The sequence below is a fragment of the Eumetopias jubatus genome, unplaced genomic scaffold (assembly GCF_037043125.1).
Source record: "Eumetopias jubatus isolate StellerSeaLion01/CBP00866 unplaced genomic scaffold, mEumJub1_p1.0 scaffold_5, whole genome shotgun sequence".
In the NCBI taxonomy this organism is placed as follows: Eukaryota; Metazoa; Chordata; class Mammalia; order Carnivora; family Otariidae; genus Eumetopias; species Eumetopias jubatus.
Window position 1 is genome coordinate 31,661,058 of NW_028274811.1, and position 129,877 is coordinate 31,790,934.

Below are 129,877 nucleotides of genomic sequence, written 5' to 3' on the forward strand. Positions count from 1 at the left end.
TTCGAGCCTCCGCGGGCGGTTCAGGGCGATTCTGCGAACCAGAGCGATGCCCCCTCTCTCCTTAGGGGCCCGTTGGTTCGCGCCGGCGCCTTTTAAGGGCACCGTGGGGCGAACGGAGCGCTCAGAGCTGCTCCGGCCGCGGCCCTGGGAGCTGGAGGAGCCGCGGTAGGTGGCGAGGGCAGGTGGCGCTGGGGCCTCGGGGCGGGCACCTCGACTGTCCCTCCCTCCTTCCCTATTTCCCTTCCCCCAGCCTGGCCGCGCGCGCGGCACGGCCTCTCTGGACGCCTCCGCGGGGAGAGCACGGGACCCGGTGGGGGAGGGGTTGGCGGAGTGCTAAGTCCCAGACCCTCTCCATCCCCTGCGTCCTGAGTTCGCTTCCCGTGGCCAGATGATGGAAGCTGATTGGGAAGAGGCGAAAGACAGTCCCCTTGAGCGAGCCCTGGTGCCCCCCTAGGGGCTAGCGGACGCCCCATGCCCCACCCCGCAGGGACAGGCAGGGCAACCGAGGGAGAGGTTGAAGACTGGAGGGGGGCCTAGCCTTTCGCTTCTTCATCGGGGTGGGGGGAGGGGTGCTCCCCACTTGTCACCCCTATCCCCGCCAGAGCCATATGGAGGAAGAGCAGTCAGGTCCCCACTTACCTGTTCATGCACCTCCCTGCCTCCCTCATGTTTTTCTTTAGTGACCCCCAGAGGTGTGGGGCTGGGACATGGGGGGAAGGTCCCCAGGGGATTTGTGACTCTCCTCCCCCTTGGTCTGACTTGATCCTAGGTTCTCCAGGTTTCAGCACAACCTCAGCATCCCTGAAACCCGAATGTCAGGGGCTCCTGCCATCCAATAGGAGATGGGGTGGGGGTCCAGTCTTTATTTTAGGGGGCTGATGGTGGAGGGAAAGCCTGGATTGAGAATTGGGCCTGGTGGGGCCGTGGGGAGGGCCTAACGGCCTGGTGCTCTGTGAAGGGCTGAGTCCTGTGCCAGTTGTTAAGCTGAGAAGTTTTAACTTGTTTAGTGAACGTTCAGGGCTGTCTCTGCCCCTCAGATATACAAAATGGAAGGGGAAGGAAGGCGGCAAGAGAGGGTTGCTTACACTTTTTTCTATGCCTGCCTGAGAAAGAGGAGGCCCCTCGCGGAGCTGGTTTGCCTTCTTTTGTGTCCTGGTTTGATTCCTTATGGCTTCCGTTCTGTTCCCCCTCTCAGCCAGGCCTGTTTTAGGAAACTCAGGCTGAGAGTATCAGTTGCGTGGTGGTAGTTGCATTGTTCCAATTACCGCCGTGTGTGGCCACATCCCAACAATTAAAATGCAGAAAAACACAAAATCACTCTCTTCACTTGATCCCAGAGAGGGCTGGGAGTTTGCTGTTTGGCCAAATGCCTCATGAAAAGCTTGAAAGAGTTTGCTTCACTCCCTGCTCTTCATGGCTGGTCAGCCTGAGGCCTGGGATCTCTGGGGTAAAAAGCCTGCAGTTAGGTTTCGTCTCTAGTTGATCTTTTGGGGGCAGAGTTAAGAAACCAAGAGCAGAAGTGATATAAGCTTTAGCTTTTCCCACAAGAACATAGGGGAAGCTGCTGAAGGGAGCTCTCAGGAACCTGGAACTTTGTTCAGGGTGGTAATAATAATTATGCATGAAAATGATAGTTAACTGTAATGATGATTGACTTCTCCCACAGCATCCAAAAAAACTGCAGATACATCTACATGTAGTTCTTTGCTCTTCCTTACCTACCTGTCTCCGAGGTGGGAATGGGGTAGAGATGATTCTTTCTGCAAAAGTAGAAAGTGATCTGCCTCCAAGGTCACAGGAGAGCCGTTTTGGGCTTCCTTAGGTGTTCAGGTGAGGGAGGTTGGCATCCAGCCAAATAGATACACCCAATTGTCTTATTCATTTTAATGATATTATCACTTGTGGCATTCTTAGGCTGTGTAGAGCAACAAACAGGAGGGTTTGAGAAACAGCAGTCTTATGTGGACTCCTGATTTGTACAGGCTGGATGGTATGCTTTTTGCATTTTGATATTTCGTGTTATATTGTACCCGTGACAGAATAATAAGAGATTTATTCTGCCCATTTTACATGTACATTAACTAAGGCCAAGAAAAGTCATTTCCCAGAACTGTCATAGCAAATTGGAGCAAGACTTAGATTTCTTGAATGCTTATTGTATCTACTAGAGAATGCTACGTATACCCTCTGATGAGCAGTCTGCCTGCTGGTCATTTCTGGGAATAGGCAGAACCATATGGAAACACTAGGTTATCCTCCCTTCCTCCATTGAGTAAGGCCCCTCAGGCAATTGTGTGGGCTTGAAGCCTGTTCTCTGACAGAATTAGTTTGCTTATGCTGAAATTGACCATGAGAAGGATTCTTGATTAATTGAATCCATGGTCTTTGAGTGAGATCAGGCTAAAAACTTAGTTGAATGAAGTCATACAGTTGTTGTTTTTAACATGTATAGAGTTAAAATGTAATTGGAAAAAATCCTGGTACCATTTCTCTATCTTCTTACCATCTTATAAGAGAATACATACAGTATCTGTTGGAAAACAATAATATATCAAACATTCAAGCTAGGGGAGAACATAAAACTTTGTTTACTTTGATTGGTCTGAAGCAAAAAGTCATTCCTACAACCAGTGCTCCTCCCTGTTCCCTGTTACTATTTCTGTAGTTTAGGAAAAGGGTACCTCTCTGTTTCTGTTTGGAAGATAAAATATTGGGGTAATCAGGATGGAAGTAACCATTTGGGCATTCCTCTCTCACTTAAGCTGTTTTTTAACTGGTGCTGGTACGCTGGGTAGACAAAGCACAGCATGAACCAGGTTAGGAGTGGCAAATAGGTTTCAACATGCTTGCTAACTCCAGTTCACTTTACTGGTTAACTGGAGTGCCAAGTTCAGGATGTTTCTGAGGCTGTGTTTAGGCTTAGCAGGAAAAACTGTGATCAAGTAATGATGTCTGCCAGAGGCCTGGCATAGGGATGCTGTGGTATGTGTGCCATGCATTTTCCACCTTTGGGCCAGGTACATTTCTAATACCACTTGGGGCTGGTCCCTCTGTAATTGGCAGACTCAGCAGGCATGACTGGAGAGGGAAGTCCCAATGGTGCTAGAATGGTGCTGCAGTGGCAGAAGACGGCTCACGAGTGAGGTCTGGAAGAACGACAGGGAAGACATCCATCATTTGCTCCAAAGTGTGCAAGTCAGATCCTGGGGAGAATCATGATAACCCTGATCACTGAGCAGCTACAGAAGCAGACTCTGGATGAGCTGAAATGCACACGCTTCAGCATCAGTCTGGTAAAAGACCAGTCTTCCTGCTTCTCTACAACCCCCTCCCCCTTTTTTCTGAGGCTGTTTGTTGCTACTACTTTACCCATGTCCTGTGCCGTATGAGTCATGGTACTTGTACTGGAAGAGCCTACTAAAGGCTCAAAACCCAGCCCAAAAGGAAGGGGGCAGGTATTTTTCCACTGATAGAGAAGGGACATCAAAACTTGGGTGGAGAAGGGTTTGTAGATGTTGGAAGATGTGGATTATTTTACTCACTAACTTTGGGAAGACAAGAAGAAGAGAACATTTAGGAGTCCCTCACATCTCTATAGCTCATGAATTCCAGGGGTGAGCTGAAGAGGGCTTCCTGGAAATCCGTGTGCTGAACCTGAATCATGATGGATATTCTCTCTCTTTTAGCCTCTGCCTGATCATGCAGACATCTCCAACTGTGGGAACCCTTTCCAGCTTGTGTCTGGTAAGGCATTGTGTGTGTGTGTCTGTGTGTCTGTCCATGCTTCCGTCCACACCTTTCTTGCACTGGTTTCCAGTGACCTCCACAACTTTCTTGCCAGGGCCACCTGTTGAGATTGACACTTGTCTCCATTTTACTGCCCCAGCGTGGAAGTTATTTGTTTAGTTGGCTCTCCCTCGAGCCTTGATGGGACTTTGATAATATGGTTTTGTTTGTTTGTTTTTATTTTTTTGTCCCCCAGTCTGATTTTTTTTTAATAGGTAGTATGTTCATGTAGTTCAAAAATTTTAAAATAATAAGTTTACAGTGAGAAAAGTCTCCTTTCTCCATCCATCTCCCACCACCTCCCTAAAAGCAGCTCTGGTTATTACTCTGTCTGTCCATCTAGAGTTTATCTATAAGTGTGTGTTTTTTATTCTTGCAAAAGGTTGCATACTATATATATTATTTGCACTTTTTTTTTAAACTTAACTATAATATAGCTAGAAGATCTTTCCATATCAGTGTGTTAATTTGAGTATTTCTTTGTGGATGGCCAGACACAAAGGAACATGAATAGTCTTAGGGTTTCCCAAGCACGGGTTCCACCGTCAAAGGCCTTCCCTACCCTGTTTGCACTCTCTAGTAATAAAAATGATCCTGCTTGATTACCTCTTATTCCTTGGTAGCCCTAACTCCTGTCTTGGTGCTGGTGACACATAGGAAGGGGAAAAACTAAGGAAGAAGAGCATGGGCCTGCTTTTCACAACTTGGGGCTGGTGGGTAGGGGAGCAGAGTAGTGTTAGATGGAGTGAGGGATGAGCAGGGCACACGTGCATTTACTTCTTTTGAATTGGTCTACCTTTGAGAGGGAGTGGCAGGCAGTATATGGGACTATTTTCGGTTTCTGGTGCTTCCTCATAATGGAGGCAGTATCGTATAGTGGTTAAGAAACCTAGCCTTAGCATCAGACAGACCTGGGTTTGACTCCTCCTTTGGTCTTTCATTCCTACATGACTTTGGACAAGTTACTGTCCAGTAACTGGACATCTGTCATCTGTGAGTGAAATGGGGATAGTGAGGTTTTGGGGAAACCTCAGCTAAAGTGCTCATTACATTGTGTGGCAAATAGTGAGCCCTTAAAAATACATTAACTCTCATTAATACTATTTTTATTATGAATGCTTTCCAGAAGGTGCTTCCTGGAGGGGCCTGCCCCACTGTTCCTGTGCTGAATTCCAGGACAGCCTCAACCTCAGCTACCACCCCTCAGGCTTGAGCCTGCACCTCAGACCACCCAGCCCGGGAAGTTCCCCACAGGAGCAGCTCCTCTCCCAAGTCCTAAGCCCTGAACCCCCAGACCCAGAGAAGCTTCCTGTGCCCCCTGCCCCTCCATCCAAGAGGCACTGCCGCTCACTCTCAGTGCCCGTGGACCTGTCTCGCTGGCAGCCGGTGTGGCGGCCCGCCCCCTCCAAGCTGTGGACTCCCATCAAGCACCGGGGCAGTGGTGGAGGGGGTGGGCCGCAGGTGCCTCACCAGAGCCCCCCAAAGCGGGTCTCCAGCCTCAGGTTCCTCCAAGCTCCCAGTGCCTCTTCTCAATGTGCCCCGGCCCACAGACCCTACAGTCCCCCTTTCTTCAGCCTGGCCCTGGCCCAAGATTCCTCTCGACCCTGTGCCACCTCCCCACAAAGTGGCTCCTGGGAGAGTGATGCTGAGTCCCTGTCACCTTGCCCGCCCCAGCGCCGCTTCTCCCTGTCACCCAGCCTGGGCCCGCAGGCAAGCCGCTTCTTGCCCTCTGCCCGGAGCTCCCCTGCATCCTCCCCAGAGCTGCCCTGGCGACCTCGAGGCCTCCGCAATCTTCCCCGAAGCCGCTCACAACCCTGTGATCTGGATGCCCGCAAAGCTGGAGTCAAGCGGCGCCACGAGGAGGACCCCCGGCGGCTGCGGCCTTCTTTGGACTTTGACAAGATGAATCAGGTGGAACCAGCAGGACTAGGGAAGCTTGGTTGGGAGGGGGGAGACTTCCATTTTCCCTGAGAGCTGTCCTCTAGTTCTATGCACTCCTGGCAGGTGCCTTTTTTTATTTAAAAAAAATCTTTTTTTAATTTTTAAGTAGGCTCCACACCCAGCATGGAGCCCAACACGGGGCTTGAACTCAGGACCCTGAGATCAAGACCTGAGGCGAGATCAAGAGTCGGACACTTAACCGACTTAGCCACCCAGGTGCCCCTGGCAGGTTCTTTTCTTTTTTTTTTTTTTTAAGATTTTATTTATTTATTTGACAGAGAGAGACAGCGAGAGCAGGAACACAAGCAGGGGGAGTGGGAGAGGGAGAAGCAGGCTTCCTGCTGAGCAGGGAGCCCGATGTGGGACTCGATCCCAGGACCCTGGGATCATGACCTGAGCCGAAGGCAGACGCTTAATGACTGAGCCACCCAGGCGCCCTGGCAGGTTCTTTTCTGTCTGAGCTTTCGCTAGGGTGATTTACCATCCTGGTTGCCTAGGACTGTACCCATTTTAGCACTCAAAGTCCATGTCCTGTGTCACTTCTTGGGCCTGGGGGAGGTTCTAGAGAAACAGGTGAGACCCATGTTAAATCTCCCAACAGAGATTCGCGATTATTCTGCTAAAGGCACTTTCCCTCCACTCTGAGGATGCATAAGCCATAAAAGTCCCATCAGCAGTACCCTGCCCTTCTTGACCTCAGGGCTCATTTTGCCACTTGTCCTTCACTGCTTCCCCTGGGTCTGTGAGGGCTTAAGCAAAAACGGGTTGCTGCATCATTCACGTTCAGCAACTGTGTTTTGACTTGCCAGTGTGAGTACAGCTGTTGTATGCACTTGCCCACTTTTTTCATACTCTTCCTTCTAGTCCACCGGGTCACAAACCTCTTTGAGAATCTACGTGCTTATTCATAGAGTCATTCCTGCAACGAGTCAGCAAATGTTACTGAATACCTGCTCTGTACCAGGCTGTGACTAGGCACTTGCAATATTGTGAAACATACAGACAATATTCCTGCCCACATGAAGCTTATAAATGAGCTCCTAATCTTGAATCTGATAGAAACTATGGGCTCTTTCCTCAGAGAATTTGGAGAAATTATAAATTTTCCAAATGTTAGCAGGGAGTTCACATACCTTACCCTAAAGCCTAGGATGCCTGCCTGTAAGAGTAACCAAGAGGGATACTTGGGCTCAGGGTTTTGTGGAAGTTGGTATCTTTTTTTGCACTCTTAACTTTGTTGTTTGTTTGACAGAAACCATACTCAGGAGGTCTCTGTCTCCAAGAAGCAGCCCGGGAAGGCAGCAGCATTTCTCCACCGTGGTTCATGGCCTGTAGCCCCCCACCCCTCTCTGCTTCCTGCAGCCCCATTGGGGGTTCCTCCCAGGTGCTGAGTGAAAGCGAAGAGGAGGAGGAGGGGGCCGTGCGGTGGGGGCGGCAGGCACTGAGCAAGCGGACACTGTGCCAGCAGGACTTTGGGGACCTGGACTTGAATCTAATTGAGGAGAACTAAAACTGAGAGGCTACTTCCTGGGGCCACACAGACTGACTCTCTATGGCTACTAACAAGTGTCGAGGCCCCAAGGCCGGGGGCCCAGCCTGGGAATGGGGGTGAGTGGAGGGCTCCGACTCAGGGCAGCCGGAAATCTTCTCGCTCCAGGAAGCTCGACCATGCCAAGAGACTGGCCGGGACAAGATAAACGGAGCTGGTGGCGGGAGGGACAGCCCCAGAGCAGACCCTTCCCATGGCGGCCCTGAGTGTGAGTATCCCTGCCACCGAGAAAGCAATGGGCAGGGAAGGAAGGGGTCTGCTGACCCCAGCTCGGGGAATTTCACTAGCCCCTTTGCTTCAAAGGGCACTTGTGTCTTAGAATTTGGCCAGGGTGGGGGGTTCATTCAGCCTCCTCGGAGAAATTGTGTGAGAGTGTGTGCGTGTATGGGAGTGTACTTGGGGAAAGGTGTGTTTGTGTAGCCTTAGGGAAGGAAGGCAGTTGCTCCTTAACAGCAGAGCATCATGATCCCCCAGGATCTTGAATTTTCATGGGATCGCAGGCTTATTCAAAAAGTCAAGAGGAGGGCACCAAGTTTTCCTTTTTTCTAAGTAGCTCTGGAACCAGGCTTATAATCCATAAGCACCTCTGGTTCTGCAGAGGATTATCTTTGGGGTATGGCAGGGTCTTTTAAGTGCTGTGACCCCAGCTAATGGTCTTTTTCTTAGGCCCATCCCCTCCCCTAGGTAGATCTAATATTGGAACTGGAGAGGGCTCTTTACATTGATTCTGAGCTGGCCTTTTTTCCTCATCAGATTGCATAGGCTGTATACAACTTGCCTTTGTCTCTAAGTAGATGTAAGCGCATGTGGGCAACTGAGGCAGAGTTGGAGGGGCTCCATCTTCCTCTTTCCCTCTCTACTGATGGGACTCCCCCCACCCCACTCTCTGAGCTTCAAGGGTCAAGAACATGGAGGGAAGGCCGTGTGTATTGGTCCCCATTATCTGAGGCCCACCTGCTGCAGAAGTGGCATTCCGTGCCCAGTAAGCATGGGTAAGCTTATCCCAGTGCTGCCCTTTGGAAGCAGACTATAGGGAAACCTGTTGTTAAAAGATCCAGGCCTAACCTCTTTTCTGACCTGCTTGAGAAAGTGGAAAGGGATGTCAGCATTTACCAGTTTGCTTGTCTTCCATTCCTGCCAGGAAATGTTTATTTGCCTCTAATTGTACCTGAGAGACCTCAGGGAGGTTGGGGCTCACTGAGGGTTTGGCTGAGGATGTGTAAAGCAAAGGCTATGAGAAGCAGCTGGGAGTTTGTTGTTGTTGTTGGATTGAATTTGCTTTTTTTTTTTTTTGTTTCTCACCCATAACTTGAGCCAGGGCAGCAGGTCCCAGTGGCTGCAGTGGTGGGTTTAATGGCTGCCGGACCCTTAGGCCTGGCACCAGTGGAGATACATATGGAAGCGGCCGCCAAATAGCTTGTGAGGCTTTACCCAGCTTTGGTTGACCCTGCACAACTGAATTGGACCTGCCATTCTGGTTTATTGGAGGAAGGTCGTTCTCTTCAATTTCCAGGGTGTCTTGGGATCCAATTCCTCATGTTAGGGAAGAAGATCAAAACCCACACGTTTTCTTCCTCATGGAATTGAACCTGTTACTTTCTTGGCTTCCCACATGTTGGATAGGAGCATCACCGGGGCTGCAGTCTCCTCACCTCCACTCCTGAGGATGTGGCCATTTATTCTTGAGCCTCTGGCTCTAAAGGTTCTACCCTTCCAAGGCTCTTCCCCTTCTCCTGCTAGTTACCAGGTATTATCAGTGAGCTACCAGGTCTGTAGGGGTCTGAAAGAGGCTCTCTGGAGAATCCAGGGCAACTGTGAGCCCAGGAGTTGCCCATCCTTGGTTTTATCCCTCCCTTGGCTCTAATCTTTCTTTAGGCCATAATTTCCCTGGTGCCAGCTTTTTTTCTCCTGGGGCATCCTTATCCCTGGGCTCTCTGCTGCATATTGGCTGTGCCAGCTTCCAGTAGGCCACTGGCAAGGCCAGTGGGGTCTCTGCAAGCCCTAAGCTGAAGAAGTGAGGGCAGTAATCCTGCCTCTGCCGTGGCTTCCCCAAAGCCCCTAGGGGTGCGATCCTTAGGGGAGAGGGTCTACAGATACCGTATTTGAATTCCATTACTTTAAGATCTGGAAAGTTAAACTAGTTGAAACGGTCATCTTGCTTCCCAATCTAAGCACCCATGACCCTGGGACAAGCCTTTTCAAGAAGTGGTTCATTTTGCTTTACACAGTAGATCTGTTCCAACAGTTCTGTGTAAGCCAAATACTATTTTGTGATGCATTTGGACTGCTGACCATTTAAAAGCAGCCTGTGTGATTGCTTCTTTTGTAAAGCAAGCAACCTCCCTCTACTTTAGCTGTTTTGACTATTCGGATTTTCACATATTGGGCTTACCCAGAGTGGAGCACACCTTTACAGGGCTGTGGTTGACGCTGGGTAGACATCTGCATCTGTGTTGTGTGTGTGGTGTGGCTGACCAGTAGGTGAGTATTCCTGCGTGTGTGAGTGAAGCCACTCCCAGGCTGGTGCTCTCCTCCTGTGCCCGGTGACTGCCCAGTGGCAGCTCCAGCTGCCCTTCACTCCCACCTGCTGCCAAAGTCCCTGTGCTAATGGGATTACAAATACAAAAAGTGGAAAAAAATTTTTCGTAAACTTTGTTTTATATTAAAAAAATCCATAAGTCTGTGTGTGTTAAACATGAGGTCCTGCCTCTGTGGCTGTGTTTGAAAAAATAAAGTTTTATTAGAATAATTCCTTTTCCCAAGCAATCTTGTGTACTCTAGTGTCTTCTTCCCTTCTCCACAAAGAAAGGCAAGGAGGAAGCAGGGAGAAGGCCACCTAACTCCAACAGCCCCTTCCTCTAGGGCATGGCTGGGCCTTCACCCTTTGAGGGTGGTATCTGGTCCCTCGACCCTTCACGGCCATGGCAGACATATCCTGTGGCCCAGGCTTGTGTTAAGGCCTTGGTTATTTCTGGCAGTCTGATTTGGTCTTTGTTGCCCTGGTACCTATCTCCTCTTCCCTACGGTCACTCTCCCAGCAAGTTGAAGTCAAGTATTTATACATTCTAGCTCCCTGAGAAATGTTTGATGGCCCAGTCAGGAACTTGTCTAGATTGGTTTGTAGGCTTTAGGAAGTGGGAAGAAAGCAGGCCGAGAGATTTGACTGGGAATCTTTTTCTTTTTTAAGAGTTTTCACATTTTATACCCTGGAGAGATGGAGATTTAGTCATCAGAATTCAGATTCCAAAGACCTAGGCAATTTCTCCATTCTAAAAATACTGCTTTTGGAAAATTATCCTAACAGCAGAGCTTCTCTTTTGCCCTAGAAGTTGGTATTTTCCATAGTGCTTCAATTTGGGATGTTCGTGTGTTCAGGGAAGCTGTGTGGTTCACTCTCTTTAGACATTGCTATTCCACCCTTTTCCCTATGTTAGCATTCTTCCAGTTTGTGTGGGTGAAATTTAGTTGCTTAGAGATTCAGGCAGGAAGGAGCCTCTGTCCCTAAGGCATAGCCTTTCTTTACCAGTTGTGGTGCTGACTTGCCAGGCGCAAGAAGAGTCAAGTTGCTTAGCCTCCGTCCCAGTTTCCTGCTTCAAATTTGTGGCACTCATCTTTGAATACCAATGAAGTGTGCAGGACAGGATTGGCTTGATAACCTGGAGCAGGAGCCTTTGAGGGGATGAAAATATACTCCAAAAAGAGTGGGGGTTGTCACCTGCCCCACAAACAAAGGAGGGGCTTTGAGGAGGGTGGGGCTTTGGCATGTGGTTAAAGAAGGCTCAGTATTAAAAGTTTTTTCTTTCTTTAAAACTGCTGCTGTTTCATTTCACCCACTGAGCAAGGGTAAAGTTTGAACATCCAAACTGACTTTTCTTTTTTTCCTTTATGTTCATTCTGTTGTTGCTGTTAGATTTTTATACTGTTTATTTTCTGTGAGGCCAAGTGAGATTTCATTTTCCACTCCTGAAGTGTGCTAGTATAGGAAAGAATGTAAACTCCATGAGGGCAAGGGTTTTGTTCAGTGTTGCATCCCCAGCACGTTGAAAAGTTACTGGCACATGGAAAGGGCCTGCCATATTTGTTGAATGAATTTCTCATCTTTGCCTTCCCATCCCTGAACTTAGGCACATTTCTGTCTCTGGTGCTGAGAAGCCAGCTTTGGAACACTAGGGCAATAATTAGAACTCCATTCAGGAGAAAATCCCAACAGTGAATTTTGGTAGAAAACCTGCAAGGCAGCCAGCCAGGTTTTAGGAATTCACCCTTGTTCTCTTAACAACTGATAGTTTGTGGGCCGTGTGCTTTAAGAGATGTCTCTTGGCTCAGGAAAGCATTCTGATTCAGGCCTCGGGTTGACTTATGTGAGATGGAAGTTCCAAGGAATAAAGAGAGAAAAAGTTCAAGGAAATGTTTCCTTGGTGCTCTACAAGGTTAGTTCTAGAATGACTTCCCAAGAGGTTTCATACTTTTTCTAAAGTCAGTAGTTGCTGCCTGCTCCCCCTTGGAGCCTTAGACCTTTGCTGCAAGAAAAGTATGTCAAGGGTAAAGAAAAGGTATGGACAGGAGTTAACTGAGTAGGCACATAAGTCTTAGAAAAGAACCGGCTACTGCTCTTTCTGTCTGTAGGGCAGATCATTGAAAGAAATGGTCACTTTTAGGATAACAATCAGGGATTATTTCTAGACCCTTTATCTATGTGGTTTGTATCTACTTCCGTATATACTCATTCTGCCTCCGTAAGACCATGCACCCTGTGCTAATCTGATACTGTTGATGTCAATGATTGAGGTTTCCCAGTGCCTGGTGTGCAAGACCATCTAGGTCAAAATTTCAGTATCTCCCCTTCTCTACGGTCCCTTTTCTATCAGGAGTTATCAATCTCTCACAGCTATATTAAATGAATTGAGATAGGAGTGGTGGGGTTTTCTTTGCCCCCACTCCCACTACTTCCATGGTAAGAGGAGGTGCTATTGAACCAGAGAGGAGAATCTCTTTATTGCTGGTCTCATCCCAATTCCCCTCAAAGTTTAACTGAGAAACACCTGTACTTAAAACATTGGCAGACTTGGAAAAGGAAGAAGTTCCATGGGTTTAAGTCAAAATACCAGGATATTGGAAGCACATGGGCCTTCACCCAGTGGAAAGAATGGTATTGTAACATCCACTGGATGTAGCACATTGGTCAATTGGAAAGGAACCTATGATGTACTGGGAGTATAGAATAGGATGGTACTATGTCATGGGCCAGTGAGAGAAAGATATTGTGTCCCATGGGCCAATGGGGAGAGTTTCCTAAAAGATAGTGACAGGAATGGTAAGGGCGTATTTTCAGGACAGGAAATCAATAGATATTAGGGCACTAACTGCTTAGCTCAAAACACCAACTCGAGGTACCTTGCCCCTCAAGCCCCGCCCACCCCAGTAAAAGTCTTTGGTGTCTGAGGCGGGTAAGCTAAAGCCTTCTCACATATGGGGACCCCCCCCCCGAAAGAAGGTTGGGCCCAGGATGGTGCCATGAAGACCGAAGGACCCGCCCACTTCCCCACCCCAGCCGAAACTGCAATTCCCCTCCCTGCCGCAGGGGGCACTGCAGGCCCCGGGGAGGTTGGGGCGGAGCGCTGCGAGGGGCCCGGAGCTGCCGCCCCGCTCCGGAGCGCGGGGGGCGCTGTGCGGGGCCCGGGCTGCGGCTCCGCTCCCGGCCACGGGGGGCGCTGCGCGGCGCCGGTGGTTGGTGGTGGCTGTTGGGGGGGGTGGGGGGGAGCCGCGGCCGCGGGTGGTGCGGAGGGAGGCCTTGCGGGCGGATCGGGCGCTCAGCGGCAGAGGTGGTGGGAGGCGGCGGGCGGGAGCGCGGGTCTGGCCGGCCCTGGCGATGGCGGACGCGGCGGCCTCCCCGGTGGGCAAGCGGCTGCTGCTTCTGTTCGCGGATACCGCGGCCTCGTCCTCGGCCTCGGTCCCCGCGGCGGCGGCGGCGGCGGGCGGAGATCCGGGGCCTGCGCTGCGCACTCGGGCCTGGCGGGCCGGCACGGTGCGGGCCATGAGCGGGGCGGTGCCCCAGGACCTAGCGGTGAGTGGCGGCCGAGGCGGGCACTTGAGGCCGGGGCTGCGGGGCCTGCGGGCGGCCTCCCCGGGGGCCTTTGTGAGGGGGCGGTGGGGTGGGGGTGACCCAGTTCCGCGCCCCCAGATCTCCTTAGCGCCCCCCACCGGCTCCTCAGCACCCCGAGCTCTGGCCGGCATGGCTTCCGCGTCGGGGTGCGCGCCCCGGTTTCCCCCCGGGGGCGGCCAGGGCGCCAGGAGCTGCCGCTTCCACCTGGGAGGCCCCGCCTCCTGAGAGACCCCTTTCTCAGCGTCCCCCTCTCCCCAACACGCCTTGGGAACAGGCTCCCGAACCCTGGGTTCCCGGGCCCCTCAGAGTTCGGCTGGTGCTGTCGCTGCCTCCTGAAAGACGCGGACCTGTAGTTCCCAGCCTCCCTGGAAACCTGCGCCCTGCTCCCTTCCTCCCGGAGCCCCGAGTGGGGCGGGAATGTGGGCAATTGTGGGAGGCACAGAGGCTGCAGTTGGAGCTGCTCGGGGCTTTTTTATCTGGCAGTTACTTCCTCCTTGTCTGAGCCCGGCTCGGCCTGGCGGTCTCCAGAAAGGCCAGCTCTCGGGACTCTCTTCGGGCTCCTTTCTCTTTGAGCTTCTGGGTGACAGGAGCTGCAGTTGTGGCTGTTTTTGATAAGTTTGAGATGTGTCTTAGCGGGCGAATGGGGCTGCTGCTGGGTGGTGCTTTTTTGCTCCCAGCTCGGCTACTCCCTCAACCCTGGGAGAGGTTTTGTTGTGAAACTTTGTGTTGGAGCTTGGGCGCTTTTGGAATACTTGCCTTGGTATATTTTGTGATTAAAGTTGTTCGGTAAAATAGAACTTAACTAGTATTTGGGATCAGGTTGTGTTATTTTTGTTAATGTGGCGGCAAAATATTGTCTTTGAGCTTTGCAAGCCTCTTTAGTTCCTCATTCTGATAGCGGCCCTAGCTTCTCTGTTAAGATACTATGAAAATAGGGAGATTCTTGTGGAATGTAATGCATCAGCAGGCAGAAGGCAAATTTTCGTGATGAACTTGCTCCTCTAGATATTTTATTTGCTATAAATTGGAATGATTTTTGGGGATTTGATATTGTAGGTTTCTGATACTCATTTTTCTATCTATTGATCGGTGGTGGTAGGCTTCCCCCCCTCCCCCTTATCAAGCTTTTATGGGTTGTTTGGCTTGCGGCTGGCTTAGCCTTTGCTTCTGCTACTTGAGTTCACATTCTTTGATCTTTCTCCATGCTAAATAAGAAAAGGCTGCTTGGGCATTTATGAGGCTTCAGTGGGGCGAATTTGTAAAAAGATACCAGGAATACAAGGGGACGAGGATGATGATGAAGGAGGGGATTTGGATTTAAATTCCTCTGTGCTTTCTTCAAAAGACTGCTTTCTAGGTTGGGGTGGGGGAGAGGTGTCTCTCTCAGAGCCATTAATTTACCCCCGTAAGTGCAAAACATAATGAAGATCCATCATTACATGCATACTTTGACCTAAGGCCTAGCCTGCCCTAGCTTTTCAGTTGGAATTTTATATTCTAGTTGTTTCCTCCATCAGATGAATTGCTAATGAGCTCTGCACCTGAAATGGCTACCCATTCACTTTGTTGTTTGCTGGGCTCCCTAAGGGCAGAGGTTTTTGAAGCTCACTGAAATGCTGGACACTACTAAGCTAAATACTGAATAATTTTACCACTGGGCTCATTGAATTGGTTTCTCAAACCAAGTAAAAAGTTGCAGTGATTCTTGGAAATTAAAGCCAAGCGTACATTAGAACTGTGTTGAGGTCTTGCATGGAGCTGTATACATAAAGAAGCAAAGGCAGATTAGGATTTTGAGAATAAACAAGCTTGTCCTGTATGTTTATCAAGGGACATAGATGAGAAACAACCACAACAAAACTCAGAGCCTTTAGAATTTTTCACCAGTTTGCAAAATTGCTCAAGAATTGCAGTTGCTATGTTGAGGTTCTATTAATGACAATGACTAGTCTAGGATGAGAACTGGCCGTTTGTTTTTCTTTTTCATTAAAGAGATTTCCTTTGGACCCTAGACATGTGGGCCTTACCAATTTGCACCACACACCGTAGTAAACACAACCGTCTTCCAATCAAAAGTGTTCTTCCTGTACTCAAGGGTGGAGTTTTCAAGCAGCTGGCCTGTGATTGGGCAGATTTTCATTCAGTTAGTTTAAGATGTTTTCAGGCATGCTTGGTTTTGAGTAATGCATAGCAGGGCGCCCCCTGTTAAGGATGAGTAATTGAGGGTTGGATGAATGAATTTTTGAAGTGATTGAAAACACTTCTCAGTTTTAGGCTCCATTAATACCCTCTTTCTAAATACTTTTTAATCCTGAATGTTTCAAAATGTAGCCCTGCTCCATTTAATGAACCCTTTTCTGGAAAACAATACCAAAGCGATGTACTACCTTAAAATGAAATATGAAAAAAGAAAAGTCAGGATCCTTTTGATTGGGAGTTTTGTTGTTGAGGGTTTGATAGTGGGCATCTTCATCAAAGCTATGCTAACAAATAATTACTGAGATTTTTAGATGTAATAGGGAAAAAACCTCCCCGCCCCCCATGGAATAGTAGCTTTATTTGTATTTCTAAATAGGCTTGTTTAAAAAAAAAGTCTTGTTGCAAGATTAGTTTAATGGATTTTTATGCATTTCTTCCTGACTCTAAAGTCTGTCCTCTTTGTGTTCTAAATCATTATTGGTTCATATGAGTTGCAGAGACCTTGGAACCTTCATATATGTAGGGACGGTAGGTAAGACACACAGACCAAAAAAAAAACATGGGTTTTCCTTCCCTTTTTTTTTTTGTTAAAAAGCAAGACTTCCATTTTGTGAAATGTCAAATAACCAAAAGTACCCAGGAAAAGCCAACAATCTATCTTTCACAGGCCTCCACTTGCAAAAGAAGGCTTTGCTCATCTTTCTTCATACTAGTACAAAAAATGTAAAAACATTCATCTATATACAAAGGGTTGCCTTTTTCTTAATCAAATGTATCACGCTGCACAATATCTGCAGGCTCTTTCCCCCCCCCTTTTAAGTAAGGACTCTGTTTTTTTAAGATTCTATTTTTAAGTAATCTCTATACCCAACCTGGGGCTCAAACTTAGAACCCCGAGATCAAGAGTTGCAGGCTCTACCCACTGAGCCAGCCAGCTGCCCCTCTCTCTCCATTCAACATTATACCATGGGCATCAATACCTATAGATCTTACTCATCCTTTTAGGTAACTACATTGTATTTCATAGAATGGATGTACCATCATTTGTTCAATCATTCCTCCTTATGCTGTTAAAGTTATTGAAAAAAAATTTTGGTACTACAAATAATGCTGTGGTTAATAAACTTGAGCATATATCTTGTGTAATCATGGTTTTATTTCTGTAGTTTAGACATTCAGGAGTGGGTTAGGAGCTACAGGAGTATATGCATCTTTTATTTTATTAGGTAATGCCAGGTTGTTTTCCAGTGAGGTGAAAGCATTTCATACTCCCACCAGCAGTGCGTGCATGCAGTGCTTTCCCTTTTTACCTTTGCCATCATGGTGTCATCGGTCTTTGTCATTTTTGGCAATCCAATGGGTAAAGAATAATATAGCATTTTCATGACTACTGGCTTTTTTCTATGTTTATTGGCTCTTTGTATTTTTTTAATGAGTTTTATGCCTATCTTTTGCCCATTTGAATAAAGGAGTTGTCATTGCTCTGTACAAGTTCTGTGCATTTTCAGGATATGAACTCTTTTACTTGACAAGTGTGTTGCAGTTATTTTCTCTTTGTCTTTTAACTTGATGAGTTGTTTTGCCATACAGAAAAACAAAAATGTTTATATCATCAGATCTCTTGGACTTTTCCTAATGGCTTCTGGGTTGCTTGGGGACAGCTCCCCTGTCTTGAGCCTATATAAATGTTGTTCAGGTTTTCTTTATTTTTACCTTGAGATCTTTGATCCACCTGGAATATTTTTGCAAACGGCATGTGAGGTGGGGGATCTAACTTGTTTCCTACTGAGTAACCAATGGTGGCAGCACCAATTTTATTAAGTAAACTGCCCTTTTCTTGCTGTTTCTTATAATTAAATGATGCCTTTAGTAGCACTGATTTGTTTTGAATGTGTAGCGTAGCTATCACAGCTCTCCAGAACTTGGAAGAGGAGTGAAAGCATATCTGCCTTATTTTTTTTATCCCTTAATCTTTCATCTTTTATCTGGCGGAAAGGTGGGCTCTAAAGTACTCCTTTCCTTTGATTCCAGATAATGTAATAATTGTAGCAGTGTCCAGGCTAGTACCATGTTTCTTCTGTCTGGGAGTCTTCCAAGAGGACTGAAAGCATATCTGTATCTGCCTTATTTTTTTTTACGTCCTCCTTGTCTCGGGTTAGGTGGACTTTAAAATACCTCCCTACTTTGTTTGTAGGTAATGTAATGATTAGAATCAGGTCCAGGACAGTACCATATTTCCAGTCCACAGTCAAAGCCTGTGACCTAGAACTTCAGTCCTAATTGAAATGGGAGTTTATAGATTTTAATGATTATCCTTAAGTGTCCTTTTCTTATAATTCCAGAAGTTTAATAAAAAGCTGCATGATACACAATACGCGGTTTATTAAATAGAATATGGTTTTGTGGATTGGTGTAAGGTTTAGAGAACTTTAAATAAAAGTGAGATTGTACAAATGAATATGTAATGTTTAAGTGTGAGTCCCTCTAACTGCACTTTTCATTTTAATTCTCTTAGAGCAGGAGGTCTGTTTTTGAGACAGTGAGCCATCCTTGAGTTTTTCAGGCACTCAGGTGTTTCATATTGTTCTTTTTTTTTAAAGTTTGTCTTGTATGTATGTGTATAATTGTTAATAGTTGCCTCTTTGTGTTTGCATTCTGTTTATTTTAGAGCTGTGTAGTATATCCACCAGTGATCACATACACTGGTCATTTTGTCCATCCAGCATCCTCTCTCCCTTTACTACACAATCAGATCTTTCCTCTTAATTACCCATTTGTTTCTAAGAGTTCCTTCACTAACTCCCCACCTGCCAAGGGCTCATTCCCTCCTTCAGTGCTCACTTGCCGGGTTCTCATTTCCATCGTGTTATGGTTGATTTAGTTCCCCACTTTCCTTCCCCTAAATGGTGGGTAAGTAACATGGCCTTTCTGTTGTTAGTGATTTTCTCAACAGCTGGAGTTGATTCCTGTAGGCTTTGCTTCCACAGGCCTGGGGGACACAACACCTGTTGCTGCTTCTCAGTTTTCCACTGCCTTTGACAGGTTGGTGGTTTTTAAGCCCTCCCTACCCCACTCCCCTAACTGCCAGAGTGTCTTTTACCCTTCTTCTATAGATGGGTAAAACCTGCCTGATTGTTAAGTAGTGACTCATATAGTATGACCTCTCTGTTTTGCAAGAGCAAAAACTCCATTTGTGTGTGTGTGTCCAGGAGTAATCAGGCTCTAGGGAACTGATTCTCACTAACCAAACTCTCTGGAGACTTATTTGTAAATCATCATATAAGGTTATTAATTTACAGTGGGAGATAATACCTGTCCAGAGATCTGCACAGAGCCCCCTCCTGGTCTACTCAAGACCAAATTACAGATAAGAAGGACCCTTGGTGTGCAAGGAATCGAATGAGGGAACGTGGGTGTTGCCAAAAGGATATTTATAGCAAGTATCCCTGATTCAGTGATCTTGCACTTTCTTAATACTTTCTGGCTTCTGCTTTGTTTCCCCTTGACCCCTTTGCTTTTAATGTTAACCATTGAAATCCTATAAAGAGAAGAGAAAGCCTGTGCATTCCAGGTTCTACCACCTCTGTAAAGCCTTTCTGAATCCCCAGCATGTTTTTTTTTTCTTTGCTACTTTAGTACTTTGTTATATGCCTCTTTTGGAATATTAATCACGGTTTTTCTTCTTATAGATATATAACAAGATGTATAGCTAGCTTATCTTCCCTACTAAATTGTAAGTTCCATCAAGAACAGAACATGCATTTTTCTGTTATTTTAAGAGGACTTCTCTGACTCCCATATCTTAAAAAGAGTATTTAGAAGCTGGTATTAGATTGTTAACTTTCACATCTGATTTATTACGGAATTTCTACTCTGTGGCCTCCTGTCATAAGGTGTTTATAATTGATCTTTAATTTTTTTGTTACATATTTCTGTTGATATGGACTTAGTACTAATTTTTTGGTCTTGAGATTAATGGAATCTTACTTGGGACTCCAGTCCGGAGTCCATTGTCCACTGGTTTTTGTGACTTATATCTGGCTTATTAGATTAGAAGCATTAGATGTTTTATTTTTGTGATTCTCAGGTAATGCATGCCTGTGATACAGAATGAAGAAATTATTTTGATGATAATTTTTAAAAGTAGCCCCTGTATGTCACAACCGATTAGAAACTGCTGTTTATGTTTTGATACGTATTCATCTAACCTCTTTTTTAGAATTGTTAAAAGTCGAATTCATACTGTATTTTCAATTTTGTGTTTTGCTTTTTTACTTAATGTCGCAATTTTCCTGTGTTACTGAAAACTTTTGTGTATGGGTGATTTTAATTTTCTTGGTGCTTTATTTTCCACAGGTAACATGTATTGTTCTCAACTGAAAGGAAGACAATAAAATGCTTTCTAAGAAAAATCTTACAATTTTTATTGGCTGGATAATTTATTTAACTGTTCCTCTTTCATTGAATATTGAAATTGTTTCACATTTTAACCTTTATCAGTTATGCCGTGATGAGCATTTTTGTGAATAAAGCCTATCCTGGATTATTGCCAGGAGTGTTATTATGGAGACACAGAGTGTTCACATATTTAAGATTCTTGATAGATAACATTTTTTTTCTTTTTTTAATATCATACCAATTTATAATCAGACCAGTAGTGTGAGTTTCTTAAGGAATGCAAGTTTATCAGGAGACCAAAGTCCGCTAGGCCTTTTATGCTTTTATTTCATTTAATCCTCAGACAATCCTTTGAGATACTTACTGTCCCTATTTATAGGCAAAGGAGGTGAGGCGCAAAGAGGCTAAAGTGACTTGCCCTGGGCTACACTGCTAAGAAATGAGGAAGTTGGGATGCAAATCCAGATCTTTGTGATTCCACAGCCCCTAAAAGCGCTATATATGTATATGCTTGAGTTTTTATTCAGGTTATCCCTATGGTACTCAAGTACTTAACATTTAATTTATTGTGGTTGTTATAAGGGGGGGTGAGGTGGTGAATAAGGTTAATTATTAGAAAGCTATCTCTCTCTTTTTTTTTTAAAGATTTTATTTATTTGAGAGAGAGAATGAGAGAGAGAGCACATGAGAGGGGGAGGGTCAGAGGGTGAAGCCGACTCCCTGCTGAGCAGGGAGCCGGATGCGGGACTCGATCCGGGGACTCCAGGATCATGACCTGAGCCGAAGGCAGTCGCCTAACCAACTGAGCCACCCAGGCGCCCTAGAAAGCTATCTCTTGATCAAAGGAACCACACAGAGAAAATTGTTTTTTGTTTGAAAACTGCTGTCTTCTAGACATGCATCATTCCGCATCTTGGCTATCGAGATATCCCACAGTTTTGTAAAATCATTTGAAACAGACTTTACGTTTTGTTTAGAATCATTAAAATTCAGCTGGTAGATTTTATAGATCTTAAATTGGCTTTTTTCAACAACACCTGAATCAGGCAGCAAACCCTTGTGGCTGATAGAAAGGAACTCCAGAGAGCCCTGCAAAATGAAAGACATAGGCAAAAGGAGGTGGGACAAGAAGATTATTCTAGCAAAGAGCTGATTGTTTCAGACAAGGCCACTTTCCTTGGGGGGCAGTGGGGGTCTGTCAGGCTGATTACATCACTAGTAGTGACCAGGTAGTTCCAGATTTACTGGTTTAAGATTCCATTCCTGGGAGATTTGTGATTTGATGACTTGGGCTTAGCACAAGTGACTCCATTTTGGACCTGTTGTCCTTTGTGAACAGAGTGTAGGTAGGAAAATTGGAAAAGAAAATTTAGGGACCTTTGGAGTTGAGTTAGTCTTCCATTTCCCTTACTCTCAGTCATCACAATATCCTGTTACTATTATCTCTCTGGTTTCTCAAACTTTTCCCTTCATACAGCCTTGTGGGGTTAGGCCTTTTTCATCTCTTTCCTGGATTATCATGGCTTTGTAATTGGTCTCCCTGCCTTCAGTTTCTTCTCTCTGTAATTAATCTTCCACCCTGTTCCCAAAGTTAATACTTTCCCTTTTAAAAGTATTAAGCATTTTTATGAATACATATTTTTTTAAAGAAGAAGGCACATTTACTGATTAAGGCTAAAATACTATTACCTCTTTTGTCTCAATCCTTCTGTTCCCTCACTGCCCCCCCAAAATCTGTAACCAGCTTTTTTTTTTTTTTTTTTAAGATATTATTTGTTTGAGAGAGAGAACAGTCAGGGGGAGGGGTAGAGGGACAAGCAGACTCCTGCTGAGCGGGGAGCCTGACACAGGGCTCGATCCTAGGACCCCAAGGCCACTACCCACGCTGAAGTCAGACACTCAACCAACTGACACACCCAGACGCCCCTGAAGCCAGCTTTTTTGCATATAATACATCTTGGAGATTTTTCCTTAAGTGTTTTAGATGTATCTTTTTTTTTTTAAGATTTTATTTATTTATTTAATTGACAGTGAGAAAGGGAACACAAGCAGGGGGAGTGGGAGAGAGAAGATGCAGGCTTCCTGCCAAGCAGGGAGCCCAATGGCGGGCTCCATCCCAGGACCCCGGAACTATGACCTGAGCTGAAGGCAGCCGCTTAACCAGCTGAGCCACCCAGGTGCCCCTAGATGTATCTCATTTTTTAAAGACTTCTCAATACTACTTCACGGTATAAGTAAAGTGTGTTTAGACATTCATCTAATTTAAAATACTTCGTAATTTCTATTTTGATTTTCTATTTTAAACTGAACATTAAGTTTTTCCCCAGATGGCACTATCTTTATAAAACATTTTACTATGTCTTCCCCCTCCCCGTTTAAAACTATCAGTGGCTCCCCCAGTGCCTATATCAGGGAACATAAACCCACATGGGTCCAGGGTACCAGGCTTATGAAAACAGGTGAAAGACCAGAGGGTAGAGTGGAGATTGGCACCTGGAGAGTGCAGACACTGCCTAAAGATGCACATTAAAAACAAACCAACAACAACAACAAAACATTCTGCTGGCCAAACAAGACACCTTTGCCACCAGATTTCAATGCATCACGCATTAACATGCCAGTCAGAGCCCTTACAGAGCCCTTACTTACTTACTGACTGGTAGCTCTGGCTGCTGCCTGGAACACACAGTCTGCTTTTATGTTTCTGTTCCTTTGTACCTGCTGGAAAGGCTCTCCTTTCCCTGCCAGAATGCTTGTCTTTTAAGACCCAGCATGGGTACTACTATCTCTTCTGTAAAACTGTTCTAGTTTCTCAAGGCAGATGCCTTTTCTGGCCTAATATAGCATGTTCACATCTTTGTTACTGCCCTTATTACATAGCTCTATGATCATTTCTATACCTCTCTGTTGACTCATCTGGGGTGTGAGTCCCTCTGTCAATTGCTAGCTTTATTCACCTTGATATTCTTGACCCCAGTAAATGCTATACATTAACATAAGGGGTGTTCTGTTTTTGTTGAGAGTGAATAAATGAGTAATTTTATTAATTGTAGGAAGGATGGCCTTAGGGAGAACCAGAATCTAAACTGATGATTAAACAATAAACATGAAAGCTTATATTACTCATATTACTACTATCTGATATTATCAAACTTGAGAGAAATTAATTGATTTTATTAAAGAATTTTAATGTCACTAAAATAAATGTAAATCACTTAGATACTATAAAAGGAATTTTTAAATAAAAGCAAGAGTATTGGCACTAACTTAACTAATGAAATATTTTACATCTAGTCCTTGGGTTTTAGCTGTAGCATGTGTAGTTCTATTTGCTGCTTCTATTCTAATAATAGAAATTTTAAAAAAAGATTTTAAATAATCAACTCAAAACTGTTTTAGTCTTGTTCTGTTCAGATACTCAACCTGCCTTGGTCATCTCTGACTCAGTCCAACCACAATCATTGATTTTTGTTAGTTTATATCCCTTCCTCCTGTTCTGTGACCTGGCCACTACCATTTTAAGAGTTCATGTTCTAGGTACTTTAGTCTGAAATGATTCTTTATATGTTCTACCTTCTTCCATTACTCTAGCTAGGGAGTAAAGCACAGTGCTAGGGCCAGAAATAAGCCTCACTGTTGAGAGAATATGTTTACATATATCCACATTCCATATTGCTCTTTATTTTCCTTTTCCTAAAGATTTATTTATTTTGGAGAGAGAGCAAGTGAGCGAGCGAGTGGTGGGAGGGGCAGAGGGAGAGGGAATCTCAAACAGACACCACACTGACCACAGAGCCCTATCTCACCACAGGGGACTCAATCTCAGGACCCTGAGATCAGGACCTGAGGTGAAACCAAGAGTTGGACGCTTAACCGACTGCGCCACCCAGGCGCCCCTCCATATTGCTCTTAAAACAAATTCATATTGTTAGCCTTGAGGTATAGCTTGATCCCAGAACATACATCACTGTTGTTGTCATCAAAGTAAACACTTTATTCCATATATGTCCTTTGCCCAAGTGGGTTGCGAGATAATTTCCCTTAAATTAAGCAAGATCTGGCTTTCCAATAATTGAACTTTTCCCTGATGTTTTCAGATAAGTGATGATAGGATTCCTGAATATTAACTTTTGGAATGTTGAAGTTCTTTTGTACATAGAGTAAAAATTGTTACAGCTGTAGTACAGTTACTTCTTTTAGCGTTGTTGTATTTGTGTGTTGCTATAACTTATAATTTTGTGACTCATGGTTGATTTTTAATGTGGTTGGCAGATTAGAACTGCAGCATGGCACCTGGCTGTCATTTGCCATGGAACCTCAACCTCTGGTTTTCTGAGTGATGCCCAGTACAGGACTGTCACTCAGGGTCAGACTCAGCCAGGGCATTTAATGCTTCATGCTTCTTTACATGCCATGCAAGGTCTTGTGTCTCTTTTAGCCACCTCCTCCTCCTGACATCAGTTATGTAATGGTACCACTCTGGTTCAAAATCCAAGCCATGGTTGCGTTTTCCTTTGCCCTTTTATCCAGCCAGTCATCAAGCTTGGTGATAGAACTCATGGATTCTCCTAAACACAAGTCATTTTTTTTTTCCTAGTCTCACTGCTTCCACTCTAAGTCATCGAAGAACACTCCCTATTACCTTCCCCAACTCCAGTCCATCTATAGCCACTGGTAGGTAGGCGAATTTCCTTAAAGCTGACTGCTCTGTTCATAGCTTGACCTCAGTTAGAAACCTTTTAGTGGCACTTGTGTACATGCATGCACACACAAGCACACTTACCCCTCCCATTGGCAGCTGGATGAATCCCCAATTTTTCATCCCAGTATTCAAGGTCTTCCACCTTGACTCTTAGTTTTTTTAGCCTCATCTCCCACTCCTTCCTCCACAGTCTGCTTATATAGCTCCTCGCCATCCTAGAACTTGATTGGGACTTTTTTTTTTTTTTTTTTTGGCCTCAGCCCATGTAAGTCCCTCTGGACCCCTGAGGTGATCTCTGCTGCCTCTTTATTTTACTTTATTTCTCTTTGTTTTATGGCATATTATTCCCTAAGTAGTGCTTTGCAATTGACCAAAGTGCTTTTGAATCCATTACTTAATTTAAATTTCACAACCTCTGTATGAGGGAAGTAAGAGAGGTGTGTCGTATCACAAGGGAGAAAGCCAATGCTTGAGGAGGGAAGAGTGACTTGTCCAGTGTTGCAGTTCATAGAGTGGAGCTAATGCTCAAATCCAAGCCTCCTAGAACATAAACTCCAACCTTTGTTTATTTATGCTGTTACTACCTTTCTTGGTGCCTGAGTCTGCACATAAGTGCAGACTTGATTATCTCTTCCCAGTTGTACGCAAGTTATTTGAAGTTGTGTTTTATTCCCTTGGAACATATATGTATATGAGTGAGCCCATTCATATATTAAATATATTGCAGTTCAGTGTTCTCTTTCTCTATAAAAAATCATGCTTCTGCTTTCTGAGCCTCGTTTCCCCTTTGTGTGTGTGTGTAAGTAGAAGTGAAGCTTACTTGTTATAATAAAACTGGAGCTTTATATAATGAATTTAATTTCTGGGATAACTTTCCAGCAATGCACTCCACACCCACAAGGTTATATTGTCTGTGAAGAGATTAAACCTAATAATGCTAGGCTACTGAGAAGTGATTTCACACTTTTCAAGTATAAGTGTCCTGAAATTTCATATAATTGTACCTATAATTTTGTATGTTGACTGGATGAGAACATGTATACCAACAAAAGCTGATACGAATTCAGTAACAAGTTTAATGGATTTAAATTTTATTCATTATATCATCAACATATATTTTTCAAAGATTTTATTTATTTATTTATTCATTATTTGAGATAGATAGGAAGAGCACAGAGGGAGAGTGAGAGAAGCAGACTCCCTGTTGAGCAGAGAGCCTGTTGTGGGATTTTATCCCAGGACCCTGAGATCATGACCTGAGCTGAAGGCAGACACTTAACCAACTGAGCCACCCAGGTGCCCTCATCAACATATATTTTTAAAATAATAGTACATATATATACGACATATGTAGTACTCACTCTATAGGAAATGCTTGGTGCCCCTAGTACTTAAAAATCTTGGTAACTCCATGGTTCCTAGTTGGGAGTCACTGCTCAGGGATTCTGGCTTTGTCCTACATCACTCATTGTTGCCTTAGGAAGCTTCTTGTGAGAAATTTCCTACAGTGCCAAGGGGTTGAAAAAGCATTGCTTCCCTGCGTAATGGCTTTGTTTTCCGACAGAGGGGCAGCTGGCTGGCTCAGAGGGTAGAACATGTGACTCTTGATCTCCAGGTTGTGGGTTTGAGCCCCACGTTGGGGGTAGAGTTTAATTAAAAAAAAAAAAAAAGATGTAGATGGTGGGACCTATGCAGCTGACTTCCCATTTTCAAATTGGCCTTTAAGAAGCTTAGAGCCAAAAACATCAGTTAGTCATACTAGCTGTATAGATCCTTAGCGGCCAGCTTAAGTTTTCCATTTTATACTTTGATAGTGACTTCCTTTTGTAGTTTGCTTGGTCTTGATTTTTTTTTCATTTATATTTTATCACTTTATTGCATGTGTTTCCCAAAAGCAAACTAAAATTCTGTGAAAATGAATGAACACTCTAGCCCTTCTATGACCAGCTATATTTTAGGTCCTGGGTATAACTATTTTAAGTACTGATACCTATTTGCGTAAGTCTTGCTCTTTATGCTGCATGTGAAACATGCTCAGAAGTCAGAATTTATATGGAAAAGCCAAACCTAAGCATACTATTTATTAGAAAAATGTAGTTTGATTTAATATGAATCACTTTCAAAAACTTCTTACACTGTCTACTTAACCATGTCTCAAAAAGTAGAGTGTCTCTTGTGGGAGGAAGCAAAGCCTTGTTGATGATGATAGCATGCCTCTCCTAACAGATATGAGATCACTCCTGGCAGGGGTAATTTTTTTTAATTAAATAAATTTTTAAATTAAGTAAAATCCACACGTAGGACTGGGAGGGCAACTTCTTTTTTCAGTGTTTATCCTTTTGAATTTTGTGCCATGTGTGTGTATCACCTATTCAAAAAAAAAGTATCAAAAAAGTTCATAGTCCTTTTCAATAGAACTGTAAAAAATTTCTCTCCAGCCTAATAGACTGTGAGCTCTTTGAGACCAGGAAATGTGCTAGATTTCTCTCTCTTATTTCTGAACCTAGTCCAGTTCTTTATACATAGTAAGTCCCCAGCTGGTGTGCATAGATGTAAATTGGAAACCAAGAGTTACAAATTTCAATAGGATCACGGCTAAAAATTGTTGACTGTGGATGTGCCCCCTTAACTCTGCTACCCTTTTCAGAGTGAAGCTGAGCACAGCTTCCTTGCTCTGAAGTAAGATTGATTTTTATTGAAATTCATTAGAAGAACTTAAAAAAAAAAGTAGAATTTTTCCTAGTCACGGTTTATGTTTCTTTAATTATTACAGTGTGGATTTTTCCAGATGTGACCTCCAAACTCCTTTTCATCTCTTTTTGCAGATCTTTGTAGAATTTGATGGCTGTAACTGGAAGCAACACTCCTGGGTTAAAGTTCATGCTGAAGAAGTTATTGTGCTTCTGCTGGAAGGGTCTCTGGTATGGGCACCCCGGAAGGACCCAGTCCTTGTCCAGGGCACTCGAGTCTCAATCACACAGTGGCCAGCCCTGGTGAGTGATTTATTGGCTAGGAACATATTTGGGCTTTACTCCTATATTATAACTGTAACTGTGGTATTTACCCAATAGCTAAACTCTTTAGAACTCCCAAAACTCCGCGCTTATCCCTAATATACCTTTATTCTGAAGTTACTAAAGCAAAAATTGGGAGATCTTTTCTCCTGTGTCTTCTGAAACTTACTTTGTTTTATTGAAGTATAATTAACATACAGGTTTATATTAGTGTTAGCTGTACAATATAATGATTCAACAATCCTATGTATTACTCAGCGCCCATCGTGATAAGTATACTCTCAATCCTCTTTATTTCACCCCTGCCCCCACCTACCTCCCCTCTGGCAACCACCAGTTTGTTCTCTGTATTAAAGGGTTTTTGGGGGGCGCCTGGGTGACTCAGTTGTTAAGCGTCTGCCTTCGGCTCAGGTCATGATCCCAGGGTCTTGGGATCGAGCCCCGCATCGGGCTCCCTGCTCCGCGGGAAGCCCGCTTCTCCCTCTCCCATTCCCCCTGCTGTGTTCCCTCTCTCGCTGTGTCTCTGTCAAATAAATAAAACCTTTAAAAAAAATTTATAAAGGGTTTTTTTGTCTTTTTTCTTTGTTCATTTTGTTTCTTAAATTCCACATATGTGTGAAATCATATGGCATTTGTTTTCCTTTGTTTGACTTATTTCACTTAGCATTATACCCACTGAGTCCATTCATGCTGTTGAAAATGGCAAGATCTCATTCTTTTTTATGGATGAATAATACTCCATATGTGTGTGTTTTCTTTATCCATTTATCTGTGAATGGACACTTATTGCTTCTATATCTTGCCTATTGTACATGACCCTGCAAGAAACAGGAGTGCATGTATCTTTTCAAATTAGTGTTTATGTTTTCTGGGTAAATACCTAGTAGTAGAATTAATGAATCATCTGGTAATTGTATTTTTAATTTTTTGAGGACCTTCCATTTCCCACAGTAGCTGCACCAATTTACATTCCCACCAACAGGGCAGGAGGATTCCTTTTTCTCCACATCCTCACCAACACTTGTTATTTCTAGTCTTATTGATACTGACGGGTGTGAGGTGGTATCTCATTGTGGTTTTGTGCATTTCCCTGATGAGGAGTGATGTTGAGCATCTTCTCATGTGTCTGTTGGCCATCTGTATGCCTTTGGAAGGTCTGTTCAGGTCCTCTACCCGTTTTTAATTGGATTATTTGGGCATTTTTATGGTGTCATTTTTTTTTTATATTAACCCCTTATGGGATATATCATTCTCCAAATACCTTTTCCCATGGAGTACGTTGCCATGTCATTTTGTTGATAGTTTCCTTTCCTGTGCAAAGGGTTTTTATTTTGGCATAGTCCTGATAGTTTATTTTTGCTTTTGTTTTCCCTTGCCTGAGGAGACATATCGAGAAAAATGTTTCTATGGCCAGTGTCAACGAAATTACTGCCTATGTTTTATTTTATGGTTTCAGGTTTTAACATTTAGTTGTTTAATCCATTTTTTTTAAAGATATTATTTATTTATTTGAGAGAGAGAGAAACAGCATGAGAGGAGAGAGGGTCAGAGGGAGAAGCAGACTCCCCGCTGAGCCGGGAGCCTGATGTGGGACTTGATCCCAGGATTCCAGGATCATGACCTGAGCCGAAGGCAGTCGCTTAACCAACTGAGCCACCCAGGCACCCCTAATCCATTTTTTTTTAAAGATTTTATTTATTTATTTGAGAGAGAGAGAATGAGAACGAGAGAGCACATGAGAGGGGGGAGGGTCAGAGGGCGAAGCCGACTCCCCGCCTAGCAGGGAGCCCAATGCAGGACTCATCCGGGAACTCCAGGATCATGACCTGAGCCGAAGGCAGTTGCTCAACCAACTGAGCCACCCAGGCGCCCTAGGTGTTTAATCCATTTTGAGTTTATTTTTATATTGGTGTAAGAGAATGGTCCAGTTTTATTCTTTTGCATGTAGCTGTACAGTTTTCCCAACAATATTTGTGAAGAAACTATCTTTTCCTCATTGTATATTCTTGTGTCCTTTGTCATAGATTCATTGACCATATAAGCTATAAGCATGGGTTTATTTCTGGGCTCTTTATTCAGTTCAGTTGATCTTTGTGTCTAATTTTGTGCCAGTACTGAAACTTTTTATGTTAGGTAATATTTGATACTTTTGTTTCTAAAGAATTTTTCCCCTTTAGTGTCTTCTCATAGTAAGGTTATGAAACAATGTAATCCTTAAAGTCTTCTCTTTCCCTAAGAACTCATTATTTTCCGCTAGCTAGATAAAATTGACATACAACCTTGTGCAAGTTTGTGAACAACATGATAATTTGATATACATATATATTGTGAAATGATTGCCACACAGTAAGGTTAGTTAATATATTCCACTGGTTCACATAGTTAATATTTGGTGTATGTGTGATCAGAACTTCTAAGATTTACTTTCTTAGCAACTTTCAAATATACATTATTGTTAACTTCAGTCACTATGCTTTACATTAGGCCCCTCACAACTTATAACTGAAGTTTGTACCCTTTGACCACCTTTACCCATTTCACATTCCCTCTGACCTATGGGAATCACCAGTCTCCACTGTATCTCTGAGTTCTTTTTTTTTTTTTTTGGTAGCTTCCATATGTAAATGAGATTCTATCTTTTTTTTTTTTTTTTTTTGTCAGAGAGAGAGAGCAAGGGAGCACAAGCAGGGGTAGCAGCAGGCAGAGGCAGAGGGAGAAACAGGCTCCCCACTGAGCAGGGATCCCGATGCGGGGCTGGATCCCAGGACCCTGGGATCATGACCTGAGCCGAAGGCAGACACTTAACCAGCTGAGCCACCCAGGCACCCTGAGATTATATCTTATTTGTTCTCTGTCTGACTTATTTCACTTAGTAAAATGCTCTCAAGTTTCATCTATGTTGTTTAAGTGATGGGCTTTCCTCCTTTTTTATGGCTAAATGGTATTCCTGCGTGTGCACATACCACATCATTTTCCTCATCTGTCACTGGATGCTTAGGTCGTTTCCATATCTTGGCTGTTGTGAATAATGATGTAGTGAATGTGGGGGTGCAGATTTTCTTTTGAGATGGTGATTTCATTTTCTTCAGATACATACCCAGAAATGGTATTGCAGCATCATATGGTAGTTCTATTTTTAATTTTTTGAGGATCCTCCATGCTGTTTTCTATAGTGACTGCACCAGTTTACCCTCAACTGTGCACAAGGGTTCCCTTTTCTCTGCCTCCTTGTCAGCCCTTTTTGTCTTTGATGATAGCCCTTCTGACAAGGTGTGAAGTGATGTCTCCTTGTGGTATTTATTTGCATTTCCCTAATGATTAGTGATGTTCAGTCCCCCTCCCCACTTTTTTAGAGAGAGAGAGAGAGTGAGCATGGAAGTGCAGAGGGGGACAGAGGGAGAGGGAGAGAGAATCTCAAGCTCGCACCACTTGGGGCTCAGCACAGAGCCCAATGCAGTGCTTGATCTCAATGACCCTGAGATCATGACTTGAGCCAAAATCAAGAGTCAAACTCTTGGGCGCCTGGGTGGCTCAGATGGTTAAGCGTCTGCCTTCGGCTCAGGTCATGATCCCAGAGTCCTGGGATTGAGTCCCGCATCGGGCTCCCTGCTCCTTGGGAGCCTGCTTCTCCCTCTGCCGCTCTCTCTCTCTCTGTGTCTCTCATGAATAAATAAATAAAATCTTAAAAAAAAAAAAACAAAAAACAAGAGTCAGACACTTAACTGACTGAGCCACCCAGGTGCCCCTGTTCAGCTCCTTTTTATGTACCTATGGGCCATTTGTATATTTTCTTTGGATAAATGTCTATTTGGGTGATTTGCCCATTTTTTAGATTAGATGATTTGTTTTTGCTTTTGAATTGTGTGAGCTCCTTATATATTTTGGATATTAACCCTTTACCTAATACATGATTTCTCCCATTCCTTATATTGCCTTTTCATTTTGTTGGTCATTTCTTTTGCTATTTGTAAGCTATTTAGTTTTTTTTTTTTTTAAGATTTTATTTATTCATTTGCGAGAGAGACAGAGAGAGAACAAGCAGGGGGAGAGGGAGAGGGAGAGGGAGAAGCAGACTCTGCTGAGCAAGGAGCCCGATGCGGGACTCGATCCCAGGACCGTGGGATCATGACCTGAGCTGAAGGCAGACGCTTAACCACCTGAGCCACCCAGGCACCCCAGTTTGTTTGTTTTTGCTTTTGTTGTTTGTGCTTAGTTTTTTTTTAGTAAGTTTTGTTTTCTGAAGTTGGACAGAATCGTGGTGTAAGTTTAATTCTGAGAGTATCCACTGTTTATATCCTGTTAGCAAAGTAAAGCATAAATGTCTACTTTAAAAAAAAAAAAATCTCATTCTCCTGTGGCTAACCAGAGTAAATATATAATACTCAAAACAAATATTTTTTTACCTATTGATTATACACAGCATCATTTACTGGACTGTCTTTTTGTTTGTTTTTTAAATTTTTATTTATTTATTTGACAGAGAGAACGAGAGAGGGAACGCAAGTACATGGGGAGAAGGAGAGAGGGAGAGGGAGAAGCAGGCGCTGAGCAGGGAGCCCGATGCGCAGGCAATGCGGGGCTCAGGGGCTCAATCCCAGGATGCTGGGATCATGACCTGAGCTGAAGGCAGACGCTTAAAGACTGAGCCACCCAGGCACCCCTCTTTTTGTTTGTTTTTAAGGCCATTTCCAATTGAACTTGTAGAAGAAGCTCAAATTGACATGGGCCCCTGGGTGACTTTTGTAGGCTGTTTATGAAACAGTAATATGAATTTACCCATGAACATTTATACCAGTGATTATTTTACAAATCTAACAAAGATTTCAGGAGTTCTAGTTTGGTTTAAGTCTTTATTCTGGGAATTTACTGTAATTTAGCCCTCTTGAAGCCTGACAAGATTAGTCAGATCCCTAGAGGGATTGCGGAATTTCTCATTCTTTGTGTCCTTTTTAGCTGTAAATAAGACTATTGAGCTGACTTTCTGGTCTAGTTTGCTTCCTAGTATTATTTGTGGGGTAGATGCTGGGTTGGGAATGTTTTTAAGAACTTACACTTTAGCTTATCTGTATTTACTGGAGTGAAATATATTAATAATGGATATTTTCTCTAAAGTTAGAGATGTGGTTGAATTGTTACCTATTTTCTTTTCCAAGTTCTAATCAATTTGTCCTTTCTCTTTCACAGACTTTCACTCCCCTAGTAGATAAACTTGGTTTGGGTTCTGTGGTTCCAGTTGAATATCTTCTGGATCGAGAGCTGCGTTTCCTGTCAGATGCTAATGGATTACATCTGTTTCAGGTACTTAGCACTTGTTCTAGTTCTTTTTTTTTTAATTTAATTTAATTTATTTATTTATTTAAAGATTCTGTTTATTCATCTGACAGACACAGTGAGAGAGGGAACACAAGCAGAGGAAGTGGGAGAGGGAGAAGCAGGCTTCCCGCTGAGCAGGGAGCCCGATGTGGGGCTCGATCCCAGGACCCTGGGATCATGACCTGAGCCAAAGGCAGACGCATAACACCTGAGCCACCCAGGCGCCCCAAAACTTGTTCTAGTTCTAAACTTATTTTTCTCCTTGCTAGTTCTTTTGTTGAATATAAATATGTTCCCCCTTTTAGCATTGAACGAAGTACTTCCTCCCAATAATTTACTGTGCCTTTTATTTTTTTTTTAAAGATGTTATTTATTTATATATTTGCCAGAGAGTGAGAGAGCACAAGCAGGGGGAGCATCAGCCAGAGGGAGAAGCAGACTCCCCGATGAGCAGGGAGCACGATGTGGGGCTCAATCCCAGAACCCCGAGATCATGACCTAAGCCAAAGGCAGATGCTTAACCAACTGAGCCACCCAGGCATCCCTCCCTGTGCCTTTTAAAGTTTCTCTGCTACCTTGAAAGTTTATTCACTAGCTGAGGCTTGTTTCCTCTCCTGCATACCCCACCCTACCCTGAAACCACTTAAGACTTAAGAGCACAGGGGCGCCTGGGTTCCCCCTCTCCCTCTGCTACTCCCCCTGCTTGTGCCCTCCCTCTGTCAGATAAATAAAAAGGCATTTTTTTTAAAGATTTTATTTATTTATTTGACAGAGAGAGACAGCGAGAGAGGGAACACAAGCAGAGGGAGTGGGAGAGGGAGAAGCAGGCTTCCCACAGAGCAGGGAGCCGGATGCGGGGCTCAATCCCAGGACTCTGGGATCATGACCTGAGCCTAAGGCAGACGCCTAACAACTGAGCCACCCAGGCACCCCTGTCAAATAAATAAATAAAATCTTAAAAAAAAAAAACTTAAGATCACAATTCTAAGGGTCTTCTGAGAAGGTGGCTTCCCAGAGGTGACTCCTTGTATAACTAAAGGGTACCTATATACTTAGGTCAGTGGCAGAGAAGCTGGAAGTTTGGGCTGATTCCAAGCAGCATTAAATATTGAAGAGCTTAAGGCGCCTGGGTGGCTCAGTTGGTTAAGCGACTGCCTTCCGCTCAGGTCCTGATCCTGGAGTCCCGGATAGAGCTCCCTGCTCAGCGGGGAATCTTCTTCTCCTTCTGACCCTCCCCCATCTCGTGCTCTTTCTTTCTCATTCTCTCTCTCAAGTAAATAAATAAAATCTTTAAAAAAAAATATTGAAGAGCTTAAGTTTATTTCTACTTATAAAGAAAAGGGATAAGTTAGTAGTTTAAACAAACTAGCATCCGAGTTAGAGTTTCAGAATTTATGGATGGTAATAATTTATTTCTCACTTGTAAGGTTTACTGTCTGAAGGTTAAAAATTAGGAGACTTCTAAGAGTTTTGCTGTCTTATTGAATCAGCCAAGGGCAGTATTTCCTTAACAATGTTGTGTGAAATATTAATGATGATTTCTTTGTTGATATGTCTTCCTCCCTCTTTAGGCTTCACTTCCTCTCACCACCCTTGCTTTATTCATCTTTGCCATACTCGTGCTTCTGTGAGTAGGCACTCAGTAAATGTTGGATAAATACCAAAATATGCCAAAAGAGTTACATGGAATAAGATATTTTGTGATCAGATATGTATGAGAAACACTGACCAAAACAAATTTTTTTCTTCCATGTTTTCTCAGAGCCTTTAATATACTACTGTGTATAGAAAGATAGAGTAGGTAATATTTCCTAAATCTAACTGATCCTAGCATCGTTATTTTTTGCAGAACATCTCATGAGACTAGAGTTTTACAGAACATTCTTAGGCCATGCTGGTGTAGAGCTCCTCAAGGGTATGATTTTTCTAATCTGATTAGATACTATTGCTTTCATTTTAATATTTGGTTGTTTTCTTCTTTTATCTTTACCAGATGGGAACAGATAGCCAAAACCAGATTCTTTTGGAACATGCTGCACTGAGAGATACAGTTAATGCTTTGATCAGTGACCAGAAGCTACAAGAGATATTCAGCCGAGGTAAGAACAGGTAGTCTTCTGTCCCTGAATCCTGAATCAGGTATGTGATCAGTGTTGAAAGTGATTGAATGGGGAAGACACCATGCAACTCTAAACATTTGTGCTGCTTTTTGTGGGGAGAGTCAAGAGTGTGCAGTTGGCTAAATCTCTAGAATAGTTTGGAAAAATACGATCTTACTCAGACCCCTGTTTTCCTCTTTAATTACATTTCATACTATCCAATTTTGTTGTGAGTTTTGTTCTGTTGGGTTTTTTCCCATTTCTTAAATATTTATTAAGGACGAACCTTGGGGGCGCCTGGGTGGCTCAGTCCGTTAAGCATCTGACTCTTGATCTCAGGGTCATGAGTTCAGGCCCTGCACTGGGCTCCATGCTAGGCGTGGAGCCTACTTGGAAAGAAAAAAAGGACGGACCTTGTACTAGACACAGTGTTAAGGTGGTAGAGCTAGAAAATCTCTGCCCTTATTGAGCTCAGTGTCTGTGAGGTTCTCAAGGAGTAAAGACTATTAACATAAATAACATCTTAGAGTGCAGGTACGTTCATAAAAGAAGGTGTCCACAGACTCCTTCACATTAACAACGTGTTAGTTTTTTTAAGAATGATAAGAATTATTAGCTTTTTCCAGTTCAGATACAGATTTGCCCAAGATTCCACATAAAGAATAGACTATCCTTCCCTTCATGTTGTACATCTACTCCTCTTCCATTCTGAACCTCTTGAAAATCGTGATTTTCAGTGAAATAGAGTCTTTGATTCTCTTTTGTCAAGCTGTATCTGAATGGGTAAAGGTAAGTAAACTGGTTTATTGGGAGAAGGAGAGTATCAGGATAAAGTGATGTTTAGTAATCAAGGAAAAATATGGAGGCAGAAGGGATGTGAGGTAAAATTGATAGCAGAGAGAAGAAAATTGAGTGGACAGAATGAGAGGTGGAGATGTATGGGTGTATGTATAGAAAAATTGAGGAAACTTAATTATTGTTCTGAAAGATAATAATTTAAAATCAGTAATGATTTAACTATATAGTCTCAAATATACAAGATATGGAGAAGAGAGAAACTGTCCTTCAAGAGAATCTGTTCTTTTTGGAGGGACAGCTGAAATTGCAGGGTAACATTACCTGCTGATAAAGTAGTATCTTTAAAACTCTGTGTTCCTAGGAAGACAGGTGCTATATTTGTTCAGACTATTATTAGTGCAGAGGCTGGAAACCTCATAAATTGAACTCTCCACCTACTGTTACTGAAAGTCAGCAGAGTGTAAATGATTATCATTCCTATGGTCACTTAACATAATAGTATACTCAACTTCCTGGCCTTCATTTTTTATATGTATATGTCAGGTCAGATATGTCTGATAGATTTTTTTACTACCTGTAGTTTTTATTTGTAAGTGTTCTTTTTCCTGTATTACTTGTGCAACTGGAAGATTGAGATAAGATGAAATCAGATCTGGGAAATGCTAAGGAATCTCCAAATAAACAGAATTTACAAAGATCACTAGGAAAAACTGTGTTTTGTTTTTGAATTGCTGAGTATGGTAAATCTGAAATCGCTCATTTATTCAACTCCTTACAAGTTGGAAAGGCTAAATATTTACACCAAATAGTTTTCCTTATACTTTTAGAAACAATCATGAACTATAGCTCAGCCAAACATATTCAGTACTGACTAATCTCTCCTTTAGGTCCCTACAGTGTCCAAGGTCACAGGGTCAAAGTATACCAGCCAGAGGGGGAAGAAAGTTGGCTCTATGGTGTTGTAAGCCATCAAGACTCCATCACCCGTCTTATGGAGGTCTCTGTAACTGAGGTGAGGTTTTGGCTTATTTCCTCTAAGATTCATCCATCCCCTTACAGAGGGTTGTGTAGAGAAAGGGAGCACTTGACTATGTATTAGAAGACTTGGGGTCTAGCTCTGGCTCTTTCACTTAATGACTGTATGACCTTGAGAAAGGCTGTTCAACTTCCTTAATTGTTCTTCCTCATTGTTCTCATCTGTAAATTAAGAGATATTTCGGTACTCCGCCAGCCCCACCTCAGCACTGTTTTGGGAACTGAGATAATATATTGGAAAGTGCTTTGAAATCTGTAAAACATTAACATAAAAATATAAAGTGGTATTGTCCTTATTTTATCATATCCATAAAGGTTAGTAGTTTAAAATCTAGTCAGTGAGCATTTGCTTCTGTAATACTTACACCCACTCCCCTATAGATGCTAAAAAAAAAATGTGTCATTTCTAATGAAGTAAATATAAATAAAGCACTGCATCTAGAGCTACCTGGAGAATTGTCTAGGAAAAACAACAGATGAGTGTTTTGAGACAAACAGAAATGTATTTGTGCTGTCTTTGAATTGGTTTCAGATTTGCTCTCAGCAGTCACATGTAATGTAAGCGTAAATGATTTTACTTAATTCCTTTTTGAGTTTTTAAAAATATTACTAATCTTCATTTTAAAATGTCAGAAATATATATAAATAAAGTAGATATTGGAGGCCACCCCTTCTCCTAGGCAAATAATCACAAATAATCACTCCCCTCATTTTAGAGACATTAATTTCAAATTCTGCAACTCTAAAATCTTCCTATTCTGTAGGAATAGGAATATTCTGTAAATCTTCCCCTCATTGGTAACCACCATTAATAGTTTGGTATGTATTCCATATTCTTTGAACTATCTTGTGTGTGTGTGTTGTAATATTTGCATGTTATAAATTTATGTGATAAGTATATGAGCCATACTTTATTAATAAATGGGATTATGTGATACATATAGTTCTGTAATTTACCTTTTTTACTTAGCTGTAGATTATCAACATCTTTCTGTATAAATATACATAGAAATTTGCCTCATCCTTTTAAAAAAGATGCATGCTATTCCACTGAATGGGTATATTATAACTAATTTAATCTAAAATTGATGGACATTTACGTCATTGCCAGTATTTTCAGTAATACAAATAATGCTGCGGTGAATGTCCTTGAACATAATATTATACACTACTTCACATATTGGAATAAATTTCTAGGTATATAATTGCTAGATCAAAGGATATGCACATTAAATCTGACAGGGTGTCAAATCAGCTGCTCCCCAGTGTTTTTGTTTATTGATAGAGTGGTTCTTTTAATGACGTTTGGTTCTGTAGGTTTTTACTTTCTGATATGTACAGAATAGGAAGATTTTAGAGTTGCAGAATTTGAAATTAATTTCTCTAAAAGAGACACTTGGGCATTGAACTCAATTCTTTGATTCATCAATTTAACAAATAATTGAGTGCTTACAATATTTCTGACCTTTTTTGGATATTGTTATTCTGGCAGTGAATGAGATAGTAGAGAACCCTGCTTTTGTGAAGCTTTCATTCTATTGGGAGTAGAAACAAAGAGATAATTACATGGATTATAGAAGAATACGTAATTATGTCTTTGGACAAGGCTTAAGTCTTTTTTCTCCCCTTTTTCATATTTTCTGCTATTCTTCTACTCTAGAGTGGTGAGATCAAGTCCGTAGATCCCAGACTGATCCATGTGATGCTGATGGATAATTCAACTACTCAGAGCGAGGTACAGTAGTCAACTGAGTCTCTGAGCAGACTCATGATCTTTCTTTATCTTACTAAGCAGATTCCTCATGCTTGTGTTATCCATGGATGCCCTTCAGGTTTCCACTCTGGCCACTGTACATTTCTTGCTCTCTCCAAGTCTTGTCTAGTTAAGGGAATATAGTCTCAAGAAGGAATTATAGTTGGAGCAAACCCTTTTAATCATGGCTGTGTTACCCAACCATTTTAGAACTCTATGGCCTATTTCTTCTTACATTCTTTCAGGACAGGTACATTTGATATATTTGAAAGATATAGTAGACAGTTAAAGCTGTAATAAGCAGTAGTAATATTTATAACCTACCTAGTAATAAGAAATGGAGAAGCTGCATCCTTTTTCTTTCTATTTAGTGGTAGTGAGCTCCAAGAAGTCTGAAATTTTGTATCCCAAGAAGAAATAAATCAAACAGGTGCCTAGTTCAGTGCTCAGCACACAGTGGATTACTCCATAATTACTGTGAATCAGGCCAGCTCTTGGTTCATTCAGAATTATCATAACCCAAAAACAGATATATAATAAACCAGTGTCTGAACCAATCAAGGAATGCCATGTGAATTTCTTTTCACTAAGACATTGACAAGACAGCTGTTTAGCCACATGTTCCTCATAGTCTCTTAGCATCTCTGTAATATTGCTGTCTTGGCTACTCCTGCTAAGGATATGGTTCTTCTCATCTTTATCCAGTCATTCTTGCCTTGATAAAACAAAATCAAGTTAGGAAAAGAAGAATCAGGGTTAAATTTAATAGCTCTTTACTATATATTATATTGCCACAAGTAGGATAAGTCTCTTGACTATTTGCATGACTGAAAATATCTTTTACTTTGATGGTGTGTTGGGCCCCTTTTTATTCCCTTCCTTACTTCATTCATTCACTAAGTACCTCTTAAATGCCACGCACTATTCCACTGGTCAGATATAACTGGAGAGTACTGGTCTCCATGTCTTATGCTGTCTACTCACATGTGAGTAGCTCACTGGAAGTAGGACATACATTTAAGTTATTGCTCAGGGAGGTTGCAATGAGCCAAGATCAGCAATTTGGCTAGATGCATAAGAGGTGAGATCTATGGTTTTCAGAAGCAGATTACCAAAAGTGTGGAGGAAACAGAAGTAAATCTTGAGCTTTGTTAAGAGCTATAGAATGAAATTAAGGGGAAAAAGATGGAAATGAAGGCAGCAAAAAAAAAAAAAAAGCGAGAGTAGAGAAACTAGAACTGGCAAGAAGAAATATAAAATTTGAAAAAGTTGCAGTTATAATAGCTATATGTTACAACAAAATACAGATCTCTACAAAGAAGCTATAAATATTCAAGGGCTGTAAGATTAATGAAGTTGGTAAATATTAATGGCTGCATAACTGTGTCACTAGCTTATTGCCACCCTGACACACGTTATCTGAGTAAAACTATCTGAAAGGTACCTAAATAAAGCTTAAAAAAAATAAAAGGCATTGCTTCCTAGTGGGATACCTTTCTAATAATGTTCTAGATAAAAGTTCTTGCAGCACAAAGATTTCTTGAGAGAATGGTAGCTGAGTTCCAAGCCCCCTTCCCCACAAGGAGGAGTTTATTTAGAGAGAGGAATTGTGTCTTCTGATCTTTTAAGGTTGCTTGGCCTCTCAATTAAGGCACAAGTCAGATTTCATGAGATAGGCTGAAATTATTGGAAGAGCTAAGGGAGTTGGCTGTTTGGTCTATGGTAGCCTGCCTTTTTTGCTTTCCTTTGTCTAATACTTTGAAATAAGTTCTGGAGATTGTCTATTTATAAAAGTGTCCACAAGAGCAATCCAAACCTGCCTGTGTTGGACTCACTTTCCCTTTGGTCACAGACTCATAAATGTTACTCTTCCTATTGTTAAGTTGTCACCAGTTTTTTAGTGACTTCTGAATAGAGGAGATTTTATATTTCAATACTTGAAATGCCAGTTTCAGTCAAATAAAGAGAAAAATATGAAATAAAGCAGATTTTTTTTTCATTGAAGGGCAAATGAGCTCCCATCCTAGCACTAGCAGTCTTCTTTTGTGAATGAAATTCCACAGATTTTTCAAACCCTCAAAAAAGTCCATTTGAGGAAGCGTTTTATTTAAGGGAAGGTTTGCCAAGTGAGTTAATCTCTCGTAACCATTATCTTGAATACATGTGTAAATTGAGTCACAGGAAGATTGGAGCTTTCTGACTAAGGGGATGTCTTAGAGCTGGCATTGGAATGTAGCAATCTGCCTGCTTTGATGATCTGCTTCTAGAGATGGGAAAGAGCTAACGGTTTATGGTTTTCACAGGATGGAAGGTTCCTTATAATAAATCTTTTTTGAATTTTGTTTTGTAGGGGGGTACGTTAAAAGCAGTAAAATCTTCCAAAGGAAAGAAGAAGAGAGAGAGCATAGAGGGGAAAGATGGCCGGAGGAGGAAAAGTGCTTCGGACTCTGGGTGTGACCCTGCATCAAAGAAATTAAAAGGAGACAGGGGTGAAGTAGACAGTAATGGGAGCGATGGAGGTGAGGCGAGCCGAGGGCCCTGGAAAGGAGGGAATGCCAGTGGAGAGCCAGGGCTGGATCAGAGAGCCAAGCAGCCACCGACTACATTTGTCCCCCAGATTAACCGCAACATTCGCTTTGCCACTTACACCAAAGAAAACGGCAGGACTCTGGTGGTGCAGGATGAGCCTGTAGGTGGGGACACACCTGTACCTTTCACTCCATATTCTACAGCCACAGGTCAAACACCTTTGGCCCCAGAGGTGGGTGGAGCCGAAAACAAAGAGGCAGGAAAAACACTGGAACAAGTTGGCCAGGGCCTGGTGGCTTCAGCAGCTGTGGTCAGTGCCGCCAGCTCCACCCCAACCACGGTGAGGATCTCAGACACTGGCCTTGCAGCAGGGACTGGGCCGGACAAACAGAAAGGCAGCCGGTTACAGGCCCCAGGAGAGGTGAGTTGTTTCAGGGGCAGATTTGCAAGATTTGGGCTCATTCTTTTACCCTACTCTAATGTTAACACATTAAACAGCATCTAAAATGCCACAGGGAAGGAGTATTTCTGAGATGTGCTTAAATTATACTCTGAATAGTCCTTTACTGCTCGTTGGGCAAATGTGTATATTTTAATAACTTTATTAGCTCTTAAAAGTCACCTGAACAATTGCACTAATCAAAAACTGATTATAAAACCCAATTTAATGAGATACTCAAAGAAATCTGGTGGGGAATCTTTTTAATTCAATTATCTATTTAGTTCACATAGTGGTTGAGCCTCTACCAGGCCTATGAGAGGCAAGGTTAATGAATTACAGTTGGTAACAGTGAACGCTATAATTAAGGCTATGTGAAAGCGACTATTACCATCCCCTGTTTTTAGTTCATCATCTTCTATGATATTTTCCTTTGAGACTAGGCTTCTTTCCATGATTTGATATGGCTATAAAAGTTTTTTTTTCCTAACTTACTCTTTTTAAGGCTTAACTGGAAAATTTGATGGAATTAATCACAGTAGTATCCAACTTAACTATGTTCTTTATCCAATACACATGTTCATTGCTGAAATGGAACTTCTGTTAATTATGAGTTAACACCACGTTGGCTCCCCAGTCAAATTTGAAACAATATCAGAATCATTTCTTACAGTCTTTTGACTCTTATTTTGGTTCACCAAAGAATGATTTATGATGCTAGTCATTTTTTTTTCAGACTGGCTGTTTCCTCAAGCTGGAATATGAAATACAAAGACAAAATATAAATGATTTTTTAAATTATATATAGGAAACTACTGTGTGCTAAGTACTGTATATTATAAACAAAGAATTGAAATCCCTATTTGAAGGAGCTCAGTGCTTAAGATGGAATCATTTTAGGTATAACAGTGCCAGGTAAAACATGGCGTATACATTTCATCTGAGTTCTTCCCCTCCTAAGAGATGGAGTTTGTGAATCCTTAGTGGGGAAGGAGGTGAAAGGTCCAGGCAGAAGAGGAGAAGGCCTATAAGTGCAAATTTTGCACTGTTTATGGGTTTGTCCTCTGTTAGTTGACCAGCATTCCCAAGAAAATTAGGTGAAGATCTTATGTGGATGTCCACTGTGTTTAAGTCATCATATTGCTCAAATTAATTAAAATCCAGTTCATGTCAAAGGCAGTGTAGATGTAAAGGGGGATTACAAAGTACACCACATTTTATATGCTGCAGGAGGAGACACAATGAATGCTGTTATTCTTGGGGTAGCAAAGCTGAATAGAGGAAATGTGGATTCAGAGGGCATTTTCCAAACAAGTTGCAGAAGTTTCTGTGACTGTATCAGTGATTTTGGTAGTGTGGCAGCCTAAGTATTGTCCTGGGATCTGATTTAAAAGTACAGAAATGGATGTTTCCACTATGATGTCAAATCTTAAAATAGGGACACAGCCTCCAGGAAACGTCTTGCCCTAAAAATTAAGTTGAAACCAGTTTGTCTTCGGTTTCTTATAAAAAAAGGATTTAAAATTTAATCATTTGAAGGAAAATGAAAGGCCATCCAAATTATTTTTCATTCATGTGTATATTTATTTTTAAAGGGTAACTTTAGTAGTGAAACCTGAGCTGCCCATGCTGGATTGTTGGAGTCATGCAGGTGTCAAGGCTCCTGGCCAAATTCTGCTAATGAAACAATAGCCAGGGGCGCCTGGGTGGCTCAGTCGGTTAAGCATCTGCCTTTGGCACAGGTAATGATTCTGGGGTCCTGGAATCAGGGCCTATGTCTGGCTCCATGCTCAGCCTGGAGTCTGCTTCTCCCTCTCCCTCTGCCCCTTCCCCCACTTGCGCTCTCTCTTTCTCACTTTCTCTCTATGAAGTAAATAAATAAAGTCAAAAAAAAAAGAAAGAAAGAAACAACAGCCAACCCTTAGGGCTGTGTCTTTTTCTATTCTCTTCTTTTTTGTTGGGAGGGGGTTTAAGTCAGTAGTTGTTGGTAAGTGGGAAGGAAAAGAAAAAGAATAATGGGGCGCCTGGCTGGCTCAGTAGAGCGAGTGAATCTTGATCTCTGAGCCCCACATTAGGTGGCCCCACATTGGGTTGCCCCACGTTGGGTGTCGAGTTTACCTTTAAATAAATCAACAAACAAACGAACTTCAGGTTTTTAACTCTAAACTGCCATGAAGCAGCCTCTGTAGCAGATGTCAACTGGAGGCAAGCCATAGGTGGCCAGCCTGGTTCTCGTGCCTTTGTGCCACCCCAAGGAAGTCCTAATGTAGGCTCCTCTTGCATATTTAAAGAATTACCTTAAGTAAACAACCCCCCCCTTTGGACAATAGCCATTTCCTTTAGACTAATTTTTTTAATTCTGGAAAAGTAACCAATTTACTATTTTAACTAAAGTGTTATAATACTGTGGTATTTAGTACATCCATAGTGTTGTGCAACCATCAGCACTTTCTAGTTAACAAAAATTTTCATCACCCCAGAAGCAAGCCATTGATACCTGTTAAGCAGTCCTGGAATAATTTTTGTTACCAGTGTTTTAAAAATGAATGTTTAGAGATAGCATCCTCTGTTACCTGAAAGTTGATTTTAAGTGTTCAGACCTGCCTATGGACGTTTCTCTTTGCATGTATATGGATGTGTAATATATATGACAGGGATTCTGCCCTTTACACACATACCTTTTATTCACATGCAGAAGTTAACATTTTCAAGGTGGAAAAAAAGGAAAGTTTTTTTTTTTTAAGATTGTATTCATTTATTTGACAGAGAGGGACACAGCGAGAGAGGGAACACAAGCAGGGGGAGTGGTGGAGGGTGGGGGAAGCAGGTTTCCCGCCGAGCAGGGAGCCCGATGTGGGGCTCGATCCCAGAACTCTGGGACTATGACCTAAGCCAAAGGCAGATGCTTAACGATTGAGCCACCCAGGAGCCCCAGAAAGTGTTTTTTTCACTCTCCAATTTGTTAGACTGAATACTTAAGTTTGGTGGGTGTATGAGTGTCTACACTTTTCCTCTTTTGAGGCTTGTTAGATCCTAATGATAACAAAAGGGTTCAGTGATGAGTGTGCTTTCTTTCTCCCCCCCTCCCTTTTTTTTTTTTAATGTAGGCTCCATGCCCAGCGTGGAGCCCAGTGCAGGGCTTGAACTCATGACCCTGAGATCAAGACCTGAGCTAAGGGGCACCTGGGTGGCTCATTCGTTAAGTGTTTGCCTTTGGCTCAGGTCATGATCCCAGGGTACTGGGATCGAGCTCCACATCGGGCTTCCTGCTCAGTGGGAAGCCTGCTTCTCCATCTCCCACTCCCCCTGCTTGTGTTCCCTCTCTCGCTGTCTCTCTGTCAAAATAAATAAAATCTGAGCCAAGATCAAGAACCGGACACCTAACCGACTGAGCCACCCAGGCGCCCCATGAGTGTGCTTTCTATAATTTAACGTCTTTAGGGCTAACTTTAATTGGAACACATATTCAACTTTTAGGTTGATTTGGGCTCATAAATAAATGGCCAAATTCTAAAATCATCCATCTGAGGGAGTTTCAGACTAATACAGAGAATATTTTTCCTTAATATACAGTGGGCTTGTGATGGTACTGAAGTTACTTTTGTAAGATGGGCAGTTAGTTTAAATAAATCAAAACTTTTAAATAAATCAACACTTTGACAATAGCTGAGGTCATTGAAGTGGATTAATATTATAGGGCCTCTAAATTCATTTCACAGTAAAAGCTACCGTCTGTCTGTTCAGGAACCCTTTTCTCCAATTCCTGGTAGAGTCTTTTCCAAATAGAAACTAAGAAGCCTACACAGCCTCCTAGTGCTGTGACAGCCAGTTGGCCAACAACCAAGGGAGTGGCAGGATGAATGACATTCTGCTATCTCTAGCTCACCCTGTTAAAGATGCCCTCTGTGTGGCCTGTGGCAGGTTTCTTCCTTAATGCCTTAATGCTTCTTTAATGTGAGATGTAGTTATAAGAGCAGGTTTATTTGTTTGTTTTTTAAAGATTTTGTTTATTTATTTGAGATAGAGAGCATGAGAGGGGGGAGGGTCAGAGGGAGAAGCATACTCCCCGCTGAGCAGGGAGCCCGATGCGGGACTTGATCCTGGAACTCCACGATCATGACCTGAGCCGAAGGCAGTCGCTTAACCAACAGCCACCCAGGCGCCCTGTTTTGTTGGTTTTTTTTTTTTAAGATTTTATTTATTTATTTGCACAGAGAGAGAGCAGGAACACAAGCAGGGGCAGAGGGAGAGAGAGAAGCAGTCTCTCCGCTGAGCAGGGAGCTCAATGTGGGGCTGATCCCAGGACCTGGGATTATGACCTAAGCCAAAGGCAGATGCTTAACAACGGAGCCACCCAGGCGCCCCTATAAGATCAGTTTTCATGGAATTGTAGGAGAGAAAAGTTGATTTGACCCACAAGAAACATTGGCCTAAGTCCAGGAAAGAGGTGGTCAAGAGAAAGCAGCGTCATTAACTTGGGCTATCTTCTTTTCAGAATTCAAGAAACACTGTTCTGGCCTCTTCTGGATTTGGAGCATCTCTCCCAAGTTCATCACAACCTTTGACTTTTGGAAGTGGAAGGAGCCAGTCCAATGGGGTTCTAGCCACAGAGAACAAACCTTTGGGCTTCTCTTTTGGCTGTAGCTCTGCACCAGAGTCTCAGAAAGACTCTGATCTCTCCAAAAACTTGTTTTTTCAGTGCATGTCCCAAACTTTACCCACCAGTAACTACTTCACTACCGTTTCAGAGAGTTTGGCTGATGATTCCTCCAGTCGAGACTCATTCAAACAAAGCCTTGAGAGCCTGTGTAAAGGCAGATCCACTCTTGGAGCAGACACTAAATCAGGCTCTAAGGCTGGCAGCTCTGTGGATCGGAAGGTGCCTACAGAGTCCATGCCCACCCTCACACCAGCCTTCCCACGGAGCCTCCTAAATGCCCGCACCCCGGAGAGTCATGAAAATCTATTTTTACAGCCCCCTAAACTGTCCCGAGAAGAGCCCTCTAACCCTTTCCTTGCATTTGTGGAGAAAGTTGAACATAGCCCTTTCAGCAGCTTTGCATCTCAGGCATCAGGTAGCTCTTCTTCTGCTACCACTGTCACCTCTAAGGCAGCACCCAGCTGGCCCGAGGCTCATTCCTCTACAGATTCGGCATCTTTAGCAAAGAAGAAAACCCTCTTCATCACAACTGACTCCTCTAAACTGGTGTCTGGTGTTCTGGGGTCAGCTCTTACCACCGGAGGTCCGAGCCTCTCTGCCATGGGGAATGGCCGCTCCAGCTCACCCACCAGCAGCCTCACCCAGCCCATTGAGATGCCTACTCTCTCCTCCAGCCCCACAGAGGAGAGGCCAACTGTGGGGCCTGGGCAGCAGGACAATCCCCTCCTCAAAACCTTTAGTAACGTCTTTGGCAGGCACTCAGGCAGCTTTCTGTCCTCCCCAGCAGATTTTTCACAGGAGAACAAAGCTCCTTTTGAAGCTGTGAAAAGGTTCTCACTGGATGAGCGAAGCTTGGCTTGCAGACAGGACTCGGACTCCAGTACCAACAGTGACCTGTCAGATTTGAGCGATTCTGAGGAGCAGCTGCAGGCCAAGACTGGCCTGAAGGGGATTCCAGAGCACCTAATGGGGAAGTTGGGCCCCAATGGGGAGCGAAGTGCTGAGCTATTGCTGGGCAAAGGCAAAGGGAAGCAGGCCCCAAAGGGCCGGCCACGGACCGCCCCCCTGAAAGGTGATCTTGCTGGGGTTATCCATTGGCTTGGCTCGGGCACTAGCCTTGAATGCCTGCCTGTTGTGCTGTTGGGCAGCAGAAGCCCTTTCTTTGATGGAAAGTTCTATAATCATGTAGAATAACATGCCCAGAAGGGCCCAGTAGAGGCCCCTCATCAGACCTTTTGGTTCAGGGCAGGATTGCGTCTAACCCAGCAGTGTTACTAAAGAGGGATATCTACCTGTGTAATAATTCCATAGACAAGAACCCTTGATACTCCTTTTGCTCAGGAGTTCTTTCCTGGTGTTTTTCTCATCCCTTTCTACTTCTCTTTGGCCCATCCTCTTTAATTTACTTTAGAGGAGTTACTGAGTACTGGACTCTGTTCTCACATAGCAGCCTTTCATAGACTTACTTAAGCAAAAAGAATCAACCCTCAAATTTGCTTCTCTCTGTTACATATATAAAGTTTTAACACCTCTTCCAAAAGCCATTAACTCCTATGCTGTGTGGTTATAGTCCAGAATTGTGTAAGGGCAAGTATCTAAGAGAAAGTTGAATGGTAAAAGTAACTGTTGTCTTTAGGAACTGGCATCCCATGGGGGCACAGGAGTTGTTGATTAGTAGAACAGTTGTATTCCCGGAGGCCTGAGGCAAGTGGCTACCTTCTGCCTTCTTGGGTTTTCCTCACCCATGCCAGAGTTGTTTCCTCGTAATGGGACACTTCCCACAAATTCTCTCCATGGTCTTTAGCTTCCAATTGAAGCCTCTTTGCTCCCTCCCTTTCTGTCAAGGATGGACCTGATAGGCACAAGCCCAGCCATGGCAAGGAGGAATGAGCCAGGTCAGGACAAGAATGCATCCCCAGGTGGATCATGTTATAGGGTCTCATTAATACCAGTCATGACCAACCGTTTCTCCCTCTTCCCTTGCCACAGTTGGCCAATCAGTGCTGAAAGATGTGAGCAAGGTGAAGAAGCTGAAGCAGTCTGGAGAGCCCTTCCTGCAGGATGGGTCCTGCATCAATGTCGCCCCTCACCTGCACAAGTGTCGGGAGTGCCGCCTGGAGCGGTATCGGAAGTTCAAAGAACAGGAGCAAGATGATTCTACTGTGGCCTGCCGCTTCTTTCACTTCCGGAGGTACCCAAACCCGTCTCCGTCTCCTTCCCAGTTTCCATTTCTCACTCTTTCTCTGAATCTCACACCTTTTCCTTGTTTTCCTTAACTCCTTTGCTCTGAGTCTTTGCTGAGGTTCTGCCATAGGAGCCACTCAGGTGTTTGGATTGTGAAGTGACTTGTGGCTTTGTCCCTAGAGAATTGAAGGTGAACAGTCTCAGCTGCTGGCCCCTGAGCTTCGTTGAGTTATTCCTAACTTGGGTTCCATTTGAAACCAGTGGTACAAGCAGAAGGATGCCATGTTGTAGTATGGATCTGCCTGACCACTTTTCGGTGCTAAAGTAACTTGAGTCTCTGAGAGAAGGGGAAGGAAGATTAGGAGATAATGGAAAGTGTCTTTGAAATAGAGGTAACTGACAAATCCGGGGAAGGTCCCCTGCTTTTACCAAACAGCAGGTATTTAGTCATTTTCCTTCTGCTTGATAAACTTAGAAGAATTTCTTCCAAATGATCTTTCAGGAATTCATTTTTAAAATAAATCCAAATGGTTTGTCCATGTAGTGTGGATTCACTCATTCAGCAAATTTTACTGAGCACTTACTGTGTGCCAGCCACTGTTGTGGGCACTGAGGGTTAAGCAGTATAAAACCATAAAGATCCAGCCCTTAGAGGTTTGCTGAGGAGGCAGATAATAAATAAGGAAAAAAGATTAAATACATGGCATGTTAGCTGATAATAACTATGAGAAAAATAAAGACAGGAAAGAGGACTGAAGTAAGGGGAGGTTAAGAGAGGCTACAGTTTAAATAGGATGGTTTTAGGGGTGCCTGGGTGGCTGTCGTTAAGCGTCTGCCTTCGGCTCTGGTCATGATCCCAGGGTCCTGGGATCGATTCCCACATCGAGCTCCCTGCTCAGTGGGAAGCCTGCTTCTCCCTCTCCCACTCCCCCTGCTTGTGTTCCCTCTCTCGCTGTGTCTCTCTCTGTCAAATAAATAAATAAAATCTTAAAAAATAAATAAATAGGATGATTTTAGAAAGTGAGATTTGAGTAAAGACCTGAGGGGGTGAAGGAGTGCTCCACACATTTCTCTGGAGACAAGCATTCCAGGTAGAGGGCACAAAGAGCAACTGTCCCGAGGCTGGACTATTCCTGGTGTGTTTGTGGAGCTAGTGTGGCTAAAAGAGTGGAGGTGGGGGAGTTGAGGTCACAGAGTTAACAAAGGGTCCGCATTTTAAAGGAATACACTAAGGGCCTTGGCTTTTGTGCTGAAAGAGAAGTCATTGAAGGTTTTGAGCTGATGAGGGACACTGAGGAATGTTTTAAAGGATTGCTGTAATTGCCTTCTTGAGAATAGATTATATTGAGGCAAAGGTAGGAACACGGAGAAATAAGGAGCCTGTTGGAATTATCCAGGTGAGAAATGATGGTGGCCTAGTGATGGAAGTGATGAGTCTGTTTGGATTAAGGATATATTTTGAGTGGGTCCCTGGGTGGCGCAGTCTGTTAAGTGTCTGCCTTCGGCTCAGGTCGTGATCCCAGGATCCTGAGACCAAGCCTCACGTTTGGCTCCCTGCTTATCAGGGAGCCTGATTCTTCCTCTCCCTCTGCCTGCCGCCCCCCTGCTTGTGCTCGCGCTCTCTCTCTGTCAAATAAGTAAAAATCTTTAAAAAAAAAAAAAAAGGGATGTATTTTGAAGGAAGTACTCATGATTTTCTGATGGGTTAAATGAGGAGTATGAAAGAAGGAATGGAGTCAAAGATGATTCTACAGCTTTGACCTATTACTGATAAGATTTCTCAGGGAAAAGCAGGTTTGGGGACGAAAATGGGAACTTTTAATTTGGGCTTGTTAAATTTGAGATGCCTATTAGATTTCTAGATGGAGATGTTGAAAGAGCAGCTGGAAACTCAGCTCTGGAGTTGAGGGGGAAAGTCCAGGCAGGAGGTTAAAAATTTGAATGTCACCAGGTATTTAAAGCTGTGTGTTGGTGCGCCTAGGTGGCTCAGTCGGTTAAGTGTCTGTCTTCAGCTCAGGTCATGATCCTAGAATACTGGGATTGAGCCCCATGTCCGGCTCCCTGCTTGGTGGGGAGCCTGCTTCTCCCTCTCCCACTCCCCCTGCTTGTGTTCTCTCTCTCTCTCAAATAAATAAATAAAATCTTAAAAAAAAAAAAAAAGCTGTGTGTCTACTTGAGATCATGGAAGGAGTCCGGGTGTAGATAGAGAAGAGAAGCATTCCTAGGACCAGTCAATCCTGGTGTTCTCCAACATTGAGAGACTGGAAAGGTGAGAAGGAGCTAGTAAAGGAGGTTGAGAAAAAAAAGCCAGTAAGGTGTCCTGGAAGGCAAGTGAAGAAAGTACTTCCAGGGAGGAATAATGAACTGCGGCAAATACTGGGGATTCGGTCAGGTCAGATGAGGACTGAAAGTGACCATTGGGTTTAATGGGGGGAATGACCTTGTCAAAAACAGTTTTGGTATGTTGGTGAGGGAAAGCCTGGTAGGAGTGAATGAAGAGAAAATAAAAGGGAAGAGGAAGTGGTGACAGTCAGTATAGACAACTCTCAAGAAATGCTGCTCTTACAAACAAATAAATGGAGGGTGTGGGATTGAGAGGATTTTTGAGATAGAAATGTTTTAGAGGATTTTTGAGCTAGCAAGTTTAAATACAAGAATGATTCAGTAGGGGGGAAAACAGATGATGTAGAAAAGAGAATATGTGGTGTGATGCCTATGCAAGAGGATAGGATGTAGAGCATAGGTGGAGAGAGAGGTCTTGGCTGGGAGCTAGTTCATTCCTAGCAGCAGCAGGTCAGATGGAACATGGGGCCAGTTGCAGGAAGGCCTGGTAGTATGGTGGAGGGAACTTGTGGGGCATCTTTTCTCTTCGTATTTTCTCAGTGGAATACATAGCAAGGTCCTCATGGGGAGAATTATACTAGAGGTTAGAAAAGAGATGAAGTTCTGAAACAGGCATCTAGGAGCATGAGTGTGCACCAGGAAACTTGTGACTGGGAGGCAACATGAAGGGCTCACCTCACACAGGTAGATATGAATTTCAAGTATGACACTGAGCGTGGCTGGTTTCCTCTGGTCACGTTCAGTGGTGTGGGTGCACATGTGGAACAGGAGGATGGACAAACTGAAAGGCATTTCTGAGGACAGCTTTTTTTTTTTTTTTAATAGATTTTATTTATTTATTTGTCAGAGTTAGAGCACAAGCAGGGGGAGTGGCAGGCAGAGGGAGAAGCAGGCTCCCTGCTGAGCAAGGAGCCCGATGCGGGGCTCGATCTCAGGACCCTAGGATCATGACCTGAGCTAAAGGCAGACACTTAACTGACTGAGCCACCAAGGCGTCCCCTGAGGACAGCTTTTTAAAGAACGCAGACATACTAATTGTTCACAAGCCTTTCTGCTAGTGCAGAGAATACATACTGTGTTGGTCAAATAGGGTGGAAATGTTTTGGGGTTTTTCTGTTTTTAAGTATGTCTGCACCCAGTGGGGATTGAATTTATAACCCCAAGATCAAGAGTTGGATGCCCTTCCAACTGAGCCAGCCAGGTGCCCTCCGGGATGAAAATTCTTAATGCACACTGATTGCTTTTAAGTCCCTTTAATGTTTCTAGCTCCTAGGGTTTTCAGTGTGTATTAGTTTGCATGGCTGCTGCGTTTTACCGTGTATTTGACTGTCTACCTTCCTATCTCAGGTTGATCTTCACTCGGAAGGGGGTACTCCGTGTAGAGGGGTTTCTGAGTCCCCAGCAAAGTGACCCTGATGCCATGAACCTGTGGATTCCCTCTTCCTCCCTAGCAGAAGGGATAGACCTAGAAACCTCAAAATACATCCTGGCCAACGTTGGGGACCAGTTCTGCCAGCTCGTGATGTCCGAGAAGGAGGCCATGATGATGGTGGAGCCACACCGTAAGACACCCTCTTACTTGTTTTCCAGGCACTCCTGCTTGAGAACTTTCATTTTCTGTTGCTTAAAGGAGGAGTGGTGGGAGTGGCAGATGGCCTTTTCTCTGGATGAATTAGACTGATAAGACTCTTCTTTATAGCAAACTAAGTAGCTGAGGCCCTAACTGTATCCAGCAGACTTTATTCCTTCCTCGATCCCTGTCTGGGTTTGGGTCACTGAATATTTTCAGTTTCCTTTGAACCAGTTTATATTAGTGATATTATATGGTTTGTGAATAGATGAAGTGCCACTGGGTACCGTGTTTCGCACCTAGAACCCACCATTATTCAGACATTTATGATATTTCGTGTCTGTGGGATAAAGTACCCAAGGAAAATTCTATGAAATTACTCCCTACATTTCAAGTGAAGAATCCTCTTACTTCAAACTCCCCCAAATTGAAATTTTTACAGTATCTTAAGTAGCAACATGTGGCATTTATTTTCATTGACACTTGTTTGGAAATATTAGCAATTCCATCCATTTTCTTTCTCTTAACATTTATAGAAACACTAACTTATTACATCTTTGAGTTTTATTGCTGGACAAAACACTACACGTAGCAGTCAGTGGACCTGGGGTCTTTTGCTGTTACTCACGATGATCAGTGTCAACAATATTCCTCTTCCTCTTTTCCACCAGAGAAAGTGGCATGGAAGCGAGCAGTGCGTGGTGTACGGGAGATGTGTGACGTATGTGAAACAACTCTCTTCAACATCCACTGGGTTTGTCGCAAATGTGGATTTGGGGTCTGCCTTGACTGTTACAGGCTCAGAAAAAGCCGGCCGCGCAGTGGTGAGCAAATATTGTCCTGTTCAGTTCTAAAGGTAACCTGTCATTGGAGGTATGGGACTTGAAGCCAGAATGGGTTTGTGCCCCCTCTTGAACTGCTTAGCTTCCCTCATTTTTGTTGCATCGTGAGGCCTTAACAGTTGCCAATATTCCACCTAACTGGGTAGGCTAAAAGAAGCCAAGAAGGGTTATTCTTCACCTTCCCTTGTTGTGTTTTTCTTTTTTTTTAATAACATTTTTATTGAGATATAATTCACCCTTTTAAAATGTACAATTCAAAAGGTTTTAGTATATTCTCAAGGTTGTGCAACGATTTTCACTATCAGATTTCACTGTGCTCGCTCCAAAAAGAGATGATGTACGCATTAGCAGTAACTCTGTATTTCTCCCTCTGCTCAGCCCTTGGTAACCATTAATCTACTTACTGTTTCCTCTCTGTAGATTTACCTGTTCTGTACATGTCCTGTAAATGGAATCATACAATATCTGGCCTTCTTTGACTGACCTCTTGCACTTCAGCATACTATTTTAAAGCTTCATCCACGTTATAGCATGTATCATTAACTCATTCTTTTGTATTGCCAAATAATATTCCATTGTATGGATATACTACATTTTGTTCATCCATTCAGTAATCGATGGACATGTAGGTTGTTTCCATTTTGAGCTGTTATGAAAAGTACCACTATGAACATTTGTGTACAGGTTTTTCGTGTGAGCATAGGTTTTCAATTCTTTTGAGTATATGCTTAGAGTGGAATTGATGGGCTATATGGCAGTTCTATGTTTAACCCTTTCAGGAACTGTCGAATTGTATTCCAAAGTAGCTACATCATTTTATAATCCCACCAGCACTGCACAAGGGTTCCAGTTTTTACCCTTTGCCAATGCTTAGTACTGTCTGCCTTTTTGGTTACAGCCATCAATATTGGCTAGGAAGGACTCCCTATCTCATTATGTGATTTTGATTTGCATTTCCCTGATGAGTAATGGTGTTGAGCATCTTTTCATGTGCTTATTGGCTCTCTTAATTGGTTTATCTTTGGAAAAATGACTAGTCAAATCTTTGCTTCCTTTTGTCCTTGCTTTATCTTACTACTTATCTGAAAACCTTCTTGCCCCTTAACCTCCTTATTCTTCCCTCTTCAGAGATACTGTGCAACCATTGGAACACAGTGGTTTAGAGCTTATGCTACTGGGATTTGAAACCTACTTTCACATCTTATTACACCAACTGTGGTATCTTGGGCTAATTTCTTAATCCCTCAGAGCCTCAATTTCCTTATCTATAAAGTAAAGGTAATATGAGTACTTCTTACACTGTATTGTTGTGAGGATTAAATGAGATATTGTATTTAAAGTAGTTATCACAGGGCCTGGCATCCACTACGTACCGTGTGTTATGTAGCTTTTCGATCTTCCACTTCGGCCCATGAAAGATTAACTTCCGCAGGAATTGCCCTCCTGCCTTAAACAAGAAAACCAGACTAAATATATGAAACCACGGTTTTAGACATTGGACAGCAGGCAGCATGAGCCTGTGATCTCTAAGAGCAGGGAAGAACCAAGGCAAATCCTACAATTTCACCAGTTTACTGCCTGCAGGCAGTTTGCAGGCTGCAATAGAGGGAAGAGCAACTAAACCAAACCGTCTGGCAGTCTCACTGAGCTGAGACAGAGATCAGAGTCTAAGAAGAGTAAGGCAGTGTGCTGAAGACGTTAGAGCTTCACAGAGAGAACACCAGAGGTCTGCAGAGAGGTCACCTCAGTTTTTGGCTGTATAGTGATCTGCACATATACGAGGTAAAACTCTGTGAGGCCCAAAAAGGAACCTTCAGAAAGCAATTGACTTAATAATTTCCACAACTTACCATTTGTATTGCTACCAGCCAGAGTGGAAAGACACTGGGCAGAGTCCAGAAGAGTCATACTTTGACAGTGGGACTAATATAGTCCCAGAATAAAGGCTGCTCTGGAGATAACATAGTGTAAAGCAAGCCTTGGAAGGATCAAACTGATCTGCAGGCTACTCAGCTATGCACCAGACTAAAACCAAACACTCTTTAAAGGATTACAACAAAATCCAGTACTCTGAAGCATTAAAGTCAAAAAAACTCTGCATTCAGTCGTGAATAATCAGGGGGCACCTGGCTGGCTCAGTCAGTAGATCATGCAACTCTTGATCTCAGGGTCGTGAGTTTGAGCCCCACACTGGGGATAGAGTTGACTTAAAAAAAAAAAAAAAGAAAGAAAGAATAATCAGGTATGAGTCTCTTTGGTAAATGGTGCCAGGAAAACTGGACAGCTACTTGCAAAGGAGTGAAACCAGACCACTCTCTTACACCATACACAAAAATAAACCCAAAATGTATTAATAAATGTGAGACCCAAAACCATAAAACACCTGTAAGAAAACACAGGCAGTAATCTCTTGGGTATTGGCCTTAGCAAAATTTTCTGGATATGTCTTATCAGGCAAGGGAAACAAAAGAAAAATAAACTGTTGGGACTATACCAAAATAAAAAGCTTTTCCACAGCAAAGGAAACTTCCATCAACAAAATGAAAAGGCAGCCTTCTGAATGGAAGAAGATATTTGCAAGTGATATATCCAATAAAGGGTTAATATCCAAACTGTATAGAAAACTTAACTCAAAAAAAAACCCTGTCTGGTTAAAAAATGGGCAGAGGACCTGCATAGACATTTTTTCAAAGAAGGCATACAGCTGGCCAGCAGACACATGAAGACATGTTCCACATTATTCTCATCAGGTAAACGCAGACCAAAGCCACAGTGAGATCCTACATGTCACAATGGCTAGTATCAAAAAGACAAGAAATAACAAGTGTTGGGGAGGATGGAGAAAAAGGAACCCTCCATGCACTTGGTGGGAATGTCAATTGGTGTAGTCACTATGGAAAACAGTATGGAGATCTCTCAAAAAAATTAAACATGTAAATGTGATCTAATAATTCCACTACTGGGTATTTACCCAAAGAAAATGGAAACACTAACTCAAAAAGATGCACCCCAATGTTTACTGCATTGCTATTTACAATAGGCAAGATATGGAAGCAACCCAAGTGTCCATCAGTAGATGAATGGATAAAGAAGATGGGGTGGGGGTGTATACACATATACACCTACATACCCACAATGAAATACTACTCTGTCATAAAAAAGAAGGACATCTTGCCACTTGCAACAACATGGGTGGACTTACAGGGTATTGCACTAAGTGAAATAAGAGAAAGACAGATACCCTATTTTTCACTTATGTGTGGAATCTAAAAAACAAAACAGGGGCACCTGGCTGGCTCAATCAGTAGACCATGCGAGTCTTGATCTTGGGGACCTGAGTTCAAGCCCCACATTGGGCACAGAGACTAAGAAAAAAAAATTTTTTTTTAAGATTTTATTTATTTATTTGACAGAGACACAGCGAGAGAGGGAACACAAGCAGGGGGAGTGAGAGAGGGAGAAGCAGGCCTCCCACTGAGCAGGGAGCCTGATGCAGGGCCCGACCCCAGGACCCTGAGACCACGACCTGAGCTGAAGGCAGAGGCCTAACAACTGAGCCACCCAGGCGCCCCAAGAAAAAAATTTTTTTAATTAAAAAATAATAAAAGGGTGCCTGGGTGGTTCAGTCAGTTAAGCGTCCAACTCTTGATTTCAGCTCAGGTCATATATCAGGATCATGAGATTGTGCCCCACGTCAGGCTCTACGCTGGGCTTGGAGCCTGCTTAAGATTCTCTCCCTCTCAGGCGCCTGGGTGGCTCAGTCATTAAGCATCTGCCTTAGGCTCAGGCCATGATCCCAACGGTTCTGGGGTCGAGCCCTGCATCAGGCTCCCTGCTCTGCCGGAAGCCTCCTTTTCCCTCTCCCACTCCCCCTCCTTGTGTTCCCTCTCTCACCATGTCTCTCTCTGTCAAATAAATAAAATCTTTAAGAAAAAAAAAAGATTCTCTCTCCCTCTCTCTTTGCCCCTCCCCCCACCCCCTCGCACGCTCTTGCTCTCTCTAAAAAATAATCAAAAAAATAAAAATAACTAATATGAACAAATAAGTAAACTCATAAATAAATGCAGAGAACAGACCAGTGATTGCCTGAGGGGAAGCAGTGGGAAGTGAGCAAAATAGGTGAGAGGGGTTAAGAGGTACAGAGTTCCAGTGATAAAATAAATAAGGCACAGGGATGAAAAGTATGGCACAGGCAATATAGTAATTAATGTTGTAATAACACTGTATGGTGACAGATGGCAACTACATTTATCATGGTGAGCATTAAGTAATGTATAGAACCGTCAAATCACTATGATGTAAACCTGAAACTGCTTTGGTATATCAACTATATGTCAACTATATTTCAGTAATAAAAAATTTTTATTTTATTTTTTTAAGATTTTTATTTATTTATTTGAGAGAGAGAATGAGAGAGAGAGAGACATGAGGGGTGGAGGGTCAGAGGGAGAAGCAGACTCCCCGCTGAGCAGGGAGCCCGATGCGGGACTCGATCCTGGGACTCCAGGATCATGACCTGAGCTGAAGGCAGTCGCTTAACCAACTGAGCCACCCAGGCGCCTCAGTAATAAAAAATTTTTAAATAAAAGCATAATCAGATATGTAAAAAAGCAGGACAGTATGACCAATAATCTGGGGAAAAGAAACCATCAATAGAAACAAATGCAGAAATGACAGTGATGATAGAATTACTGTAAAAGGACCTTCAAGCCGCTATTATAAATGATATAAATATATTGAAAGACATAAAGGGAGACATGAACATGATGAGTAGAGAAACAAAATACATAAGAGACCCAAGTGAATCATAAAGGGATGAAAAATATCTCAAAAAAAATTGTACTAGGTGGGATAATAGCAAATGAGACACTGCAGAAGAAGCTACGAAGTTAGGCATAACAGTAGAAAACCAACACTGAGCACAGAAGAAAGACTTAAACTTTTATAAATTGAAGAGTGCCTTGTTGAAGTATAGGAAATATCAGGCAGTCTACCAAACATACAATTGTTGGGAGTTCCAGAAAGAGAAACAGTGGGAGGGCAGATGCAAAAAATATCTTAACAAATAGAGCCATAAATTTTCCAAATTTGATGAAAGAGCTATAAAACCACAAATCCAACAATCCTCAAACAGAAGAAGCATTAAGAAAACCACCCAAAGCACATCATAATCCACCTTACTGAAAAGCAGTGATAAAGAGAAAATCTGAAAATCACAGGAGGGAAAAAAACCCACAACACATTATATACAAAGTAACAAAGATAAGAATGACAGCCAACTTGTCAGAAACCCTGTTCACCCGAAGACAGTGGAACATCTGCAAGTGCTAAAAACAAACCTTTTAACCTGAAATTCATACCTACTGAAAATATCGTTCAAAAATGAGAGTGAAATAGTTTTTCGGTCCAAGAAAAGCTGATAGAGATCATCGCCAGCAGATTCACACTCAAAGGTAGTTTTATTCAGGGAAAACAATTGATACAGTAAGGGAATTCGGATTTATACGAAGGAATGAAAAACTTCCTATGTGATAAATATGTGAGTACATATAAAAGACTTTCTTATTTTTAATCTTTTTAAAAGATAGCTATTTAAAGGAAAAGTAGCAATGTAATGGTTGATTATATATGCAAAATTAAAATACGTAGTTAACAGCCAAAAGAAAGGGAGGGAAATGGAGGAATAGTTTCATAAGGGTCTCACACTGTGTGTGAAGAGTGGTATGATATTTGAAGATAGACCGCTAAGTTACAGATACTTCAAACCCTAGAGCAAACAATAACGAAGGTATATATAGCTAAATAAGCCAGAAGTAGAGACAAAATCAAATCATAAAAGCAGTTAATTCAGAAGACAGAGGAAAATGTAGCAAAAAATGGGACAGATAAACATACACAGTGTATCTTGTATTCAGTTTTCTTGGGGTGGGTAGCACAATTACAAAAAAAAAAGTCTAAAAAGGTCTTCGAGGGAGTGATAAAGAAATAAAGGTTGAAAAACACTGAACCTAGATAGATATAGGTGGGAACATCTTACAGAATGCAAAAGACTGAATTTTTCTCCCTGAGATCAGGAGTGAAGCAAGGTATCTACTTTTCATAACTTCTATTCAGCACAGAGCTGGCGTTGCTAGTCCACATGAAGAAATAAAAGCATACCCCTCCCCCCAACAAAAGGCACATAGACTGGAATGAAGTAAAATGTTTTTTAATTTCCTGGTGACATGATCATCTATATAGAGAATACCAAGTAGAGTGCCTTGGCTGGCCGAGTCAGAAGAGGGTGTTACTCTTGATCTCGGGGTCATGGGTTCATGCCCCGTGTTGGGTGTAGAGATTTGTTCTTTTTTTAACTTTGTAGTCTTTTTTTTTTGTTTTAATATTTTATTTTTAGGTAATCTCTACACCCGCTGTGGGGCTTACACTCACAACCTGAGTCAACTTCAAGAGTCACGTGTTCTACCGACTGAGCCAGCCAGGCACCCCAGATGTAGAGATTATTGGGTGGGGGGGACCTCAAAGAAAAAAAAGAAAATCCCAAGAAATCTACAAAAAAGCTACAAGAACTAAAATATGAGTTTAGCAAGATTGCAGGACAAACTCAACACAACAAAATCAGTTCTATTTCTATATGGTGTCAATGAGTAATTTGAATTTTTAAATCAGTATCATTTATGGTAGCATCAAAAAAACATGAATTGTGTGGGGATAAATTTAGTCAAAATGCAAAAAACGCATACACTGAGAACTGCAACATATTGCTGAGAAAAATGAAAAAAGACTAAATAAATGCAGAGATGTGCCATATTCATGGAAAGAAGACTGTGTACTAAGATGTTACTTCTTCCAAATTAATCTATTACATGTAATTCAAATCAAAATCCCAGTAGACCTTTTTGTAGAAATTGACAAGCTGGTTCTAAAATTTATATGAAATTCAAAGGACTAGAATAATCAAAACAATTTTGAAAAAGAAGGCAGTTGGAAGATTTGAACTACTTCATTTTAAGAGTTATTATAAAGCTACAGGAATCAAGGCACTGTGGTAATACAGTAGAACAGAGATAATACACACATATATAAGCAACTGATTAGTTGACAAAGGTGCCACAATAATTCAGTGGGGAAAAGATCTTTCAACAAATGGTACTGGAATAATTGTGTATTCTTACTCAAACCTAATTTTTACTCACGCCGTATATTAAAAGTTAACTCTTAAGTAAATCATAGGCCTAAACATAAAAGCTAAAACTCTAAAAACCTCTAAAAGGAAAAAAGAGAAGATCTTTGTGTCCTTGGGTTGGATAAGTATTTTTTAGATAGGACACAAAAAGCAAAAGAAAAAATACTATCAAATCTGAAAGTTTTTGCTCTTCAAAAACAGTCTCAAATAAAAAGGCAAGCCTCCCATATTTGTTAAAGGACTTGAATCCACTGTAAAGACCTCTTGTAACTCAATAAGAAGACAACCCAATTTTTAAGTGAGCAAAAGATTTGAACAGATACTTTATCAAAGAAGATCAATGGAAAATTAAAACCATAATGAAAAATCCCTAATATCCACTTGGAAGGCTAGAATTTTAGAAACTGACTGTACCAAGTGTTGCCAAGGATGTGGAGGAACTAGAACTCTTAAAATTGCTGATAGGAATGCAAATTGGTACCATCACTTTGACCCAGCATCTCCCACTTCTAGGTATTTATGAGAGAAATGAAAGCGTGTCCACACAAAAGATTGTCCTTGGATGTTTATAGCAACTTTATTCATAATAGCCCAAAATTGGAAACAATCCAACTGTTCACCAGCTGGTGAATGAGGGGGTTTTGTTGTGTTTTTTTTTTTAAGTATATCCATACCATGGAATAGTACTCAGCCATAAAAAGGAATGAATTACTGATACGTGAACAATATGTATAAATCTCAAATCATGCTATCTGAAAGAAACCCAACACAAATGACTATATACTGTATGCTTCCAGTTATATGAAATTCTAGAAAAAGCAAAACGTTAGTATTAGAAAGTTGATCAGTGGTGGCCAGAGGTTAAGAAAAGGCTTTTGACCACAAGCAGAGGACTTGAGGGAACGTCAAGAAGGGAGATGGAAATGTTCTATATCATGATGGTGGTAGTGTTTATACAATTGTATACATTTGTCAAAATTCATTGAAGTGCACACTTTAAATTGTTAAATTTTTTGTATGTATATACAATAAATAACAATAAAACAACCAGATTTTTTAAAAGTTAGATGTTATCTTCTCTGGCCCATGAGAAAATTGGCCTTTAGGATCTGAAACTCTGACTCACTAAGAAGGATACATTTTGTGACCCTCATAAAGTAAATGAAGTCATTTCATTTCTGTTTCAGAGACAGAAGAGATGGGTGATGAAGAGGTTTTCTCCTGGTTGAAGTGTGCAAAGGGACAGTCTCATGAACCAGAGAATCTCATGCCCACACAGATCATCCCTGGCACAGGTTAAGGGAGTTCTTTTTTAAATTTGGTGAAAGGGGGCTCCTGGCTGGCTCAGTCGGAGGAATGGTGGCTCTTGATTTCGGGGTTGTGAGTTTAAGCCCTACATTGGGTGTAGAGATTACTTAAATAAACATTTTTTAAAATATTAAAAATAAAAAATTTTGGTGGGGAAAAAAGTGTTTTTCATTTAATTGAGTTATAATTCACACACCATAAAATCTGGTGAAATGGTTTATCTTGGCCTGATTTTTGTTACGCCTCCCCAGGTTTTTCTTACAGTTTGAATTGTTAGATATCGGTTAGATTTTATGCAGCCAGTGCACACATTTTGCCTCATCTTTCTGGTTAGAGAAGTTGGTTGCTTTTCTACATAACATTTTACATTCCTGTGGTTGGCAGGATCAGAATAGAGAAAGTCCCACATGTTTCCAGAAAGACTTTTGATTTTAGGTTTGTAAAAATCCAGCTGAAGCTAATCAGACCTCTTGAATCCATGAAGAAGGCAGCTTAACAGTAGCAATGAATGGTCCTGTTTATGTCACAGTCCCAGCTTAGTTCAGTGGTTCCTCCAAAAAGTCTGTTTCCAGCTTCCACACTTCCAATAACACATACACATTCAAGATGGTCAGTCTTCTATCTATATTCTCCTCTGCTGTGGCAGGAGCACTCTTTGGATCCTTATACCCCAGTGCTTCCAAGCAAAAGGGTTCCCTCAGTGCACTGATAGGATGCCTGCTCCCTACTGATCTAAGCACTGATTATAAATGTTCACATTAAGTTTATTTACATTGGTCTGTTTTTTTCCCCACGTTTTCTTTTCTTTTTTGTTAGGTATAACTTAAAGCATATAGATCTCAAGTATAGAATTCAAAATGTTTACATGCTCTCGAACATTGAGGAATCTACCCCTAGAGTTTCTCCTGCAGGTCACCTTGTTAATGTTTACTAGAAGAGGGAGTGTAGCTTAGTGGTTAAGAGTGCACAGAACTTCAAGGCTAGGTATACCTCAGTTAAACTATTAGTATTCCCATTTACCAACTATGTGTGCTTGAGCAAATGACGTAAACTTCTCTGAGTATCAGTTTCATCATCAAAAACTGAGAGTATGGGGCGCCTGGCTGGCTCCGTCGGTGCAGTGTGCAACTCTTGATCTTGGGGTTGTGAGTTTGAGCCCTATATTAGGTGTAGTGATTACTTAAAAAATACAATCTTCAGGGGTTCCTGGCTGGTTCAGTCAGTAAAACATGTGACTCTTAATCTCAGGGTCTTGAGGTCTGGATGTGGAGCCTACTTAAAAAATAAATTTAGGAGTGCCCAGGTGGCTCAGTCGGTTAAGTGTCTACCTTTGGCTCAGGTCATGATCCCAGGGTCCTGGGATCAAGCCTCTGCTCAGCAGGGAGCCTGCTTCTCCCACTCCCCCTGCTTGTGCGTTCTCCCTCTCTGTCAAATAAATAAAGTGATTAAAAAAAATTTTTTTAATTAAAAAATAATAATAAAATATTTTTCAAAAAAATTTGAGGGTAAAAGCTACTATCTCATTGAAATGTGGTAAGGGTTGAGGAAGATAATGTGAATGAGATCCTTAGCACAATGCCTGGCACATGAAACATTCTGAGGCTTTTGTTGTTGCTGTCTTTCTTCCAGCTCTTTACAATATTGGAGACATGGTACATGCTGCCCGGGGCAAGTGGGGAATAAAAGCAAACTGCCCTTGTATTAGTCGGCAGAACAAATCTGTATTGAGACCTGCTGTCACCAATGGGATGTCACAGGTAAAGTGGTATGTGTGGGTATAAGTGAGAGAAATTTTGCTTCTTAGTACCAGGAAATGCCCCATTTTCACCTGTGTTGTCCTAGGTTACTGTAGGATACCTGAGGAATTAGGGGATGGAGAGTGTTTCTAGAGGGAGCCCCAAAAAAGTTACTCAAGGGACTTGAATTCCCTCTGCCTGGTATGAGTTTCTCTTCATTCATCTTTAAAACCAGTTCAGGCTGGGTTGATAAATAGCACAAAGAAATTCTCTGCATCTTGTCAAGATTTATACTTCAGCGTCCTTGTATAGCTGAGAAGTATGGAAAATGTTACTAGGAAGGCAGTCCTATCTGTGTGCATGGTCCCTGTCCTTGTCATGTTAGGTACTGAGGACAGAAATAATGAAGATTGGCCTGCTGAGCTGGGATCATTCTACCCTGAAAAAAATGCCAGGCCTCCAGAGAGGCAGTGGTTTGCTCATTGCTCTGTCAGAGGTGGAGGTCATTCTGGTTCGATGGTAACTGTTTTGAACAAGAGGCTGTTTTAAAAACACACATGCACACGCACACGCACACACCCCTACCTGCTTATATTTGGAGGGCTTTCCAAGAACACAACTAACACATGGTTAGTAGGAGGCACGGGAATTAAGGCTGATGAATCTCAAGGTATATTTTCAGTAGACTCGACATATTAGAGCAAATCATCTGGAAAATTCAGTAATAGAACAATAGACATTTATGGAGAATTTATGTGTGCCAAACACTCTACTGAGCTCTTGGCATATACTATCTCATTTAATCCTCAGAACAGCTTTATGAGGTCACATTCTAATCACCTGTTTGCCATTGCAGAAATTAAGCCTCAGGCATGCTACATAAATATAGTTTAATAACATTTTAAAATACATTGTATTATTTATTGTTACGTTCATTATTCTTTCCACAGAACCAAGCATAGTTTCTGTGACATTGTAGGACTCCTTAAATATATGGTGAATGAATGAATGAACGAAATAGCAGTTTATGGGACAATTTCATGTTGTTTTCCTAGACTTTTTCAGTGTCAGCAGCCCTTACTATGTGTTTTTTTTTCCTATGCAAGGATAGCACTCTAACTGTGTTGGCCTTCTGTGCTTTAGCTTCCTAGCATAAACCCTAGTGCCTCTTCTGGAAGTGAAAGCACCTTCTCAGGCGGAGGAGGACCTGCAGCAGTAACATCAGAGACCGACCATGTTCCGAGAGCCGACAGCACTGACGTCAGATCTGATGAGGCTCTGAAAGCAGAGAGTTCAGCTTCAAATAGCAATAGTGAGCTAAAAGCCATCAGGCCGCCTTGCCCTGACACCGCTCCCCCCTCTTCGGCCCTGCACTGGTTGGCAGACTTGGCGACTCAGAAGGCTAAAGAGGAAACAAAAGGTGAGGTAAACACAAGCCTCTGCCCTGTCTGTGGGTGGAACACTCGAGTTATTCTGAGATTCTTCACACTCACACATTACCATCCACATTTATGAAACATGCTGCTTGCTTTCTCTTGCTAATCACATGAAATGAGGAAATCTCTTTCATTTTCTTTCTAGAAGTGGAGCTTTTTTTAAAAGGCACATGCCTGGGCTCTACCCCAGACCTCTTTAATCAGAATCAGTAGATTTTTAATAAGCTTCCAAGTGGTTCTATTATGCAGCCAGGGTTGATTTTCAGTAGGCACAGAGAGTCACCTGGGGGATTGTTACAAATGCAGATTCGTGTGCCCCACCAGAACTATTAAATGACAGTCTCTTAGAGTACGAACAAGATTCTCCATTTCTAGTGATCACTCTAGGTGATTCCAGTACAAGTGTTCTGGAGACCCCATTGCAGAAACACTGTCTTAGCAAATGAGGGAGATGAAAGATGGATGGGAACAAGAGGGAGTTTGAAATCCAGATCAGGGAAAGGAAGGAAGAAGTAGGAGAGCTTCTTCTTGGCCATGATCCTACTATAGTCCTACCTGGTCAGGCTTGACCCAGACAAACCGTATGTAGCTTGGGGGGCAGGGAGGGGAAAGTCTCTCCTTCTTCCCACTTGGCTAATATTTAGGAGTCACTTGCCTGCTGGATGTTCCTTATCATGCCTAATGCTATTCCCGGTTATGTCCTTACAGAAGCAGGGTCCCTGAGGTCGGTGCTCAGTAAAGAGTCTCATTCACCCTTTGGGCTGGACTCGTTCAACTCCACTGCAAAAGTCTCTCCGTTGACTCCAAAGCTTTTTAACAGTCTGTTACTGGGTCCCACTGCCTCCAACAACAAAACCGAAGGCTCTAGCCTTCGAGACCTCCTTCACTCCGGGCCCGGAAAGCTTCCTCAGACCCCCTTGGACACAGGCATACCCTTCCCCCCGGTCTTCTCTACATCCTCAGCAGTAAGTGTCCTTTCTACAACTCTAGCCTTTTCCAGTGAAGAGCCATCAGAGATCTGGTAACTGGGTTAGAGTGTATATGGGTGACTTGTATTCTCTATGTTGTCTGTCCAGCTGACAAGATCTTTCTTTACATTGAGTTTGGGGAATGTTTGGGATCCTTTTAAATCGTGAACTTTTTGTGCTGTGTTAAGAAGTCAGTAGAAATTGAGACATTGTAATTTTCAGTCAGCAGAAATCACTATTTTCTTGACAATAATGGGCATTAATTTTCTTTTTTAACCCAGGCGGTACATCCATGCCCCCTTCTCTTGGATATCTAATAGACACCTCAAACCTAACACATGTAAGACCACATTCCTGCCTCATCTTCTGCCCATAAGCCTGCTTCTCCTTTAGTTTCCTCTCTTGGTCATGGACATCTGCATTTTTCCCATTGCTTGGCCAGAAATCTTGGAGTCGTCTCTCACATGTCATGTCTAATCTGCCAGCACATCCTCAGTTTGATCTTTAAAATGGATTCAGAGTCCACCCATTTCTCATCAGCTCCACCACTTCCCATCTGGTCTGAGCCAACATCCTCCCTTTTCCTGCGTGTTTGTAGTAAACTCCTTAGAGGTCCCTTTATTTCTTCCCTTCTCCACTCTGTATGTTGTCAGCACAGCAGCTAGTGAGTCTTTTAAAATATAAGTGATCTCATTGCTGTGATTTAGGGCAGCTCTGCCTAAAGCCCTTCGAGGGCTTCCTATTTCTCTCATAGTGTAAACAGAGTCCTTTCAGTGGACCGGAAGGCTCCAGCCCTATCCGTGCATCTTCCCCGCTCTTCCCTGGCTTCAGCTACCACTCTCCTTGTGCGTGCTGCTCTGGCCACCCCCACCTTCTCGTTCTCTGAACGGGCCAGGCAGCCTCCCTCTTCAGAGCCTTTGCACTTGTCCTTTTCTTCCACCTGGAACGAACTTTCTCATGTAACCACAGGCTTGCTTCATCATCAGTTTCGTCTCCTCCCTCCTGAAATGTCACATCCTGTAAGCCTTCTTCTTAAATCACCCTTTTTAAAGTCCATCACATTCTCATTCTCCTCCATAACTCTCTTCCTGGCACTTCATATTTTTTCCCTAGCATTCATTACCATGTTTGATATTTTTTCTGTTATACCTCTCCTTAAAGGATTTTTTTACTTTTATTCATTTGTGAATCACTAGTGCCACAGTTTGATACATAGTAGGTGTTTGTTAAGCATTTACTGAATGAAGGAATTCACAAGATACAAAATTTAAATGATAGAGTGAGAAGTCTCCTTCCCATCGTCCTCTCCCAGCTACCTGTTTTCCTTTCTGGAGGTCAGTCATCGTTTCAGGGGCTTACAGTGTGTGTGTATATATACACACACATATACAGTTTCTTCCCCCTCCTTTTATACACGTGTTCCACACCTTGCTTTTCTGCTTTCAGTTTGTATTATCTTCGAGATCATTTCAAGCGAGTACATGAACATGCTTGTCAAATTCTTTTTTATGATTAACGGCTGAAATTCGATGAGCTGTGGGTGGTTGAGCCCTCTACAATGTGGATTATTTGTTTCTCTTTTGCATTGGTGACTTAAAAAATTACTTTTGGCTCTGTTTTATTTGTACATGCTCTGTCAGTTCTCCTTTTCCTTTTTTACTTTTCCCAGGAAGTTACATGATTACATGTACTTTGTACAAATAATGATTAGTGATATTTCAGGCATAGGAATAGTCATGTTTACAAAAGCACTCTCAGTTCCTACATTACAGATGTCATTTTGATTTCTGAGCCTGAGCCTTCCCATCACCTGAAACATGTGAGAGATTCTCACTTGTGTGAGAAGCAGGGGAAGAATTGGGATTAGGAGACTTCTTTCAGAATATACATTTCCAGTTGGATACTTTGGTTTGCCCCTTTATTGGGGTATACTCCCTGGTTGAAAAGGCACTGCCTTGATAAGTCTCTTTATTACTTAATTGAGGTATTGTATCCCTTGGGCATGGTGGTGAGGAAAAAAAAAATTTATAACCTTCAATGATCGTTTCTACTCAGTACTACACAGTATTCTGTGATCCCTGTGGTCTCCATGCAAATCCGATGCCAAAGATATTTCTTAGGTCTCCAGTCTCCTGAGGCAGAGGGGATCTTTCCGTACCTTTCTTTTATAAACGTGAAGCACAATATGAAGGTTAGGAAGATTTAAGATCTTGACTTAACAGACCCCGCCCTTCAGTTACAAAAGCAGTTTCAGTAACTTTTAATGAAACTTAATGAGGTAAATCAGAACTCCTTCTTGTGAAGACAGCTGGGAGGCAGTTTTGTGAATGCCCTTCTCATGGTGCCTCAGTCAGACTTACCCGATGGAATTGTGTGTGGCAGGGAGTGAAGAACAAGGCCAGCCTACCCAACTTCCTTGACCACATCATTGCCTCAGTGGTAGAAAATAAGAAAACCTCAGATGCTGCAAAGCGGGCCTGTAACTTGACTGATACCCAAAAGGAAGTGAAGGAGATGGTGATGGGGTTAAATGTGCTGGACCCCCATACCTCTCACTCCTGGCTCTGTGATGGCAGACTTCTGTGTCTTCATGACCCCAGCAACAAAAACAATTGGAAGATCTTCCGGGAGTGTTGGAAGCAAGGCCAGGTAAGTAAGAATAAGCAGTTACCTGGGCTGGCTGGTTGCTTATCCACCACAGCTGCCAGGAGAGTTTCGTTTCTGTCTGGGAGACTTTTTGCCAGGGAGATTAAGACATAGTAAGTTCATTTTAGACAGCCTTCCTACTTCAGTTTTTCTTGGGTTTAAAAAAAATCAGAAGATTCCTAAACATATATCGTGGTTCCTTCTATTTCTATATAATTCTTATATTTCTATATAGCGTGTAGCTCTGTGTTCTTTAAAGGGCAATTGAAATGTCTGTGAAGTGGTGATCTGCCATTAATGACACCTTTAGAGGAAAATCCTTAAGTGTGACATGGGGGTAAGGCGAAGGTGGGTGGAAGTGAATGGTACTTTTCTAGGTAAATATTTCAAGGCCACACAAATTTGAATGATAGTGTGATAACACTTGCTAATTTTTATGCTTTAGCAGGTGCTTGAGAAAGGGGGAGGTTATGGAATTGTCTGGATAGTTTTTCATTCTAGATGCGAGGAAGTATTCTCAAAGGTGCATTTGTCAGCTTTTTGTTCTCTCACCCCAAAATAGTGGTAGATGCCAGAGCAACAGAAGTGATTTCTGTGGCATGCCTCCCAGGGTGAGAATCAAGAATAATGATGGAGTAGAAGTAGTTTCCATTTCCTGCAACTGCCATGTTCAAATCTTTAGATTCTGAAACTGGGAAAGAACAGTAAATCATCATGAAGAAGAGGAGGTTGTCCCCAGGAAACCTCCTTTCTGTCCCTTAGCCCTGAGCTAAAAGTATTCCTAAATGGTTCTGATCAGGATATTTTTGTTTCCACAGCCAGTGCTGGTTTCAGGGGTACATAAAAAGCTCAAGTCTGAACTCTGGAAGCCAGAAGCCTTTAGCCAGGAATTTGGAGACCAGGATGTGGACTTGGTGAACTGCAGGAACTGTGCTATAATTTCCGATGTGAAAGTTCGGGATTTCTGGGATGGCTTCGAGATCATATGCAGTAAGTGTCTTTGATACTGGCAGACTGAGCATCTATACACCCAGCACTGCCCCTGGGCTGAAATTAAATCTTCTTGGCACATGGAGGGTAGGGATTGGAACACATGTTCTGTCTTGGTGCCAACCAGGTAGCTCTCATGGCAATAACATGACTCCCAGAATACACATGCTCCCATGGGTTATGTGGAGCACTTTCACTGAGGAATGGGGCTGGAATTCCTGTGAGATGGAAAAATATAGCATGTACTAAAGCAGTGGGTGAGGAAAACAAAGCACACCTAGTCTGTTATGACAGGTTACAAGTCTGAAAATAAGAAGTTAGTCTCCTAAACTTTTGGTTACTGAAAAATCAGGCAGGAGCCAAACTAGCAGATTATGGGAGTGCTTTCTATCTTCCAGAGCGATTAAGATCAGAAGATGGGCAGCCAATGGTGCTTAAACTCAAGGACTGGCCTCCTGGGGAAGATTTTCGGGACATGATGCCAACAAGGTTAGTGAACTACAGTGGGTCATCTTGAGACACTTCTGCCTTGCTGGAGCATCTCACAGTAATTATAGAAAAGGGGACTTTGCCTCTTTGCTTTTTTCCCCTGTAACAAGCTAAGTCATCTTTCCTGATCTTTTATAGGTTTGAAGATCTGATGGAGAACCTTCCCTTGCCAGAATATACCAAACGAGATGGCAGGCTCAATCTGGCTTCTAGGCTACCCAGCTACTTTGTAAGGCCCGATCTGGGCCCCAAGATGTATAATGCCTACGGTATGAGGGAGAAGCCCAAATTGCCCTTTTTGGATGCTACCATTCCCCACTTCACCTATAGAGGGAGATATTTAGTCAGGGTCATTTGTAGAGATAATGGAGGGCAAAGTGACAGTTGCTAGAGAAGTTAACAGTGTCCAGGATGGTTTGGAGTTTTGTTTGTTTTGTTTTGTTTTGTTTTGTTTTAGAGGGGGAGGGGCACACGGAGAGGGAGAGAGGATTTTAAGCAAGTTCCATGCCCAGCATGGAGTCCTTTGCAGGGCTTGATTTCATGACCCTGAGATCATGACCTGAGCCGAAATCAAGAGTCAGTTGCTTAACTGACTAAGCCAACCAGGCGCCCCTTTGTTTTGTGTGTGTGTGTGTTTTAATTAGTTTGTTTATTTTGAAGATTGATTTTAGAGAGAGTATGAGCAGGGGGAGGTGTAGAGGGAGAGGGAAGGAGAGAGAATCTCAGGCAGACTCCGTGCTGAGCACGGAACCCAACCCGGGCTGGATCTCACAACCCTGAGATTATGACCTGAGCTGAAACCAAGAGTTGGACACTTAACTGACTGTACCACCTAGGTGCCTCTGTTTGTTTATTTGTTTTAAGATTTTATTTATTTGAGAGAGACAGAGACAGAGCATGATTGGCGGGGGAAGGAGGCAGAGGGAGAGGGAGAAGCAAACTCCCCGCTGAGCAGGGAACCCGACGTGGACTCAGTCCCAAGACCCTGGGATCATGACCTGAGCTGAAGGCAGGCGCTTAACCATCTGAGCCTCCACCCAGGCGCCCCTTTATTTATTTATTTTTAAGATTTTATTTATTTGGGAGAGAGAAAGACAGAGATAGCAAGAGAGAGCACAAGTGGGGAAGAGAGGGAGAAACAGGCTCCCCACTGAGCAGGGAGCCCAGTGTGGGGCTCAATCCCAGGACCCTGGGATCATGACCTGAGCCGAAGGCAGACACTTAACCGACTGAGACATCCAGGCACCCCTTTTTCTTTTCTTTTCTCTTCTTTTCTTTCTTTCTTTTTTTTTCAGATTTTATTTATTGTTTGTTTTTTTAAAGATTTTTTTTACTTTTAGGTAATCTTTACACCCAACATGGGACTAACCTTAAAACCCTGAGATCAAGAGTCGCATGCACTACCAGCTGAGCCAGCCAGGCACCCCAGGATGGTTTTGAATGTGCTTGCTTTTGTCGTATTGATTTGTGTCACATCTATAACTTGTGTATCTCCAATAATTTGAAAGCTTCCTCTCAAATATTCTGTGCAAGAGGACACGATTCTTAGTTTTTGTTTTTTTTTTAAGATTTGATTTATTTATTTGACAGAGAGACACACAGCGAGAGAGGGAACACAAGCAGGGGGAGTGGGAGAGGGAGAAGCAGGCTTCCCGCCGACCAGGGAGCACGATGCGGGGCTTGATCCCAGGACCCTGGGATCATGACCTGAGCCGAAGGCAGACGCTTAACGACTGAGCCACCCAGGAGCCCCTGATTCTTAGTTTTTAAGAGAGTTGATAAAATAACAGTGAAGAAGTCTGAGTACCATGCTACCCATCGTGCTCTTTGTGGAGTCATAGTAAGGCCATAAATTACTATGAAAGCCAAGCTTCTGTTGAATGTCAGCAATGCCCATATCCATTTTGCTTTTAAAGGAGAGATTGTTGGGGGGGGGGGGTGTGAATCAGTTCAATGGCCAAATCTAATGATAGTGTCAGCCAAGCTAGAAATCAATCTTAAAACACTAGAAAGGAGATGAGGAGAATGATTTCTTAATTAAACAGACTTCGCTCTTTCACTGTTACCCATTTAAGAACATCTTCAAGTATGTTTGCACTTATAGGGTCTTTGTGGATTTTTCACAGTATTGCCCTTTCACCCTGCATATCCTCCTTTTCCCTCAGGCTTGATAACTGCGGAAGATAGAAGAGTTGGCACAACGAACCTTCATTTAGATGTGTCTGATGCAGTTAATGTGATGGTGTATGTTGGGATCCCCATCGGGGAGGGTGCCCATGATGAAGGTATGATTTCTAGAAGCCACTACTTCAGGATGGTGAGGCTTGGCCTCGGTGTCTTCCTCCTCACTTATGGCCAGTGGCTTTTTCTTAACTCTTTCCCAGACATGATGCATAGTAGGCACCCAGTGGATGTTGCTAGATGAAAGGAGGTTCTAGGAGAGAGGAGTGGTACTTGTGTATCTTTGACTAGAGTCATTCTTCTTATGGGAATGCTCCCTTTTCCACTGAGTGTATAGCATTAGAAAGAGGAATGAAGAAGGAAGGGCCAACTGGCTCACTTGGTCCATCAGCCAGACCACCTGTCAGGTGACAGATGATGAGGCCAGCTCGTTGGCACAGAATTGAAGCATCAAAGTGATATTTTGCTGCATTTGCACTCCCTGCCATCTCAGTGTAAAATTAATATGTGTTAATTATGGAATTTCTATTTTAGAAAACAGAAAATTTTAAAGAAAAATAAGTAACTCAAAGTCTCACGGTTTAGGGATTATCAGTATCATTATTATGGTATATTTGCTGCCACAATTTTGCTTTTAATGCTACATACCTGCAGATCCTTCCATTATGTTGTCCTTTAAGGGATTATAATAGACAAGCATTAGAAGCCTACCCTCTTAACTTGCCAGAGAAGCTTTACGTTTCATGGCCTTAAATCTATAGAACCCTAGAGTTTGAAGAGGTCTTGAGAAAGTGTATGGATTCTGTCTACTTAGAGCAGGAAATGAAATGACCTGCCATTTGAACATAAGATGTGGCTACACAGTCTGAGCAGGAAATATGTTTTAAAAGAAAACACTACCTCCAAAAAATGCTGAGTTTCTATTAAGTAAGGAAGATTTAGGATTGTTCTTCCTGTGTATAGGAAGCTTAGACAAATATGAGTTTTGATTCTTTGATTCTGCTTTATATTACTCCAGAGAGATGGAGAATAGTAGAGACTAAACTTGTTTGAATTGGACATTTCGCTTTACTCAGAGGTACTGAAATGGCTGGTTACATTGAAAAGTAATTGTGCTCTTTTCAGAAGTACTCAAGACAATTGATGAGGGGGATGCTGATGAGGTGACAAAGCAGAGGATTCACGACGGAAAGGAGAAGCCTGGTGCTTTGTGGCACATCTATGCAGCCAAGGATGCAGAAAAGATCCGGGAATTGCTCCGAAAGGTATGCCCCTGGGTAGGCTCCCAGCTCCCAGATTAAGCGTCTGGGGTTGCTGCTGACACAGCCTGCTTAGGGTTTCTCCAGTGGAGTCTCTTGGCTTTAAAGACCTGTACTTTTGGGGGCACCTGGGTGGCTTAGTCGTTAGGCATCTGCCTTTGGCTCAGGTCATGGTCCCAGGGTCCTGGGAGCGAGCCCCACATCAGGCTCCCTGCTCCGTGGGAAGCCTGCTTCTCCCTCTCCCACTCCCCCTGCTTGTGTTCCCTCTCTTGCTGTGTCTATCTCTGTAAAATAAATAAGTAAAATCTTTAAATAAAAATGAAGACCTGTACTTTTTGTCAAAATGGCCTTGAATCAGTCAGGCCCTGAAGGCCTGAATCCACACCTGGAGGATGTTGAATAGAACAAGCAGAAGATTTGGCCCACTAGGGACATTGTTTCAGCAAGCTGGATTTATGCTGTTATTTATGTATTGATTGTTCCATCTTTGGGTTTGGCTTCAGGTTGGAGAAGAGCAAGGCCAAGAGAATCCCCCTGATCATGACCCAATTCATGACCAAAGTTGGTACCTGGACCAGACCCTCCGTAAGCGACTCTATGAAGAGTATGGTGTGCAAGGCTGGGCCATCGTTCAGTTCCTGGGAGATGCTGTCTTCATACCTGCTGGAGCCCCACACCAGGTGGGTTCCACTTGGTTCCATGGGCTTCCCTATTTCTGATTTTCTTACTACTCGGGCAAGAGTTATAAGGGGCTGGACTGGACTGGCTGGGTGTTTTGGGGGTTTTGTTTTTGTTTTTTTTTAATTATGTTCAGTTAGCCACCATATAGTACATTAGTTTTTGATGTAGTGTTCAACGATTCATTAGTTGCATATAACACCCAGTGTTCATCACAACACGTGCCCTCCTTAATACCCATCACCCGGCTACCATATCCCCCCCACCCCCTCCCCTCAGAAGGACTGGCTGTTCTTAAACTGCAAGTTATTTTTTGCTTTTTAGTTTTCTTCTGTGTAATTTTAAATGTACATTAAAAAAAAATTTTTTTTTAAAGATTTTATTTATCTATTTGACAGAGAGTGATACAGCGAGAGAGGGAACACAAACAGGGGGAGTGGGAGAGGGAGAAGCAGGCTTCCCACTGAGCAGGGAGCCCGACATGGGGCTCAATCCCAGGACCCTGGGATCATGACCCGAGCCAAAGGCAGACGCTTAATGACTGAGCCACCCAGGCGCCCCTGTACATTTAAAAATTTTTAAATGAGGGAGACCATTTTTTAATAAGTGAAAGTCGCAGCTCCCCTACCTGGGCCATACTCCTATTCAGTCCCCTCATCCTGCCTTCTCCAGAGGTAGCCTACTGTTAACAGTTTGGTATGTATTTCTCCAGATCTTTTTCTGTGTAGTTACTAACATTTTCATATATAAATTTATCCTTGTAATTTTTCTGCATTTGTTTTTATGAAAATGGAATATTAGAAGTATTTCTCTAGTTTTAGGATTTTTTTTTTTTTTAACTATATCATAGATGTGCCTGGGTGGCTCAGTCAGTTAAGCATCTGCCTTCAGTTCAGGTCACGATCCAGAATCCTGGGATTAAGTCCCACATCAGGCTCCCTGCTAAGCAGGGAGCCTGCTTCTCCTTCTCCCTGCTGCTCCTCCCCTGCTCGTGCTCTCTCTGTCTCTCTCTCTCTGTCAAATAAATAAATAAAATCTTTAAAAAAAAAAAAACTATAGCATAGACATTTTCCAGGTGTTGCTGACTCTCTAATGGCTCTTCTCCCTCTGTACTTTTCCCCTCCCAGGTGCACAATCTATACAGTTGCATAAAAGTAGCAGAAGACTTTGTATCTCCAGAACACGTAAAGCACTGTTTCCGCCTGACGCAGGAATTCAGGCATCTCTCTAACACTCATACAAACCATGAGGATAAACTGCAGGTAAATAACTCCTTCACTCCTGCCCTGTCTCCCCATCTCCTACTTGGCTACATACAAAGAACACACATTCTGCATCGGTCCTCGTCACACTCGCTTTTAGAGAACACTCACCTTTTAACGTAATCATTTCCGCCATCACCTTTTATTTCTCTGCCCCTGGGAGATACAGTATTTAGTGCTGATAACTGACCAGACTGATTTTTCCCAGTCAGGTGGCGAAAGCTCTGTGGCAGTGTGTTTCCAAGCATGTTTCCAAGAAGGGCACTTCCCCAGAGCTGCTTCTCACAACACATTTCTGTGCAGAATCAGTTCCTTAAAGTCCTGAGAGGACTGCAGTCCATGTCCCTAAGAATTATTGGGTGCTGCAGTAGCATTTAAAAAAAGAAAAGAAGAATCAGGAAGCAAGATTCCCCAGGCAGAACTTCAGCAATCCAAATACACAGTCTCTCCGCCTCCTGCCAGTAGATTCAGTCACCTTCAACCCTGATCTGATCTTTTTGGCTATTCCTTTTTTAACATGTAGAACATTTCAACCATAAAGGTTCTTAGACAAAGTCCAATCATGGGGATAAACAGGTAACATTGATACTGTAGATAAAATGCAACTCTGCAGGCCTACCGCCATTTCAGACCTCACCACCTTTAGGTCTCTCTACTTGGGACATGTCACCTCCAACACTCTCAGTCCTCTGTCACTGCTTTATTTTTTTCTGTAGTATTTTTCACTAACATATTATGTATTTTATCTGTTTGTTTCTGTCCCTACTAGAATGTAAGCTATTTAAGCTCCACGAAGGCAGGGATTTTATTATTTTATTCCCTGCTTTTCCCTGGCACAATATCTGATACATTGTAGGTACTCAGTAAATATTTGTTGAATGAGTACAAAAATTTAATAAGGAATAGCAAAAGGGGGCTTGTGTGCCCATCACTCAGTGTAAGAATTAAAGCATCCTATACATACAGATAAACAGCATTAACACACAGGACACACAGAACAACTACATTATTGAAGCTTCCGTGTACCCTTCCCCATTCTGTCTCCTTACTTTCCCTCCCCAGAAATTATCACTATCTGGGTTTAAAATTCTTTTTAGCCTGTTATTTTAGTGACTCTAAGTGTTCCTTCCTGCTTGATGTATAATATGTGTTCCTCTTAGACAATAAGAAAATACGTACAAGCACAAAGGGAAAAAATTTCCAATAATCTGACCTGCCCACTGTTGTTTTAGTGCATTCCTGTTAGCTCCAGGAGCTTAGGCAAGGTTCTTAACTACCGGACCTTGGTTTCCTCAGTTTCTCATGTGTAAAAATGATGATTGACCTCCTAAGATTGTGGAAAGGATGAAATGAAAGTCCACGTAAAAAGCCTAGCGGTAATGCCCAGCACTTACTAAGCATATAGATGAAAGTGTGATTATATAGCCTTTCAAATGGGTTCATCATTCTTTTTTGATTATATACCTTATATCCTCTGTGATTTGTAAATCATCTTTGGGATTGATTTGGGAAGTATGCAGTCCTGGCTGAGAGGTTTCCTCATTAACCACCAGGCTTTATAGGCTGTGTAAAACATACATTTTTGTGGGGCTCCTGGGTGGCTCAGTTGGTTAAGCGTCTGCCTTCAGCTCAGGTCATGATCCTGGGGTCCTGGGATCGAGCCCCTCATCGGGCTCCTTGCTCACTGGGGAGTCTGCTTCTCCCTCTGTTCTTCCCCCTGCATGTTCTTGCTCGGGCACATGTGCGCACTCTCTCTCTCTGTCTCTGTCAAATAAATAATATCTTAAAAAAAAACACACATTTTTGTTTGAGAATATAACATGGGGCTGTCATGAACTGACTGCTGATTGCTCTCCCCAGGTGAAGAACATCATTTATCATGCAGTGAAAGATGCTGTTGGCACCCTCAAGGCTCATGAATCCAAACTGGCAAGGTCTTAGGCGTGGAGAAACTCCAGACTCCCCTGTGAAGCAGGTTTTTCACTCACAACACATACAGGGAACGGCGGGCTTCTCTGTTGGAGCAGAGGCCCTTCACTTGGAGCCAGTGTGGTCAGTATTACAAACTCCAGCCACTCTTTTCTACGCTGCCTCAACACTGAAGGTTGACACAGGAAAGTTGCACTGTTCACACACACAGTTTCAGACTCCAAGCCGAGGGTTCCACATCCCCATCCTGTGGTCTTTTGGAATTCTGAATTGCCGGAACGTTGCTGGGCTTTCCTGCACATTCTCGTGACTTGAGATCCATGGAAACCGGGAATGTGGGCACACCTTTCTTTTCTTTTTTCTCTCGTGCCTAGTGAAGTGGGAATGTGTTTGGAGGTAGGGGGAATCCCATAACTGGTACAAATAGGGGGTAATTGCTTAAACATGCCTGGTGGAAGCCTGACAGTGTCTCTGCACGTGACCTCTGACACAGCCCATCCCAGGAGACGGGGTGAAGCCATTCCCCACAATCTCTCCCGTGAACACTGGAGTCTTACAGGACCCGGGGAGAACCCACTGCTTTTCCCAGGAGGCTCCAGGATTAGGAAATGTGTGTATTTAGTGAAAAATAGGTTTGTAGTGAAATAGTTACTATTTCATGAAAGTAGATATTTTTAGAATTTTTGAAATACCACAGTTGTTTTCCTGGATTATGAGGAAAGGCACATTACATTTAGTCTTCCTTTCGATAAAAATCTTTGAAGAAATATGATTTTTAGAAATCAACTGCCCGTTATAGCACAAAATCAGCCAAAGCAGAATTTAAAAGGATTGGCTTTTTAGGATTCTTTTAGTTTTCTTCCCCTCCCATCTCAGTCCTTTGTTGAGGGAACAGCCAACTGAGAAGGAACTTTGTCCTGTCTGACCTGTGGTGTGTCCTATGAATATACACACCAGTGACGCAGGAACCATTTTCACCTATTACCAGCGTTCCCTTGGGACTCCTCTTACACTTCCAAATGCAAAGGAAAGTTTGATTTCCTACATGAGGCTTTTTGGTTTTTTGGGTTTTTTGTCCAAAAATATTTTCTGCAAAACTTTCCAACTCCGTGGAGTTTTATTAAGAATTTATTTGAAAGTGATGGAACTCATTGGCCCGTAGATACGTTGGAAAATGTATCTGTCTTCTTTCCAGCTGTACGGTAGTGCCCTGCAGGCTTGTTTATATGTTCACAGTTACTTTTTTTTTTAATAAAAGTCATTTACTGTAGAATACTTTTAATTTCACTTTCTGTATTTTAATTTTGTTGAAGGGCTGATTGGGATTTCCATGTTCTTATTAAAAATCTAACAAATCTGTTTGGAGTGGACTAAATTCTTCCTGTGCCAGCCGTTCTGAAAAGCGAAAGCAGGTTGAGTGCGGGGTGAAGGTGGAGGATGGTTCATTTTCAGATCTTCATTACATTGCTGCTTCCAATTACCCTTTGCTTCCTGAATTGGTGCCTTTTTGAGAGAGGAAAGTGCCAGTCATTGTGGTTTGTGGGCTTGGGGGGGTGAAGGGAAAAGGTCACTTGAGTTAGAAGGTGGGAGAAAATATGGGTTTTCCATAGTTTATGATGTGTGCATGGAATGGGAAAGGTGAGGTCTTGACCTTCCTGGGGCAGTCAGGAATGAGGGGGGTGGCGGATGGCATGAGCAAGGTTTTGGGCCATCGGTGATGGGGTTCCTCAAAGCAGAAGGCCTGGCTGCCCACATAGGAAACATTGTGGCCCTGGATCCACCTCAGAGTTGGTGGGGAAAGACCCAAATGGGATTTTTTTTTTTTAATCAAGCAGTAATTAAAGTGGCTTGAGCATTGAGGACAGACTACATTCCCATTAGAAAAGGCCTTTTGAAGAGGAAGTTGTAAAGAATAGCAAGAGAGGTCATCAGAGGCTGCTTCTCCAGACCCTGTTGGAAAACATCTTCCAAAGTGTTTGAGCCTGGAAATACAATTATCAGGGTGGAAATAGACCATTGTGTGGTTCAAGGATACTGAGTTTGAATAGGACCATAACTGAAATACAGAGTCGGAGCGTGTCCTTTCAGCCTGGGTGGGCACGGGTCGAGGCTGTGATCACCAGAAGACTTACACCTCCACTTAAAGAATGCAGAAGCTTTGAAATGGGACAGGAAAGGAAAGCAATGGGGAGGAAAGGGGGTTGCAGAGGTTGGAGCTTTGTTGCTTTGGTGAAAATCAGGAGGCGGGCTAGCCTACATTCTGGATATAAATGTCTTCAGAATTAGGGCATACACTGCTGCCAGTGTTTGCTGATGGGGGTGGAACTGGAGCCCCTGGACCCATCTCCAGCCTAGACGTCAGGCCTCCAACCCTTCTGTTTAAAGAGGGTCTGCCCCTGGGGTATTCCCCTTGAGAGCATGGGCTCATTCTCCTGCAAAGCTGAGCGAATGACAACCTTAAAAAAAAGCGTATCGGGGGGAATGGGTTCTCCTTCAACTGGGGTGATTGGTGATGGCCAAGAAGGGGTAAGGTGGACAGGTGCCGCTATACTTGACTTCAGGAGCTGTTGGGTGGGTGTCTTTACAGGGCCTGGAATGGGGGAGGACAGTTTGCTGGCCAGCAGTTGGGAGAAGTGGCCTGATTAAAGCAGACTTTATGGGTTGCATCTTAGCATGACTTAGTGGTTTTGTGACCTTGGCAAATTATTGAACTGCCCTAAGGGCCCCATTTCCTTATCTTCAAAATGAGGATAATTATAACCTCTGCCTTATGGAATGGTAGTGAGGATTCAGTGAAATAATGCGGGTAAAGCACTTAACCTCAGGGCCTGGCAGTACGTACTCAGTAAGTCCTAGCTAGTATTCCTCAGCCTGGTGTGGACAAGGCGGGAGGAGGGCTAGGATGTCAGGATGGAACCTGAAGGCCTCTGAGGACCTCAAACCAGGGCTTGGAATCCAAGAAAGAGGAACAAGCGATTAGAGGAGGGCAGAGCGCTGAGGGTCAAAGGCGCATGCCCGGTGATAGCAGGTGCAGGGGGGCGCGCCGCCGCCGCCGCCGCCGCCGCCGCCGCCGCCGGGGCCTCCCCTTTAAGAGCCGCCGCCGCCGCCCACGGCCCGCCGCTGCGGCAGGAACCTCCCCTTTAACCGCGGCTGCTCGGCGCTCCGCGGCCCCCGCGGCGGCTGCTGCTGCGGCTGCTGGCTGCGGCTGCTGCTGCTTCTGCAGCTCCTGCTGCCGCCGCGGGCGCTCGACCTCCGGCACCTGCATCCTCGGCCGCGGGCCGGGTCCTCCCCGCCCCGCGCCCCGCCCGGCCCCGCCATGGTGTCCTGGATCATCTCTCGCCTGGTGGTGTGAGTGCGGCGGTGGCGGGGCGCGGCCGGCTGGGAGGGGGATGGGGAATAGATGGGGGGTGAGGGGTGCTGAAGCCCTGGATGGACCGCTCCGGGGCCTCGTACAACAGAGTCAACTAAAGGCACATCGTCCCTATTTGGGGTCCCCGGAGACAAGACATGGGGTGTAGGACCCAGGACCGGAGGGGGGAATATTAGAAGAGCCATAGCACGGCCGGCTTCTCACACCTTTTATTTTTGATTTTCCTGTTCCTTCGCCTTCCTTCGCCCTCCTTCACCCTAGGGCTGGGCAGCATGGCCTGATTTATGAGGGGAGATGGCATGTCCCCTCCCCCACCCAGCAGATCCCCGGTGGAGGGGCAACTCAGACCTGGGCCCTCATCTCCCTTCGAGGATAGGGCTAATGGAAGAGTGGAGAGCGAGGCAGGGCCTCGTCATTCCATAGCTTAGGGCCATAGCTAGCAGCCTTGGCTGCCTTCCTCTTCCACTCTCAGGACACCGGAGTTGAGGGCACATTCTCTGGAGGCCCCCCCACCCCGGGGTGGACATCTGGGTACTGGGAAGCAGAGATGCTTGGAAGACAAAGTGTGGGAGGTAACCGGGAGAGGACGTGTGTGTTCAGCCTGGATTTGTGAAAAGCCACAGAGGGGACACCGTTAGGTGGCCTTCATTCCAGAATGCCAGCCGCATTGTGGAGCTATGCCCCCCCACCCCGGCCCCAGGAGGGAAGCCTGCTCCCACACCCCACACTTTGTCCTTGAGGATTCCACCCTCCCACCCCATCTCCACAGGTCAGTTGGGAAGTATCCTGCCTCTGTGAGGCAGGTCCCTGTGAGCACAGGCAATACCCACACACTGTCAAGGAGCTGGGCCCGGCAGCGGCTCTGCATGGGCCTCAGCCAACCCCTGCCCCGGCTGGGACCCTGCCCCTCAGCCATCACTGTGGGGGGGCTGACACACCAGGATTCCCTCCCTCTTGCCTTCTTCCCTTCAGTGCTGTTACGTGCTTGTGTTCTGGCTCCCTCTAGACCCACGAGGGTCTCCCTTCTTCCTCCCCCATCCCATCCAGGGAATCCTGGGGCCTCATACCTCCCGGTGGCCTTCAGGGTGGCTGTTCTCTCTTACCTGGATGAGTTCCCTGGGGGCATCATTCCTCTTATTCACTCACCTGTGTCCTGTATGTGGTCTCTAATGGGATCACTACCAGGCTGGACTCCAGCCAGGGCCTCAAGCCCAGCGCCCTCCACCCGCCACTGAGCTTGGTCCCAAGGCTGCTTACATGAGATAATAAACCTTTTTGCCCTTCTAGGGCCTCCTGCCCCTGTGCCCTCTGGTCCCCAGGTCCCCAGGGCCACAGCGGTGCCTCTGACTGCCACATAGAGTGCCCTGTTAGACGGTGTCACATTCCCTTACAGGCCTGGCCCTACCCAGCCCGGCTCTGAGACAGGGAAGTAGAGGTTAGGGGCAGATGGGTATGAATGAGCACTGTATCCATAGAAGGAAGACACCTGTGGCGGTGACCAGACCCCTCCCGCTCCCCATGATATGTTTATGCATAACCAACGATCATGGCTAAAGAGACCACATTGGACCCTCTGGCCTCTGGGTCTTTCTTCACCTAAGGGCCTGGAGAAAACCGGAACGATAAAGGGGAAAAGGCATCACCCTTACCATCTGGGGGCCTCCGTGCTTGTGTATTCCGAGGCTGAACTACTTTGACCATAACCACTGATCTGAGTTCATCAGTCCAGCTGATGTGGCACTCTGGAGTTCTGTCCTTCCCTTACCTACCCAGGGACTGACTGATGCAGAGCTGGGAGGGAGAGGCCACTGCTCTTGGCCGAGGGGACCAGTAACCCTGCCTGCCTCCCTAGGCTCATCTTTGGCACCTTGTACCCAGCCTATTCTTCCTACAAGGCCGTGAAGACAAAAAACGTGAAGGAATATGTGAGTTTGTGACACTTCATCTCCCACCCAACCCACATGGCAGAGATAGGGGAGGACCGTGGGTCACGTTACAGACAGGAGTGACTTTGTACCGATGCCTCAGCACTAATGAGACCCTGCTTCCAGAAGGTTCCTTTGTGTTCCTTTCCCCCAGCCCCGGTGGGATCCACAGACAAAGTTGAGATCCTGAGTGTCCCTTCCTCACCATAGCTGGCAAGTGGACACAGGCTCCTGGGTGTTCCCCTGAGGCCCCAGCTAACACTTGCCCTCTGTGCCTTCAGGTGAAATGGATGATGTACTGGATCGTCTTTGCTTTCTTCACTACAGCTGAGACACTCACGGATATCGTGCTTTCCTGGTGAGGTCCAGCATCCTTACCCTGCACCCCAGGGCCCAGGGTTTAGACTCTCTACCCCACCAGCCAAACCAAAGATTGAGAGCTGGTGTGGAGTCTCCCCACAGTTCCATGGGGTCCTGAATGTCCACCCTTCTCCACACAGGCCTGACTTGATCAGTAGAACGAGAGACATAGCCCCCACCTTTCTTTCTGGTGGCAGCCAAAGCACCACCATAGAATTCAGGCAGCCTGCTTCTGCCAGACTTGCTGTGTGACCTTGGGCAGGTTACAGCTTTGTAGGTCTCAGTTTCCCTGTTGGTAAAATAGGATTCAATCTTACAAACTTTCGAGGCTGGTATTTCGAAGCACTACTAGACTATGTTACGAGCACTTGGAGGACAGAGAATGTCTTAATTGCTATATGTATATTTACAGCAGGAGCTCAAAAAATGTTTATCGGGTGAGCACACGCCTCTTGGAAGAGAGGAGTAACACAACATAGAACATCGTAGGACGAAGAGAGGACAGTTTTATGGAGAAGTAGAGGACAAAAGATGATTGCCTTTGTAGATTGTAAGGGCCAGTGGCCTTTGAGAAAAACAGTTGTAGTAGAAGTTGAGTGGGGTCAGATTAGGAAAGAATAATGGGTTAGAAATTGAGGACAGAGAGCATAGATGCTTCTCGACACAAACAAAGGAAAAAGCTTTGTGAGGAAGTAGGAGATGTGAAGGAGTCTGTGGCCTGAGGAGAAGGAGCGGGGGAATGGAGAGCAATGCTTAAAAGCAAGAGGCATGTCATGACAGCAAGGGATGGGAGTCTTCCTCATGGGGGGAGGGCGCGAAGAGAAGGGGGTGAGGACCCAGGAGTGGACCCAGGACAGAGGAGTAGGAATCTTCTGTCAGAGTAAGAGGCCTGGAACTCCAAGAATGAAGTGTGCGGAGAGCCACTGCCGAGGGGGACTCCTGCTGGGGGCACTTCTCACCCGTCGCACTTGCAGTCTCAAGGCTCCCACCGAGCCTCCCATTCGCCTGCAGATGAGAAATGCCCGGTCGCCCGAGCCCCGTGGGGACCCCAGTGCACTAAGGGGTGGGGGCCAGCTCGGGTCTTGCAGGGGGTCAGCTCACCCCCTGACTCCCTATCCCAGGCTCTGCCACTCGCCTCTGTCCCACCAACAGGTTCCCCTTCTACTTTGAGCTCAAGATCGCCTTTGTGATATGGCTTCTGTCCCCTTACACCAAGGGCTCCAGCGTGCTCTACCGCAAGTTCGTGCACCCGACACTGTCCAACAAGGAGAAGGTTTGCCCCCACTCTCGGCTGACTTCCTTCCCTGCCCCAGGCCGAGGCAGCCCAGCGCCTGCAGCCGTGTGCATTCCTGGCTCTCCCTGTGGGTGCCCAGAACCTGAAGAGATCTGGCAGGGCCCTGGCCTCCTGGAGCAGGCCGTGCCTTTGCCCAGGTGTGAACAAGGGCAGGGCAGGGCCTGGCCAGTGGGGCCTACCCCTCACCTCCTGCTCCTTCCCCTCCAACCCCTCAGGAGATCGACGAGTACATCACACAGGCCCGAGACAAGAGCTATGAGACCATGATGAGGGTGGGCAAGAGGGGCCTGAACCTGGCCGCCAATGCCGCGGTCACAGCTGCTGCCAAGGTGAGATGGGGGGCAGACCCGGGCTCCCAGGACCCCACTTTGCTCGTTTCATGCCCCTGGCCAAGCCCCTTTGCGTCTACCCTGTCCTTGGGGCTGTGATGGTTTGGGGCTTGTGCAACTCAGGGGTGCAGGCCTGGCTCTACCAGCCCCCGGCTATGTGATTCCCTCTCCGGGCCAGTGTCCTCATCTGTGGAAACGGCAGGTGCGGCCCCAGCCTGTCAGTGCTGCTGTGGGATGGGGTGAGGACAATGTGGGGAAAGCTGCGCGTGCTCCCTGGTGACCTCTATCTCCACCCCGCCCCTTCCTCCGGTTCTCCCGGTGCGTGGTGGTGACCCTAGGGCCAGGGGGTGCTCTCAGAGAAGCTGCGGAGCTTCAGCATGCAGGACCTGACCCTGATCCGGGACGAGGATGCACTGCCCCTGCAGGGGCCTGACAGCCGGCTCCGCCCCAGCCCCGGCAGCCTCCTGGACACCATTGAGGACTTAGGTACAGGCAGGGCCCTGGGCTGGGCACAGGGAGGTCAGGGGATGCGTACCATGAGGACATGGAGGCCAGGTGGGAGAACCACCAGACCTCTGTTCTCCTTTGCTCCCCCAAAGCAGGAGATGATCCTGCCCTGAGTTTAAGGTCTAGCATGAACCAGGCAGATCCCCGGACAGAAACCTCTGAAGACGATATGGGAGACAAGGCCCCTAAGCGGGTCAAACCGGTCAAAAAAGTGCCCAAAACTGAGGTGAGAGCCCAGGCCAGAGCTTGGGGACAGGGGGAGGGGATGTGAGCCTCGGCTGAGCCCTCTGACTTCCTCCCTCCTTCCTACAGCCACTGGCTTCCAAGACACTGAAGACCCGGCCCAAGAAGAAGACCTCTGGTGGGGGTGACTTGGCTTGAGGTCCTGACCCCGCCCCCTCCAGGCTGCAGAGCCCCTGGTCCACACTGTGCCAGTAGCCCAAGTGTCTCAGGCCCCAGGACCCCTCCAATGGCTGCCTGCCCAGTGACCACTCCTCTGGAAGGTCTTGGAAAAGAGGAAGGAGGCCCTGCTGTGGGGGTGGAGGGTAGAGGCTGGAGGAGTTGCTGAGGACTGAGCCACCCAAGGAGGTGGGGGCTCCTTAGAGCCCAATTTGCTATTCTCCCTGCTCCAGTCCTGCCCCCACCCACCCAGTGCCTTGCTGAAGACCATGGCCATCCTCACATGCCCCCACTGCTCTGTCTGGGGTGCGGTGTGGGGGCAGTCACAGTCCAGAATGACCAGAGATGGGCCCGAAGGCACCTGGGAGAGAGTGGGGAAGGCTTCACAGAACCTGGCCAAGGGCTCCAGGCCACACCTGTGAATGGAGGGCAGGGCCTTAATGTGCGTTTAAAGGACCAGGATGGCCAGGCCAGAGCTGCAGCTGGGGGCATTGGGTAGGGCTGTGTGCTACATGCCCCGCTAAAAAGAAGTGGGGCTCTAGGGGTGTGTGTGTGTGCGCGCGCGCGCGTGTGTGTGTGTATTTCTGGGTCTAGGGTGGGGGGGATTTGGGGTAAAGGACTCCTGGCAGCAGCGACCACCCCCCCCACCGCAAGCCCCGGCTGGCCCTTCCCTGCTTTCAGCCCTCCTTCCTACCCTCAGACCCTCAGAGGACGCCAGCCGGCCCTGAGAGGATGGGATTCTGAGGACCTCTTACCTCCTCCTCTGCCCTTGATACCCTTCAGCCTCCTCCCATTCCTGCGCTGCCCCTGTGCTGGGCTCCTCCACCCCCCAGGGCCCACTGCAGAGGCCCCTGCTGAGCCAGCTCCTTTCCTCCTCACCTGGGGGCTCATCTTCCTTTCCCCCAGAGCCTTCTTCCTGTGCCAAGCAAACTGGGCCCCATGTGAGCAGGCTCTTATGAGCCCAGGCTTTGCCCCACACTCTACCCCAGCTTCTGCCATGGCTTCAGTCAGGGCCAGGAGGAGTGTGTGAAGAAGAAAAGAAATTTAGGAGCCCAAGGGCTCCCAATTCTGTGGAAAGAGGGTGCCCGTTGGACCTTTGGCACCGGATGAGCCAATAAACCAAATTCTGGCGCCTCATGTGTTTCAGCCTCTGTGCTTTGTTCTTGGCCCCCCAGGCCACATGTGAGAAGGACCTCAAGTGAAAAGCAGGGCCCAGCTGTGGGAGGGAGAGGGGAAGAGGTTGGACTGCACGCCCCAGGAGTTCTGATCTCCCAAGATTCGAGATGGGCTTCAGCTGGTTCAGTCTGGGAAAATGGTTTGGAGGTTCAAGATACAGCGGGGGGGGTGGGGGGGTGGCACCCGGGTGGCTCCATCGGTGAAGCGGCGGTGAAGCAGCCAACTCTTGATTTCGGCTCAGGCCCTAATCTCAGGACCCTGGGAGCAAGCCATGCTCAGCGGGGAGTCGGCTTCAGGATTCTCTCTCTGTCTCCTCTGCCGCTCCTACTCCCTTTGCTTGCACGCGTGCTCTCCCTCTCTCAAATAAATAAATAAATCTTAAAAAAAAAAAAAAAAGATACAGCCAGGAGAGGAGAGACCAGGACTTAAGGGCTAGGGGCCCCAACCTCAAGGGGGTCTTGTCCCTCAGAACCCTGCCCAGAGACCTCTTCCCCCAGTGGACCTTCTGATACCTGATAGAAAGTGCCCGTGTAAGCTCTAACGACAAAGACCCCCACGAGGTTCCCAGGAAGAGAAGGTAGGATTTGGAGGCGGCTGGGCGGGGCAGGGAGATTGGATGGCCACAGTGTCTAGAAAGGCCAAAGAATGTTGGAGGGGAGCTGTGAGCCAGAGACTCTGAAAGGAGGAGACGGGTAGGCTGAGGGAAGAGGTGGTGATGGGGAACCAGCCTCATGGTGCATGTCTGACCCTGGGGACAGAAGGGCCAAAGGCTGGGGCCACAGAGGCAGTCCCTGTGGCGCCGGGAGGGAGGGCTTGAGCCCCGGGGCTGTTGGGCTGCGTTGGAGGAGAGAGGGAGGGAGGTTGCTGCGGATGGGGTCTGAGTCCTTGGGAGGTAGAGTCAAGGCCACTGGGGGCCAAGGGGCACAAGCAGCTAGGAATGAGACCTGCAAGGCAGTGCGCAGGGGAAGGGAAAGGATGGCAGAGGGGCGGAGGCCGAATGGGAAGAGAAAAACAAAGGCAAAGGTGGGGGGGGTGAGGTGAGGCAAGGAGGAGGAAGGATGAAGGGAGAGGAGAAACAGCACAGCCTTGTGGAAGAGAAATGGAGGAGGCGGAGCATGGGCTGGGGCACCGGGTGTGTGCGGGCCGGCCCCAGGTCTGCAGAAAGTCTGCAGACTTCCCTGTCCCTTCCCTGGCATGACAGAGGTATGTCCTCCTACCACACTTGCGCCCAACTGGCCAAGAACTTGAGCTGTGGTCGCGGTGGAGGCGAAGCGAGAAACGTCCTTTTCATCTTCCCTGAAATCCCCCGGGCGACAGACCTCGGAAGGTCATTCCTTTCACCACTGGCCTCTGAGCAAACTGGTCCCTTTCTCTCTCCGAAAGGGGAGGATGTGTCAGGGTAGAATTCAGGGGAGAGACTCCCTTGTTCGAGAAAGATCTCCAGAGAGCAAGATGTTGCAGTCTCATGCTAGCAGCTACCATATGGTCAGGAAACCAGGTTAGGCCCTCTCTAACCTAAATCCCATTTGCTGCATAACACACCTGCTCGCGTGCATGCACACGCATGCAGATACACCCCCCCACAGGGACCGGTGGCTAAGGAGGTCACTGCCAGTTTCCCCATGCCAGGCTCTCCATGCACATCTGGGTTTCTCTGTGTCAACAGGAACATGCTCAGATTTCCAAGCTCCCTGGTCCGTTGCCATGGAAACATTGAGTCAGTCTCCTAGAACTCGGCTCAGGGCCTGGCCCCTGTGGTGCAGGGGAGGAGAGGAGAGGTGGAGGGTGACAACGAGATGGAGGGCAAGCCTCCTGGGAGGGGCTGGTGGGACACATTTGGGGCTAGGTGACATCTTGCTCTATCTCATTCCTTGGGACCACCTGCCGTCTCCCATCTGCCTCAGTAGACCTCTAGACCAGGGCAGTGGGGAAGAGATGTCCGAACAGAGGCTAGAGCTAACGTGGAGGATGCTTGATCACTGCCTGGGTCCCCAGTGGGCATCAAGGGATATTAGCTTTTGAGTGGGAGCTGAGGTCTAGCCCTGTGCCCCATGCTCAAGCCGTCTTGGGGACACTTGAGGTCCCTGGATAGAATGTCCTCAGGGCTGGAGCTACTGCAGCTGGCTCCCCCTCCCTTTCTTGTGTGTGTCCCACACCCTGAGAACCTGCTTAAAATGGGATTTCCAGGCTGTGACGTCAGAGGGAAGCCAGCAGCTCCAGCCTGTACCAGCTCTTCCTTGATCAGCAGAGCTGAGGCCAGTCTTGCTCAGCCTGGAGGAAAAAGGGCTAGCACGGGAGGGAGGGTTTCTGGGGGCTCTGGATCATGGTCCCCATATCAGTGGCTTCCATGAGAATAGGGAGAGACAGTAGTAGGGAGAGGCAGGCTAGAGCCACAGCTGGCTTCCTCACTGCCTTAAATTTCAGCCAGTTCGTGGTCATTTCCCTCCCAGATTTCTCTAGTTTTTCCCTCTCTGCGCTGAGTCAGGGCTTCTTGGTGGAGGAGGGCACCTCAAGTATTAGAGCCATTTGGATTCTGCCTGAGAACTTGTACCCTATCTAGGCTGGAGGCCCGGAAGGGTCGGAAGGATGCCTGCAAGGAGCGAAAAGTCCACTAGGTGGCGCAGGCCACCCTCTGTGGGATTCCCATCCCTGCAGGGGAGAATCTTCATGCAGTCAGTCCGCCTAAGGTGCCTCATGCCCCCACTCCCTGGAGTTGGAGGTTCATGAAAAAAACATCCTTGCAGGGATGCCTGGGTGGCTCAGTCGGTTAAGCATCTGCCTTCGGCTTAAGTCATGATCCCAGGGTCCTGGGATCAAGTCCCGCGTCCGGCTCCTTGCTCAGCGGGGAGCCTGCTTCTCCCTCTGCCTGCCGCCCCCCCTGCTTGTGCTTTCTCTCTCTCTCTCTCTCTGACAAATAAATCAAATAAATAAATAAAATCTTAAAATATATATATATTTAAAAAAATCCTTGCAGGTGCATGAAGCAGGTATGGATTCTCAAGCCATCACTTCCTAAATCCAGCCTGTGTGCCCACCCCCTGCACACTCCCCAGGGGATGGTCAGACCCAAAGGGGAGCTACTCCCCTTGGGTGAGGATCAGGCACCCTCCTGGGATCAAGGGAGTTGCCAAGCTGACTCTGGAAGGGCCCTACAGCCCCAGGAACCCAACATAGGTTTCCGAAATGACATCTAGAGGGGCTGCTGGAGCTAATTTCAAGGTCAGGTGAGGAGAGGGACCCAAGAGGTAGCAAGGGGTAGGGAACTTAGGAGGGGCGGGCTAGGCCCAGAGGGAGGGAAGCTCGCTTGGCCGCAGGAAGTCTCTGGATATGATTTCCCTGATGGCCACAGTGGCGGTCCCCGGCCTGCCCCAGGTTTTCCTGTTTCCTGCCCCTTCCCTTAATTTCATCTGGGGCACTATAGGATTAAAAAAGGAGAAAAAAGACCCTAATTTCCAAATGCTGCGATCCCAAGGTACTTTTGCAAGAGCCAAGGTGGGGGCTCCTTAGTGACCTACCTTTCCCTGACCTCTTTCCCAAAATGACCCCACCAACCCTGCTTCCCTAATGAATTACCCTCTCCTTTTGTCCCAGCCAGGTGAGTGATCAATAAATAATGCTGTTTGCTTGAAATATTGATGGCAAGTTTTACACTAGCATCCCTTAGCTGTGCCTGTCATTGGGGAACTCGAGAGGTGACAGAGAAATGCATGGCCCCCAAGAGCTCTCTCCCGTCTCTGCCAACAGAGGGTCTGTCTTTGCCAAGATTTCAACCTGTTCCCATCTCAGCCAGAATCATGACTCATTCCCATCAAGTAGGAAGAGGGCAAGTCCCCCAGAGACTCAGCCAGCAACCTCCAACCTGGGAAGAATCTGGTAAGCTAAACCAAACAGAGACCCTTCTTGATACTTTTGCCTCAAGACAAAGAGATCCCATTTCCTCTGTTCCACGTCCATCTTGGACCTGAGTGGTGACTCAGAAGGAGACCTGCACGTTCCCTGTTTCCCAGGTTGACTGTTTAGAGCCATGAGCAGCAGGGACGCACATGCTCCCAGGCTTCTCTGGCCCAAGTCACTGCTATCTGGTTTTGTTCTCCCTGGAAGACAGGGAGGAGAGAAGAGGAGAAGGTGGAAACTCTTGAGCCCTCTTGAGCCCAACTCATGCGGTGGCAGCGCCCCCCTCGGAGGAAGCCAGGCACACTCGTCTCTGTGCATGGTGCCTTCTGCCCAGGCCCTCTTGCTCTGCTCCACTCGATCAGCTCCTGCATGCACGTCAAGCCTCGGCTTAGATGCCACATCCCCACCCCACCGCATCCCATCCGGGTCCCTGTGGCACCCCGCTCTTCCTCCCGACACCTTTCCCCATTTGGTCATTGCTTAGCTCCCCACCAGACTGAAAGCCAGAGCACAGGTGACGCGTCTACCTGGTTCACCACTATTTCCCCAGCATCTAGCACACAATAAGCCCTTGGCATATTTCTGTGGAATGTTCGAAGGATGTCCCTGTAGCATTCTTCCACTCCTGAGAAAGCACCAGCCTTCAAGCCTCGGTGTCTCTCTGCGGAGCTGTTCACCTGCACCTGAGGATGGGTGTCTGCCCTGAACAGCGGCAGCCCTGAGGAGCCGCCCTTGCTCTGATCCCCTCACCTCGCATGCGCTCATGCTCACTTGCTTTCCTTTCTCATACACACACAGACGGGAGTCAGCATTCCAGCCACATTCAGTTCTCACTTTAATTCAAAAGCTAAATTGGGAAGAAGAACAGCTTCACACTCCCAATTTAGCCTGGGAGAGAAAAAGGGAGACAGCCTGGATTTGCCAGGGAAAGGAGAAAGCTGGGTGTGGGGTGGGGGTGGTGGTGGCAAACATAGCCAGAGCCCAAGGGAAGACAATGAAACCCTCACCACCCAGCTCCTAAAAATAAACCATCCATAGCTATGACCCCAGAATGACCCCTATTAAGCCTCTCTCCCATACAAGCGCAGCCATTCGGGGCATTACCCAGTCTAGGGCTGGGATTAGGGGAGGTGGAGGAGACTGTGGTTATTAAAACCGTGAAAAGAGGGAGATGCTGCTGCTTTGGTCACTGGTAGTACAGAATCGGGAAGTCCTTCTTAAATCTAACTTTAATCCCTCTTGCAATAGCTGATGGATGATGAATAAAAAGAGTCCTTGGGGCACCTGGGTGGCTCAGTTGGTTAAGCGACTGCCTTCGGCTCAGGTCATGATCCTGGAGTCCCGGAATCGAGTCCTGCATCAGGCTCCCTGCTCAGCAGGGAGTCTGCTTCTCCCTCTGACCCTCTTCCCTCTCGTGCTCTCTATCTCTCATTCTCTCTCTCTCAAATAAATAAAATCTTAAAAAAAAAAAAAAAGAGTCCTTGGACACCTGGGTGGCTCAGTCAGTTAAGCGTCTGCCTTCGGCTCAAGTCATGATCCCAGGGTCCTAGGATCAAGTCCTGCGTCGGGCTCCTTGCTCAGTGGGAAGCCTGCTTCTCCTTCTGCCTGCCACTCCCCCTGCTTGTTCTCTCTCTCTCTCTGACAAATAAATAAAATAAAAATAAAAAAGAGGTCTTTAAAAAAAACAAAACAAAACAGAGTCCGCAGATACTTGCCCACTAATATTCATAGCAGCATCAGTCACAGTAGTCAAAAGGTGGAAACAGTCCAGGTGTCCATCAACAGATGAAAGGATGAACAGAATGTGGTGTATCCATACCATGGAATATTATTCAGCCTCAGGAAGGAATGAAATTCTGACACATGCTACAACATGGATGAACCTTGAAAACATTACGCTAAGTGATAAGGCAGTCAAAAAAGGACAAATATTATGATTCCACTTACATGAGGTGCCTAGAACAGACAAATTCATCGAGACAGAAACTATACTAGAGGTTACTAGGGGCGGGTGCGAGGGGGGCAGGATGGAGGATCCTTGTTTCATGGGTACCAAGAATCTGTTTGGGATGATGAAAAAGTTCTGCTGAACGGATGGTGGTGATGGTTGCACAACATTGTGTATATACTTAAATGCCACTGAATTGTATACTTAAAATGATTAAAATGGTAGGGTGCCTGGCTGCCTTGTCAGTACAGTATGTGCCTCTTGTTCTCCAGGTCCTCAGTTCAAGCCCCATGTTGGGCATAAAGCGTACTTAAAAAAAAAAAAAGAAAAGAAAGGTTAAAAAAATGGTTAAAATGGTAAATATTATGGTATGTATATTTCATCACAATATTTTTTTTTAAAAAAGACTTTGAGCCCAATATCAGCTTGAAGACTCGGTCATTCTGCCACGATGGCTCTCTCTGAGGCTCGACCAGAGGGAAATCGAGTCCTAGAAGTTCCAAAGATCCCTTCCTTTGCTACCAGGACCAGAAGTGCTGCTTCTGCCTGGTGTACAAGGAACACCCCTCTGGGACATTCCTAAGAATAAAGATTTATTTATTTATTTATTTATTTATTTATTTATTTATTTGAGAGAGAGAGATGGGGGGCGGGTAGATCAGAGGGAGAGAATGTTCAAGCTGACTCCCCGCTGAGTGAGCTCGACAGGGGGCTCGATCTCACTAGCCTGAGATCACGACCTGAGCTGAAACCACCCAGGTGACCCCGTTCCTAAGGATAGGAGCTCATTCTTCCTACCTCTTATCTCTTCTTATCAGTATGATAATCCAGAGGGAAGCTCTTCTTCCTGGTTCTGTATTCCAGCTTCCTCTTCTGTCACTCATTTTAACTTTGCCCTAAACATAATTCCCATATGGGTGGAGTAGATACGGGGCTGGTTAAATAAGGAAAACAGATTCAAGACCCTTCCATCCAGCCTTTCTGACTGCCCTATTGACACTGTACCAAGGGACAGGGATGCACCCTTGGGCTGAGCTGCCTGTCAGTAAATTTGGGTGTCTGGTGTTCTTGTTCTCTGCCTTTGACTGGGAGGCCCCTGAAGGGAGTGTGTGATATACACCCCGTGCTGAGGCATCCAGACCTCCCTCTCTCTCCTGGACGACTGACTGCATGGTTCCCTGGCTGGTTTACATCAGCACCCCGCCACCAGCCTCCTGCAAAATGGCCAGTTGGCTCTCTGACTGCCCCGAAGAACTTCAGCGGGTGGGAGCTCTATGAGGGGCTCCCACAATCACTGTGCTTTCCCCACGATAGCACATTTCACACTGTTGTGATTGCCTGTTTATTTGTCTGTCTCCCCCACCAGACCATGAACTGCAAAAGAGGGGAGTCACCTTTTTACTTCTTTTTGTATCTTTAATGCCTAGAGGAGCAGATGTTTGATAAATGTTGAAATGACCTGTTCATATGTCTCTCTGCCCTATTCCACTTGACTCCAGAACCCTTGGAGGGTGAAAGCTTTGCCCAGTTCATTCTGGGCCCCCAGAGAACCTGTGGTTCCTGCCATGAGCTAGGTTTCAGCCGGAGGTTCTGAAGTCAGACTATCTGGATTGGACCCCTGGCTCCCCTACTGGCCCAGCTCTCTGACCTTAATCAAGTCATCCGCCCTTTCTGAGCCCCCTTCCTCATTCACGAAATGGGGGTGAGAATGGTACCTACCTCACAAGGCATTGCGAAGACAAATGCCTGTCCAATGTTTAGCACAGAACCTGTCACATTGTAAATGTGTCTTGGGGTTGGGGTGGGGGTAGAGAATGCATTTAGAGATTAAGGAAAATCAGAAGAAACAAGCACCCACCACTGACTGCTGCATCCTGGTGTTTTGGGGTGGGGGGGTAAGGCCAGTGCCACAGTGGGGTAACCCCAGGGGCTGCCTGTCTCCTCCTTCCCTCCCCCTCCCACCAGGTCTGCGGAGTGCAAGCTCACCCACCATGAAGCTGAGCAGCCCCGGAGCTGGGCTGGGCGGTGGTGAGGGCCAGAAATAACGGGCCGTTGCTATTCCTGCTTTTCTAGGCTGGATGGGAACGCTGCCTCTCTCATCTAAAGGCTGCTCCAGACTTCCTGCACATCAGTGGGCTCTTATGTAACGCTCCCCTCCCTCTGCCTGCCCGACAAGCTTCCAGAGATTTCTGCAGCCAGCTTTGCTGAACACTCAGCTGGGGGTGGGGGAGCAAAGAAGCCACCACAGGCCAGATTGTCCTCTAAGCCTAGGGTCCTGACAGCCCCGGGCCTGGGACAGGGGCCACACAGCACAGCACAAAGGGGCTGATGTCCAAGGACAGCAGCTTCTTCTGGCATCTGCTCATTAACTCTGGGGCAGAAAGGAGCCGGAGAGCCCCACCTGAGGGTTTACCCACTCCCTCTGCCCTTTATAGATGCTCTGTGCCACCTACCCAAGTTATTATGCCTCAGGGTTGGTTCACCACTTCAGGCCCAACCTAACTGTGTCTGATGTGTGACCCCTTAGGCAGACTCCAAGGACAGCAACCCAGACCCCAACTCTCTTGGGCAGATCCCCCAACCTTGGCCAAATCCTCCACGGTCTCTTCCTGCAGCTCCTGGATCCCATCGGAGCATGCCAGGTTCCCTCTTCAGAGTCAGGGGGCCCCCTCTGCCTCAGGCCTCACTCTGCATGGGCCCGTCTCAGAATTGTGCTTCTCCACCTGTCCTAGGACTCAGGGTTCTCCTCTGGCACCCATTTCCCCCATCTGTAATTGGAGCACATGAGATGGCTTCACACCCCAACACTGTGGGGTGATTTTCTCTTTCATCTCCCCTGGTCCTTCTTCAGGCTTTCAAGCCTCCCCTTCTGTCAGTGCACCTTCTGCCTCCTTCTCCCACCCACCCCCACCAGACCTGGCCTCTTCAGGTTTCTCCTCACCCCTCATGACCCGTCACAGGGTGGGAGCAGAGCTGCCCCCAGACCTATTGAAGGCCAGGCCCTCCATATTTCCGGCAGAGGCCATCAGCTATCGGAAAGAGTGACAGGCACCCCATATAGAACTGAAGGGAGAGTCACTTCCTGAGCCCCAAGCTGGGCCACCGCCGTGGCAAACCACGATCTGAGCAGCACATGTGGGTGCTGACGTAGCCCGGGGCTGGGGAGGAGGAAGTGGCAATGGAAAAAGGGGCTTGTTTTCCTCTGAGAGGGAAAGCCTGCTCAGCCATGGGTTGAGTTTCTGAGACATGATGGTTCCCGCTGGCTTTCACCTGGAGCCTCAGCTGCCCTGGACAAGCTCCGTTCTGCTCTCCACTCTGCCCTCTATTCCTCTCCTATTTGCAAGGAAAGTCAGAGTGTAGACGGCAGCTGAGACGGGCACAACCTCTGAGAGCCCTCTCATCTTTCCCAGGGCTTCGGGCACCAGTCACCCAGGGGGCGAAGTGTGAGTCACAGACTCATCCCTAATGCTCCTTCAAGTCCTGTAGATACCCGGGGCAGGGTGCAGGAGTGGTTCTGAGTCTTCCTTACTCCCAACCTTTCTTAAAGTGTTTCCTTCAGGCTCCAGGCTGGTTGTCCCATCAGGGTTGTTGGTCACAAATTAGGTACTCAAACCCCCAACTGAGATTTGGTTCCACGGGGGGGGGGGGGGTCTTTTCCTTCTGTCTCCTCCCCTTTCAGTGCCCCCAGTCACAGCAAACAGGAATGTGCCTTTGGCCAAAAGAAAAACCAGAGGAGAATGGGCATAACCGACTTGCCTCCAGCACTAGCCTCCAGCACTATCGCTGAGAAGGCAGGCCTCGAGCATAATCCTATCCAGGGAGGAGGCTCTCAGGCCCTTCTTCTTGCTGGTTTTCCAGTCACAGAGAGGGCTACGGTCTGGGTGGTGTGTAGGGGCTTTGAGCCAGCTCCTCTCACTGTTCCTGTGGAAGCTGTCTTCCAGGGCCATACAACCATGAAGGCAGAGCAGGGCTGAGAAGGCTGCCTCCTCCTCTGTAGGAGCTGTAGAAGGCAGAACGAGGGAGATGAGGGTGGAGGGAAGCAGTTTATCCAATCTCACAGCCCACACCTTAGCCGGAGGGCCTAGACTGATCACGGCCTTTTCCCTCCTGAGGCCTTTGCCCAGCTGTCCCCTTTGCCTAGAAGGCCCTCCCCGCCACACTCCTCTATGCGGAGTTGGTTTCCTGTCATCCTTCATGTCTCTGCATAAATGTCACCTCCTCTGAGATGCCTTCCTTCACCTCTCCAATATGTTATACTTACCATAATCAGAAATCATCCTTTTAATTTATGTAGCTGTTTACTTGGACACAAGTCTCCCACCGAGTAGCAATTTGGTCTATCCTCACTGAATGGCAATTTACAGGAGGGCAAAACTACATCTGCCTTCTTCATTGCAAAATCCCCAAGATTTAGCACTGCCTCTGATACAAGAAGTGGCAAATAAGCCCTTTTTTAAAAAAATGAATGTTTTACTCAACCTTACCTCCTACTATCTCCTAATTGGAACCCTCTCTGCTCCTGCCCATTTTTTCCAGAAAGAGCACACAAGGATTGTCCTGGCCCCCCTACTCTCAGCCCTGACCTGCAACTGCCTCGCTTCCTCACCACAGAGTTTGGTCCTTCGCATGTTTTCTCTCCTCCAAACTCTCTTCGTCATCCCTGCTCCACTCCCTGGAATCTCTCCCTCTTTTTATCTTCTGTGTTCTTCAGCGTAACTGACATTTGGTGGCTAACGGGGCTGCTTCCTATTCTTAATTCTCTTGCAACGTGGGATCCAGTCTTTCTTCTGCCCAACTGTAAGCCTCTTAGAGTCAGGGGCCTCTACCGTAGACCCTCCCAGGCCTTGCCCATAGAGTCTTCAGAAAAATTCTTTGTTGTTGTGGATAATGGGTGTATTGATGAGAAACTGCTGGGTTGTGAGTAACAGAAACTGAAATGAGCCTATTTTATTAAATCAAAAAGCAATGCCTTGGCCTTCATAACTAAAAAGCCCAGGTTGTATCGAAGACTCAGTCTCTGCATGTGGATACCTTCCGTTTCCCTCTGCACTGGCTTCATTTTCAGGTAGGCTTTCCAGTCCTCATGGCAAGACAGCCTCCAGGCTTACATTCCATTGGCTTAGTACCACCAGAGAGAGAACTTTTTCAAGAGTTGCAGAAAAAATCCCAGAAGTGCTTCACACTGGCCTGGTTTGAGTCATGTGCCCATCCTGACTCAATCGTTGTGGCTAGGGACATGGAATGCTCGAGACTGGAGCATCCTAGATGGATGGCTAGGTGTGTGTGACATACCCAACTCCTAGATCTGGGATGGGGTTATCTTCCTCCAACCACATGGACTGGATTGGTTCCCCAAAGGAAATTACTAACTAGGATCTATTATGAAAAGAAAGGGGAATTGCTATTGCATATGCAAACCAAAGATACAGACAATAAGGATTTCCAGTGTCCACTTTCAGCAAGGACCTGAAGATACCTTAGGTCATTTTGCACATTAGAATCGTAGTGGAATTGGTTTGCTCTGGCTGGGGTTGGGAGATGTGCTCTTGGGGTCTGGACACCTCCCCAGGGACAGAAGGAGAATCCTGGGATGAGGAACCCACTCAGTTCTGGCACTCACAAGCTCAGAAAAATTGTGACTCAGTTGGTCTAGGGTTAAAATATTTTTCTTTTTTTTTTTCCAGAATTCCACAGGTGACTCTGTTATGCCAGCAAGGTTGAAAAATTCTGCTCTGGGAAATGATGTTCTACTGCAGCAAGAAAGATTCAGATTAGCTCTTCTGGACAATGTCCCCTGTGTTTCTCCCTCTCTGAACAATTTTTCAGAAAAGGGTGACTGGAGTTTGCTTGGAGGCTGAAGATGGGTGGGTGAATTGTGGGTGACCCTGAGGGTCAAAAGCCCCTGAAAATAACAATAGTCACTGTTTATTGAATGGCAATTGCAAGGCAGGCAGTGTGCTTTGGGACTTCAGAGACTCAGTCCCTGTAACTTTCAGTGTTGTCACAACAATCCCTCCACATGGGTTATCATTAACATTAGCTCTATTTTACAGTTGAAGGAAGAGAGATAGGAAAAGCCTGGCTAAGATAGCCCCCCAGGGAGTGGCAAAATGGGCATTCCGACACAAGACCATCTGACCCTGACTGGCAGGAGGCCTCAGAGAGGTGCATCACTCATGCCCCTAATGAAAAACACGGGTAGGCAGTGGGAGTGGCCCCCCACCCCGCCCTAGGCTTTTGGGTTGGGGAGCTCAGACTTAGAGTACAAGAGACAAGGGTTCATTGCCGGATTCCTTAAATAGATTTTTATAAGAAAATGTGTGTGTCTGTGCTTGTGTGTGTGTGTGTGTGTGTGTGTGTGTGTGTGTGTGTGTGTAAGGGATACAGACGGATGAAGCCCCAGAGTTATGCCCCCTCCCCCAATTTAAACCCCCCGACTCCGACCTGTTTGGGTTCAGCGACCCCAGCCCCGCCCCCTTCTGTCCCGGGGTCCTCAGCACCTTCCTTTCACACACCTACTTTCTGCTTTCTTTTTCTTAAATTCAGAAAAACAGCACCTCCCCTCGATTCAGAGCTAGAGCAGGAACCTTCCCCTCTTGGAATCCCTGTTTTCTTTGGGGTGCGCACTTGAATGCGGGGAGTGATGATGGGACCGAGAGGGCTTTCCCGTCAAGTCCGGCTCCCGGGAGACCTGCAGAAATCGTTCCCGCCTACTCCCCCCGCCCCCTCTCCGCCGCCCTTAGCCCGGCTCGGAGAGGGGAGTGTTATACCGCCCGGAGTCTGGGCGCCTCGGCGGTGACGGCTCCCCAGGGACTGCAGGGAGAGCCCAGGCTGCGGCGCCTGCTCAGTTCGTGCTCACTGCGTCTAAGGCTCCCCCGGCCTGGCTCCGCGCCCAGCACAGGAGCAGGGAGGGGGGGCAGGAAGGCGGCGGAAGAGCCCACTCGGCCCGGGGCCCGGGGAACCGAGCTGGAGAGGGGACCTCCAGGGGGCAGCACCGGGCCGCTAAGCAGGTCCTCTCTGTGCCAGCCTAGGGGTCCCCAGACAGCCCATAGGAAAGCCCCCTTTTCAGATTGTCGCACTGCCCGCCCCACCTCCATTTGTTCTGGATAAAGGTCGGAAAGTCTCCCACCACAAGGACCGCCAGCTTCTGGTTGAGAAGCAGGTGGCCCACCACAACGCAAAGGGACGTCGGGGATCATCTGGCGAGTAGTTCCTAGCCTCAGTTTCCCCGATGACACCTGGAAAGGCACCGTGCCATTGGTCAAGGCCCGGGGGGTCAAACGCTCCGCCTCTCCTGGGCGGCCTCTGCCCCGGCCAGCCCAGTCACTCCTCCCCTTAGCTCCCGCCCCGCTCCCACGGTCCCAGAGGTGGGCGGGAGGGCCCTGGATGACGGTGGCAGAACCCCGGCCCGACTCTCCCTCGCCCCCGCCCCGGGCCCGGGCTTCCCCAGTCCAGTCCCCGCTGGGGAGCCGCCTGAGCCGCGGTGCACCTAGCTCTACGAGCCCCGAGACCTCCACCTGGGCGTCCCCAGCTCTTGCGCACGTTCGGGCTCCCGGCTTGGAACCAGAGAGGAGGGAGGGAGCCAGGGAGCAGCAAGCAACGACCCGGAAACGCCATATAAGGAGCAGGAAGGATCCCCCGCCGGAACAACCCTTATTTGGGCAGCGCCTTATTTGGAACGGCCCAATATGGCCCGGCCGCTTCCGGCTCCGGGAGGAGGGAAGAAGGCGGAGGGAAGAGGCGGGGGCAACGCTGGGAACTCCGGAGCAGCCTGGGTCCAGGAGTCCTCAGCTGAGGCCTGGGTCCTAAGTTTTCTCGAGGCCTGGGCGCCCAGGGTGCAGGAGTCGGCGCGGGGGCTGAGGTGAGGGACGGCGGTGCCCACCGCTCTCGGATAGGGGGCTTCACGTCACTCCGGGTCCTCCTGGCCGGTCTTGCCATATTAGGGCTTCCTGCTTCCCATATATGGCCATGTACGTCACGACGGAGGCGGGCCCGTGGCGTTCCAGACCCTTCAAATAGAGGCGGATCCGGGGAGCCGCGAGAGATCCCAGCGCGCAGAACTTGGGGAGCCGCCGCCGCCGCCGCCAGCTACCGTCGCCGCCAGCTGCCGCCGCCGCAGGACCGGCCCCTGCCCCAGCCTCGGTAGCAGCGCCGCGTCCACGCCGGCCGGCGGCGAGGGCGAACCTGGAGGCCCCACCAGCTCTCGCCACAGTGTCCCCCGCGTCCCGCATGTGACCCGGCCAGGCCCCCGAGAGTGTGTCCCCCGCAGCCACGGCTCCGGGCTGCGCCCACCCGTCCCAGCACCAGCTCTCCAGCCCGCCCGTCCGGGATGGCCGCAACCAAGGCCGAGATGCAGCTGATGTCCCCGCTGCAGATCTCCGACCCGTTCGGCTCCTTTCCTCACTCGCCCACCATGGACAACTATCCTAAGCTGGAGGAGATGATGCTGCTGAGCAACGGGGCTCCCCAGTTTCTCGGTGCCGCCGGGGCCTCGGAGGGCAGCGGCGGTAACAGCAGCAGCAGCAGCGGGGGCGGTGGAGGTGGAGGGGGCGGCAGCAGCGGTAGCAGCAGCGGCGCCTTCAACCCTCAGGGGGAGGCGGGCGAGCAGCCCTACGAGCACCTGACCGCAGGTAAGCGGTGGCCTACGCCGAGGATTAGCCCCTTCGCCACCATCCTGGCGACCAGTCCTTCCCCACCGCCTTGCAGCGCCCCCTTCACCGCAGCAGCAGTGTTCCTGGACCTCAGGGATGCAAGTGGGGTTTCCCTTCCCTTCCTCAGGGTCATGTGTTAGAGGGATACCTGGGGACATCCACCCTCACCCTCACCCTCCTCGTCCCTAGCGGTGCGCAGAGGAGCTAGCTTCTGTTTTGGATGGAGAGCTCGGGCTGCGTGGGAGGGTGGAGGGGGGGGGCTTGTTTTGAAGAGTAGGGCTGCGCCCCCCTTTCTCCAGACAGGCTTGCGTTGCCAACAGCCTGTCCCCAAGGAAGGGCCGTGATCCGTGCCCAGGGATGTCCTGGCAGCAGGGGGCAGGGGGCGCGCACTAGACGCGGCGGAAGGGGTGCTGGCGGGAATCCCTCCGTGGCGCAGCCGCCGCTGCGGAGCGCTGTGAGCTGCAGTGGAGGGGGATTCTCCGTGTTTGCGTCAGCTGTTGTTGAAATGGGCTCTGCCGCTGGAGCCGGTCCAGGAACATTGCAATCTGCTGCTATCAATTATTAACCAGCTCAGGAGTCAATGGTAGCCAGCCCGACCTCTTGCCTGGCAGCTCGGGTGCTTCTCGTTCTCCAGGGATTGCTCTCCAGTAACCAGGCCTCCCCCTTCTCTCTCTCTCCTGCCAGAGTCTTTTCCTGATATCGCTCTGAATAACGAGAAGGTTCTGGTGGAGACAAGTTACCCCAGCCAAACCACCCGGCTGCCCCCCATCACCTACACTGGCCGCTTCTCTCTGGAGCCTGCACCCAACAGTGGCAACACCTTGTGGCCTGAGCCCCTCTTCAGCCTGGTCAGCGGCCTCGTGAGCATGACCAACCCACCGGCCACCTCATCTTCAGCACCATCGCCGGCAGCCTCCTCCTCCTCCTCCGCCTCTCAGAGCCCACCCCTGAGCTGCGGGGTACAGTCCAACGACAGCAGCCCCATTTACTCAGCGGCACCGACGTTCCCCACACCTAACGCTGACATCTTCCCCGAGCCACAAAGCCAGGCCTTTCCAGGCTCCGCGGGCGCCGCCCTCCAGTACCCGCCTCCCGCCTACCCTGCTGCTAAGGGTGGCTTCCAGGTCCCCATGATCCCTGACTATCTGTTTCCGCAACAGCAGGGGGACCTGGGCCTGGGCACCCCAGACCAGAAGCCCTTCCAAGGCCTGGAGAGCCGAACCCAGCAGCCTTCCCTCACTCCATTGTCCACCATCAAGGCCTTTGCCACTCAGTCGGGCTCCCAGGACTTGAAGGCCCTCAACACCACCTACCAGTCCCAGCTCATCAAACCCAGTCGCATGCGCAAGTACCCCAACCGGCCCAGCAAGACGCCCCCTCATGAACGCCCCTACGCGTGCCCGGTGGAGTCCTGTGACCGCCGCTTCTCCCGCTCAGATGAGCTCACCCGCCACATTCGCATCCATACCGGCCAGAAGCCCTTCCAGTGTCGCATCTGCATGCGCAACTTCAGCCGCAGTGACCATCTCACCACCCACATCCGCACCCACACAGGCGAGAAGCCCTTCGCCTGCGACATCTGTGGGAGAAAGTTTGCCAGGAGCGATGAGCGCAAGAGGCATACCAAGATCCACTTAAGGCAGAAGGACAAAAAAGCAGACAAAGGTGTTGTGGCCTCTTCTGCCGCCACCTCCCTCTCTTCCTACCCATCCCAGGTGGCTACCTCCTACACGTCCCCAGTTACTACCTCTTACCCATCCCCAGCCACCACCTCATATCCATCACCTGTGCCCACCTCCTACTCCTCTCCCGGGTCCTCAACCTACCCATCCCCTGTGCACAGTGGCTTCCCCTCACCCTCGGTGGCCACCACATACTCCTCCGTTCCCCCTGCTTTCCCGGCCCAAGTCAGCAGCTTCCCTTCTTCGGCTGTCACCAACTCCTTCAGCGCCTCCACAGGGCTTTCGGACATGACAACAACCTTTTCTCCCAGGACAATTGAAATTTGCTAAAGGGAAAGGGGAGACAAGGGAAAAGGGAGAAAAAGAAACACAAGAGACTTAAGGGACCGGAGGAGGAGATGGCCACAGGAGGGGTTCCTCTTAGGTGAGACGGAGGTTCTCAGAGCCAAATCCTCCCCCTCCACTCCGCCCCAGCGTCGGCGTGGAAGGTCTGTTGGCCTGCAATCCTTTCTGCCCACTTGCCCTTCCTCCCCAGTTCCTACTCCCTTTGACTTCAGCTGCCTGAAACAGCCATGTCCAAGTTCTTCACCTCTATCCAAAGAACTTGATTTGCATGGATTTTGGATATATCATTTCAGTATCATCTCCATCGTATGCCTGACCCCCTGCTCCCTTCAATGCTAGAAAATCAAGTTGGCAAAAATGGGGTTTGGGCCCCTCAGAGCCCAGCCCTGTACCCTTGTACAGTGTCTGTGCCATGGATTTTGTTTTTCTTGGGGTACTCTTGATGTGAAGATAATTTGCATATTCTATTGTATTATTTGGAGTTAGGTCCTCACTTTGGGGGAAAAAAAAAAAAAGAAAAGCCAAGCGAACCAACGGTGATCCTTTATTTTGTGATGATGCTGTGACGATTAAGTTTGAAGCTTTTTTTGAAACAGCAGTCCTTGGTATTAATCAGAGCATGTGTCAGAGTGATGTTCCGTTAACCTTTTTGTAAATATTGCCCGACTGTACTCTCACATGTGACAAAATATGGTTTGGTTTTTCTTCTTTTTTTTTTGAAAGTGTTCTTTTTTCGTCCTTTTGGTTTAAAAAGTTTCACGTCTTGGTGCCTTTTGTGTGATGCGCCTTGCTGACAGCTTGACACGTGCAATTATGAGGGATGTGCTCACCTCTAGCCTTAAGGGGGGCAGGGAGTGATGATTTGGGGGAGGCTTTGGGAGCAAAATAAGAAAGAGGGCTGAGCTAAGCCTCGGTTCTCCAGAATGTAAGAAAACAAAATCTAAAACAAAATCTGAACTCTCAAAAGTCTATTTTTTTAACTGAAAATGTAAATTTATAAATATATTCAGGAGTTGGAATGTTGTAGTTACCTACTGAGTAGGCGGCGATTTTTGTATGTTATGAACATGCAGTTCATTATTTTGTGGTTTTATTTTACTTCGTATTTGTGTTTGCTTAAACAAAGTGACTGTTTGGCTTATAAACACATTGAATGCGCTTTATTGCCCATGGGATATGTGGTGTATATCCTTCAGAAAAATTAAAAGGAAAATAAAATAGCTGCGGTTGGGTGCGTGTTTCCTGGGCTGGAGGTGGGGGCCCTTTTTTTGCCATCTCTTTTTTTCTTTTTTTTTTTTTTTAAGATTTATTTATTGAGAGAGGGAGAGAGCGAGCATGGGAGGGGCAGGAAAAGAGGGTCTTCAGCAGACTCCTCGCAGAGCCCCACAGGAGGCTCCACGTGGGGTTGGAGGCAGGGTTTGAGTCGGGGCTCCATCTCACCATGGGAGATCAGGACCTAAGCTGAAACTGAGAGTCAGATGCTTAACCAACTGTGCCACCCAGGCCCCCCCACTTTTGCCATCTTTATTGAGGGCTTTGAGGGGCTTTTACAGAGACAGAGAAATTCCTTCTTTTTTTTTTTTTTTAAGATTTTATTTTTAAGTAATCTCTGCACCCGACATGGGGCTCAAACTCACAACCAGGAGATCCAAGAGTCACATGCTGTACTGATTGAGCCATCCAGGCACCCCCAAGACAGGGAAATTCCACTCAGAGTCGTGCCTGCTGTGTGTCCCTGGAGTGAATTCTTTGAGAACTGTGTGTGGGCCTCTTTTTGATACTGGGCCTCAATCTGGTGGACTGCAGCCTTATCTTGGTTAATTAAAGCTAAAGAAGGCCACAGGTAGAAGCGGAACATGAGTGCCCGGAGGCAGTGCTATTCTCTTGGCCCCAAATGTTTGGCTGGCCCTGCCCCGCATTCTCTACCCAGGGTTGGGGAAAGCTATGTTCTTGGGAGTCCCTGCTATATACACTTGGGGGAGATAAAGGGTGGCCACAGGGCTTTGGAAAGTAGTAACAAGGCTGGAGCTGACTCAGCTTCTCCTGCCCATCCTCCATGTCCCCAGAAACCTGAGGGCATCGAAGAAGCCTAGAAGAGGTGAGGGCCAGTTCTCAAGCCAAGAATCCTTCCAGGAAGAAATCTCATTACTTGCCAGCTGGAGCTGGGATCCTTGGCAGCTTCCAGGAATACAGGGCAGAGTGGGCAGGAGGCTGGCCTGGTATTTAAGTTTCCCTTCCAGACCAAGTCTGTCCCATTGTGTAGGAGGCCTGAGGTGCTAGGTTCCCTGACCCCAGCTCCCTGATGGTGCATACTCATGGCTGGAGCAATTCTTAGGGGCCTATTAGCATCTGTCTACTCTGTGAGAGGCCTTGAGCTGGTCACAACAATGCAGATTGTCGGTTTAAGAGACAGAGATGTAAGCCAAAAATTGTAACATGGTGTTATGTTATATAATGTGGACAAGCGTGGGACTCTATGAGAGCACAGGGAAGGATACTCAACCCACCCAGGAGCTTAGGAAAAGTGAAAAAACTGAGTTGGGAAGGGTAAGTAGGAGTCAGCTCAATTGACTTGCTTTGTATGTGAGCCAGGGAGGGTGTTGGTGACTCTTTGCCTGGGAGAGTGAATGGATAGACTATTGAATGCAAGCACTACCGTCAGCCCTGACTTGAGCCTTTTATGAATTGGTCAGACACTACCACCCATTGGGTATTTGGGTACAATAGATTTGATGTCCTGGAATTCCCAAGCCTTGGCTTCCCTCTCAACTTCTGATCCTCCCAGTCAAGGACAGGGAAGTATCTTCTATACCCAGTATAGCTATCAGGCCTTGGGTGGGGTTGAGGTCTAACCTGCTCCACTCCTTCTCCCTCTGAGGGTCTCCCAGGTTACCCATCAACACTGCTCCTGGAACCAGTGGAATTCCAGCAATCTCCTGACATTAGTCCAATTCTCTCTTTTCCATTCTAGCCCTCAATGACCAACACTGTTGATCTCTGCCCTTTCCCATGATACCAGACTCCTCAGCCCGGAGCACGGGGAACCAAGCCACATTTTCTAGCTAAGGGCACATCCCTGTGAGCCTCCTCGCAAAATTGCCAGGTCCTGATGAGACAATATTTGTATTGACACACCTTTTCCCAGCCCCACCTACCCCTCCCCATCTCACTCTGGGCCCAAGAACACAAGTCCATGCCTGTTACACATTCTTAATAATTTCTCACCACAGACTACCAAGGCAGTGGGCGGGGGGGGGCAGCCCAAGGGGAGGGAGAACACGGCAAGAATTAAATAGGAAAGAAGGAGTAAAAAGACTCTGTTCCTTTAAAGCAGAAACTCTCCTATGTTATTATTACAATGCATCAGAATCAGATTCCCAGGCCCCCTTCCTAGGGCATCTTATTCTTTTTTTTTTTTTAAAGATTTATTTATTTATTTATTTGACAGAGAGGCAGAGAGCACAGGTAGGCAGAGGGGCAGGCAGAGGGAGAAGCAGGCTTTCTGCTGAGCAGGGAGCCCGATGCGGGGCTCGATCCCAGGATTCTGGGATCATGACCTGAGCCGAAGGCAGTCGCTTAACTGACTGAGCCACCCAGGCGTAGGGCATCTTATTCTTGAGGTCTGGGCTAGGGGCCTGGAATCTGGTCTTGATAATGACCATGCCAGGCAATTCTGATGCAGAAGTCTTGTTGAGAAATTCTGCAAAGATTGCTAGCTAATTTTTATTAGTCCTGTCACCAGGGTTCCTTTGGATTCTGCCACTAGAAACTCAAGTATCTCTGCATAGCTGAAATAGAGCAAGACTCAAAAATTGCCCCATTTTACAGACCTATAGTATTAAAAAAAAAAAAAAAAAAAAAAGGAAAGTGTTCATTTTAACTCCTGCTCCTGTGAGGGAAATCTGAAACCAAGGGCATAGGGCAGTGCTGATAAAAGCTCTATCATTATCAAGGCTGAGATTTAGGAAAGGACCCAGAGAGTGTTGAACAACTGACTGTTCCTGGGGACATTGTCTAGGGCTTCAGGGATGTGGAGGATGGAGAGGAGGGGGGTAGAAGAGGAGAGGGTTAGGGAAACTTGGCCAGCCAAGGCTAGGTTTAGATTCTGAAGGAAAAAAAAGAACCAGGTTTTAAGGACCCTCGACCCTTCTTCCTAGTACCTGAGAGATACTCTTTGGAATCTCAAGAATGTTGAGCCTCATCGTTTTGGAAAGATTCTAAGCACTCAGAAAGACATAGCTTAGCCTGGTTGTCAGGCTGGGTTTTAGGTGTGCTTCCTTTTACCTCCCTCCCCTTGGAACCTCCAAACCCAGGGAGAAATGGAGTCAGGAATGGGTACTATAGGGATGCCTGGGTGGCTCAGTCGGTTAAGCATCTGCCTTCGGCTCAGGTCATGATCCCAGGGTCCTGGGATTGAGTCCCACATCGGGCTTCTTGCCCTGCTGAGCAAGGAGCCTGCTTCTCTCTCTGCCTGCTGCTCCCCCTGCCTGTGCAGTCTCTGTCTCTCTCTCCAACAAATAAATAAATAAATAAAATCTTAAAAAAAAAAAAAAAGGAATGGGTATTATAGGGTCAGAGGTAGTTCCTGAAACATCCTCTGCTCTCCCCATCCCTGCTGTTTTCCTGGTTTAGCCACACTTGGTGTAGTTTGAGAGGGGAAGACTGAGCAGAATGAGATCTCAGTGGTCCTAAGGGAAATGAGGCCAAGACTAAAAGAATCAGGCATTGAGCAAATAAGGTTTCAACATTTTACCCGTAAGCCTCCAGGTGCTAATAAGATTTTTGTGCCCAAATAGCAAATCTAGACCCCCACTGTAGTGATTTTTCTTCCCAGATCCCTTTTCCCATTACTAGAACTTAGGAAAGCCTTTTGAGGCAAAGCTTACTGGAGAAGTTCTCTTAGGTTGGGGCCCCTGGGTGGCTCAGTCATTAGGCGTCTGCCTTCGGCTCAGGTCATGATCCCAGGGTCATGATCCCAAGGTCCTGGGATCCAGCCCCGCATCAGGATCCCTGCTTGGTGGGAAGCCTGCTTCTCAGTCTCCCACTCCCCTTGCTTGTGTTCTCTCTTTGGCTGTCTCTCTCTCTGTCAAATAAATAAATAAAATCTTAAAAAAAAAAAGAAGTTATCTTAGGTCAAATTGGCAGCTTGGCTCCTCATTTGCAAGAAAATCTATTTCATCTCTCTTTTCGGGAGCTCTCTCCAACAAGCCCATTCTCCTCAGTGCTTAGGTTGTTTATTATTATTATTATTATAGCTTTAGTGAGGTACAACTGATGTAGAATAAACTGTACAATTTGATGAATCTCGATATATGTGTTCACAGGTGAAACTGTAACCACAATTAAGATAATGAACATATCCGTCACTGCCAAAGCTTTCCTTGTGCCCCTTAGAAATCTTTCCTTCTTCCATCCTTGTCCCTGGGGCAACCACTGATCTGCTTCCTCTCGCTATATAGATCAGTTTCCACTTTCTGGAGTTTCATATAAATTTAATAATTCAGTATGTACACCTTTTGGTCTGGTTTTAAACTTAGCATCATTATCTTGAGATGCATCGATGTTGTTGCTTGTATACATAGTCCACTCCTTTTTATTTCTGAGGAGTATTTCACTCTATGACTATAGCACAATTTCCTCACCCTTTTACCTGTGTATGGACATTGGGGTTGGTTCCCTTTGGGGCTATTATAAATAAAGCTGTTGTGAACATCTGAGTATAAGTCTTTGTGTGGATGTGTTCCCATTTACTCCAAAGCTCCCCATTCTGGCTCCTTTTTCCCACCATGTCCCCAATTACTCACCTCCCTCTTGCTAGAAACAATAATCACCCATCTTCCCCCAAACTCATACAGTTAAGGGCCAGCCTCCTAAAAGATCTGCTTCATTTAATTTTTCCTCACATAAACAGAGCCAGCCCCTTCATCATTTTTATTGCCCTATTTCAAACTCCTTCCCACTTGTTTATACCTTCCTGGTAATGAGACATCTAAGGCTAAGCAAGGTATGCTGTTGTTATTTATTCAGCTTGGCAAATGTACATGAGTCCTTGGTGATACTTTTCTAAGGTACCTGGTAGTGGGTGGGCTACATACTGATGAGGCACTTTGACCTCAAACAGAGGAAGGGGCTAAGCTCAAATGGTGTGGGAGGCTGCCTTGGGATACAGGTCTTGAGAGGTTATCTGTCCACCTTAGCACTATCATCTGTGGGTTCTTCCCTGGATGGGTTTTCTGGAACACAGGCCCCACTCACTCACTAGTTGTCAAAAACCTTATCCTACTGAATTCCCAACTCTCAGTTCTGAGGTAGGTTTTTTTTAAGATTTTACTTATTTATTTGAGAGAGAGGGAGAGAGAAAGCACGAGGAAGGGGAGAGGCAGAGGGAGAGAGAGATGCAGGCTCCCCACTGAGCAGGGAGCCCGATGTGGGACTCAATGGGATCATGACCTGAGCCAAAGGCAGATGCTTAACCAACTGAGCCACCCAGACACCCCAGTTCTGAGGTAATGTTGTAACTACAACTTCTCTCTCTCTTCTTTGGGTGCAGGGAGCCTGGAACTGCAGGGCAGCCTGAGAGTGGAAAGGGCAGCTAAGGCTCTGTGTTCTCAACTGTGATAACCCGGCACTTGTTGCCTGCCTGGGTGTAGGTCGGGGTTGGGGTGAGGGGAGATGACTTTACTCTTTTCCAGACAGACAATAACAAGTGTTGGTGAGAATATGGAAGAATTGGAACCCTCCTACCTTGCTGGTGGACATGTAAAAATGTACCACTTTGGGAAATAGTTTAGCTGTTTCTTAGAGAGTTAAACATACATTCACCATATGACCCAGCAATTCCATTCCTGGGTATGTACCCAGGAGAAATGAAAACACGTTTGTACAAAGATATGAATATAAATGCTCATAGCAGCATTATTCATAATAGCCCAAAGTGGAAACAATCCAGATGTCTATTCAACCAGTGAATGGATAAACAAGACGTGGTATATTCAAACAATGAAATACTATTCCACAATAAGGAACAAAATACAGATGTGTGCTCCAACATAGATAAACCTCAAAAACATTATGATTAAAAAGTTTTGTGCACACTGTATGATTGTATTTTTATGAAGTGTCCAGAAAAAACCAAATCTATAGAGACAGCAGATTAGTAGAGACTGGGGTAAGGGTAAGTATTGACTACAAATCAGCTTGCTATTTTGAGGATGGTGGGGTATCCTAAAACTGGATTGTGATGTTCGAACAACTATAAATTTACTAAAAGTCATTGAGTTGTACAAATGGATGAATTTCATGGTATATAATTATACCTCAATAAAGCTTTTTTAAAATTCCTGTACTTCAATAAATCTAGATTTTAACATTCTTTTCTCTTTGAGTGCCCATTCTCTAGGTGGGCTACGCAATGTTAATTCTACCCTACAGATATGTCCTCCATCCTTTTTTTTTTTTTTTAAGATTTTATTTATTTATTTGATAGAGAAAGACACAGCGAGAGAGGGAACACAAGCAGGGGGAGTGGGAGAGGGAGAAGCAGGCTTCCCGACGAGCAGGGAGCCTGACGCGGGGCTCGATCCCAGGACCCTGGGATCATGACCTGAGCCAAAGGCAGACGCTTAACAACTGAGCCACCCAGGAGCCCCTATGTCCTCCATCCTTGAGGGTGAACCTCTTGGGTCCTCTCTCCTGCTAGCTGCCCTGGCCTGTGCTCTAACCAGACCCTCTGCTCAGAGGACATAGCCCTCTAAGATTGTGGTGCTGATTTGCAAGCTGGAGGCCGAAAAGCTGGCCCTAAGGTAGGAGGGGTGGAGGTCCTCCTGACTCTCGCTTAGGGATTCATTTTGAAGGAAGGGACTTTAAAAATCTGGGGAGGAAAATGGGTGGAAATGAGTCTATCCTGAAGTGTCTTCTCCTATCCCTGTGAGCCACGTAAATCAGTCTGCCTACCTGGGTTAGAGTGCCTCCTCACTTTCCAAACAAATCCAGAAGTCAAGTTTCCACACAACCAGTAATGGGTGTCTTCCTCAGAGAAAATTATTTCAGCACTTTCCCAAACTCATTTCTCCTCAGAACCAACTTCTCACCCCAGAACATTTTCAGATCCAATAACCAGACTCCTGAGAACCAAACTGTTCTTCCTTTATTCAACAAATGAGTGGAGCATCTACTGTGGGTGAGTTGATCCAGGCCATTTGGAGGGGGTCTGGGAGAAAGACAGAAAAATCCATCCCAGTCTGCCACTCACCTTTGAGTCTATTTTTTTTAAAGACTGTATTTATTTATTTATTGTAGATAGAGTGAGTGGGGGAGGGGAGGAGCAGAGGGAGAGGGACAAGTGGAGTCTATGTGGGGCTCCACGCAGGGCTCGATCTCACAACCCTGAGATCATGACCTGAGCGGAAATCAAGAGTCACACGCTTAACTGACTGAGCCATGCAGGTGCCCCAACTCTGAACCTCTTTAGAGTCAGCTGTGAGTTTTCCCAAACTGGCTTCTCAGAGACGGTGAATCTCCTCTGGCTGCCTTATCACACCCATTTTCAGTCATCTCAACGCCAACATCTCCAACTGTGTTCTCAGAACCACCTATTTATTACTCTCAGGTCCACTTGACTTGTAAACCTTCTCAAATCAGTGATCAGCAGTACCTTGGGAGTATTCCTAACCTCTCCTGCTGAGCAGGGAGCCCATATACTGTGTCTTTTAAAAAGGGGGGTAATTAAGAGGGTGCTTGGCTGGTTCAGTCAGTAAGGCATGTGACTTTTGATCTCAGGGTTGTGACTTTGAGGCCTACTTTGGGTGTAGAGATCACTTAAAAATAAAATCTTTAAAAAAAAAGTAAAGAAAAAGAAAACCATTCTATTTATGAAAGTAAAAGAAAAAAATAAGACTAAGCAAATAATTTCTAGAATCTGGCGTGATGTGAGGGTATTCATGAAGGTTCCCTGATAGAGTATTCCCTCTCCCTGCAGGGATCTGCCCCTTCAGCTGTAAGGTGTTACAGCAGAGTGCTTAAGAATAAAGAAAGGTTTTCTAGAGACTCGGGTTTCTAGGATTTTTGCTGCTGGGGCTAGCAGATAGAAGCACCGGAGAGCTGCTGCTGACTTCTAAATTTGAGGGCTGTAGGTCTTTCTAAAAATCAGGAAGGATTGTTATTTTGTTAACTTGCTGAGCTTCCTCAACTATGTCTTAGAGAACTCTTGAGACCTTGACCCATCATTGAATTATCTCTATCCCCATTTCCAATACACAATTCAAACATGCCACTAGGCTCCAAGCCTTTCTCTTAAATTTCTTTCTTCTGCTTATTGCTGAGTTGATATTAACCAGGGGGTCTTGTTGGTAATTCTTGGATTGACTGCTTGCTTTGTGGGGTCCCCACTTATTAGGCACATAAAAGGAAGAGCACAAGTGTGGGTAACTTTCTTGGGGCCACACTCAGCACTGGGCCATCCAAAGTCTATGCTGTTCCTTCAGCCCCAGTCTCTTATCCAAAAAGCATTTTTTAAGAAGATTTTATTTATTTGAGAGAGAGAGCACGAGAGGGGAGAGGGTCCGAGGGAGAAGCCGACTCAGGGGAGCCTGACGTGGGACTCGATCCTGGGACTCTGGGATCATCTCCTGAGCAAAAGGCAGTTGTTTAACCAACTGAGCCACCCAGGCACTCTCTAAAAAACATTTTGTTAAAATACCTGCTTTATTGTTAGACCTTGAGCATGCAGAGATAAACTAGATAGAGTCACAGGGGCAGCACAGAATTGGGTGTGAGAAAGATTTGGACATAAATAAGTACCTTACAGTGTGAAATATTAGGGGTGCGTATGGAACAGGGAATGACTAATTCTTCTTTTTTTTAAGAAGATTTTATCTATTTATTTATTAGAGAGCGAGCGAGAAACAGCATGAGAGGGGAGAGGGTCAGAGGGAGAAGCAAGCTCCCTGGTGAGCTGGGAGCCCGATGCGGGACTCGATTCCGGGACTCCAGGATCATGACCTGAGCAGAAGGCAGTCGCTTAACCAACTGAGCCACCCAGGCGCCCCGGGAATGACTAATTCTGTCAAGGAGAAGATGTAGGAAAAAGGTGTGGAAGAAAGACTGGGAGTTCACAGAAAGATTTGCAGGCAAGGATTTAAAGGCAAGGAGGTCAGTGTGTTCAGAAACCAATGAATTAATGGTAGTGTGGCCAGGAAGCAAGGAGAGGAGGGGCAGGGAACATGGCTGGAAAGGCAGGTCGGGGCCAGATTTGGAAGCCTGCACTTTTCCTAGAGGCAACAAGGACTCAAGTGTTTTTAGGGGGAAGACCAACAACTTAGTATGACAGTGTTTCTGGGGTGTTTCGAAGGCCATACTACTTCCTGCCTTGCTGGGAGGGTACTGGTGCCCTTGTTCCACTTGCAATTTAGTTATTGCAATAATAACAATAATAATAACAATAATTTGAGCTGGTCACTTGAGATTCCACACATGCTCTTTAATTTCGGCTTTTAATAAAGTATGAGTCATCTCAAGCCCAACTATTCGATTCAGCCCATTTTCCTTCAAATCAGTTAGAACTTGTAACTATGCTCCAATTTAATGGGTAATCAAAGCCTCATATATATCTTTTAAGGTTTTATTTATTTATTTTTAAAGATTTTATTTATTTGTAAGAGAGAGAGCTAGGGAGAGAGGAAGAGAGAGAGGGAGAAGCAGACTCCATGCTGAGCAGGAAGCCCAGTGCAGGACTCAATCCCAGGACTCTGGGATCATGACCTCAGCCAAAGGCAGACGCTTAACCGACTGAGCCACCCAGGCGCCCCGAGATTTTATTTTTTTAAGTAATCTCTACACCCAGTGTGGGCCTCGGACTCACGACCCCGAGATCAAGAGGTGCATGCTCTCCTGACTGAGCCACCCACGTGCCCCACAAACCTGGTAAACACTAATCTACTTTCTCTTTCTGTAGATTTGCCTGTTCTGGACATTTCATATAAATGGAATCATACAATATTGTAGCCTTTTCTATCTGGCTCTATTCACTTAGCATGTTTGTAAGGCTCATCCATGTTCCAGTATGCTTCAGGACTTCATTCTGTTTTGAGGCTGAATAATATTCCATTGTATGGATATACCACCTTTTTGTTTACCCATTCATCAGTTGATGCACATTTGGATTGTTCCACTTTGGCTATTACAAATAATGCTGCTGCTATGAACATATGTATAGATTTCTATGTGGACATGTTTTCACTTCTCTTGGGTGGTCTCTTTTTGTGATGTTAAAATTAATTGGTGCTTTCAAGTATTAATGGGATTAGGAAGTTCCTTTAGTCTTTCACCTAATAGAATCCCTGATGATTGATGATCCTTATCCAAATCCATTATCTCACAGAGGTTACAAAATGGTGATTTTATAATTCTGTCATTCCATTTCATTTATTAGCCAGAATCTAACAATAAAGAATTTAGACTAAATGACATTTGTTAAGGGGTGCCTGGCTGGCTCAGTCAGTAGAGCACGTGGCTCTTGATCTTGGGGTTATATGAGTTTGAGCCCCACGTTAGGGGTGGAGTTTCCTTAATTAAAAAAAAAATCATACTTGTTTAAAAAAAAGGGCAGGATAAATAATTGCCTGTTTTGTTTCTTTTATCAAATAATGATATTTTGTTTTTTTTAATATTTTATTTATTTGAGAGAGAGAGAGTGAGAGAGAGAGCATGAGAGGAGAGAGGGTCAGAGGGAGAAGCAGACTCCCTGCCGAGCAGGGAGCCCGACGCGGGACTCGATCCCAGGACTCCAGGATCATGACCTGAGCCGAAGGCAGTCGCTTAACCAACTGAGCCACCCAGGCGCCCAAATAATGATATTTTGTACTTTCCTATATGGAACCCTAATAAATTCTGGGTCCCTACATGGTCAAGACTCTAGGTGGAGTTACAAATAGAGAATTATAATTCTGGAGCCAGAAAATAAAAATTTTATTCCAATTTCTACTTGAGGAATTATAGGGGATCCATTTAATGCCCCATAGTGATACTTCACAAAATTCCTCCTACTTCTCCTTTTCCAGCCCATTTCTTTCCCTTCTCCTTCCCTTCCTTGTTCTTTATTATATAGATCAATTTAGCCTCTCTGCTCCAATTTTTCCCTCTCCCAGCCTCTCGGGCTCTACATCTCATTCTCTCTCTCTAACCAGCTGCACCCCCTCCTCCTTCCCCAGCATTTCTTTTTTTTTTTTTAATTTTTTTTTTAGATTTTATTTATTTATTTGACAGAGAGAGAGAGACAGCAAGAGAGGGAACACAAGCCAAGGGAGAAGCAGGCTTCCCGCAGAGCAGGGAGCCCGATGTGGGACTCGAACCCAGGACTCCAGGATCATGACCTGAGCCGAAGGCAGTCGCTTAACCAACTGAGCCACCCAGGCGCCCCTTCCCCAGCATTTCTGATTCTACATTAAAAAAGATCCAGGAGGGCACCTGGGTGGCTCAGTTGGTTAAGCGACTGCCTTCGGCTCAGGTCATGGTCCTGGAGCCCCGGGATCGAGTCCCGGGATCGAGTCCCGCATTGGGCTCCCTGCTCGGCAGGGAGTCTGCCTCTCCCTCTGACCCTCTCCCTTCTCATGCTCTCTCTCTATCTCATTCTCTCTCTCAAATAAATAAATAAAATCTTTAAAAAAAAAAAAGATCCAGGAACAGGGCTGGCAAAGACCAAACTCTTTTTTTTTTTTTTGGTTTTGTTTATTCACTTGAGAGAGAGCGAGCACAGGAGCAGCAGAAAGGGCAGAGGGAGAAGCAGGCTCCCCGCTGAGCAGGGAGCCCGACATGGGACTCGATCCCAGGACCCTGTGATCACGACCCGAGCTGAAGGCAGACACTTAACGACTGGGCCACCCAGGCGCCCCAAGACCAAACTCTTTAAACTGGAAAGTGGGATTGGATTCTAAGCTGGGAAACTTTTGATGGATAGGTAAAATGAGAGAAACAATGGAGGAACATTCACACAAATAAATCTTATTATCATCACATGTACTTTCTGCAAGGAACATGCATAAAAAAATACATGAATGGAATAGAAAATACATAAATAAAATGTTTTTAAACATCAAAGAGATGGTAGGGAACGAAAGAAAGGAGCAGTACCCTCTTTCACTTTCCAGTTCTCCATTCTCTCTACATAGGCTGACTGCTACATCCTTGACTTGCTATTCCGGGGAAAGTGAAATGGAACCTTTCCTCTGACTCAGGGTTCCAAGTGTTTCCCACCCCCACAGCCCTGCAGCAGGGGTGGGAGCGGTGGAGTCTGTTCGTGTAACAAGGCAGAGGAGTCTCTGGGAGAGGCCACTGGGAGCCCGCCCAGCGGGGGAGGCTGCCACTCTGTGGTCTCCCTGATTGATTGCTGGGTTCTCTAGCCTCTTCTCCAAAAAGCACCTCCCTTGGGCATTAAGGAGACCTCCCGAGGGTGGTTGGGTTTATATATTTTTGCGTCTCTTAGGGAAATGTCAAGGCATGTGGTGGGGGGTGGGTAGAGAAGCCTCCTCAAGGTTTCCTCTTGCCTTGGGAATCTGGATTGGAGACGACCAGAGCCCCAAGACACTGGGCCCATGTGACCCAGGCCCATCTATCGAGACCCTAGAAATAGTCTGGTGGCAAGTCTGAACTAAACCGAGGGAACACCCCTGGCCAGGTTCTCACCTGTGTGGTGAGCACTACAGAAATGTAGGTGTGGGCAGATTTTCGTGGTCTCAGCCTATGTGAGCAGGAGCCCCTGAGGACGTGGAGAAGCCGTGGTGGAGGCAAGGCCAAGTAGTTAAGCCCAGGTGCTCTGGAGCCACAGAGTCAAATTCTAATCCTTCACTCTGCCACTCCCATTACTTAGTGATCAGAGACGAGTACCCTACTTTGTGAGCCTCAGTTTTCACCTGTAGAAAATGGGCATAATGGGGGCGCCTGGGTGGCTCAGTTGGTTGGGCGACTGCCTTCGGCTCAGGTCATGATCCTGGAGTCCCGGGATCGAGTCCCGCATCGGGCTCCCTGCTCAGCGGGGAGTCTGCTTCTCCCTCTGACCCTCCCCCCTCTCATGTGCTCTCTCTCTCTCTCTCTCTCTCATTCTCGCTCTCTCAAATAAATAAAATCTTAAAAAAAAAAAGAAAACGGGCATAATGGTTCCATCTCATTGGTTGGTGGTGAGGATTATATGAGATAATGTCTACAGAGTGCCTGGCCCACCCCCATTAATTGGGAGCTCTTGTTATGGAGGAGCCCACCAAGTTCAGTTTCCTTATCTCTAAAACAGGGATAACAGTAGGATCCACCTGAGGGAAGCGATTCAATAAGATAATAAATGAAGCCTGGTTGACACAATATTTATACATAAATATTAACCATTAATACTATTAATACTTCCTTTGTTTTGCTTGAGGTCACTACCTGATAGTGCCCTTCTCCTACTGCTTTTTTCCTCACCCTGTTCCAGTTACCAGGACTCTTCTCATCTTTTTGGACAGAAGACATGCAGAAAGAAAAATGATCCAGGAGTCTCTCTCCGGCCTGAGACCTGCCTCTCCTCCCCTCCCACCACAGTCAAATCCAGGGCTTTCCCACTAATGTGTCTCTGGCAAAGCTCTTGCCCAAGGGTTCATTTTAGAGACTTCTATAATCTCAAGAGGATCAGTATTAATCTTCCCCACCTACAAGATGAGTGACAGCTTGAAGCCCAGTGCTTCCCAGCCTGGGAAACAAATGGAAGTTTCCTTTTTTTCTCTGTGTCTCTCTCCCCCTCCTTTTTGCGGGGGAGCTGAATGTGCTCACTCTGGAGGGACTGAGGGAAGCCGGGGCTGGCTCTAATGCAATTTTGCCTAGAGGAAGCTGGCAGCCGGGAACCACTTTCCCTTAGCTTGCCCTCTGCCGGGGAAACTCCATGACGGAGACAAGGCATCTGGTAGGGGGAAGCCTCAAGTTTGAGGACACTGCTGCTGCATTGCCACACAGAGCCATACAGGACCCCACGACCATGGAGACTGATGCCAATGCCCATTTTGTTCCTGAGCACCTCCTAGAAGGGCAGTGTCTTGGGACCCAGGGCAGGGGGGCGGGGGAGGATTTCTTTCTCAGTAGCAAGGTAGCAAATAAAAGGAACACATGACCTAGTATAAAGAGTGTGAGATTGGGAATCTGAAGACTCTGGGTTCAAGTCCCGATGCTACCACTCCATGATCGTGTGATTTTTGGTCAAGTTGCATAAGATCTTTGCCCAAATTTTAATCTTCCCATTTGTGAAGTGAGTGTCCTAATACCTGTCTCACAGGGACTTGGGAAGAATCAGTTGAAATAATGTATGGGAAATTACAACACAAGATATGGTTAATAAATATTCATGTGTTCCACAGAGGGTCTGAGGAGAAAGGAAATCACTGGATTCTGGAGGCTTTATGGTTTATCAGCTTATTCTACAGAATTAAGCACTGGGCATCATGCCATTTTTTGGGTGCCTGGTTTTCGTGAAGATATGTGTTTATCATTCACCACAAGATCTGGAGAGGCTCCTAAATATTCTGGGCCTCAGAACTGGTTTCTCTGGGTGGTGGAGGATCAACATGTAGGGCAGAAGGAACCTGTTCCTCAGAGATCCAATCAGCATCTCCCTTAAGCCCTTTGCTGCCCTCCATGAACCAGACCTTCTTTTGTGCCACCAGCACCATGTCCCCATTCTGGGGGAAGCCAGAATGACACAGCTGCATGTCACCTAATGATCTACAGTGCAGGGAAGGAGCGATGTCCCTGCTGGAACTGAAAACATCCTTGAGGGCTGCAACTTTTATAGGAAAGGTTACCATGCCAACGACAGCCTCCTTGCCCAACAAGGATGAAAGGAAACAAGGCCGTGGGTGACACACATCTATTGTGTGTGTCCACAAACTTGCCTGGAACCTCTTAGGGGCTGCTAACTGCAGCTCAGCAGGATGGGGCTTGGACTGAGAGGCAGGAAGATTCAGGTTAGATTTAAGTGGGACTGCAGGAAGGGCAGAACTGACGAGGGCAGGGCAGGGGCAATAAGGGAGGATTGGGAAACATATTTCTGAGATTGATACCCATCTCTCGTTGAAATGTGTGGGTGTGGTACCGACAGTAGCCATAGGAGGGGATGGTGTCCTAGATACCAGATTCTGGCTGTGATGGGAACTTCAACTTCCTATAAGTTCTTTTTGCCCCTGCCGGACAGTCCAGGTCACCTGTGTTCTGGGGTAGGTAGAGCAGAACAGCAGTGGGGAGGACAGGTCATCTGGATGGTAGCTGAACTGAGAAAATGGAGCATTAGGGCCACACACACACACACATACACACACACACGCATCCCTCTGGTAAAGGTATCAAATCTTGGCAAAAAGGCCCCAGAGAGGGTGCCTCTTCCCTCTTGTGTTCTCTATCTCTCATTCTCTCTCTCTCAAATAAATAAATAAAATCTTAAAAAAAAAAAAAGGCCCCAGAGATGCCAAAGGAGGGACAGAAGAATGGCCAGCTACTCAAGCCCTTCCTATTTTTTTTTTTTAAAGATTTTATTTATTTATTTGAGAATGAGAGAGGGAGCACGCATGAGAAGGGGTAGGGTCAGAGGGAGAAGCAGACTCCTTGCTGAGTAGGGAGCCCGATGCGGGACTCGATCCTGAGACTCCAGCATCATGACCTGAGCCAAAGGCAGCCGCTTAAGCAACTGAGCCACCCAGGTACCCAGGCTCTTCCTCTTTTCTTCTCCCACCTCCCTGTTGGGAAAGTGCACAGAGAAAGTGACATCAATTAAGCATCTACTCCATGTCAGGCACTTTACACACACACACAGACTCCATTGCATTTGATTATCACAAATCAGGAATGATTATCTCAATTTTACCCATGAGGAAATTAAGATTCAGGGAAGGTAAGTACCTTGCCAGCATCAACCAGTTGGTAAGGGGAGAAGCGGGGATTGGAACCCTATGTGAACCTCACAGACACCAAGGGAAAACTAGACCTTAAAGTTGCCCTATTTTCTTCTGGAAAGCTCTCTTCCGATGCCGGCACCTCCCATACAGCCCTTCATCCAGGTCCCCAGGAGTTGGCTGGGGAGAGGCTTAAGGGACATAGGCAGCAGGTGACTGGAAAAACCGGCCCCCCTCCCCCACCCCTTCAATTGTTAGGGGGACAGAACTGCCAGTGAGGGCCGTGCTCGCTCGAGGAGGTGCTTAACGGGAATCCTCTCATTTTGGTAGAGGAAACTGAGGATCAGAGACGAATCCGCTTTACCCAAGGTCACAGAGCCAGTGCACGGCGGAACTGGGAATCCAACTCAGCTCGGCCAGGCGTCTAAGCCGGGCTGGATCGCCCGCCGCGCCGGCCCCCGAGAGTCCCCTGCGGCTCCCCCATTCCTCTGGCCCGCGCCCGAGGATGGGGTGGAGGAGGAGGGGAGCGCGGGGGGCGCGGGCCACCGCCAGGGAGGGGCCGGGCGGCCCGGCGCGCGGTGGGGGTGGTGCGGCGCGGCGCCGGAAACGGCCTCCATTCCGGGCGCACGGCCCGCCCCCGGCCCGCCCCCTGGCCGCTCTTCGCCATGTTTGGCGCTTCCTCCCTGGGCCCTACAAGGCGCTTCCTCCCTGTCTGAGGCCCATACAAGGCGCTTCCTTCCCGGCGCGTCTGGCAGACGGCCCGCGGGCGGCTGTGGGCGGGAGCCAGCGGCCAGGGGACCCGCTGCCAAGGAGGGGGCGGCCGGCGGCGCTGGGAACGCGCGGCCTGGCCTCCTCGCGGCCGGGCCTGGCTGAGGTAAACGCGGACAGGCGGACTTGGGAGTCTGCATGTAGGCAACGTGCCTTCCTCCGTCCCCAGAAGGGCTGAGGTTCCCACCAGCCCCACCGGTTTCATTTTTTTTCTCCTCTGTTCTCCCCAATTTGTGAACACAGCACACCTTGCTGGAGAACCCTCCGCGGCTCCCAGCCCAGGGCCTGAAGCTCAAACTCTTCACCCTGGTGTGAGGGCCTGCGGCTCCTCCCTTGCTGCTCCGCTTGTGGTTGCAAGAGGCTGTTTGGTATTTGTCCTTTCCTCCCTCCTTGCTATTTCTTGCGTGTCTTCCTGCCTTTACTCGAGCGGTCGCTCTGCCTGGAATGCCCTTCCCACACCATTCTGGTAGAACTGCTACGCATCCTTTACTTGGTTGAGACATGTTGGCCATCTGGAAATCCTTCCCACCCCCAACTCCGAGGCATGTTATGTGTAATAACACAGTATTGTACACCATTTATTTATTGAGGCTGCTATTTGATCTCACTTATCTTTGCATTCCTGGTGCCTAGCGCAGTGAGAGAGTTATATCTGGGTGAGGAGAAAGAGGGAAAGGACTCCGTTTTAGACCCCAGTGCCCTTTCACCATGGACAAAGGTCCCTGACTGTGGGTCTGGCTCCCAACACGCTGTGCTCCCTGTGGTGTGGAGTTTCTTGAGCCCCAGAACTCTACATAAATAGTTTGACTCTGCAGGGAAGGTTGGAGGGATGGTGTGGGGGGAGCCAGAGCTGGGGCAGGTGTACACCTGCAGTGGGGCTGAGGTCTGGAGCAGTGCCCCCACCGCCCTGGATGGCCCCCGTTGTTCAGCCTGACAACTCTGGTTTATCCACTGCAGGAACCGGCAAGTCCTTACAGGCCTTCCCTGCAACACCTCCAGGGACTTAAACCTGACCCAGCCACGTTACCCTGATCTGTCTGCCTGGTGATGAGCAAAGGTCAGAGAGAGGGACCAGACCTCAGCAGACCAAACCAGCAGCAGCTCCTGAACTCCCACCCCCCAGCTCTTCCAGAAGTGCAACATGTCATCACCATACAGGCTTTCTTCTGGACCGACCGGTGAGCCCCTGATTGTTCTGCCTCAGGTGAGGCAGGGAAAGAAAATTTCAGAGCTTGAGACTCAGTCAGGGAATATGCCCCAGAAGGGACTTCTAGCGCCAAGCAACCTTTGGGCTTCATCCGTCACAGGCTTCCAGTTTCTTGGTTGTTCACATGTGTATATGCGTGCGTGCTTGCTTGCTCACTCACACACACACACACACACACACACACACACGCTTATGCTTGCTCATGCTCGCGCATGCGCGCGTGCACACACGCACACTGAATGAGGTTAAAGGATAATGAGCTTTGTTGGTCTCCCTGACTCCAGGTAGGCTGAGTGCCTGTGAACTGGATGCATGGAGAGGAGAGGATCTCTAAGGTCCAGGACGAGGGTTTAGGGCTTAGATTTTGGGGAAAAAACCCAAAAAACAAAAAACAACAAACTGGGTTTCAGGGCCTGGGCTGCATACCCAGGGCCTTAGATTCCTCTGGCCTTGTTTTCCCATCTAAGGCTGCAGGCCCCCAGCAGCCTCCTCTTCCCAACCACTGTCTAGGATTGTGGGTAATGTAGTCCAGAGGCCAGCTTCTCTGTGGTGCTGGTTCCTGCCCTCCCCTCCTCTCCTTCCCCTTGCCAGCCACCACCCACTTCTGCTCCAGGCTGAGGGCAGCACAGGGTGAGAAGGCGGAGCTTGCTTCTTGCAGGGCTGGGAGATCCCCTGCTGGAAACCAGCAAGCTATTTATAGCTGAACCTAGCAGAGGGGGAAGGCCTGAGAGAAGCCAGGGAGCTCCAACAGCCTTCTCTCTAGCTACAGAATTTGCAGGAACCCCAGGCCTCTGCTGGGCAGGCCTTGTGTTCTATTCTGGGTGAAAGGGCTTTCAGCCTCAGAAAGCCCTGTGAATCAGTAGGGATCCTGGGCTGCTCACTGCTTTGAGAGAGGTAGATTACTACGGTGGCCCTAGGGCCTGGCTTTTGGCCCTCTTTAAGGTGGGAATATTTGGAACCTGGGAATTGATAAGCTGAAACTTTTTGCAGTATGATGGTTGCCTGGTATTTCTATGCATTTTTGTTCTCGTTTTCCTCCCCTTGCTTTCTCAACCAAGTTATATTATCTTTAAGCACAAGAATTAAACCTCTTGTCAGTGGCACCAGCCCCCTCTTCATGCTGTAACAGGTGATCTTGCCAAAGGGAAAACCAAACCCTCCCTTACCAAGACTGGGTTGGGTGCGATTTTTAGTGTCCCCACCACCCAATCCTCCCAGTGCCCTGTCTGTACCTTTCTCATCAAAGCATCGAAGTTTTACTTGACTGGGTTCCTCACTAGATTGGGCACTCTTTGTTGACATGGATGGTGTCTCTCTTGTTGATGATGACAGCCCCCATTGCCTGGCATCATAAACAATTATTGAATGAATATGAACCTATGATAGCCAATGCTGTTTGTGGAGTACTTGGTACATGCTTTAGTCTCACATTTAATCACAGTGTTTTACAGGTTGGAAAACAGCTCCAGCCATGTAAGTATCTTTTACCAAGATCTTGATATGTGGTAGAGCTGTGATAGGAATTGGTGTCTGACTTCAGAGTAGTGCTTAGCCATGGCAAGAGGCTGCCCTTATGCTGGCAGCCAGTAGGTACATCTGGCTCCCAAACAGTAAGATGGGTGAGATGGTTAGATGAGGTGGCAGACATGGTTGAACTGGCCTCACCCCATGACACAGCTAGTGCAGCCAGCCAGGAGAGCTGCCAGGGAATCCTCCTAAGAAACTTAATGAGAAAGACCTGCTCTGATCTGCCAGAGGGTCCTGGCTGGGTCAGGCAGTGGTCCTGAGGCAGCGGCCATGGGCTCTGGAAATGGCAGACAGGTTCTGGAGGCTGAGCGGTGGTGTTTGGTGGCTCCTAGATGTTACCAGGAACCTCTTATTTCTGAACCCAGTAGATTTTTTTAGTCCTCATCTTACTTCAGTAATTTTCAGCCGCATTTGACTTGTATGTGATCATCTCTTCTTGAAGCCCTCTTTTTCATGGCTTGATAAACAGTGTTCTACTTGGATGTTAAGTATTCCAGTGCTTCAAGACTCAGCCCCACACTCTCTTCTCAAATATGAAACAGATTTCAAAAATCTGAATTGTCATCCTCCTGCCTGAAACACCTGAGTGGCTTTTCATAATCTTCAGAATAAAATTTCAAGTTCTCAGCAAGGCCTTGAAGCTTAGCCTGTTCTGTGCTTGCTGGCCTCTCTTGTAGTTTCATCTTCTGTTGTACTCCTCCTTCATTCTCTGAGCTTCTTCCAGACTGCTCTTCACCTACCTCCTCAACTGTACTCTCCTCCACCTCCCAAGTGTTGGGATGCTCCTCTTCTTTGCCTAGTTAACACCTTTGTGCTCAGTTCAAGAATGATTGTTTTTAGAAAAGCTTTCTCTGGGCTCTCTGGTCAGGTCAGACTTCTGTGCAACAGATTGTCATATGTGGCCCTCTTTCAAGTGTTAATTGTAATAGGAATTTCACATTCCTTGGAGTGATCCACTAGCCTGGAAGCCCACTGGGATGGCAGTTGTGTGTCTTTTGCTCCTGACTTTAATGTAGGGTCTAGGACAATGCTTGGCTGGGGGTAGGCACTTATTTTATGTAATAAATGGAACAAACAGTTTATTTAACAAAATACCCTATTTTTAAACTTGAAGGAGGTGAAAGAGAAGTTAACTAGGGTTGAGTTAAATTATGTCCAAGGTCATGTAGTTAGTGAGTGGCAGAGTGGGACACAGTCATCTGGTTCCAGTCCCTGTGGTCTTAACTCCCTGACCTGTGCTGCCTCCCTACCTGTTAGGTACTTTTTGAAAATAAAGCGAATGGGAAGAAATGAAGAAGAAGGGTATCTGAGAGACAAAGGGACTCCCCCTGTCTCCACTCATGGAGATGCAGAGTTGGAGATTAAGAATGAAAGATTAGGGCCGCTTGGGTGGCTCAGTCGGTTAAGCATTCAACTCTTTTTTTTAATTTTAAAATTAATTTTTTAAATTAACATATAATGTATTATATGTTATTTTAACATAAAATAACATTATATGTTATTTTAACATAAAATAACATAAAATAACATTATATGTTATTTTAACATAAAATAACATTATATGTTATTTTAACATAAAATAACATAAAATAACATTAAATTAACATAAAATTAATTTTTTAAATTAACATATAATGTATTATTTGTTTCAGGGGTACAGGTCTGTGATTCATCGGTCTTACAGAATACACAGCACTCACGATAGCACATACCAAGCATTCAGCTCTTGATTTCAGCTCAGGTCATAATCTCAGGGTCGTGAGATGGAGCCCTGCGTCAGGCTCCGTGCTGGGTATGGAGCCTGCTTAAGATTCTTTCTCTCCCAGGGCCCCTGGGTGGCTCAGTCGTTAAGCGTCTGCCTTTGGCTCAGGTCATAGTCCCAGGGTCCTGGGATCGAGCCCCGCATCGGGCTCCCTGCTCCGCGGGAAGCCTGCTTCTCCCTCTCCCACTCCCCCTGCTTGTGTTCCCTCTCTCGCTGTGTCTCTCTCTGTCAAATAAATAAATAAAAAATAAAATCTTAAAAAATATATATATTCTTTCCCTCCCTCCCTCTCTCTCTCCACCCCTTCCCCTTCTCTCAAAAAAGAAAAAAGAATGAAACATTAGGATGGTAGCTTTGCTTGTAGTGAGCATAGTATAATTATAGAGTTGTCGAATCACTATGTTGCACATCGGAAGCTAATGTAACGTTGTGTGTCAACTGTTTCAGTTATAACGAAACATTAGAATAAACAGGTCTAGAGAAAAAAAAAAGAATGAAAGATTACATTCTCAAAAGAGCTATACGAATGGCTAATAAGCACATGAAAAGATGCTCAACATTATTAGTCATCAGAGAAATGCAAATGAAAACCAGAATGACAGCAGCAATGAACAATCCAAAAAGGAAATTAAGAAAACAATTCTATTTATAGAAGCACTCAAAAGAATAAAATACCTAGGAATAAACTTAAACAAGGAAGTGAAAGTTTTGTACACAGTTGAAGGAAACTAAAGACCTAAATAAACGGAAAGACATACATATTTGTGGATTGGACGACTTATATCGTTAATATGGCAACACTACCCAAAACAATCTATAGATTCAGTGCAATCTGTATTGAAATTCCAGTGGTCTTTTTTGCAGAAATGAAAAAGCTGATCCTCAAATTCATATGGAATTACAGGGAGCCCTCCCAGTGCTTCAGTGTGTTCACCAACCTGGAAGTTCTCTGAACCCCATAATTAGGGGTTTTAATGGAATCACCACTATGCAGACACTGTTGATTAAATCATTGGCCATTGGTGATTAACTTAACCTCCAGACCTTCTCTCTTCCAAGTGGGGCTGAACGTTCCAAGACTTGATTAGGCCTTTCTGGCAACCTGGCGCCATTCTGAAGCTATGTAGGGGCATCCAGCCACACCAGTCATCTTATTAGCATATGAAATGCACTCTTATCACTGTGGAGATTCCAAGGGTTTTAGGAGCTGTGTGCCAGGAGCTGGGGACAGAGACCAAATATGTATTTCTTAATGTATCAGACTCCTCAACAATAAAAAGAAGCAAACATGCAACAATACGGACATATCTAAAAAGTTCATTTAAAACTTCAGCAGCACATATACTAAAAATGAAAGGAGCTAAATCAAAGAAAGTGTGACCATGTAAAAGACTACATGTTGTACTAGTCTAGTAATACAGAGTTTCTAGGAAAGGCAAACTAGGGAGACAGCAGATCAGTGGTTGGCTAGGGCTGGGAGTGGAAGCCGGATTGATTGCAGAAGGGCACAAAAGCCTTTTGGGGCAGTGGATGCTGGATTGTGTTTGCACAACTACAAATTTATTCCAAAGAATCACTAAACTATACTTACAGTGAGTGAACTTTATAGTTTGTAAATTATACCTCAATAAAGCTGTAAGTAAACAACAATAAAAATGATAGCATGGTGAATAAAATCAGTGTTCCGAAATCTAAGTGGCATCCTGGTCTTTGAATCAAGACAGGACCAGCCCCTCTGCCTCTCCAAACTTCTCATCTCTCCAGGCTACCCCCCCTGCTTACCAGGCAGGTCAGGCACTCCCAGATGAAGTAGGAGCCACCCTGCCCATCGCTTCCCCTCTAACACTCGTCACTCTGTCATTCCTTGCTAACTGCCTCTGCTCCTGGAGGGCAGTGATAGTACCTGCGTTGTTCACCACTGTATCCCAACATCTTGCACAGGCCCAGCACACAAGAAATGTCTGTAAATGCTTAAAGAATAAGACCGGGGTTAACCCAAATCTAATTTAAGGAATAGGGGTGGCAGTGGACTGTGGGAACAGAAAGCTGAGGAGACTGGGTTTCTGAGGGCTTCTGCTGAGCTGCCCAGGGAGGGGCAAAGCCCCTTCCTTCTGTTCTACCTATCTTCAGAATCAGAGTTTGACAGGGGTGCAAAGGGAGGGCCTCTGCTTGAGCACAGAAATGCAACTTTAAAGGAATTTCACCTCCTCTTCCCTAGGTGACTAGATGACATCCTGCCCTATTACCGATAGAGTCCTCTTCTGAAGGCCTTTCAGTGGGGGTTGTGTCATGAGGTGGTTGGTCCATCCCACCCCTTGGGGAGCCTGGGCTGAGAATGTACATGGCTCTGGACGGCCATGTAACATGGGGTATGTGTCCCCACATCACACCCTGGTTATTTCTCCTTCTTAAACCCAGCTCCCGTCTCCCATCTACCTTCCTCCATGTAGCAGAATATCCCTGAATCTTTGCCTTTACCTTAGAAGATCCTTGACATTCCTCTGAGAGCCTCTCTCTGAAGTTTCCACCCTCCTTTCCTGGTCTCCAGGCTTCCCTGGGAAATGGGCTTGCCCTCTATGTTTCCTTTGGGGATGGAGAACTGAGCAGAAGGGGCTGAGCCCAGGATATCTCAGCAGAGTGGAAGAGCTGGAAGTCTGACAGGGAAACCTAGATTGGGCTAATTTGGAACCCTGGGGGCTGGAGAAGCAAGTTAATCTACCCACTCAAGCCAACCCTGACTCACAGGGAAGTGACTTCAAAACAGCTTTCATAACCCCACCTGGAAGTTGGCCACGTTTCCCCTCCCAGCTCTGTCTTTGCGTCAAACCACTCACTCTCTGATCCTCCCTTTTCTCATCCCTAACAAGGGGGAGAATGGAGTTTTGATGAGGAATAACAAGACGATCCATGTGTTAAGAGCAAAGAATTTGGAGCTGTAACATCAGGTGTTCATGTTGGCTTTGCTAATTTGCCACACAAGCATGACAGGTCATTATGTTGTCTCTGGGCTTCAGCTTTCTTCTCTTTTTAATAGGGGATTGAAGTAACAAGGTCCCCTTCAAATACTAAAATTCTGATTCCTGAAGAAGTGAAAGTATGGGGCAACAGAAGAGCTGTATAAGGGTGTGACTGTAGACAAAGTCTAGAGTGAGAATGGGCTCTAGGCTCCCAGGTAGTGCTCTGCCTCCTTCCCATCATCCCTGGGGTTGCTAAGCTAGGGGTCAAGGGCGCCCCAAGAAGCCCTGTACTTAACACGGCCTCATCTCATCCACCCAGCACCAGACCAACCCCAAAGTGATTTAAAAAAAATTTTTTTTTGAGTAATCTGTAGAGATTACACCTAACGTGGGGCTTGAACTCAACCCAGAGATCAAGAGTTGCATGCTCTACTGACTGAGCCAGTCAGGTCCCCCCAACCCCACAGTGATTTTATCTCTGAGGCATGTGACAGCAGCTCTTCTCTTGGCCCTGCCTCTGCTCTCTTCTTTCCAATCTGGGCCCAACTCCCAGGCACAGTCCCTCGGCCCCATTGGCTGACTGGATAAGGATTTTTTCTCCTGAGTTGTAAACACTGTGGCAGAGCTAACTTCTAAATGATGACCTCTGAGTCAAACCCAAATCCTGAGTGAAAACCAAACTTGACTGAAGATTTAAACCAAAGTTTTGTTTTAAATACCTTGTGAACCAGTTCAAACCTAAATACTCATTATCACACTGTTCTATAATGGATGTTCATGATGATTCTAAACTGTTAGATAGTTAAATAATGCAGTTTTACTTCTCTATTTCTGAAATTTCATAATTTTCCTTAATGAATAGGTCTTATTATAAACCCTTGATACTTCAATGTATATTTTCTAAGAAAAAAGATATTCTCTTACATAACCACAGTAATCAAATTCAGGAGATTTAACATTGATACAGTACTTTTATCTAGAGTCCACATTCCAATTCCTATATTTTTTTTTAAAGATTTTATTTATTTATTTGACAGACAGCGAGAGAGGGAACACAAGCAGGGGGAGTGGGAGAGGGAGAAGCAGGCTTCCCACTGAGCAGGGAGCCCGATGCGGGGCTTGATCCCAGGACCCTGGGATCATGACCTGAGCCAAAGGCAGACGCTTAATGACTGAGCCACCCAGGCGCCCCCCAGTTCCTTTAATTGTCCTGCTGATGATATATTAAGAGCAGGGGCAGATCCCCCAGTCTCTGAGAAATTCCATTTTGTGTGTACATTCTTCTTTGAAGGTGTTGAATTAGTTATAGGGATCTTCTACAGAGTCCAAGGAAGCTCCTTTTATCCATCCTCCACTGTGGTTGTGCTGGTTGACCAGTCAAAACTTGTATGTGTTGGGGGAAGGATAGAATTGCTAGATGGGTGCCTTCCAGATGAATCTGAGCTGTTGGTTGTCCCTGAAAGCACAAGGGTTGGTGAGGTGAGTCCACCTATCTTCTTAGCAGTACCGGCAATTGTTCTCTCCCTTCTTGAGGCAATTGTTCTCTCCCTTCTTGA

At 45.9% G+C, this 129,877-nt stretch overlaps 4 protein-coding genes across 10 annotated transcripts in view; all 4 read left to right on the forward strand.

Annotated features, from left to right (window-relative positions):
* Nucleotides 1-10,025, forward strand: part of FAM53C (family with sequence similarity 53 member C) — a 10,536-nt gene extending 511 nt beyond the window's left edge. Inside the window, exons 1-5 of one of the 2 annotated variants that reach the window (XM_028103584.2) lie at nt 28-165; nt 3,064-3,293; nt 3,687-3,744; nt 4,913-5,697; nt 6,980-10,025. In XM_028103584.2, coding sequence (XP_027959385.1) covers nt 3,216-3,293; nt 3,687-3,744; nt 4,913-5,697; nt 6,980-7,237 — 1,179 coding nt within the window. In that variant the 5' untranslated portion in view covers nt 28-165; nt 3,064-3,215 and the 3' untranslated portion in view covers nt 7,238-10,025. Of the gene's footprint in view, nt 1-27; nt 166-3,063; nt 3,294-3,686; nt 3,745-4,912; nt 5,698-6,979 lie in introns of those variants that run through there. The other variant, XM_028103585.2, reaches the window with a different exon arrangement.
* A 3,099-nt stretch (nt 10,026-13,124) lies between these two features.
* KDM3B (lysine demethylase 3B) lies at nt 13,125-78,679 on the forward strand. 2 transcript variants are annotated; one of them, XM_028103488.2, is made up of 24 exons: nt 13,125-13,340; nt 27,504-27,671; nt 32,877-32,990; nt 34,999-35,104; nt 36,790-36,914; nt 38,598-38,672; nt 41,041-41,640; nt 46,154-47,390; nt 48,308-48,509; nt 52,193-52,407; nt 53,087-53,239; nt 61,628-61,735; nt 63,378-63,505; nt 64,628-64,904; nt 65,629-65,885; nt 68,271-68,537; nt 69,353-69,524; nt 69,923-70,013; nt 70,152-70,282; nt 72,179-72,298; nt 73,320-73,459; nt 73,957-74,133; nt 75,259-75,393; nt 77,254-78,679. In XM_028103488.2, the coding sequence occupies exons 1-24, from the start codon at nt 13,146-13,148 to the stop codon at nt 77,332-77,334; spliced, it is 5,274 nt and encodes a 1,757-aa protein (XP_027959289.2). In that variant the 5' UTR covers nt 13,125-13,145; the 3' UTR covers nt 77,335-78,679. The 2 variants fall into 2 exon arrangements, with proteins under 2 accessions (XP_027959289.2, XP_027959290.2); XM_028103489.2 differs by lacking the exon at nt 41,041-41,640 and having other exon boundaries at nt 13,126-13,340.
* A 1,877-nt stretch (nt 78,680-80,556) lies between these two features.
* On the forward strand, nt 80,557-86,643 carry REEP2 (receptor accessory protein 2). Of its 5 annotated transcripts, none has more exons than XM_028103604.2 (8): nt 80,557-80,670; nt 82,545-82,617; nt 82,899-82,975; nt 84,130-84,250; nt 84,487-84,600; nt 84,939-85,086; nt 85,200-85,333; nt 85,420-86,643. In XM_028103604.2, the coding sequence occupies exons 1-8, from the start codon at nt 80,639-80,641 to the stop codon at nt 85,486-85,488; spliced, it is 768 nt and encodes a 255-aa protein (XP_027959405.1). In that variant the 5' UTR covers nt 80,557-80,638; the 3' UTR covers nt 85,489-86,643. The 5 variants fall into 5 exon arrangements, with proteins under 5 accessions (XP_027959405.1, XP_027959406.1, XP_027959407.1 ...); XM_028103605.2 differs by having other exon boundaries at nt 85,203-85,333; XM_028103606.2 differs by having other exon boundaries at nt 84,945-85,086.
* Nucleotides 86,644-100,713: 14,070 nt separating this feature from the next.
* Nucleotides 100,714-104,422, forward strand: EGR1 (early growth response 1). The gene is made up of 2 exons (XM_028103590.2): nt 100,714-101,154; nt 101,860-104,422. Exons 1-2 carry the CDS (start codon nt 100,854-100,856, stop codon nt 103,185-103,187), a joined length of 1,629 nt encoding a protein of 542 aa, XP_027959391.1. The 5' UTR covers nt 100,714-100,853; the 3' UTR covers nt 103,188-104,422.
* Nucleotides 104,423-129,877: the final 25,455 nt, after the last annotated feature.

Coding starts and splice junctions, on each gene's coding strand:
- KDM3B (XM_028103488.2), top strand. CDS start 13,146: ATGGCGGACGCGGCGGCCTCCCCGGTGGGCAAGCGGCTGCTGCTTCTG. Junction 35,105..36,789: donor ACAAGAGATATTCAGCCGAG/GTAAGAACAGGT, acceptor TCTCTCCTTTAG/GTCCCTACAGTGTCCAAGGT. Junction 52,408..53,086: donor GATGATGGTGGAGCCACACC/GTAAGACACCCT, acceptor CTTTTCCACCAG/AGAAAGTGGCATGGAAGCGA.
- REEP2 (XM_088023619.1), top strand. CDS start 82,222: ATGCATAACCAACGATCATGGCTAAAGAGACCACATTGGACCCTCTGG. Junction 84,251..84,486: donor CACTGTCCAACAAGGAGAAG/GTTTGCCCCCAC, acceptor CCAACCCCTCAG/GAGATCGACGAGTACATCAC. Junction 85,087..85,202: donor GGACACCATTGAGGACTTAG/GTACAGGCAGGG, acceptor CCCCCAAAGCAG/GAGATGATCCTGCCCTGAGT.
- EGR1 (XM_028103590.2), top strand. CDS start 100,854: ATGGCCGCAACCAAGGCCGAGATGCAGCTGATGTCCCCGCTGCAGATC. Junction 101,155..101,859: donor CTACGAGCACCTGACCGCAG/GTAAGCGGTGGC, acceptor CTCTCCTGCCAG/AGTCTTTTCCTGATATCGCT.